Source organism: Myodes glareolus, chromosome 8 (assembly GCF_982192425.1).
Source record: "Myodes glareolus chromosome 8, mMyoGla1.1, whole genome shotgun sequence".
Lineage (NCBI taxonomy): Eukaryota > Metazoa > Chordata > Mammalia > Rodentia > Cricetidae > Myodes > Myodes glareolus.
The window spans coordinates 37,713,612-37,857,790 of record NC_142033.1 but is presented as its reverse complement, the minus strand read 5'-3'; the positions used below and the strand labels follow the sequence as shown (position 1 = coordinate 37,857,790).

The 144,179-nt window shown below is 37.8% G+C and overlaps 3 protein-coding genes across 7 annotated transcripts; 1 reads left to right on the top strand and 2 right to left on the bottom strand.

Annotated features, from left to right (window-relative positions):
* Nucleotides 1-42,093: 42,093 nt before the first annotated feature.
* Yipf7 (Yip1 domain family member 7) lies at nucleotides 42,094-61,435 on the bottom strand. The gene is made up of 6 exons (XM_048415331.3): nucleotides 61,314-61,435; nucleotides 59,706-59,822; nucleotides 54,860-55,008; nucleotides 48,477-48,622; nucleotides 44,666-44,847; nucleotides 42,094-42,614 (listed from the first exon to the last, which is right to left on the bottom strand). Exons 2-6 carry the CDS (start codon nucleotides 59,819-59,821, stop codon nucleotides 42,452-42,454), a joined length of 756 nt encoding a protein of 251 aa, XP_048271288.3. The 5' UTR covers nucleotide 59,822; nucleotides 61,314-61,435; the 3' UTR covers nucleotides 42,094-42,451.
* A 10,843-nt stretch (nucleotides 61,436-72,278) lies between these two features.
* Nucleotides 72,279-87,088, top strand: Guf1 (GTP binding elongation factor GUF1). 3 transcript variants are annotated; one of them, XM_048415014.3, is made up of 17 exons: nucleotides 72,279-72,501; nucleotides 73,464-73,575; nucleotides 73,745-73,893; nucleotides 74,166-74,246; nucleotides 75,088-75,165; nucleotides 75,741-75,824; nucleotides 76,976-77,040; nucleotides 77,657-77,794; nucleotides 79,019-79,158; nucleotides 80,211-80,334; nucleotides 80,999-81,131; nucleotides 81,936-82,079; nucleotides 82,616-82,749; nucleotides 83,970-84,071; nucleotides 84,893-85,012; nucleotides 86,317-86,353; nucleotides 86,939-87,088. In XM_048415014.3, the coding sequence occupies exons 1-17, from the start codon at nucleotides 72,367-72,369 to the stop codon at nucleotides 87,074-87,076; spliced, it is 1,914 nt and encodes a 637-aa protein (XP_048270971.3). In that variant the 5' UTR covers nucleotides 72,279-72,366; the 3' UTR covers nucleotides 87,077-87,088. The 3 variants fall into 3 exon arrangements, with proteins under 3 accessions (XP_048270971.3, XP_048270969.3, XP_048270970.3); XM_048415012.3 differs by having other exon boundaries at nucleotides 77,591-77,794; XM_048415013.3 differs by having other exon boundaries at nucleotides 72,279-72,599; nucleotides 77,591-77,794.
* A 4,637-nt stretch (nucleotides 87,089-91,725) lies between these two features.
* On the bottom strand, nucleotides 91,726-110,075 carry Gnpda2 (glucosamine-6-phosphate deaminase 2). Of its 3 annotated transcripts, none has more exons than XM_048414987.3 (7): nucleotides 109,929-110,075; nucleotides 107,304-107,466; nucleotides 103,770-103,871; nucleotides 102,230-102,412; nucleotides 96,704-96,888; nucleotides 94,940-95,114; nucleotides 91,726-92,576 (listed from the first exon to the last, which is right to left on the bottom strand). In XM_048414987.3, the coding sequence occupies exons 2-7, from the start codon at nucleotides 107,425-107,427 to the stop codon at nucleotides 92,515-92,517; spliced, it is 831 nt and encodes a 276-aa protein (XP_048270944.1). In that variant the 5' UTR covers nucleotides 107,428-107,466; nucleotides 109,929-110,075; the 3' UTR covers nucleotides 91,726-92,514. The 3 variants fall into 3 exon arrangements, with proteins under 3 accessions (XP_048270944.1, XP_048270947.1, XP_048270948.1); XM_048414990.3 differs by having other exon boundaries at nucleotides 96,704-96,882; XM_048414991.3 differs by having other exon boundaries at nucleotides 107,330-107,466.
* Nucleotides 110,076-144,179: the final 34,104 nt, after the last annotated feature.

The following is a 144,179-nucleotide window of genomic DNA, read 5'->3' as shown; positions in this document are numbered from 1 at the left end:
ATTATCCAAAATAGCACATTAAATCATTTTGGGGTAGCTACAAATTACTTTTTAGGATTCTTTTCTCTATTTTTTCTTTTTCTTCTCTTTACTTTTTGGGACTTTTATTTTACAAATTTCAATTAAAAGAGCTTTAGAAAAGAGCAATGTAAGTCAGATGGGCATGCTAAAATCAGCTAGCCAGGAAGGTAAAACTCAGCACTGTGCTAGAATGTGCTGGAAAGAGGAATATGAGCCAGAGTTGTGGGATACCTGCCAAGGCAAGCTGCAAACAGGAAATGAAACCAGTCCAATAAAGAAGTATGTTGCAGAAACAAAGCTGAAAGAAATTGGAAATCTAAAGAGTTTTCTGACATCAGACATGGAAATGCAGAGGTTGGAGTTTGCCCAGCTGATTTTCAGTCTTTCCTTGGTGCAGTATTTTCTCACTATGCCCCCTTTTCTCCCGATTGGAATGGTAATGAATATTTTGTGCTATTGTATGTTAGAAATATGTGATCTATTTTTTGATTTTGATTTTACAGGGAATTACAGATTACAGTTAAGGGATTTTGTTGGTCTCAGAAGAGACTTCAAACTTTTAATCAGTGTTGAGACTGTTATAGACCACGAGGACTTTTGAAGTAGAACTGAAGGCATTTCTATACTAGGATATAGCTATAAGCCTATGGAGGTCAGGAAAGGGAATATGGCGGTTTGAGTAAGAATGGCCCTTATAGACTCATAGGTTTGAGTACTTGGTCATTAAGGCATAATACTTCTTGGCAGACATATGAGGTGTGGCCCTGTTGGAGTAGGTGTGACGTTATTGGAGGAAGCATAATAACGGACTGAACTTCTACAACTATAAGCCTTCTCCAAGTAAATATTTTCCTATATAAGAGTTGCTGTGGAGGCCATGGTGGGATACAGCAGCACTGCCTACCTTCTCTGTCCTGGGACCAGGCAGTACAGGGACATAGCATGGTCGTGGTGACAGTAGAGGCTTCCAGAAACTATCCAACCACTGGAACCTCAGTCTCAACCGTGCTTGCACCTAGAGGAATGACCACTGGAGCTGTGGCCCTGCCTGCAGAACAGCCATCTGAGCCTTAGTTCCATCTACAGCTGGAAGAGCAATTGCTCGAGGCCCAGTTCCTAGCCGCATCAATTGAAGGAAGAAGTACCACAAGAAACAAGGCTCTAATCATACAGAATAGAGAAAAAGATGAGTAGCCAGCAAGGTAAGAATACATAAACAACAGAAAGAGTAATACAACAGCACCAGAAACTAGTGGTTCCATAGCGAATAGACACGAACATCCCAACACAGATGAAACAGAAGAAAATGACACTAAAAATAACTTTATGAAGATTATTATGGTTCTATATAAGAGAAAATAAAAAATTTCTTTAAAGAAATGGAAGAAAAGACAAAAAAATGGAAGAGGCCAACAAATCCCTTAAAGAAAACCATGAAAAAGCAATCAGGTAGGTGAAGGGAATGGTTCAAGACTTAAAAACTGAAATGGAGCCAATGAAAAAAAACTGAGGAAACTCTGGAAATGAAAAATCAGGGTAAATGATCAGGAACTACAGATGTAAGCATTCACAACAGAATACAAAAGATGGAAGAGAGGATCTCAGGCATTAAAGATACAATAGAGGAAACAGGTTCATTGGTCAAAGAAAATGTTAAATCCAATAAATTGTTTACACAAATATCCAGGAAATCTCAGACACCATGAAAAGACTGAACATAAGAATAATGGGAATATAAGAAGGAGAAGTCCAGCTCAAAAACACAGAAAATATATTCAACAAAATAGCAGAAAAAAAAACTTTACAACCTAAAGAAGGACATATCTATAAAAAATACAGGAGCACCAAATAAACTGGACCAAAAGAAAAAGTCTGCTTGCCACATAATAATGAAAAAACTAAAGATACAGAATAAAAAAGAATATTAAGAATTAAAAAGGAAAAAAGCCAAGTAAAATAAAAAAACAAGCCTAGTAGAACTATACCTGATTTCTCAATAAAAACAATGAAAGCCAAAACGTCCTGGTCAGGTATTATGCAGACTTTAAGAGACCACAGATACCAGCCCAGATGATGATATCCAGCAAAACTTTCAATCATCATAGACAGAGAAAATAAGACATTACATGACAAAACCAGATTTAAACAATACATATCTACAAATCCAGCCCTGCAGAGAATACTAGAAGGAAAACTCCAACTCAAAGAAGTTAGCTACATCCACAAAAACACAGACAATAGATGATTCCACACCAGCAAATCCCTAAGAAGAGAAACACATGCACAATAACACCACAAACAACAAAAACAAAAATATCAAGGATTAGTAATTATTGGTCATTATTATCCCTTAATATTAAAAGACTAAACTTGCTGATAAAAAGACACAGACGAACAGATTGGATACAAAAACAGAATCCATCCTTCTGCTACATACAAGAAATACACCTCAACTGAAAAGACAAACATTACCTCAGAGTAAAGGGTTGAAAAAAGTTTTTCCAATCAAATGGCCCTACGAAACAAGCTGGTGTAGCTATCATAGTATCTAATAAAACAGACTTCAAACTAAAATCAGTTAAATACATACCTGTCACAGGAAAAAAAAACTATCAAGATAAAGTCTCAATTCTATTCTAAACGTCTATGTCCCAAATACAAGAGGACTCTCATTAGTAAAAGAAATATCACTAAAGCGTAAATCAAACATCAAGTCCCACATACTGATAGTGGGAAACTTAAATACCCAACTCTCACCACTGGACAGGTCTGTCAGACATAAACTCAACAGAGGAATAAAAGAACTAACAGATGTTATGACTCAAATGGGTCTAACAGATATTGATAGAACATTATACCCAAATGGAAAAGAATATAACTTTTTCTGGGCACCCCATGAAACCTTCTCTAAAATTGACCACATACTCAGTAACAAAGCAAACCTCAACATATTTTTAAAAATTACAATAACGCCTGTATCTTATCAGATCAAAATGACCTAAAGTTAGAATTCAACAACAAAACTAATAGCAGAAAGTTCATAAACTTAAAGATATTGAGGAATGTTCAACCGAATCACCACTGGGTCAAGGGAGAAATAAAGAAAGAAATTAAAGACTTCCTAAATTTCAATGAAAATGATGTCAAAACATACCAAAAACTATGGGACACAATGAAAGTGGCCATAATACTAAATGCCTACATGAAGAAACTAGAGAAATTCCACACTAGTGAGTTAGCAGAAGTGAAATCTCTAGAACTAAAAGAAGCAAACTTACCCAGGAGGAGTAGACAACTGTCTATGATCAAAGTGAGGGCTGAAATGAATAAAATAGAAACAAAGAAAAGAATCCAAAAAATCAATGAGACAAAGAATTGTTTCTTCAAACAAATCAGCAACATAGACAAAACTTTATCCAAACTAACCAAAAGACGGAGAGAGAATATCCAAATTAATAAAATCAGAAATGAAGGAGGGGATATAAAAACAGACACTGATGAAATTCAGAAAATCAACAGGTCATACGTTAAAAACCTATACTCCACAAAATTGAAAAATTTAAAGGAAATTGACAATTTTCTTGATAAGTACCATGTACCAAAAATAAACTAGGAGCAGATAAGCAAATTAAATAGACTTAGAGCCCCGATGCAAATAGAAAGAGTCATCAAATGTCCCCCAACCAAAAAGGTCCAGAGCCAGATGGTTTCAGGGCAGAATTCTGCCCGAACTTCAAAGAACTAAGACCAATACTCCTCATATTGTTCTACACAATAGAAACAAAAAGAACATTGTCACACTCTTCTATAACTATATATAACTATATATAAGAGTGTAACTATAAGGCTACAGTTACCCTGATACACAAAGATACACACTAAGAGAGTTACAGGTCAATCTCCCTCATAAACATCGCTGTAAAAATATCCAGTAAAATATTGGCAAAAACAAACACAAGAGCACATCAGAAAAATTAACCACGATGACCAAGTAGGCTTCATCTCAGAGATGCAGGGATGATTCAACATATGAACATCTGCCATGTGTGAATGTAATCCACCATATAAACAGACTGAGAGACAAAACCATATGATCACCTCATTAGATGTTAGAAAAGCCTTTGACAAAATCCAACACCCCTTCATGATAAAGGTCTTGGAGAGAGCAGGGATGTAAGGAACATACCTAAACATAATAAAGGCAATACACAGCAAGCCAATAGCCAACATCAAACTAAATGGAGAGAAACTCAAACCAATCCCACTAAAATCAGGAACAAAACAAAGCTGTCTAATCTCTCCATATTTATTTAATACACTACTTGAGGTTCTAGCTAGAGCAATAAGACAACAAAATGAGGTCAAATGGATCAAATACGTCAACATACAGCCAACCACACCATTTGAAGAGAAAGTGGAAAGTATCCTTGAACATATTAGCACAGGAGACCACTTCCTAAACATAACACTAATAGCACAGATACTGAGGGCAACAATTAATAAATGGAACCTGCTAAAACTGGGAAGCTTCTGTAAAGTAAATAGCATGGTCAAGAAGATAAAACAACTGCCTACAGAATGGGAAAATATCTTCTCCAAACCCACATCTGACAGAGGACTGGTCTCCAAATTATACAAATAACTCAAGAAACTAGACATCAAAGGACCAAATAATCCAAATAATAGGATGGAGAGCTAAACAGAATTCTCAGCCTAAGAATATCAAATGGCCAAAAGACACGTAAGGAAATACTCAGCATCCTTAGTCATTCAAGAAATACAAATCACAACAACTCTGAGATACCATTTTACTCCTGTTAGAATGGCCTAGATAAAAAAAAAAAAAACTCTGATGACTCTTATGCTGGAGAAAATTCAGAGTAAGGGGAGCAGTCCTCCTTTGTTGGTGGGAGTGAAATCTTGTACAGCCACTTTGGAAATCATTGTGGTGGTTTCTCAGAAAATTGAGCATCAATCTACCTCAAGACCCAGCAATACCACTCTTGGGCATATACCAAAATATTTGTACTCACATAACAAGATATTTGCTCAACTGTGTTCATAGCACCATTATTCATAATTGCCAGAACCTAAAAACAACCTAGATGTCTATTAACTGAAGAACTGATAAAGAAAATGTGGTATATTTACTCAACAAAATACTACTCAGTGGTTAAAAAAAAACAATGCCATCTTGGCAATTTCTCAGAAAATTGGGAATTTTCAGGACCCAGCAATACTACTCTTGGGCATATACCCAAAAGATGCTCAGTCATCAAGGACATTTGGTCAACTATGTTTATAGCAGCATTATTTGTAAAATCCAGAACCTGGAAACAACCTAGATGCCCCTCAACTGAAGAATGGATAAAGAAAATGTGGCACATTTACACATTAGAGTACTACTCATCAGGGGAAATAAAATACATCTTGAAATTTGCATGCAAATGGATGAAACTAGACAAAACAATCTTGAGCCGGACCCAGAAAGATGAACATGGGATGTACTCACTCATAAGTGGATACTTATAGCACACAAGAATATTGAGCCTATAGTTCATGATACTAGAGAAGCTAAGTAACAAGGTGAACCCTAAGAAAAACATATGTAGATCCACCTGGAAAGGGGAAATAAACAAGATTAACTGACAAAATTGGAAGCATGTCAGTGAAGGGAGTAGGGAGTGTGGAAGGGGAAGATGGGGGGAGAAGGGGAGAGGGAAGATAATGGGATAGTTAAGATGGAGGAAGGACAGAGATGAGAGCAAGGAAACAGATATTTTGATTGAGGGTGCCATTATGGGGCTATCAAGAAACCTGGCATAGGAGAAATTCCCAGGAATTCACAAGGATGACCCCAGTTAAGACCCTAAGCAATAGAGGAGAGAGTGCCCAAACTGGCCTTACCCTGTAGTCAAACTGATGACTACCTTAAATATCACAATAGAACCTTTATTCAGCAACTAATAGAAACAGAGGCAGAAACCCACATCGGAGCACTGGGCTGAGGTCCTAAAGTACAGGTGAAGAGTGGAAGAAGTGAGAATATGAGCAAAGAGCTCAGAAGTATGATGGGGACACTCACTGAAACAGTCTACCTGAGCTAACAGGAGCTCACCAACCACAGAGGAGACAGGGAAGAAAACAGCATAGGTTCAAACTAGTCCCCCTGAATGCTAGTGACAGTTGTGTAGCTGGGACAAACTGCAAGGTCAATGGCAGTGGCACCAGGATTTACCCCTACTGCTTATAACAGCTTTTGAGGAACCTATTCTTTTTGGACAGATACCTTGATCAATCTAGATATAGTTAAGAAGGGCTTTGGAACTTCCCCAAAGCAATGTGCCTTAACCTCACTGAGGAGTGGATGGGGGTGAGGTGGGGGAGTAGATAGAGGGAATGGGAGAAGGGGAGGGTGTTGGGAACTGGGATTGGTATGTAAAATGAAAAAATATAGTTTGTTTCCTTTCTTAAAAAAATAAAATGAATTTAGAAAAAACAATAACGCCATCTTGAAATTTGCGGCAGATGGACCATACTAGAAAAAGTCATACTGAGTGAGGTAACCCAACCCAGAAAGATAAATATAATATTTATTCACTCACAAGTAGATAATAGATATAAAACAAAGGACAACCTACAGGACACAACCCCAGAGAACTTAAGAAATAAAGAGAACCCTAAGACAGACATATATGGATCTGCCTAGGAAGGGAGAAAAAGGCAAGAACTGAGTAAATTGGGAGTGTGGAGGTCAGAGGTGGGGGGGGTCGAAAGGGAGGGAAGGGTGTAAAAGGAATGGGAGAAAATGTATAGCACATTCATATCCAAACAATTAAAATTAGAAGAATTTAATTTAAAAAAAGAGTTGCTGTGGTCATGATGTCTCTTCAAAGCAACAGAGTATTGATGAAGACTCTTCTGTTGTATTGTCTTTCACGGAGAAACAAAAACATATTTTTACTTACCTCCCAGATAAAAAAATCAACCATAGACCAAAGAAATGATTCCACTTGAGTCTAGCTGGGAGGTACGATGAGTTTAGCTGGGAAGTGTCTCTCTCTCTCTCTCTCTCTCTCTCTCTCTCTCTCTCTCTCTCTCTCTCTCTCTCTCTGCGTGTGTGTGTGTGTGTGTGTGTGTGTGTGTGTGTGTGTGTTTGTGAACTTATGCCAGCAACTTACACCTGCAGGGATATGTGGACTCTATATGTCCATCTTGTTCCATGCTGGACATTAATGGGCCCAATCTTTTGTGGGTACTCTAAGCCTCCGAGACATCAAGAAGGCAATGTTAATACCACTCCCAGGGAATAGGGTTCACAACATCTTTATTATCAACGTGCAGATGGTAAACAAGGCAGACAATAGATATACCTGAGGCAGAGAGCTGAAGCATGATAAACCTAGATTTCAGATAACTCACTCAAGCTAGAGTGCTGATAGGGAGTGTTTGAAGACAACCAGCTGAAATATTAGAGCACAGCCAAGAAAATGAAGATCAGCAACCTGCCCAAGAGTTGATCCCTAGGCCATCTCTGTTCCTGGGTACACTACTATTCAGCAGAACATTAGGTTTCATAAGTTTCTCCTAAAACTGTAGTTTCCTGCGTTTTTATGGCTGTCATCTTTGAATTTTAGACACAGCCCCATATTTTTGCTCAGAAAGTAGCTGAATCTCCCTTATATCTAGCACTTTTTTTGTTTTCTCTCTAATTCCCAACTTTTTTTTTCTTTTTTTCCTTAACTTCTTTCAGACAAAAATTGGGTTCCGCTCTCTTTCCTTTATGGTAAAGATAATAAAAAAATCTGTTATCAGTATGAGCTTCCAGACACCGCCAACATGAAAGTGTCCTTCTTCAGTTCTTTGTATAAGTTTTTCCCAGTGAATTGGGAAAAATGAAAGTTGAATAATTTAATTTAATGGTGTAGTTCAAAAATTCATTACCGGGTCTTTATGTCAAGTCTAAAGCCCCCCTTTTAATAAAATGGCAGTGCCAGTGACAATGTCCTAGAGAAGCTCTTTGGCCAGGTAAACAGAAGGATCATTAAAGGATCATTATTGGGTAAACAAACCTAACATTTTCTTTTTATTATAAAAGCAGCTCTCTAATGTGGTTTGTGTCCCCAGAAACCCCTCTTGATTCTCCAGAAGCCTCCCTCATCCCCCCCAAAAGGACAACTACCTCTAGCAAGAGCACCTAGTTCTGAATAAATTCAGGGCAGTCAGTATCAGCTCAGATCCCCATACTGCTGACTGTCGTAAAAATCTGCTTGCTTTTCCATAATTTTGCTTTCTCACTTCCCCCCACCCCCAATACATGGCCTTGACAACTGAGCATCAATAAATCTTTTTTCTGTCCACAAAGCAATCAAGTTCAGTAGCTTCTCTGCACCAGAGCTCCTACTTCAGTGTTTGAAAATCACCAAGCTATATAATGCTAGAATAGTAACGTAGCCAAGTAAAACTTGCAAGAAGAATGATGCAATAAAATATTTTTAAACTTATTCTTTTTAAAATGAAGACAGTTTTTCAATTGTGTACAAATATGGCTAGTACAAAAAAGAGACAATGGGGGAATTTGTACAATTTAGACGATACAGTTAATAAGCTTATCCGTTTGTCACTGGAAAGGAATCCGTTTTGGTAAAGAACTACCACACTAAGAACATTTTGGCACAGATTCAAAGATAAGCAAAGCTATGGTGTTGAGTGGCCTCAGAAGACAGAAAACCTGAACTTAAAGAGCTATATATGGCCGGTTGTGGTGGCGCACATTAGAATTTGCTGAAGGAGGCAGAGGCAGGAGGATCATGAGTTTGAGGCCAGCCTTGGCTACATATTTTTTTTAAAAAAGAGCTATATATGAACTCATTTCAGTCTGTGTATTTGAGGATAGAGAGGAAAAAAGAGGACTAGGTCCAAGCACTTTTACATGGATTCATTACATAAGAATCTCTATTACTGAAAAAAGAAAGCATCTTTGTAACAGGCAGAGTGGGCTGCTTGTCGTCCTGACTGCCCAGCTATCTTACACCCGAAATAATCACACAGAAACTGTATTCATTTAAACACTACCTGGTCCATTAGCTCTAACTTCTTATTGGCTAACTCTTACATATTAATTTAACCCATCTCTATTAATCTGTGTATTGCCACGTGACTGTGGCTTACCGGCAAGATTCTAACCAGATCTATGGTGTCTGCCACTCTGCACTTTTCCCCAGCATTCAGTTCTGTCTACTCTGCCTACCTAAGTTCTGTCCGACCAACTAGGCCAAGGTAGTTTCTTTCTTCATTATCCAATGAAAGCAACACACAAACAAAAGGAACTCCTACTCTTATAACTTATATTAGCCCATAAGTCTTATCTTTTTTTGTCATGTGGCCCAGTACCTTATTTGGTGAGACAGTCACATCTTGCTTCTTCCGTGATTGGGTCAGGACAGCAGAAAGAGCCTTCCTCTTTCCAGAATTCTCCTGTTCTCCTTGACCGTCTCAACTTCCTGTATGGTTGGCCTGCCTATACTTCCTGCCTGGGTACTGGCTAATCAGTGTTTATTTAAAATGTAATTGACACAGTACAGACCACTGTCCCACACCAAGCTAACAAAATACAGTCTTTCTTCCCTTAGGTTCCTTCCCTCAGATATTTAGTCACAGTGAATGGTCTAAGTCTTATTGTCACATTCTTCTTAAAGGGTAAACTTCAGCAAAGCTCTTGGAGCAAACACTATCTTCTTTACTGCTGCCTCACTGAAGGCTAAACAACATGGTTTTCTACTAATTTCTGAGCATTTAACATAGAGCATTATGCTGTGTTGATGCTTCTAAGTGACAAGTGATGCCTGGTCACCATTCTCATAATTTTGCTCATACTTACTAGGACTTTAAATAAGTTTTCCTACTAACCTGAATGAACTTGTTCATCCTCATTAGTTTAATAATTCTATCTATCATCTATCTATCTATCTATCTATCTATCTATCTATCTATCTATCTCTTCCTCTCTTCCTCTCAGTCTTTCTCTCTCTGCTTTGTTTGAGATATGGTTTCTCTTTGTAATAGCCCTGACTGTCCTGGAGCTCACTCCGTAGTCCAGGCTGGCCTCAAACTCATGGAGATCTACCTGCCTCTCAGTTTAATATTCTTAAATCTATGTTAATTAGAAAAGGGGGAAGAAGGGATAAGGTTAAAAGGGAAAGAGTAATAGAGAAAGGAAGAGGAAAAGGAGATTGAAGTAGTGGGCAGGGAATAGAAGTAGAGGGGCGGAGAAGGGGAAGGGACAGGAGAAGAGAGCACAGAGCAGGACATGCAGAAAATTCTCAGACTAAAATGTGTGATGGATTCTGTCTCCATGGTCAGCCATTCTGCTTTCTAAGACATACTAGTGCTCTCAGCTAAGAAATCCCAAGAGAATCTCTTTGTCCTAGGTCTGTCTGGTCCAAATCTGCTACTGCTATTTTTACTCAACCCTTTATTTTTTTCTTAAAACACCCACTAACCTTGTTCTGTTCCCAAACTGGTTTATATCAGGCTAATGACTTCTTTTTATAAGAACTTCTATACACATCTCTGAGAACAGAACTGGGCTCACTTTAATGGACAAACTTTCTCAACCATGTTCCTATACCTCTAGCACAAGTTTTGTAGATTGCCAGATTTTTCAAAGATCCCATTTTCTTTCAAACCAGTGACTCAAAGTATTCACAAAACGATGCCTGAAAATACTTACAAATGATTTATCTCTGGTATTTTGGAGATTAAAACGACCTGCAGGCTAAGTCTTTTCTTCAGATGCAGAAAAAAAAGGCCCCATTGTTATATAACACTTCAACATAAAAATACAACTTGCTTATTAATTTTACATGCACTCTGATGTATCGGCACAAATATAAAAATCACATTCTGTTTAAATATGAACTTTATTTAATGCTGGATTTAATATTATATCAGGTGAATTGCAGGTACCAATAAAATAAGAATGAACTTACACCAAACTTGGATATTTTTCAAGCTTTCTAAACTCAGAGAGGTTTAAAAATCTGTTTTAAAACACAGACAGTAGTAACAGAAATTACAATAGCAAGTGCTCCCCACTTCCACCACAACTATTAATCTTGATGTTCACAAGTTATAGCTTCCGATACACTTAGCAGTAACAATTTAAAACATATATATTTATGTTGTATCACTCCCAAATATAAATAGAAAAGTGATATATGTGTGAGAATATACATAAATTGGAGAAGAAAAATTGATACCAATCAATTTTGATGCCAAAGGAGGGAGAAGATCTAAAATTTTAGAGGTGAAAATATTTTGGAGGGAGCTCACAATTGGAATGTATAATAAAAATCTTTCTGAGAACTGAAAACACATATATCAAGTTACATTCCTCTCCAAATCAGTTTAAAACTGTTAATTTAGCAAAATTAAGTTCTCAATCATATTTAAGCATAATCAATAAAATTAAAAAGTATATTGACATTCATAAAAATAAAATACCTAGTTTAAAAACATAAAATTAAGAATAGAAATTTTACTATTACGTGTCTAATAGTTATCAGTAAGAAATCCAAAAAATACAAAAGGTAAGTAAATAAAACAATCTTTCTCTTCCTTAAAGAAAGTGAAATATTTTGTTTTTATTTGTTTCATTTCTTTGAATATGTTAACACCATAAATAAGTGAAAAGTATATACTGTTTTTTATTATTTTTCATGTAGTTGATTTATTTACAAGGAATTAAAACTTTTAAAAGCTGCTTCCTCAAGTAAAATAAATATTGGTGCCTGGGACAGACAGACAGACAGACAGACACACACACACACACACACACACACACACACAATTCTATGTATATATACATAATAAAGACAGACCCTGCAAAGGCAGAAGCAGTCTTGTTTGGATCCACATGCTCAAGTGGGTTGACTGAAAAAATCCATCCTTCTCCTCCTCTTGGCAGTGTTTGCTCATAGTTGGCATCATTCTATTATCACTTCTTTCTTACCAAGGCAGCCTCTTGAGGCTCCAGGGTTAATTTCATTTAGAAACTTTCCTGGAAACTTTCTTCTTTCTCACCAGTGCTCAATGGTTTGGGTCCCACTGGAGCCCTTCTCTGTCCACAAAGATACATAGTACTGATTATTCAGACTGAATCACCGGGGTATAGAGCAGAATCTAGAAACTCACTGAGGTCAGTGAAATGTTTACCTGAGGACCATGCATTGATATAGAAGGAAAGAGTACAAAGCCTGGTTTCTGTGCTATATTTCAGGCTTCTAAGGAAATAGTCTATAACACCGTAGCCATGAGTTTGCCTTTGTGTCAATCTCACAGTCTAGGTAAACTGTCAGAAAGGTCACAAACTAAAAAGGTCCTTGGACTCTAACATATCCAGAGTTTGGGCTCAGATAACTTCAACAGGTAGAATTTCAATGACTTTATATTCTCCCGGAAAGTCAATACATAGACTCCAAATAAGATAGTACTCAGGGTGTAAAGCAAAGACCTGCTTTCACTTTAAAGAACGAATTTTTTACTCTGTACCTAATGACTGCAAAATCGCTTTTGGTTATACATTGGAATGGGGGGAGCCTCATCTTCTATGTAAAGTTCAATAACACACAGGAAGCCATAATAAAAGACAAGCTGTCATCCAAGATTAACATACATACTTGCGATTGAGGTAAGGCTCTTGCTTTTGAGAACATTGGATGTCTTTTTAAAATTTTATCAACGGGATCAAATTGCACAAGACCAGACTTTTAAAGAGAATTTGTTCCCTACAACAACTGGTAAAGAACTTGGTCTGACAGACAATAAAATATGAATGTTTTTGCCACCATGTTCAGCTCATGCTGTACTGGATAATTTAGAGCATTTCATTTGGAATTTTTAAACAATATAGAACATCTTACTTCAAAAGTTTTAAACAATGAATTATATCTAAATATATTTACCATTAGCTTTAGAAAAGATTTTTGAGTATAAAGTTTAGGATGAAAGAAGGATTCTTAAATCATACAAGAGAACATCTATTTCAAAACTTTTATGCTTTACTGTTAAATAATAGCTAAATAAAATTACAATAAAATACGTGTTAATGAGATCATATGTTCCCAATTTGTAATGTATAGTCAACATTTTATTGTGATAGAAAGGTATACTGAAGAATTCAAAACAAGTTTGTTAATAATAAAGTTTATCACCCCTAAATAGCTCTTTGTAAATATATTTCTTTCATATTTATTTTATTTTTACATATGCATACAAAATGCATTTTAAATGGTTGTTCAGCTTTGATAAGTGAGTTTTTGCCTAGACTTACTGCATGTTGTTATACTGTGTTCGGATGATGTCCCTGGAGGCCTGCTCTTTTCTGAAGGGAAATGGAGGAGCAGTGGATCAGCGAGTGGGAGAGACAGAGAGGAATGATTGAGGGAGGGGAAACTTTGGTTTGGATGTATTGTATGAGGGAAGAATAAATAAAAGGAAAAACTTTATGTGTTATTTAAAAGTCTTAATGTATAGTCTTAATGAAGCAGTAGAAGATGACATCAACCGTATCAATTTGTAGTCTATAAAATGGAAAACCTTTTTTTGTTTTTTGAGACAGGTTTTCTCGGTAGTAAACTATGAAACATAAAAATGTTGATAACATCAGTCACATTTAGATGAGATCTGCAATGACTGAATGTGAGGTGGAGCACTGAGGGTCTTCATTTTTGAAGAAGCAAACCTAGATGATTCAGGAAGGAGTAGCTGATGGGCCACCATTCAAAAGCCGATGCTGATGTGAACTTGCTGTCTAGGGTGAAAAGAAAGGGTCCTTTTGCTTTTCTTAGTAAAAGCAAATTTAGCTGAAAAGGAAAGGTAATTTGACAAGTACAAATTCAAAACTGAAGTATGCCAGATAACTTTTATGAAGACTAAAAAGCAAAGAATAAACTGAAACCACACTTACAATCAAAATTTAAGCCAAACATCAGATTAAAAACCAATAAAAGGGAAATGAACATCCTAATGGGAAGGCAGATGAGGCAACTGAAGCACAGTGCATTTGTGCATTTCATGGCCTAGGCCAGGAGTATGTCTCACTGGGAAATAGTCAGATGAATGAAAATCAGCACAAAATTATAAACTATAGAAAATGTGCTCATTTTGTTATCAATTCTGTCTGTATTATATCTTCTTGAAGTTAGTGAGAGGTGGAAAAATAATCTCTATCACGTCTGGCCGTGAGTGGAGAGACATGAGAATCCATTTGGAGATAATTTTGTAAATAATCTATAATTATTTACAAACAAGTAGAGGTAGGTCTGATCATTTATATTAAATGTTTAGTAAACCATTGAATTATTCAATAAATGTTCATTGAATACAATTCATTCTGCCACTTATTAAACAGACATTGGTTGACCACCAGGTCCTTATGTAGATGACATTATGTAGATGTTGAGGAGACAGTAGTAAATTGCACAAGAAGAAAAGCAGCTCAAGTTGGCTGATAGTGGTGCACACCTTTAATCCAAGTACTGGGGAGGCAGAAGCAGTCAGATCTCTGTGAGTTCAAGGCAACTTGGTCTACAAGAGCTAGTTCCAGGACAGGCTCCAAAGCTACAGAGAAACCCTGTCTCAAAAAAACCAAAAAAAAAAAAAAGCAGCTCTTACTGTCTTTCAAATCCTGCTGTGGAATGACAGATAATAAACAATGCATACAAGTTAAAACTGTGGTGTGTTAAATATTGTTGACGCTAAGAAGAAACTGAGCAAATATGGACAGAAAGCACTATAGGGCTTCCATTTAAATAGGACAACCAAGAGAGAATGGAAAGAGAAGGTAATGTCTGAGTCACTGTGTTTATCACTTAAGTTGTTTCCAGCTATGTGTTCAATCAATGGAAAGTATATTTACCACAAAATGGAAGTGACTGGCTCAGTGAGACTAAAGGACATCATGTAGTTCTCAGCTTCTCTCTCTTTCTTATCTGCCCAGAGCACAGGTTTCCACTTATGAGCTCTTAGCCTCCTAACTGCAGCAAATGAAATGCTGGTAAGGATGGTTGAACACCATTTTTCCTGTTGCTCTTGTTCAATCAAGAGGAAGTGTTTTGTCAAAGATTTCACCTAAAGTACATAATTCATCTTCACATGTTATTTGCTTGAATCTCCTCTGCCTTCCTAAACAATGAAACTCTTATAATCAGCTTAGATAGAGACATATTTAGGGTCATTGGCTGATTGAAAATGGACCAATGAAGGACAGAGTTACATGTAAAAGTCAATCTTCTTATAATCTCCTTTTGTTATCTCTTGTTTTACCACACCTACAGTCAATAAAGTATAAACATTAAAACTGGATTACAAAATTTGCAAATTTATCATTAACAATGCTATAAATTTAAATTGATAATTATATTTCAATTTTTTTCCTTAGGACAAAATTAAAGGGAACTTATGTCTATCCACTGTGAGTGGAAGAATTTTTCCAAGATATGCACATTTTATTAAGTTTAAAATGCATTTATGTTTAGTAAATATTGATGTTGCATATAAAGTGATTATCTACCATTCATATCACATTATGCAGCTATGTCTTGATACATTTCAGTGACTTAATTGGTTCAGTCAAGTTCTCAATATGTGACTTTGGCAAAGAAGAAGTCTATGAAGCTGGGACCCTCTTCAAAGGCAGACCCGCATTTCAGTATTCGCTAGTGAGTGTTTGTTGTATCATTTCCAGGGTTTTCTTCAGACAGCCCAGGGCTCAAGCATTTAGTTTTTCTCCAAATTTACTTCTATTTATGTTTTAAAAAATCATTTGTGGGATGGGAGAGGCAGCCCAGTGGATAAGGCACCTGAAGCATAATCTTGTGGATCTGAATCAATCCTAAGCATTCCCATAAAAGCTGGTGTGGTAACACATTTGTAAGCCCGGTGAGGAGGTAGAGACTGGAGAGTCCCAAGAACCTCATGAGTCCATGAGCCTGCAGTCAAGAGTCAAATACAAAGAGACCCAGCTTCAAAAGAGGTGAAAGGCAAAAACCAACACTTAAAGTTGTTCTCTGACCTCTGCCACAAGCATGTGTCCACAGTTACACACACACACACACAAACACACACACACACACACACACACACATACACACACATACACACAAATACAAATAAGCCCATTTACATCATAAGCACAGACATGCATGCAGATAAAAATAAATAATAAATCATTTGGTGGCTGGTAACTTCTGAACTCTGTCTCCTTTGAAAATCACCAGGGTTTTGGTCTTAACAGCTGTATTGCTAAGTGACATCAAAACAATCTTTCCTAGACGTGATGGGAAATGCTTTTGTTCTAAATTCACCCATGGACTTTCATTTTGCATTAGTTGTCATGTGAAACATTATTTTATATCTCATAATATCCCAAAATATCTTTTACCCACTGAAAATAAGAAAATCATTGTTTTACTACAAAAATGAGATTCCTTTAAAACAAAACAGCATTATAGAACATGATAAAACTGGGCCTTCTCCATTCTGGAATGTGAGCGGAGGCTTCTTTTCACACAGAAGTCTTGGAAAATAGGGAAAAGGTTGAAATCAACTGGTTTTTTTCCTAATCAGTATGCTAAGAGCCTGTCAGTCCATCTTAAATCAGAGGGAAAAAAGCATTGAGCCGAAAGAGAATATAAGATTTCTAATAATTAGGTTCACATATTGCTGAGTTGGCCTCACTGCCATCCACTTCACCGAGTACTGAAATTGTGATGAATGTACTCTCTCCAATTAATGGTCTTCTGAGGACAAGGGAATCACTTAATAGAGAAGAACCCTTGGCACTGATTTCAAATTAGGAAATTTCAAATTTGAGCAAACCAAATCCAAAAGTTGTTATTGTCACTGAAGGGTCCTTTGCCATTGAACTGTGCATACCAACTATGGAAGCAGATTCCATGTATGCTGTCTTCATAATTGACAGGAAGAGATAGATTGCCAGGTCACCAGAATTAGAGGATCCCTCAGTGGCCATTCAAGCTTCAGAAAGTGCCATAACAGTCAATGTAGAAACTTGAGCACATAGACAGAGCTTTTGCTGGAGAAGGAAATGTGATGGCAGGTACTTTGTCTATATATTTCAGATGACGCCAACATAGCCCAAAAATGTAGGTAAGAACACTAAAGAAAAGAGTCCAGGAACTGACCTCTATTCAGAGAATGTAGGGTATCTTCAACACTGGTGATATGAATTGGAGATGTTGCTTAGTGGTTGAGCTCATGGCTATAAAGTAAGAATTTCTAGGCTGTATACTCTTCTTTGCTCATCTCATATGTTCTTCATAATGACCAGGAGGGTGAGGAAGAGAGGAAAATTGGATGGATCAACTCAATTGTCAACAAAACAGGATCTGAAATCCACTGAGGGACAGGACTCTGGGTGGGTCTTATGGGCATTCCTAGGAAAGATTGTCTGAGAGAAGAGGGCCCTTGATATGTATGTGCATACATAGAGACATCATCTGTTGATTGACTTTGGTCCGCCCACTCACAAAAAATTATGTGGAGACTTATTATTAATTATAAAAGCTCAGCTGATAGTATAGGCTTATTTCTAACTAGCTCAATCATAGTGAAACATCTTCACACATTGTAAAATAATATTCCACAAGTCTTCCCTCAGGTAATATATGTTTATATATAATATTTATATTTACCTATATATGAAATAAATATAAATGTTTTGACAGAAAGTCACCAAAGTACCTCCAAGAATTTATGGGTTATATTTCAGAACATTGTTGACTGCGATGAGTGTCTTCAAATTGTATAAGGAACTCTTGATTTTGTTAACAGCCTCTCTTCAAGAAAACGAAACAATCCAAAACAACAACAAAACACTCCTGATAATCTTCAAAATCAAGCCCCACATCCTTGTTTCTCTACCTAATCACTGAATTTGCAGGATCCTGCCATCTTCTCAGCATCTTCACTCCCCCTCCCCTCAGGTCAGCAAATCACATGCAGCTGACCACTGGTCTGCACACACACACACACACACACACACACACACACACACACACACACACACACATGTTTTCTTTTTTCTTTTTCTCATATGACATTTTCCATGTTCTCTTGGCAATATGGTGTAAGACCTCCCATTTTCCCTTTCTCTGAGCTCTACATTGTCCATCTTCTGGCTAGCTTTCACTTCTGTTCAGCCTTAAGCAATTCTTCCTTATTGTCTGATTTCTGAGATAAGATTACCATCTTCTGCTTGAATCTAAAAACCCTTCTTCCCATAGCTCATGTTCTGAATGCTTATTACCCTGCTGGTGGCAGCTGCTCATTTTGACACACAGACTCTTTAGAACTTGGAGCTTGACTAGCCGGGGCGGGTCACTGAAGGTCATACATATTCCTGACTCTGGTCCAGTCTATTTCTAGCCCATCATGAACCGACTTGTTTTCAGTGCACAACCCTTTGTCATTGACTGACCAGCTTTCCATGGCACACCCTTCCTGCCCTGATGGTATAAGAGCTCAAACAGGCTAAACCTCCCATTCTTGAAACTGTTCTGACAACCACAATGAAAATTATCATTACATATTCCTGGAAAATAATGAGCTATTGACAGGAATGAGTGACTTTCCTCTACTTCCTCATAGCTTCAAGAGGTTACTCCAGACTTATAAGACAATTATCTCCCCATTTCTGCCTCCCAATTAAAACAATGAATTCCTCAAGAATGGAAAATCAAGTTTTACGTGGTCTATATTTTCTTTAATAACATGATGCCAGTAATAGTGTTGTTCCACATGTGTAAGTGATATGGTTAAAGGAATAAAATGTTGGGTAAATGAATGAGAGAATGGTTAATCTTTTTTTTTATTTTTCCATTGGTGTAACATGAAGGGGCCTGCTTGTTTGTGGGTTTCTGTCCTGCCCTGTTCCCCCAGCTGTTTAGTCCCAGAGAAAAATCACACTGAGATCTCTGTAAGTTATAATGCTGATTGACCCATTAGGTCAGGCTTCTTACTGGCTAATTCTCACATCTTGATTAACCCATTTTTCTGATCTATGTTAGCCATGTGGCTCAGTACCTTTCTCAGTGGGGGCAGCTCACATCCTGCTGCTTCGGTGATCTGGGCAGGAGTGGGAGGAATCAACTTCCTCCTCCCCAGAATTCTCCTGCACCATTCCCACTTCCTGTCTGGTTTTCCCACCTACACCTCCTGCCTGGCCAATCAGCGTTTATTTAAAACATGATTGACAGAATACAGACAGTTCTCCCACACCACATTGGATTATCTTTGATTTCTTTTTTTATTTTATTGATATTTATTGAGCTCTACATTTTTCCCTGCTCCCCTTCCTGCCTCTCCCCTCTCTCCTATCCTCCCCCAAGGTCCCCATGCCCCCAATTTAGGCCAGGAAAAATAACACATTTCTACTGATAAATTAGAAGACAAGGAAAAAATAAGAAAGTGGATCAGTATGGGCCATAAAAAGTTAAGCATCTCTAGATACTTGCTGTAGAGAGGACTTAATCCTGGGGTGTAGATTCTAGGAGAGCAAAGGTCATTGGTGCAGCATTCAGGTAATGAAGTAACCCATTAAAGCAACCCAAGCTGGATGTCGCACCTCAAGGTTTTACTGTCTGTAATAGAGTAAACAATAGAGAAAAGGGCTATGTATGGTTGGGAGAAAGGATGTTGGGTACCAAAGACCCAGTCACTGCCTAGGAATCCCAGAGGAAAGATTTTTACCCCCTGTATCTGTGAACTTAAAGGGTGACTAGAAAGAACTATAAGCAAAACAGTACTGCATCAAAACTGAGAGAGTGCCTTAAGCATGACTTCCAGATAAGCTTTCTGAGGAGCTTCCTAGGATGTACTGAGTTTCCTCAGGACCAGGTAAAGCAAGTCTTGATACTCACAGCAATGTGGGGTTTGTGGTAATCCAGTCTAATCGGTTTCAGTTGTTTCCAGAATATCATATTAGGTAGTCTATGCCACAAGGCTAGTCTAGGGAGGGTAACTTCCCTCTAAAAGGTCTTTTCTACCTTTTTGACTAATTGTGGTCCACACAAAAAGATCATGAGAAGAGTTCAGATGTAGAATTGAATTCCTCACAAAGTGTCCTGCAGCACTCAAGACACCAACGATTGTACTAGTCATCTGAAAAACTACCAGAGTCAGTCTCAGTTTCCTAGGGCACTAAACTGAGTAGAAGAACCCAAAGCCAAGAAAAGCTAATCATTGCTTCTCTTAAGTCATTTGGTTTAGCTACTTCTGCTCAGAAAGAAAGTATATCAACTTCTACTTTGTTTTAACCTGATGCATCATGCATGACAGAGTTCCTGGAATCTTAACTGGAACTTGTTAGTGAGATTTTTGCAAATATTATTTCCAGAGTACCATTTTCCTCCTATCCTACCCCTGCTCCTCTTTCCCTCTCTGCCCCCACACACAACATTTTTATTCACATGAAGACATTTGGCTGCTCTCTTAACTGCTATATAAGCTAAGCAGTGTCCCAGAATAGGATAGAGTAGCTACTGTTCTAGTTATTAGTGTATCGTCCCCACTTTTCCCAAAGTTTCCCTGCTAAGTTTCAGCAAGAGCTTTAAGCTGTTACTGTTTTTAATTTCTCAGTTTTGTCTTTAGGAATTCATTCTACACAAAAGGTGACAGCTGTTATCAGCAAAAATCTAAACACCCATCACTAGGAGAAAGTTAGACATAAATCAGATGTGTCTGACAGCAAGAATAATATAAAGGAGTTAAAATGAGACATCAGAAAAAATTCTTATAAAAGTGTGTTTTATATTAATGAGGATGTTTATTTTTAAACTCATCCCCCCTTTTTTAAAGATTTATTTATTTATTAAGCATACAATGTACCCCTGGCAAGGAAGGCACCAGATCTCATTACAGATGGTTGTGAGCCACCATGTGGTTGCTGGGATTTAAACTAGGAACCTCTGGAAGAGCAGCCGTGCTCTTATCCTCTGAGCCATCTCTCCAGCCCCTATTGAGGATATTTTTGAAATAATGTGCACATTATTTTTTATTTCTACAACAGTACAATTAAAGAACAAGACTCCAACTGGCAATAAGCCATTTTTCTATGTAAGGGTATTCTTAGGCACCTCTTCTCATTCCATTTTGCTTTCATTTCAAATTTTATGTATTTATTTTTATTTTTTTACACATCTCTGTAATCAGGAAATTTATTTTCATAAAAATTTTAAGGAATACATTTGTTGTTCTAGTGTGTAGATTTAAAATAAAACTTCTCTACGTTGTTAGATGATGCCCTAGTTTTCTAACAGATTTCACCAAACCAAACAAGGAGGAAGGAAATCAAGTACAGATGTTAATCTAGATCTGTGTGCAGCTTAGTAAAGTAAGAGGACAACAGGCTTAGGGTGATGGGAGTGTAAGACACCTTGACACATGACCTGGGGAGGGAGCAAAAGTGACATGTGTTAGAGTGGGAGGAGAGTGCACAAATCAAAGGAAGAATCTGAGGAGCTGAGAATACTAAATATCAGTACCCTGATTTCATTCTAAGATGGGAAAATGCTGAAAAGAACCAAGTCCAAAATGTAGCTATGATTTCCATGTGCTAAATGGAAGGCAATAGAATGCTCAGCACCAAATCTGAGTATAGGACCTGCTACCCACATGGAAATACAGATTCCTTCTGATGCTTTATCCATTTGAAAGAAGGGCAGGACAGGACATGATAAAGGTTACAAGTCTGCCATGAATGCAGAGAACTGACCCAAAGTTGGGAGTAGCAAGAAAGAACACCTAACAGCATGGCCTGAGCAACGTTTGGGAAGAGTTACAAAAAGAAGAGAATTGCTGGTGTTCATCCAAACTTGAATCTTAGGTTGCTCCAATTTTGAACAACAACACTTTCTTATGATTTCAAACTTGCTGCATTATCAACACTTCTTAAAAACACGAGTTCACATGTAGCGACTTTCCCTTCAGTGCCTTTATGATTACCTAACTGTGGAGGCAAGCTGTGTATAGCGTCAGTTAATTTGCTTCCCAGCTATCTTCACAATGATTAATGACTAGTCATACAGAGAAATCTGCCTTTAATTTTTTTACTCATTAAAATAACACAAGAAATGTTGACAGTACCAATTGCACCTTAACAAGCTTTTTGGTTCTGGAATATTTAAGAACCTCTTTATGTATGTGTGCTCCAGTGAATAGATTTTAAGCTATAAGAAATAAGTACACACAGTAAAAGTACAAGTTTTACTAAAAATTCTATAATTTATTAAATTATTAGAGGTATGGAATTTTCTCTAGGCTTAAGGAGAACATCTTGGATAAGAATAAGAAGACAAGGGTACAAACTTGCCAATTCTGTATTTTGAGCTACTGACAAACTCTTCTCTTGGTTTATGGAACTCAGATGGCATATCTTCAAGAGGCAAAATGCTGCTGATGTCAAGGAGAAGGGCACAAGGGATAGATGTCTCTTGTAGTTAGAGCACTCAACAAAACGCTCAAGGTAGAAGTCATGTGATCAAGATTGATCTATCTACTCTTTGAAATAACCATAAACTAACACAAACCATAGTACAAACACCAGAAACCTCCTTTCCAGTGATTGGTCAAAGTGTCCAAGTGACTCTTTCCAAAATACAGACTACTGTTCATGCCCTTGGTTGTTACTCGAAATGGAAGTTAAGTCCCTACTGTTGAAGACATTTCGCAATTGAGTCAATACAAGACAAAGATTGTTCAATATAACCTGATTGTTCAAGCTAACCTAACCTGAAAGTCTCCCTTCTGTAGCCTAGCCTCCATAGTATGAGAAAATACTGTGACATTTGTCAAGGAAGTAAAGCAGTTAATAGTCCTACACAGTTGTGAAACCTATGAATCACAACAGAGATCAGCATGGAAAGGTATCTGTAAAGGTGCAATCAGTGACTCTCACAATTTGTGCTAACCAACTTTTGTTCAATTGGACTTAAGGCCCAATCAGTACAAAGGGCATTGTGCCTGGTATTAGAAACCTAGCTAGCTTCCTGGAGCTAGTGAAGTCATGGGACTTAGATGAGACTTCACTACTGCCACTTTGTTCGGCCAGCATGATTTCTAAGTACAGTTTTAGATCTTATCCTCTGTCCACAGATAAGTGTAGTTACCGCCACTCATCAAAGAATCTTCTCTTTGCAGCAAATGGAGACCATCAGAGTGAATCACAACTGAACAGAATGTAAAGATCAATGGATCACAAAGAGCCCAGCCCCACGGGAAACATTTACACTACAGCTTCTGCATCTATATCTCAGGGAAACTCAGGGATGAGGATTAGAAAGATTTAAGAGTCTGAAGAACAGAAAGTCTGTTGTGTGACAATTAATCCTAGAAATAGCTGCATAAACAAGATCAGAACAATGGCAATATCAACAGACATGCCAATGTGGAAGCAGGAAAATCTCATGGAGACCGATTCATAGACAATGAACTATAGGACTTTACTGACTGTTACGGAGAATTAGGTTCTCCCAAGGATAAGTCACCTCATTGATTATCCAATATCAAAAGGTCAGTTTATGAAACACATATATAGAAAATCAAAAATGAATTTAGTGAGTTATAATTATGTATTCTTCAAACATAAGTATGTAACTATAATAATAAAAGGAAAAGGTACTATAAAATTAAAAATGAGTATAAAGGTAATTGAAGGAGAGGGTATTTCGGAGAGGCTGGAGGGAGGATGTAGAAAGGGGAGAATGACATAAATTTTAATTAAAATATTACAAGAGCCATAAGAACGTGACTTTGCTGTGAGACTGTATCTCTGAGAAATGTCTGAAGGTATACCCATGAAGTCTCACCAACATGACTGTCAGAACATGATCTGAATAAGAACTAACAGACATGCTATCATGGAAGGGGAAGCTCAGGAAACATCAGCCATAAACAAAGAACTACAAACAACTAAGGAATAATGAGGGCAGGAAAACTAATTAATTATTGAATACCAAAGGGTCAGCCCTGAAAACATATACATACACATAATATAATACAGACTGTATATATAGCAGACTCAATAGGTTGGGAGAGAGAGAGAGAGAGAGAGAGAGAGAGAGAGAGAGAGAGAGAGAGAGAGAGAGAGAGAGAGAGAGATTGTTGGTTTGAATAATAATGTCCCCCATAGTCATATGTCCCCCATATACTTGAATTCTTGGTCTTTAGGAAGTGGCACTACTAAGAAGGATTAGGTGTGACCTTGTTGGAGAAAGTATGTCGCTAAAAGTTGGATTTTATGTTTCAGAAGCTCAAGCTAGGCCCAAGGTCTCTATTTCTTTTTCTGCTATCTACAGATCCAGATGTAGAACTCTAAGCTACTTCTTCAGGACTCTGTCTTTCTGCTGTGATAAGAATGGAATAAAGCTCTCAAACGGTAAGCAAGGATCAATTAAATGCTTTCTTTTTTAAAGAAGTTGCCACAGTCGTGGGATTTCTTTTCACAGCAATAAGAGTAGTGGCTAAGGCAGTGAATACATGCACATAAATGCAACAAAAATTAAGGAAAAAGAAGAAAGTAAGAGAAAGAATATAGTAAAGAATTAGAGGGAAGACAGCTAAATAATATAATTATATTACAATCACAAAAATATAAAATATTTAAACTATACATAAATATAAGTACATAAATATTTAGAAAGAAATATATTTTATTTTATAGATAGTTTTGCCTTTTTCAGTAATATTTGTGGAGCCTCGGGCTTTCTATGTGGTATCTTATTCTAGCACATAGTTTTAAACTTCCCAAGCAGTGATTCAACATTTCAGAAGCCATAAAGGGGAAACTGTTAGCTCTTTCAAACTTGATTTTAAAATCTGCAGAGAATCACTCTGCTGTTCTATGGTGCAAACCAGTGAAGATTATTCCAGTTTATAGAAGAGGAACCGCATTTATGTACATAAAAGAAATGAACTGGTAGATGTGTTAATCTTTCCTGTTAGAATCCCTGAAAGTTTCTTCAAAGGGATATTAATTTAAGCCTGTTTTGAAAAGCATTAGAAATTTAGTTGGGTAATAGGTGATAGCCAAGCGTTAACTTTGACATCAGTCTTCTCTCATTGAATGATAGTCATTATATTCCAAACAGCAACAATATTATAGGCTGAGTAGTAGACTTTTCCTACTTGAAATATGAATGTTGAAATCCTAAGTCCCTATAACTCAGAAGGATACGATAGTAAATGAGGTCATATGGTGTCCTTGATCCATGGGACTGATTGCAAGCAAAAGGGTACAAAATGCAGATACCTAGGCCGAGAAAAGAACATAAGAATGGAGAGCAATAAGATGACCCAATTCACAGCCTGAAATGTGGGCACAGGAAAGAGAATGCAGTGGACAAAAGGAGCCTCCCGAAAGATTCTACCCATATGCAAACCCCAGCAAGTAATGGAGGCAAATAGGCCCAGAATAGCCCTTCCCTGTACATAGAGAGAAAACAGTTGTGATCTTAAAATGTTGTATTTGACAGTCTATGACCAAAGTACATTGTATGAAATTTTCAAAAAATTGTTTTTAAAAGGAACACATACATATACACACACACATAAATGTGACAAATTCCTAACAGCTTTCAGCTCACTAAGATGTACTGTTTGCTCTACTAATTGTCAATTATAGAGTTTGTCCTAGTGGCTCAGGCCTGTAATTCCAGGTATTCTGAATGCAGGATTAAAATCTTCAAGCCAGCCTATGCTTCAAAGTGAGTTCAAGGGCAGTCTACACAATTTAGTGAGGCCTGCTTGCAAAGAGGAAAAAGAGGACTGGGGATACAGCTCAGGAATATTGATTTGCCTAGCATGCGTGAAGCCCTAAGTTCAGTTCCAGCACTATAAATAAACAAATAAATAAATAAATAGAGGAATGGATGAATAAATAAATATATGCAAAAAAGAAGAAAGAGAAGGAGATGGGGGACTTCTGCAAGCCCAGGAGAAAAGTCATGGCAGAGAGCAAACTTGGAGATACCCTGATGATGAACTTTCAACCTTCACATCTATGAGTGCATTTCTACTGATTAAATCTCCCAGTCTCCAGTACTTTTCAAGAATGTTCTAGCCAATTGATATGGTTAGTATTATCCAGATCCTTAAACTGCACTGAAGGTATATCCAAATTAATAGGCATGATAACACCTCAAATGGTAAGACAAAGGATGCAAATGAAATATATTAAAAAATCACTATGTTCTCTTGAATTGGACTTCTATAACATTGTTTTTTTCTGATAGAGAAATGAGATCACATAAAACACATTCATGTATACACATGGGTTAATCATCAGTTTCTTCCTATGTCCTCAGTGCACACACATTGTTTATCGTCCTTCCATTTATGCATAAATGGGACTGAAAGTATAAGGTTAGAGTAGAAGAATATGGGGAAAACACTGACAAAAATCCAGTACAACTAGGGATGAAGGGGATGCCTGGTGTCAGCAGTCCTCAGTCACTTAGTGTCTCACAACCAAATGTCTGGAAATCCTGAAAAGCTGAGACCATAGGTGAGCAATTAAGTATGGTTCTGATGAGCATTTAAAAATATTCTACTAAGTTCACTATGCTCAAATTAAGAGAAATTTCTTCAAGACTGGAGCAACCAAAGATTGAAAATAAACATTAGTAAATAGAATTTCTCATTATGTTTAAGCAAATATTAATTGCTAATTAAAAGGTCTATTTCATCTAAATTTATAAATGGCAAGAGGCTTATTGAAACAAATTTATGCCAAAGGGAATTTGACTTGGGAAATCTTGCTGGAATTGGATTTTTAACAAGACAGAGTTGGCTTTAATGCACACCATTCATCAAGAGCAAGATATTCATGTTTCTGATTCACAGCATCTCCCCACATGGATTTCTTAGAGAGATAGGTCCAGGGACAAACAGGACGATAAATGCAATAAATACTTTTGTAAGTTAACAAAATAATCACAGAAGTTATAATTTTATGGTTCACTCTCTATGCTTTATTTGGATCTTGCTCATCAAATTCCCTAAGCTAATGATGAAGAACAAATTTGGGGCCTTCAACAAATCACTAAACTCAAGAAAATCCCAGTAATAAAAAGGATTTTGTGTAACTTTTTCCAACAAACTTCCAAAACAGGAACAACCTTGCGTATCTTTGTTGGACTAGATTTTCACATCCCTGCGTGCTCAATAAACAACCCCAACAAGAGAGATTCAGATTGGCTGTTTATCTACAAGGTGTACACTTTTTAATAAATGAGCATGAGTCTCTGCTTTGCCCACTTTTAATGAAATTGAGATTTCAGTGCCTTTGGACTATGATCTCGCTGTATACTTGGTGACAAGTGGTGACTGAAGTCTGCATGCTTTTTGCTCTTAATGGGAGGACCCTCAGACTTCTGTGGGTCTTTCACAAATATTCTTTGCCACTCTTGACCTTTATTCCTCCGCTATGAAATATCTAACATGTTCTTTTCTTCATGCTTCCTTTATTCTATTATGCATTACTCGTCTCTGTGTACACGATAGACAATATTTAAAATCTCCAAAGATCTTCTTTGGGGAGAGATAATACCCAGATTCATAATCTATCCACAGAGTCTGGAATCATCCTGTCATTACCCAAAACTACTCCCTTAATTGAATTCAGTTTCCAGTACCAATTTTCTGTCTGTCTTTTGTGATAACTCCAGCTCCAGGTCTAAATGCTCTGTTTGTGAATGCTACATGATAGCTGATATTTGTATCTTCTCAGACAATGCAAAGGATATTACTTCAGCATCCTAGATTTATCTTGATATTCTTATTTCTAATGCAAAGGGTTTATTGCTACCCAATCTTTTGGGTGTTCTGTATTTTTCCAGTAGTATTAGAGTTCTTATAAACGACCAACAGAGATTGGCCATAGATAATATAAAAATAAATATTTTTATATTAAATAAAATTATATAAAAATAAATACTGTATAAAATGATGGATAAATATAGATCATAATTCAAAAGAAGCCTGAAAGACAACAAAGAATAGGCATGCCCTGACAATGAGTCAGCTTTGATGAAAGTTGATAAGTAGAGAGAGAGAGGATAGAGATAGATAAATAATAGATTGATAGATAAAACATAGATAAATCTAGCTAGATTTTGTCTTTTTGCTTTCATATGCATTTCTAATGGTTCTTTTGCTTGATTTATTTTATAATTTATTTCTCAACATTGAGCAAGTAGATCTGGTTGGATTATCTGGACTCTTTGGTCTCTAGCTGCTAGAGTGCAGGAAGAGGCTATAGTCACCTTTAGAGCGTATGAAAAACCTTCACCACAGAAATGTTCAGAATCCATATAGACAAATAGCAAAATGTCAATAAACCCCTTCTTTCAAACTCATAAGCTAAAAGAAGTTTGTCAGGCCTTGACATAACCTCACTCAACAATTGTATACAATGTCAAAATCATTTATTTTCAGGGAATATATGTATCAATAACATAGAGAGAAAAAAAAACAGCCTTTCCTAAAATCTCATCCAAGAGAATCTCTCAAAACTGTGACAGATTTTCGTTTACTGAGTAACTGGACTTTGGGCTAGGTCATTCACTAGCAGTGTCTTATTTAGTCCTCAACAGAACCTTGCAAATTTTGCATCATTCATTGAGTTTACTGTGTGAAGAAAACAAGATATATATGTATTTATGTACACATATATATATATATATCAGATAAGTCAAACTGTTTCCATTTTATTGCAAAGTCAAAATATAACCTTTATTATTCTCTTTCATTCTTCTTCTTCACTTCTTTCTCTCCTCTCCAAACCTCCATCTATGATTAATTCACTGTTCCTAATATTGCATGTACTCCTTTGGATTATACCAATGTAAAAAGTTCATGAATTTTACCTACATTAAGCAAACTGTTTTGTACTCACACAGCCATACCCACGTTCACTACAATTGTGGAGTCTCTGTGACAGCCTACCTGGTTTTGAAACTTAAAGAAAATGTATATAATCATTCCAGACTTCCATTCAAGATTGGAAATTGATTTAGCAAGCTGCAGACGTGACTGAATAGAAGCAGAGTGGAGCCTGCCACCTGCTCACAAAAAAAGGAAAAGCATAGTGTTGTTAAAAGGCCTTTGCAGTTGGCATTACTCACCTGGAGACAGAGAAAGTAGCCGAGCATCTGTCATCAGTCGTTTCAAAGGCCACTGCCCTAGTTAAGCTGTGTGAACTGGGGCACTCGAGGCTGAGTAATTCAGGGCTCTTATTTTCAGCACATGTCCCCAATCATTCTTGTCAAAATGGAGGCCATCTCTGGACTTCAAATGTGCCATTTATCTTTAGGGAAAAATAATCTGTAACTTCTATCCAGTCCATAAAACAGAAAGTGAAAAGGAAAGAGAAAAGGTTCCATTCTCAGATAAAAAAAAAATACATTGAACACACTTGATGAAAAGAGAAAGAAAAAAGCTCCTGGGAGGCATCCAAATGAAAAGATCTATTATGTGTCTACTTGTGACCATTTGTGATTTCATAAATGTGACTGGTCATGAATAAATTCCAATTTTTTGCCAATACTATACAATACTAATTTTGCCAATTAGTAAAGAGAGCACATACATTCTATGTATCTACGCAACGTGCACTTTTCTTGGAGTAAGGTGAAGAACTAAACTCTATGGAGGTCATGTATCCAAATGCCAGCTAGGTCTGAATTGGCATCATGGATTTCAGCTAGAGTTCAGTAGTGGGCCCTGGCGTCTTTTAGGGACCGTTCTACTCTGTCAGGCATCCTGTTTCTTCCTATATAACTCAGCTAACCTCTCCAACAGCTCAAGCAATGGTCCCTGTCTAGCATGCACCAAGGTCAAGAGCAAATGGAAGACAAGTCACTGTTGGAGAACAGGGATTGTTATGCTGTGATTAGGGGCTGTGAAATCAAGCTTCTGTTTCCAAATTCTGGTCACTGACTGAGTCACTTGGCCAAGCAATTGAGCCCTTTGTCCCTCGCACCTTCAGCTGTGAGATGGAGTCAATGAAAACAGCACTTTGTAGTTATTGTGGTATTCAGATATACTAATACATGAAGGAAGAATTTAGGCCAGCCCATAGTAAGTCCTCATTAAATCACAACATATGAAAACTGGACACATGTGAAACTTGTTGTGAAGGCAAAGTATCTGTGTTAAGGAAGCTGACTGAGGTAGGCATTCAAAACTTTCAGCCACATGAACAATGTAGTAAATACAAGGCCAGCCTGGGCTCCATAGTGGGATTCTATCTCGAAAATAATACAAACTCATAACAAGCAAAAGCTAACTTTGTGTGCATTGTCCCGTATGATTAGTCTCTAAAAATATTGCAGTTTACTTAGCATCCAGTCATAGAAGTAAACTATTTAACTCACTCTCAAAGCAAATTTATAGATGCTTGATGCTTTTGACACATATATCAATTTTAAAATCACCTTGTTAAGTCCCAAATTCTTGGAATTATTTTAGTAAAATTTTATTAAATTGGGGAAGTCTTCATGAATTTCAGTTTTGCCATCTATATCCATTAGTATATTTGTCTGCATAATCAAATTTTCTTAAAGTATGTCTTTAATATTTTATAAATTTTATTTTCATATAGAGGATCTATGTATCCTATTACATTAATTTTATTCTTAGCTATTTCACAACTCTGATCTTTATTATTAAATAAAATGCAACCTTATTTTCTACTAAATGAAAACACCATTTCCTTCTTCATAGAGATGTCAAAAATTTCACAGTAAGTATAAAATATTTTCTGTATGTCTAGTTTTATAGAAAAACTGTCAAGCTACATTGTGAGCTTAAAGAATTTTTTATCTACAAATATTTCAGGCAAAAGTCTCCTCCAAAAGATATAATTTTTAGTCCAGAATATAAATATATCTCTGTGCAACAGGATACTTTTATGGAAAAAGTATACAGTGAGTGGTTATATTTACTTTAACTGCTTTACATAAAACATGAAGGTAGAACCATCCCATTTCAAACAGAAAGGCTAAAAACTTAAGAGAACTCTAGACCAAATTAGTGTTTATCGATGCATTATTAAACCACAGAGTTCTAATGCCTACTGTAGCCCTGACTTCCTTTCTACAGGCTTACCCACTAGCAGCCTTGTACTTTATTTCTTTTTTTTAAGTAAATTTTATTAAATTATAAAAGTTTCCATTTCTGCCCCCCCCTCCCAACACCCTCCCACTCCCCCCACTCCCCCCCTCCTCCCTCTCCGTCCCCCAGGGCAGTCAGGGTTTCCTGCCCTGTGGGAAGCTCCAGCTCCCTCCCCCTCCCTCCAGGTCCAGGAAGGCGAGCGTCCAAACAGACTGGATCCCCAAAATCCAGCATATGCAGAGGAAACAGGTCCCAGTGTCATAGTCAATGGCTTTTCAGAAAGACCTCGGGCCAGCCACAGTCAGAGAATCCGGCCAAATTCCGAGAATCTGGCTAGATCACGTCCTCGTTCAGTCCCAGTCCCACTGGCCCTGGTAAACTCTCATCAGATCCGTTCCTTTGTATCAGTGGGTGATAGCATCCCTCGCAGTACTGATTTCGTCTTTCATGTTCCTCCTCCTTCCGCTCCCCATCCGGACCTCGGGGGGCTCAGTCCGGTTCTCCAATGTGGGCCTCCGACTGCATCGCCGTCCTTCGCCAGACGAAGGATCTATGGTGATAAGCAAAATAAACATCAGTATGGTCATGGGTCACGGCCGATTCAGGCACCCTCTCCTCTGTCCAGAGAGCAATCTGGGGGATCTCTCCTTGGACCTGGGATCCCATATATAATCAAGTCTCCTGTAAACCCTAAAATGGCTCCCTTAGTTGAAATATATTGTTCCCTGATCCCATATTCATCCTTCCTCCCTCCCTCCCCCCATCCCCGGCCACCAAGCTTTCCCCATTCCTCCCCTACTCCCTTCTCTCTAGCCCTCTCCCCCTCCATCGACCCTCCCACCCCCACCCCCCCCCACGCCCATGCACCCGAGGTTACCTGGGACTCTTGTCTATTTCCTACCTCCTGGTGGATAGCTAAATAATCTTCATCAGGTTCATCTTCTTATTTAGCTTCTCTAGGATCACGAATAATAGGCTCAAAGACTTTTAATTATGGTTAGAATCCACTTATGAGTGAATACATACCGTGTTCCTCTTTTTGGGTCTGGCTTACCTCACTCAGTAAAGCGTTTTCTATTTCCATCCATTTGCATGCAAAATTCAAGATGTCATTGTTTTTTACCGCCGAGTAAAACTCTAATGTGTACATGTTCCACACCTTTTTTAACCATTCTTCTATTGAGGGGCACCTAGGTTGTTTCCAGGTTCTGGCTATTACAAATAGTGCAGCTATGAACATAGTTGAACAAATGCTTTTGTAGTATGTTAGGGAATCTTTAGGGTATATTCCCAAGAGTGGTATTGCTGGGTCCTGAGGGAGGTTGACTCCCAGTTTCCTGAGAAACCGCCACACTGATTTCCACAGTGGCTGCACGAGTTTGCATTCCCACCAACAATGGATGAGTGTTCCCCTCACTCCACATCCTCTCTAGCATAGGCTATCCTTGGTGTTTTTGACTTTAGCTATTCTGACAGGTGTAAGATGGTATCTCAAGGTGGTTTTGATTTGCATTTCCCTGATCGCTAAGGAGGTTGAGCATGACCTTAAGTGTCTTCTGGCCATTCGAAGTTCATCTGTTGTGAATTCTCTGTTAAGTTCAGTACCCCCATTTTTTAATTGGGTTAATTAGAGTTTTAGTGCCTAGTTTCTTGAGTTCTTTGTATATTTTGGAGATCAGACCTTTGTCTGATGAGGGGTTGGTGAAGATCTTCTCCCAGTCAGAAGGCAGCCTTTTTGTCCTACTGACAGTGTCCTTTGCTTTACAGAAGCTTCCCAGTTTCAGTAGATCCCATTTATTCATTGTTTCTCTTATTGTCTGTGCTGCTGGGGTCCTACTTAGGAAGAGGCCTCCTGTGCCTAAATCTTGTAGACTACTTCCCACTTTCTCTTCTATCAGGTTCAAAGTGGATGGATTAATGTTGATGTCTTTAATCCATTTGGACTTGATTTTTGTGCATGGTGATAGATATGGATCTACTTTCATTTTTTTACAAGTTGACATCCAGTTATGCCAGCACCATTTGTTAAAGATGCTTTCCTTCTTCCATTGTATACCTTTAGCTCCCTTGTCGAAAATTAGGTGTTCATATGTTTGTGGGTTAATATCTGGGTCTTCTATTCGATTCCATAGGTCGACTTCTCTGTTCTTATGCCAATACCAAGCTGTTTTCAATACTGTAGCTCTATAATAGAGTTTGAAGTCAGGGATGGTAATGCCTCCAGAAGTTCTTTTATTGTATAAGATTGTTTTGGCTATCCTGGGTTTTTTGTTTTGCCATATAAACTTGATTATTGTTCTCTCAAGGTCTGTGAAGAAGTTTGATGGGAATTTGATGGGGATTGCATTGAATCTATAGATTGCTTTTGGTAGAATTGCCATTTTTACTATGTTGATTCTCCCAATCCAAGAGCAGGGGAGGTCTTTCCATTTTCTGGTATCCTCCTCAATTTCTTTCTTCAAAGACTTAAAGTTTTTGTCAAATAGGTCTTTCACTTCCTTGGTTAGAGTAACCCCAAGATATTTTATGCTATTTGTGGCTATCATGAAAGGTGATGCTTCTCTGATTTCCCTCTCTGCTTCTTTATCCTTTGTGTATAGGAGGGCCACTGATTTTTTGGAGTTGATCTTGTATCCTGCCACGTTACTAAAGGTGTTTATCAGCTGTAGGAGTTCTTTGGTAGAGTTTTTGGGGTCACTTATGTACACTATCATATCGTCAGCAAATAACGAAAGTTTAACTTCATCCTTTCCAATACGAATCCCCTTGATCTCCTTATGTTGTCTTATTGCTATTGCTAAAACTTCAAGCACTATATTGAAGAGGTATGGAGAGAGTGGACAGCCTTGTCGCATTCCTGATTTTAGTGGAAAGGCTTTGAGTTTCTCTCCATTCAGTTTGATGTTAGCTGTCAGCTTGCTGTATATTGCTTTTATTATATTTAAGTATGATCCTTGTATCCCCAGTCTCTCCAACACCTTTATCATAAATGGGTGTTGAATTTTGTCAGATGCTTTTTCAGCATCTAGTGAGATGATCATATGGTTTTTTCTTTCAGTTTATTTATATGATGGATTACATTGATAGATTTGCGTATGTTGAACCAGCCCTGCATCTCTGGAATGAAGCCGACTTGATCATAATGGATAATTTTTCTAATGTGCTCTTGGATTCGGTTTGCCAGTATTTTATTGAGAATTTTCGCGTCGATGTTCATGAGTGAGATTGGCCTGTAATTCTCTTTCTTGGTTGTGTCTTTGTGTGGTTTTGGTATTAGGGTAACTGTAGCTTCATAAAAGGAGTTAGGCAGTGACTCTTCTGTTTCTATATTGTGGAATACGTTAAGGAGTATAGGTATTAGCTCTTCCTGGAAGTTCTGGTAGAATTCTGCATTGAAACCATCTGGTCCTGGGCTTTTTTAGGTAGGGAGATATTTGATAACAGCTTCTAATTCTTCGCGACTAACAGGTCTATTTAGATTGTTCACCTGTTCTTGGTTAAACTTTGGTATATGGTACTTATCTAAAAAAATGTCCGTTTCTTTTACATTTTCCAACTTTGTGGCATATCAACTTTCATAGTAATATCTAATGATTCTCTGAATTTCCTCTGTGTCTGTGGTTATGTCCCCCTTTTCATTTCTGATCTTATTAATTTGCATGTTCTCTCTCTGCCGTTTGATTAACTTGGATAGGGTTTTGTCAATCTTGTTGATTTTCTCCAAGAACCAGCTTTTTGATTCATTGATTCTTTGGATTGTTTTCTGTGTTTCTATTTTGTTGATTTCAGCCCTCAGTTTGATTATTTCCAGTCTTCTAGACCTCCTGGGTGAATCAGCTTCTTTTTTTTCTAGATCTTTCAAGTGTGCTGTTAAGTCTCCAATGTGTGCTTTCTCCGCTTTATTTAATTGGGCACTTAGTGCTATGAACTTTCCTCTTAGCACTGCTTTCATAGTGTCCCATAGGTTTGAGTATGTTGTGTCTTTGTTTTCATTAAATTCAAGGAAGAGATTAATTTCTTTCTTTATTTCTTCCTTGACCCAGGGGTGATTTAGTAGTTGACTGTTCAGTTTCCATGAGTTTGTTGGCTTCCTGGGGGGAGCATTGTTGTTGAATTCTAATTTTAGTCCATGGTGATCTGACAAGACACAGGTAGTTACTAATATTTTTTTGTATCTGTGGAAGTTTGCTTTGTTACCGAGTATGTGGTCAATTTTCGAGAAGGTTCCATGAGCTGCAGAGAAAAAGGTATATTCTTTCCTATTTGGGTGGAGTGTTCTATAGATGTCTGTTAAGTCCATTTGATTCAATACCTCCAATAGGTCTCTCAATTCTCTGTTTGGTTTCTGTCTGATTGACCTGTCCATTGGTGAGAGAGGAGTGTTGAAGTCTCCTACTATTAGTGTGTGTGGTTTGATGACCGCCTTGAGTTCTAGAAGAGTTTCTTTTACATATGTGGGTGCCTTTATATTAGGAGCATAGATATTCAGGATTGAGACTTCCTCCTGATGAATTGTTCCAGTTATGAGTATGAAATGTCCATCTCCATTTCTTCTGATTGATTTTAGTTTGAAGTCGATTTTGTTAGATATTAGAATGGCCACGCCCGCTTGTTTCTTAGGTCCATTTGCTTGGAAAACCTTTTCCCAACCCTTTACTCTGAGTAAGTGTCTGTCTTTGTGGTTGAGGTGTGTTTCTTGTAAACAGCAGAATGTTGGATCCTGTTTTCGTATCCAATCTCTAAGTCTGTGCCTCTTTATAGGTGAATTGAGTCCATTGATATTAAGTGATATTAATGACCAGTGGTTGTTGACTCCGGTCATTTTTTTTTTTTTTAGGTAGTAGAGTGTATGTGTTTTTCTTCTTTGAGTTGTGCTTGTGAATGGTCGCTAGATGTTCGAGTTATTGTAGGTCGTGTTGGGAATGTTGGATTCCTTCGGTAGTGATTTTCCTTCTAATATTCTCTGTAAGGCTGGATTAGTAGCTACGTATTGTTTAAATTTGTTTTTATCCTGGAATATTTTGTTTTCTCCGTTGATAGTGAACAATAGCTTGGCTGGGTATATTAGTCTGGGTTTGCATCCATGGTCTCTTAGTTTTTGCAGTACCTCTATCCAGGACCTTCTGGCTTTCATGGTTTCCATAGAGAAATCCGGTGTAAGCCTGATAGGTTTACCTTTATAAGTTACTTGACCTTTTTCCTTTGCAGCTCTTAAAATTTTTTCTTTAATATTTATGTTTTGTGTTTTGATTATTATATGGCACGGGGATGTTTTTTTCTGATCCAATCTATTCGGTGTTCTGTATGCTTCTTGAATCTTCATAGGAATATCGTTCTTTAGGTTGGGAAAGTTTTCTTCTATAATTTTTTGAATATATTTTCTGGGCCTTTGATCTGCAGTTCTTCTCCTTCTTCAATCCCTATTATTCTTAGATTTGGTTTTTTTATTGTGTCCCAGATTTCCTGAATGTTTTGTGAAGAGAATTTGTTGGATTTGCCGTTTTCTCTGACCAGAGCATTTATTTTCTCTATGGTATCTTCAGAATCTGAGATTCGTTCTTCTATCTCTTGTATTCTACTGGTTATGCTTGATTCTGTAGTCTCCGCTCGTTTACCTAGGTTTTCCATATCCAGCCGGTTCTCGTTTTGTGTTTTCTTCATTGCCTCCATTTCAGTTTTCAATTCTTGGACTGTTTCCTTTACTTGTTTGATTGTTTTTTCTTGGTTTCTCAGGGTATCACTCACGGATTTACTTAGTTCTTCAAACTTTTTGTTATATTTCTCATCCATTTCTATACTCATTTCTTCAAACTTTTTGTTATACTTCTCGACCAGTTCCTTAAGGGAGTTATTCATATCCTGTTTAAGGGACTCTATTGCTTTCATAATGGCACTTTTTTCCACTTCATCTGGGTTAGAGTGTTCAAATCCTTCTGTTGTAGGGTCATTGGGATCTGATATTTTCATGTTGTTTTTCAGATTGTTGGAGGAGGTCTTGCCTTGGCGTCTGCCCATCTCTTCGATCAAATGCTCTCTATTGGAACTTCTGGTATCGGGTCAGGTTCCCTTGTTGGGCAGGGAGTTCACTGATAGAATGCCTACCTTTCCCCAAGCAGGGTAGTGAAGCACAGGCACTCCCTCTTTCCGGGATGCCCCTACAGAGCAGGCCCAGTGTGCAAAGCAGCTGAACTGGGGAAATTTTATGGCCTCAGTGTGAGGGGAGAAATATAGAAATTTGTACCTGGATGGAAGCTGGGATGGCAGGCGGGAGAGCCTAGCAGGGTGGAAACAGCACTGCAGGCTGACCTGGGAGTCTATGGGGTCGGGGAAAGTCCTAGCTCCCCCTCGCTGGGCCCCTGCCGCGGGCCGGAATCAACTCACCACTCCGAAGGCCCTCTGGATGGAAGCTGGGATGGCTGTCGGGGAAGCTAGCAGGGTGGAGCCAGCAGAGGAGGCTGACCTGGGAGTCTATGGGGTCGGGGAAAGTCCTAGCTCCCCCTCGCCGGGCCCCTGCAGCGGGCCCGAATCAACTCACCACTCCGAAGGCCCTCTGGATGGAAGCTGGGATGGCTGGCGGGGAAGCTAGCAGGGTGGAGCCAGCAGAGCAGGCTGACCTGGGAGTCTATGGGGTCGGGGAGAGTCCTAGCTCCCCCTCGCCGGGCCCCTGCCGCAGGCCCGAATCAACTCCCAGCCTTGTACTTTAATAATTATCTCGCTTGATTACTGTTATTTGCTATCGGTCTATTTTTGCCCCAAACTCGTGGGTCAGAGCTTCAGTTGTCTTATTCATCACAGATATTAATACCCAATCACTGTCTCAACTATTTATTCATTCATTCATTCACCCCCATAAATGGAAATAGACAATTTCAAGTAGCAAATAATAATTTTCTTCCAAAATAAAAACAAAAATAATATCAGGAATGCTGTTTATAGAAAAGGATTTGAATCAATATGTTTATCTTGTAGATGATGAGAGGAAAAGCAGAGAACTCAAGAATTAAAGCAGAGTGAGATTAAATAACTTTAAATAATTACCCTAATGTTTAACAGAGGAGAATGAACTGAGTAAAGCTGGGTGGAAGGTGTACTGGTAGAAAAAGAACAACTGAAGGACGCCTCAGATGAGGAAGTGGCATGAACACACAGCTAAATAATATGAAAGATCTGCAGCAAGCATATTGCAGGTAAACAGAATAAATATGAAGATTCGGAAGTGATAAATTTGTAGCACGAGAAGTAGCAATAAGGTTAGTGAAGAGGGGGAAGAAATTGAGGTGTGAAGTTAGGAAGGAAAAGCATGTCATTCAGGTAAGCACTTTAAAAATTTACTGGACATCTAATTCATCCGGGACATTGTTAAAATGCAAAGTCCAATCCAGAAGTTCTAGGGCAGGGCCAGGGATTTACAGCTCTTCAGAGGATTCCAGAGAATGTGATCTGTTATTCCAAGGGCCAGTCTTAGACTAGAAAGCTTCTGAGCTGTGCTAAGGAGGCTGGGGTTTCTTGTACATATGAGTGAAAGCCATAAAAGGGCCTTGGATGGGTATGACCATAAATAAATCTACATATTCAAAGGCTCTCATGTACTGTGTCTATAAATAACCCTGCTGCACAGAATGCACGGGAGAACGAAGTCAGTGAGTAGACTGCATCCTTTAGCCAGCAGTTAAAGTGGCTTGTGTAGTACTGGCAGTAAAAGAGCTGGAGTCAGTTCCTTTTTTTTTTTTTAGTAATTTTATTAAATTATAAAAGTTTCCATTTCCGCCCCTCCTCCCAACACCCTCCCACTCCCCCCACTCCCTCTCCTCCTCTCTCTCCATCCCTAAGAGCAGTCAGGGTTTCCTGCCCTGTGGGAAGTTCAAGTTCCTTCCCCCTCCCTCCAGGTCCAGGAAGGTGAGTGTCCAGACAGACTGGATCCGCAAAATCCAGTATATGCAGAGGAAACAAGTCCCAGTGCCATTGTCAATGGCTTTTCAGAAAGACTCCGGGCCGGCCACATTCAGAGAATCTGGTTGGATTGCGTCCTCGTTCAGTCCCAGTCCAACTGGCCTTGGTAAACTCTCATTAGATCTGTCCCCTTGTATCAGTGGGTGATCGCATCCCTCGCAGTCCTTATTTGCTTTTTCATTTTCTTCGTCCTTCTGCTCCTCATTTGGACCTTGGGAGGCTCAGTCCGGTGCTCCAATGTGGGTGGGAGGGTTGTTGGAAGGGGAGAGTGTTAGAGAGAAGGGAGTAGGGGAGGAATGGGGAAAGCTCGGTGGAATGGGATGGGGGGGTGGGAGGAAGGATGGATATGGGATCAGGAAAGAATATATTTAAACTAAGGGAGTCATTTTAGGGTTTACAGGAGACTTGATTATAAATGGGATCCCAGGTCCAAGGAGAGATCCCCAGATTGTTCTCTGGACAGAGGAGAGGGTGCCTGAAACGGCCTTGGCCCATAACCATACTGATGAATATTTTGCTTATTACCATAGAATCTTCATCTGGCGATGGATGGAGATAGAGACCCACATCGGAACACTGGACTTAACTCCCTAGGTCCAAACGAGAAGCAGAAGGAAAGAGAACGTGAGCAAAGAAGGCAAGATCAGAGAGAACCTTTATCCGACGATGGATGGCGATACAGACGGAGAGTCAGTTCCTTTTTGTCACCTTGGCAAGATACCTGAGAAAACAACCTAAGAAAGAAAAGGCTTCTTTGTGACTCAGAGTTTCAGAAGTTGCAGACCAATGGTCATTTGCACCATTGAATCTCAACCTATTTCTGGTGAGACACAAAACCACGGTAAGGATCATGTGGCAGAGCAGAGCTGCTCACCAACACCAGACAGGAATGGGTCACAGACTAGACGTGCCATCTAAAGGGATTCCCTCTGGGATCTACTGCTTCCAAGCTGGCCCAGTCTTCTGGTTTCTATTTCCTCTCAGAAACAACATCAAATTAAGAATTCACCAATGTCAATGGCTTCTCAGTAAGACTGCAGGCCAGCCACATTCAGAAAATCCGGCCACATTCAGAGAATCTGGTTGGATCACATGCTCGTTCAGTCACGGTCCATCTGGCCTTGGTAAACTCTCATTAGATCCGACCCCTTGTATCAGTGGGTGATAGTATCCCTCGCAGTCCTTCGTCATTTTCTTCCTTCCATTGACAATGACACTGGGACTGGTTTCCTCTGCATATACTGGATTTTTGGGATCCAGTCTGTTTGGATGCTCACCTTCCTGGACCTGGAGGGAGGGGGGAGGAACTTGGACTTCCCACAGGGCAGGAGACCCTGACTGCCCTTGGGGACAAAGAGGGAGGAGAAGAGGGAGGGGGGGAGTGGGAGGGCGTTGGGAGGAGGGGCGTAAATGGAAACTCTTTATAATTTAATAAAATTACTTTCAAAAAAAAAAAAGAATTCACCAATGTATTAGTCCATTGATTATGTCTCTGACCTTCTGATCCAGTCCTGTCTCAATAACTGAATGCACTATCTGAGAAGCAAGCTTGACACGTAAAAGGCCTTTAGAAAAACAGTTCTTATCCAGACCATAGTGGAGATCATGAGACACGGTCACATTTGAAATGTCTGTTCGTGACAGGCTAAATTAAATATTGGACAAGATATTGATGGGAAAACAAAGGTGATCAAGACTTCACTAATCACAAAATTAAAAAGATTTTTAAAGATTATGAGGAGGACAGGATATAAATAATCAAGGGGCTGATTTCTTGACTTATATGAGCTTATCGTATTAAAATCAAATATAAATATTATGTATAATTTGGATACATACCAAGAGGTCAGGGAAGACGATGTACAGTGCAGATGAAATTTTGGGGTCACTATATTTGAATGTTATGTAACTGAATGAACATAGCTAATAACGTCATATCAGATTTGTGACTAAAAGGTAGAAAACGTCAGCCAAGGGGACAGCTAAGAGAGGTGGCCATTGCAAATCCATGTGAAGAACTCAGTAATTCCATACAGGAGTCAAGCCAGAGACTGACAACCAAGCCAATACCACTTATCACATGAGATGAAACTGAAAATTCATGGTTGAATGTAGTATGGTGTGTTATCACCAATTTTATAAAAGTGTTAACAGAATGAAGAGTTCTTGAGCTGATGTCCACGGAGAGCAGAGAGAAGGTAATAAGGTAGAAAGAGAGATAAGACCTCCCTTTTAAGATATCATTTTCCTATAAAGGGGACTAGAAAAATGGGCTACTCTTTAAATTTTTATTTTGAGTTTAGTAGACACCAGATCATGTTTATATGCTTGTATGAATGAAAACTGAGAGAAAATACTAGGGATGAAGGGAAGAGTGATGTGGAGAGCAGAAAGTAATGAAAGGGAAGCCGAGCAGATCTATGTAGAATCGCTTGTAAGCAGAGAGAGGTGGTAAGAAGATGAAACGATTATCTAGACACTTAAAGTTTTAAATATAATTGTGTCAGAATAACTAATGAGGAAGAAAGATTAGAGAGCTGAGAATAAAGTACTGCTGCTATTCGGTCACCTTAGAGCAAAGACAAATTTCAAACAAACATGGAGTATAGGGTTAAAGGGCAGCGCCGAGAGGCATTTCAGAAACTTCAGTCACATTAATACAAATACGTGGGATTTTCCATGGGAACATTTTACCACTTTAGCGCGAATATAGTAAGATCCTCTGGGATATGTACAAGGGAGCGATGTAGTAACAGGCCATAGCATTTAAAGCAAGTGAGAATGTGGTGAGTCCACACCTTATCTAATAATGAGATCGATTAACAGTTGTCAAGGTAAGTGAAGGTGTTTCTTTGACTCTGTGTAGATAAAACCCCTGAACTCTCCAAAGGTGCCGAACTGTATAAATTTTAACCATACGCACAGTCATGAATGTTCTTGAAAAATATTTATTATAATTAATAAATGTTAAGCATAGGATAGTATTTTACTTGAAATTTCTCAGAGATGAGAAAGGCGGCATCTATCAGTACAGAGATTGTATCTCTTAATATTTCAAAAATATTTTAAGTGTTTTAATGCTCCAAACTGAAAAACGAAAACATCCCCCCCCCGCACCAAACAGGCTTTTAGAGCACTCTCCTTGAGTGTGGCTTTGTCTCTCTGCTAATACTCTCTCACCAGCCATAAAACAGAAGTTCTCTTGCTGAATTCGAGTGCTAATGCACTTCCAGAAAAATCTGAACAGCGAGCAAGTGGGATCTTGCAAAGCCACATCAAGCAGTCTTTAGAAAACCGTCAGAAGGGCAAACAGCCCATAAAACAAGGCACAGGGGTAAGCCACAAGGAGCTGCTGTCCTTCCATGGCTAAGGCGGAAATGAAGATCTTAGAAGCTGAGAGACTGCACCAGCTGATGATGAGCAGGGCTGACACAGTTCCGATGTTGCCCCTGTAACAAAGAAAGATGACAGCTGTCTTAGGCCTGGAGACGAAGAGGGAGACTGAGTCAGAGTTACCCTTGAAAAGCCAGCACTGCACTTGCGAAGAACATTGGTCTACATTTGCGAAGAACATTGGTCTCCGTTAGCAAAGGTGAATGATTACCCGGATGAACTCAAAAGATCTCAGCCAGTCAGAAAAGATTTCACTAAAATCCACTGCTTAGGAGTGATACGTTTATATTTTAGTAAGCCTAGACCAAGAAAAGCAGAAATGCTTGTTATAATCAGTTTCATCTTCCAATAACCCCATTCTATTCCCGTTCCATATAATATATTTCTAAATCATCTCTTAAGGTTTAGATTTTTAACAAAGTCTATGTGCTGCACATTACTAGCTACAGCGGAAAGTGGTAGAACTAACTTTGGGCCTGAGGTAGTTCCTACAGGGAGGAAGTTTGGTCAACCACCAGCTGCTTCTCGCTCTCTTTTCTCCAGGGTACTAATATGAGCGGTTCTAGTCAACCAATTTCCTCATTATCATTTCTGACCCTCCACAGAAGATCACAACCACGACCTGACACTAAAAGTCATAGCAAATCTCTCCTTTTTGAAAGACTATTTCCTCAGGTATTTTGTTAGAGTTGTGAGAATCTAACGCACACATTATCCCTTATAATTTCAGGGTGGAAATGTCTAAACTGCTAGAGATTTTCCAAATCTAAATTTTATGAATATTCTTCTCTTTGTCCCTTAGCATTCAAGTCATTTAAGATGCTCTAAATACCAAAGTCACAGAAAATAACCTTTGACACTTAGAATTTTAAAATAGTACATCATAGTATTATTATTTTGTGAAAACATCAGACAGGGTTGTAGAACCAAACTACATTACCCTGTCAAAGTTTTGTACAGCGCAGCCCTGTATACAGAACAGTATGCCAGAGCCAACAGTTACACAAACAGCTGTGTGCTTCTTTATAAAACATACAATAATGTATACATACATGTAATAAATATAGCTTGCTCTACTTATGCATTCACAGTGTCCATTTTCTGTCAAATTCTTTTGGTAAATTGAGTACTTGATTTGATAAGGCAAATATTTGGCTCCAGTAATTCTCAAGCATGTTACAATAAAAAATAAGACCATGTTTAGACAGAATGAGCACGTTTAAATCACCCTCAGTAATTTCATAAAAACAACTCTTTGTGATAACAAAAATATTGTAAATGTTTACTACTCTACCCTGATTGTCCTTGTAGTGATAAACTCTCTATATGACAACATCCCTTCCAATGTAGCATTAATCTCCTAAGACCCGCATCATCCAAGGAGAAAATGCAAGTCACATCTCCTTTGGACATGAAAGAATGAGCAAAAGGGTGAGTGTCTATTTCCCAGTGTTTTGTAGACATGACAGGTAACTGTGCCGTTGCTTGCTTGCTGTCACTGAGTGCTAATGGTAGGCATGAGCCTTGGGAACGTGCTCTGGGAAACACATCTATGCTATCCTTATGAATAGTTTAGAATTGCAAATGCCAGATGTCTAAGTGAAGAAAGAAAAAGGAAAAAAAATGTATTGACTGAGCATGTATGCCATAAGTTCTCCAGAATTAATGTCCCCATCGGGGTTTCTGGGAATTCTCAGCTGTGAGGAGTCCAGCTGAGAAATAGCAGATGCTTCTTGCCTAGAAGGCGGATGCCTGGGCACTCAAGCAATTCGTCAGAATTCAGCAGGCATTTACTCTTCCAAAATCAAATAAGTAAATTTTCTGTAGTTGTTATGTTACCCGTGCCAATAGTTTAGACTGAAGAATGTGAGAACTTAAACTTGCAAGTTTTAAATATTACATGGCTGGATTTATTTTTTAAACCTGTTTAAAAAGAGCAGTGCCCTAGCCAAACTGAACCTATTCTGTTTCTGAATCTGTGTGTAGCTTTTAACAAGCATGATTTTCCTCAATTTCAATGATAAAATGTTAAGACACTATGATTGCCCTGGTCTGGCAGGCCGGGGCAAAGATGATGCATGTGGAGTCAATTAGTACGAACACTTACTGCAATGAAAAGAAGATGGCACAGCTGGACAAGATGACCATGGGGAGCAAACAGTATCCCAGCACACTGGCCACGCAGCCGTATGACACCCCTGCAGAACTCATCAGGTTTAGTAAGGTGTGAATCCCGAGGCAGCCAACGGCACTCATGCCATATACGTAACCAAACTGGGCTTTTCCTGCCTGAAACAGCACAAAGAAAATGACTGGAAATCACAATATATGTGAGATGAAATCAGAATAGCAACACTACGGGGAACAGTCGAGAGTTTACTCAATGCTGTGAATATTATGGTAGGTACTATCTATCACCAAGGCTCTGAGAATTCTGGGTAAAAGAAAACCCTGCCTGTGACACAAACTACAAGCAAGCACTCTGAATATATGTGCATGTATGTATATGCACATATGTATAATATTTGGGATGAGCTAGTCATGCTTCAGAAAAGATAAAATATTGCCAGGATAATTTTTTATCATACATTTTCCTATAGAGAACGCAATAAGTGAAACATGATTTTTTTTGCCCCATACTTACTGAATAGCTGAATAATTGAGCAACAGAATAAAACTTTTAATATAGCCTTAAACACTTATAAACAGAAATACCCTTAAGATTTTGTTACAAATTTTAACAAAGGTTTAATATTAAAATATAAAATAAATCATCTGGGTTTTAACCTCAAATGTCTAAGATCCTCCTTTGGTAATTTGCCCATGTTGATCTAAAATACTTAGTGTTCTTCTAACTAAACACTTTAAAAAAAACTTTTTCTTGGCCAGGCAGTGGTGGCACACGCCTTTAAACCCAGCACTCAGGAAGCAGAGGTAGGCAGATCTCTAAGTTCAAGTCTAACCTGGTCTACAAGAGCTGCTTCTAGAACAGGCACCAAAGCTACATATAGAAACCCTATTTTGAAACCCCTCACCCCCCCAAAAATTTCTTGTAGTTCAGAGGATTAAGCCCCAGGCCTTGTAGATATTAGACAAGTGCTTTTACCACTAAGCTATATCTCCAGCCCGCTTTTAGGAGACAGGGTCTAGCTATACAGTGCCCACTGGTCAAATTTTTGTATCTTATACCTCCATCTCCTACGTGCTGGAATGACAGACATGCACAATACCCAGTCCTAACTGTACTTTTGTGTTGCTCATTTTGTTGTTGATTTTCAGACCATAGTGATAGCCTGAGCAGAACAGGTAAATGAGAATGTCTATAAATCATTATAGACATTGGGTAATGAAAAACATTGGAGTTGCTGTGGTTTGTGTATTTCCTAAATGCCTATGTATTCAAGTGCTTTGGGAAGTTGTGGACCCTCTAAAGATGGGATCTAGTAGAGAGAAGTAAAGTCACTAGGGGCATGTCTCCTACAGACGATTGTGAATCCTACATATTTAGAAGTATGTAAGGAATTTGAATATTGTCTCTGAATTTAGTTTTGCTTTTGCTAATATAATGAATGTAATGGCCTATGAAATGAACTTTTAATTATAGAGGCAAGGTAGTACAGAATTGACTTGGCAGCAAATAAATTTATCCTAAAATTTGACTTATCTAAAGTTGGAGTTTTTGGAATGTCATTGTTGGTATCTATTAACATTAATATCAATAATAATTGTTAATGAAAAATGTAAGTGTTAATATTTATATAAAATGTTAATGATGTAAATATTTTTTCACATATTCCATGTAATTTTAGAACTACAAGAAACCTCAGTTTCTAGTAAACATCAAAAAGGTAAACCCTTTCTGTCTAGAAGTAAAGGAATGGAAGTATATAAATGTGAAAACAATGTATTAAGATCATAGTTATTGGGAATTATGGGTAGAATTCATTTTATCACCTCCAGTTAAGATTTCCTTGTTTATAATGTTTTGTATTTAAAACACAAGAGAGGATATTAAAATAACTCCTACTAGCATTATTTGTCCAAGAGTGATCTTGATGATGGAACTAACACCATCTTTTAAGAAATGACTATCATTATATAGTCATGATAGTCATTTCTTAAAAGAAAAACAAACAAACAGCTGTTATGTTACAAATGACTTGCAAGGGAAAGATGAGTTAATATATTAAACTGATTGTTTCTGACTATTTGATTAATTGGCATGGCCTTGCACAGCAGCTTAAGCCAAGAATATCATATTTGTGTGAAAAGGAGAAGAAGGGAACCCTAAGAATAAATAGCAGCTGTGGTGACAGGGTTTGAGTTAGAGGGCACTCGCGTTTTTCATACCGAAAGGAAGGAGGTCGCTATCACTTTGCTGTTGCTGAACGAAAAGGATGTGATCACTGGCCACACAGAAACTAGGTTTTTTTCGGTATCTTGGCTGTCTAGTATTACAGATTTAGTGCATGGGAAGAGAACATGTATGTAGTCACACACACTTTTTAAAACACATTTGAAAGTTATAGTTGCATTAGAAGAAGCTGCTTTTGTATGTATGTGAAGGTGCTACATGTGTTCATGTGTGCTTGTGTATGTGTGTACAGGCCATCTATTTTTCAAGTCAGGGTGTCTCACAGATCCTAGTGCTCAGACTGGTAAAACTGCTGACTAGTGAGCAGTGCTCTCAGGATAAACTGGATGTCACAAAAGACACACTGGGCACTCCTAATATTGTTTTTAAAATCCCCCTAAATTCTTAATTTAGGAAAATTAAGAAAACAGTTAAAAAATAACTTAATAATAATTCAGAGACATAACAATACAAAAATGATGTCATAAACAAAAACAGGGGCTACAAGTAAAAAGAAGCTGATTTTGTTTGTTTGCTCTGTTTAAGGTTAGGTATCATTTTCTAGCTTGTCTTTGAGCTTGCTATGTAGCAAAATAAATGACCTTGAATTTCTGATCCTCCTGCCTCCATCCCCCAAGTAGTGGGATTATAAGCATGTGCCATTATACCTTACCCAGTTTCTATCAGGCTGGTCCCCACTGTCTGACTAGTGAGCATCATGGTCCCCACTGTCTGACTAGTGAGCATCATGGTCCCCACTGGCTGACTAGTGAGCATCATGGTCCCCACTGGCTGACTAGTGAGCATCATGGTCCCCACTGGCTGACTAGTGAGCATCATGGTCCCCACTGGCTGACTAGTGAGCATCATGATCCCCACTGGCTGACTAGTGAGCATCATGGTCCCCACTGGCTGACTAGTGAGCATCATGGTCCCCACTGGCTGACTAGTGAGCATCATGGTCCCCACTGGCTGACTAGTGAGCATCATGGCCCCACTGGCTGACTAGTGAGCATCATGGCCCCACTGGCTGACTAGTGAGCATCATGGTCTCCACTGGCTGACTAGTGAGCATCATGGCCCCACTGACTGACTAGTGAGCATCATGGCCCCACTGGCTGACTAGTGAGCATCATGGTCTCCACTGGCTGACTAGTGAGCATCATGGTCCCCACTGGCTGACTAGTGAGCATCATGGTCCCCACTGGCTGACTAGTGAGCATCATGGCCCCACTGGCTGACTAGTGAGCATCATGGTCCCCACTGGCTGACTAGTGAGCATCATGGTCCCCACTGGCTGACTAGTGAGCATCATGGTCCCCTCTGGCTGACTAGTGAGCATCATGGTCCCCACTGGCTGACTAGTGAGCATCATGGTCCCCACTGGCTGACTAGTGAGCATCATGGTTCTCTACATGCTGCTCTACACCAGGCTTTTATGTGATGGGATCCAAGTCCTAATTCTTGTTAGAAAGCAGATTTCTCCTGTTTTAAAAGAAAATGTTTCAAAATCAGCTCTGATGAAAATGAGGCCTGAAATGTCAGGTTAGCTGTCAGAAGCTACCATAAGCAATGTGGCTCCCAGAGCCACACAGAAAAGAATGGGTCCTGTGAGATCTGTTTCGTTCATGATGCTGCCATCTGCTGGCTTCATTGGGTTTAGCACCGTCAAGGTTTTTTGCCATATGTGATCAAAATTAATTCCAAGTTCTGCAAAAAGAAAATAAATAGTGTAAGGTAAATATAGAAAACAAAAGAGTTATATTAACTCAGAGTTAGTGTATCTATTCTTTTTCATGACAACTCAAGATAATTGATCTATTTTGGCATCAGAATCTAAATCTAAAGTTTAAGGCAATGTACAGTGAACAAATAACACCCAAAACAATAGTTTAAAGGAAAATCCTCTGTTGAGATTTTTATCTGGTTCATGCAGCAAAATCTTAATAATATTTAAAAACATGGAATTGACATACAGTAAAACCTGCCATTGCAGCTAACAGACTAGACGTGTCTCAATCATTCCTTCGGATCTTTCCTCCATCCACATATTCAACTGTGAGTACTTCCGGAATCCTGCCATATCACCCATGGCAGAACTGGTTAATGATACTCAGTCTAAGTCTAGAGTTTTCCTTTATTCTGCCTAATAAGAACATTAACCTCGCTCTAAATTGATAAAATTCCACAAGAAAGAAAGAGAAGGACTCTTTTTGTGGAGAGTAGTGGCCATGAGGTACATGCAGATGTTTATAAATCAATGCACTGTGAGATTGAATCAATAAGCTCAAAGATTAAATACTAAGGACAAGTTAATCTTTTTCTTTTTATGAGTGAGAATATTAGAATAAAATCATCTCACTAAAGCAAGCTCTAATTGATTACTCAGACTTTACTGGCTTTTCAAGATCTACAAGCATTGGTCTCACATTCATATAATAAATGTAGTGTCAGTTCATTCCTATTATGCATCAAATGTCTGAGATGTTGAGAGGTTAAATTTTTTTCAGAATCTGAAAGCCAGAAATAGAAAAATCTACATTTCCACATTGTCCAATTTCACTCTTGTAAAGCATTGAGAAGTCAGGTCTATGTGCAGCTAATCTATCTATCTATCTATATCTGTCTATCTATCTATCGTTCTATCTATCTATCATTTCTTTATCAAATTTATTACATATTTTCTATAAGAAAGGCTACATTTCTAAACTCAGATGTACATATATATTTATCTGTCTATCTATCATCTAACTATATCTATCATCTATCAATCATATGCCTGATTTCTTCCATCTCTCCTAGGGAAAGACTACATACCCTTTCTAAATTCAACTGTACTTACAAGCATGTACAAATATCTCCAGTCAGATGATAAAAACATTTCAGCTGTTTATTTAGAGACACTGGGTACTAGGCACACTATTTCCCATTGAACCACATCTCCATTCTCAGATTTTTTTCAATGGTTGCAAGTACCATTTTAATATTTTTCAAAGTTGACATTTTGCGCAAGATGGATTTCTAATTATTCTCACAAAGAGGGGCCTTCCTTCAACAATTTAGAAATCTTTAGAAACCCTGTCAGAGGGTGCTAGCTCACCCAGGTGAACTAGCGTAGAGAAACAAACTTTTATACATGCAATCCCCTGACTGAAATCTGTCGTTCTAAGTAAGGGCAGAAAATTACTTAAACCTACTGGCGATGTAGGTTAGGTTAGAGTTAAAGCAACGGCTTCACATTTGTGAGGGCCTAGATTTTCCCCCAGTAGTGGGTTAGGAAAGAAAGAAAAAGAGAGAGAAAATAAACATTACTAAGCAGTGAGCAACAAAAAACATACATACAAGTAACATTATAGGGACTGGACAAATTGTATTTAGGGATTTCTCTCTCTCTCTCTCTTTCTCTCTCTCTCTCTCTCTCTCTCTCTCTCTCTCTCTCTCTCTCTTTCTCTGTATGTGTGTGTGTGTGTGCGCGCATGCGCGTATGTGTGCGTATGTGTGCATGGGGATAGCAATTAATGAAAAAAGAGGCCATGAATTTGAAAGAGTTCAAGGATGCATACTTGAGAGTTTTTGGAAGGAGGAAAGGAGAACGTTGTAATTATGCTATAATCAAAAAATAAAAAGAAGCAGTTTTAAAAATAGTAAGTTGAGTACATTGCTGTTTCCACATTTTTCCTTTACTGAAAGTAAAGTGTGTTATACTTTATGACCATATACGCTAGAGGAGATGGGTGGTTCGACAATCTTAAAGGGCGGCAAGATTTTACCATAATTGTTTCCTCTCATATATTACATTCGGAACACAGTTTCCTCTCCCTTCTCCCCTCCCAGACCACTCCACCTTCGTGCCCCCATTCACTTCTCCATTCTCTTCAGAAAAGTGCAGGTCTTCCATGGGTATCAACCAAACATGACATATCAAGTTGCAGTAAGACTTAGTGCCAGTAGAGGAAAAGGTCCCAACATAATGGAGAAAAAAAGGGTCAGGGACTGCTCCTTCTCCCACTGTTCAGTGTCCCACAAGAACGCCAAGTTACACAACCATAATATATATGCAAAGGGCCTAGATTGGTTCCATGTTGGTTCCCCAATTATTGGTTCAGGATTTCTTAGCCCTTATGAGCCTAGGTTAGTTGATTCTGTGGGTTTTATTTGGGGTCCTTGATCCCTCTGCTTCCTACAATCCTTCTTTCCCTTCTTTGTCAGGATGCCCCAAGCTCCACCTAACGTTTGGCTGTGGGTTTCTGATTCTGTTTCATCAGTTGCTGGCAATTGTGCTAGGCTCCTGTCTATGAGTATAGCTGAACATCATTAGCGATATTTCATTGAATTTTTTTTTGCGGTCCTGTTTGGTTCTATCCTGGGACACTGGACTAGTCTGCCTCTGCTTCCTGGTAGTAGGTGGTGTCAGGGGTAAGCTCCCTCTATAGGCATGGGTCTCAGGCTGGGCCAGTATTGGCCACTCCCATAATTTCTGTGCCACCTTTACCCTAGTACATCTTGCAGAAAGGACAAATTGTAGGTCGAAGGTTTTATGGCTGGGTTAGTGCCCCAGTGCCTTACTAAAGTCTTTCCTGGTTGTAGGAGATGGCTGGTTTAGGCTCTGTAACCCTCAAATACTAGGAGTCATATCTACAGTCACCCTTGTAGGTTCCTAGGAATTTCCATTGTCCTAGGTTTTATAAATGGCAGAAGACCATAAAAATTGAGGAATATCACAGTTTAAATTCATTTCATGCCAGGCTTCTGTCACTTTCCAATTTCATTATCAGTTTTTATCACAATTAAGTGCCTTTGGTACAAAAATGTCTTTTTTTTTATTCTTTAAAAATAAGTAATAAGTCGTTCTGAAAAAAACTCATATAAAATGATATACAAAATCAATATTGATTTCTACTATGTATTGATGACATATTGAAGGACTGCACACAAAATCATGAATAAATATAGGGTGAACTAAATATTTTCACGAGAAAAAAATTGTTCCCAACTGACTATGTATGTTCAAAATATTTTCTTTTCAAATTTATTAGCAAGTATTCATTGTAGGGGCCCCCAACGTGATGCCTTATTGTGTAAAACAGAAGATAGAACCACTATAAAACTTGAATGTAAAATTTATTATTCTGCTGTCATCTAGTGGTAGTAAAGTATATGACATGAAGTATAAAAGTGAATTAAGATCATTATTTTTACAGAAATTATGGCTTTGACATTTCAGATGTATCAGCCTGTGCTACAAGGAAAGAACTATGAATTCTAGTAACTTTTCTGGCTTGACGGACTAAAATTGACCCTTGTACAAGGATTAAGACTTATTTTTCCACTTTATCTTATAGGTTTCATCTATGAAAATATAAAAAAATATTACTTTAAAATCTGAGCATCTTCGAGAAAATGGATATAAATGCTGTTTTGATCTAGAGAAACTGGTTCTAAATAAAACAATTGGAAAAAGTCTCCAAGAAATATATTTAATTTAAAATATAAATACTAAAATTCCCGTGTTTCCCCAAAGATTTATAAGAAAATTACATTAAATAAGCAAGAAAAAAGTTTATTGAAATTCATCTTCTGGTATGGGAGGTCCTTCTATATATGTATTGCTTTTATTGGTTAATGAATAAAGCTGGTTTCGGCCAGTGGCTTAAAAGAGTAAAGCCAAGTGGGAAACCTGAACTGAATGCTGGGAAAAAGAAGGCGAAGTCAGGGAGAAGCCACATAGCCACTGCTAGAGACAGATGCCTCCGCTGGAACCTGCTGAAATTTTGCCAGTAGGCCACGACTTGGTGGTGATGCAAAGATTAATGGAGATGGGTTAGTTTGGGATGTAAAAGTCAGCCAATAGGAAGCTAGAGCTAAAGACCAAACACTGATCTAATTAATACAGTTTCTGTGTGGTTTTTTGAGTCTGGGCAGCCAGGAACAAAGGTACAGCCTTCAGCAACACATCTTATAGAGAGTTATTAATCTACTGCTATGTAAATATACCTTAAAATAAGGAAAGGAAAACTAATTTAATGCTAATGTGACAAGAATCACAAAAAAATGGAAAAAGTAAAAATAACCAACATACATGAAAACCTCTGAGGCTTCTAGTAATATAGAAATACAAAGCAGTTGTCTCTACTTTTTTACTATCGAATTGACATAGATATTGCGTATTTGACTCTAATGGTACAGTAGAAAACTCATTTTTGCCAGGTCAACTGACAACGTTCCAAGTGCCTCCTGACCAAATTCTCCCACTGTTACAGACACATCCCAAAGAATGCACAGGCCAAAAGATTTTAACTATGATGTTCATCAAAATAATGCTTATTGTAGGCTATAACCTGTAAGGTATGCTTAAATTATTGCATCTGAGCTTTATAATATGATTATAAATCAAGTTTTAAAAATTTAATGGCTTTAAAGAACACATATATGAAAATGATCATGATACAATAACTGAAAATAAGACCATATATGATTGTGTTATTCTTTATTTTAAAATACTCAAATATTTTCATTGAAAAATAGCATTTCCTTTTGGAGTAACTAGGTGTTTACATACATAATAAGTGCACAAAAATAGGATAGTTGCTTGAAAGAAACATTCAAATGTTTTATGGTTAATACTTAGAGACAAGTTTTTAATTGCTTTATATATTAATCCATATGTTTCTATATTTTCCAATATGTATAGTGAATGCACTTAGGCAACCAAAGGGCTTTTTAAGGCAAAAATATTGTTAGAATCCAAAATTCTTAGTGAAAATAGATTATAGCCAGGAGGTGTTGGCACACACCTTTAGTCCCAACACTCGGGAGGCAGACTCAAGTGGATCTCTGTGAGTTTCATGCCAGCCTGTCTACATAGTGAGTTCCAGGATAGGTTACAATGTTACAGAGAAACATTGTCTCAAAAAAGAAAAAGATAGCTTATAATCTTCAAATGTATAAGCTTTAGTTGTTTAGTAATTGCAGAGGAGAAATAGAATGACCTGATGAGACATAATGGATCACAAAACTTAATAGCTTCTAAGCTTATAACAGATCTATTACCTAATTTTCTGTATTATACACAATTATTTAAATCTTTCTCTTGTTTACATTTTTAGGCAAAGAAAGAAGACTATGTTAACTCCAGGAAGTTATTGAATTCAAATGAGGTAAACAGTCCTTTTATGGAAAACACTGATAATTATAATCTTTCTTTTTACCTCTCTCTACTTAGAGCCGGCGTACATACAGAAGACTTGGACTTTACCACTGAGTATTTATGTTTCATTCTCTAGTGTAAATCCAGTAGAGTTTTGAGTTCTTTCTTGTGGTTGCTACTTCCAGCAAAAACTCTTAATACAGACATAGAACGCCTGGGTATGAATAGAAATAAATGAATAGAAAGTTCCTGAAATCTCTCTGGACCTCCAGCTCCAGGAGTCAGGAGTTTCCTTACTAAGAACATTGTTATCAACTGGAACTGTATTCTCCTTTGCCTAGTTTTGCCAAAATGAGAACCAGAGAAGGAAAAGGGTTTCGCCTGCCTCCCTGTCAACCACAAACAAACGTTAATGTGAGAAACTATCTCCTTTGCTCCCAGACAGACAGCAAAGACTAAAATTAGTGTTGTTATGAAGTGCATTCTCAGATGGTTGGAAAGTGTTGTTGCTTAGATATAAACACCTTTCCATAACATGTCTTTCTTAGAGCATCCAATAACAGCAACAATTAACAACTTCACAGTGGCAGAACAAACAAGCTCAGAAACTTCAGCTAATAATGCAACAAACTTGCAATGGTTTTGGTATACGAGTCCTGGTTTGGCAGACTCTTGTTAACTGTGTAGTAATTACACACAAAGCACTGTATGCAACATTGTATCAAAACAGGATAAGCCCCAATTAGTGCTGTAGTTCTCTGAGCTGTGCACACCTTAAAAACAACGCTTCCTTAACTTGCCTTCCAGCAAAGGAGGTTCCTCATCAAAACCGTCCTCTGAAGGAGCCTGTGGATAATAGTCTGAGGTAGATGCTGGCTGAAAGAGCTGCCCTGCATAGTTTGATGACAGGAACATCTCTGGTGGAACAGAAGAGGAAGCGGCTTGTGCTCTAGAAAATTAAAAATGTCAATGCTTTACATACAAGAAAGCAATATTCCAACAAATCAAGGAAGGGAAGCGCAATCTCCCTTGTAAGGAATTTACTTAATTTAAGTTAAATTAAACTCAAATATTTGAAGTAAGAGATAATGAAAAAGCTTCTATAATAGTGATCTACAATAACGGTATTAGTCAAGCATATGCCATATTGTGGGCACTGTCTCCCTTTTCTCATCTAAAACTCTATGTGGTCAAGACTACACTGTAAATGCCATTTTGAAGAAGAATAGAAAGAGTTTCAAAAGCAAGTGACCCAAAAAGATAATACAAGCAGTAGGGATAGATCTTGAACCTTTCCCAAAGCAATGTGCATTATCCTCTCTGTGGAGTGGATGGGATGGGAATAAGTGGAGGTGGTGGGAGGAGAAGAAAGAATAGGAACTTGGATTGGTATGTATAATGAACAAAAATAGTTTGCTTTCTTTTTAAAAAAATAAAAATAAGTTAAATTTTAGAAAAAGATTTTAGAAAAAAAGAGTAAATGACCCCCCAATTGTCCTGCTTGGGTTTCTGGACTGTGTTTTTTGAGCAGGTCTCTGCTCCCTACGTAGGGAACATTCCTCTCTGCTCTCTATCATATTAAAGTTTCTAAAACCCCCAGGAATAGCTAATAAATGTCATAGCTTAATAGTATTGTCAACATAAATGAAATAAAAATCTATAAAATCTTTTGTTTACAGAGAAATATACTCTCCAATACTGACTATTCCCAGAAATCACTGTTCATCAAATTATTCATTACTACCTAGAGCCCCTTGTTAAGTATGCAGGTTACTAACTTCTGAAAGTCTTTTTACAGTGAGAAATTTGCTTTTGCGAAAATATGATGCTTTTACATGTCCAAGAATGAGTATTTGTTTTATCATATGAATGAGAAACTTGAAAAATATTTGATCCTTGTAAATAACTTGCAATAGTGCTAAAGGAAGAAATAAATAAAAAGCCCATGAAATTAGTTCATTTTTCATAGTTTTTAGTTGCAGAAAGGAAAGAAAAATCAATAACTATCTATCACATTTTTTCATCTTTTATTTTACTTTTAACCAAAGACCCATTGACTAGGATAAATGTAGAGTTCCAGATTCTGAAATTTAAAATCTTGATATCTCTTAATATGAAAATATTTTTACAAAATGCTCTTGATAATTTTCTTCTATGATTAGTCTTAATATAAAATTCCACAAAATCATATGCAATTCTTTTTACATATTTAACCTTGACCCAAAAAATGACCTCTCTTGCCAAATGAAACCATAGACAAAGGGAAGAGTTTTGTCATTCATTAACCATTCATTAAAGGCAGAGATCTGATCTAATAACTTTGAACTCTTTGAACTCCTACAACATACATAGAGATTATTATAGTTATCCCAGTCATATAAGATATTTTTCATTTTTTTCAGTGTGGGATGGAACCATGTCTTATAACTGGGCCAGATGCAGTGTAATCATGAACTTTTCTCATTTAGCTGTGTTATCACGTTGTCATCCTGATTTCTGAGAACTGTCGGTTTAAGTAATCAAATGGGCTAAGGATATTCCACCCATTGGGTGGAATGGGAAAGCTTAAGAATAAAGACTGAGTTTCCTCATATTAAACTTTATTTTAGTTAAAAAAAATAAGCAGTACTCAAGTAGAAATATCATGTGGAAGAGGGAATGAATAAAGGAATAGGGGTTTCAAGGCAATGTACACCTTTCTATGAGACAGGGCGCCTGAAATGAAAAGCCGATCACATTTTCTCATTTTCCATCATTACACTAACCATTTGAAATAGCCTCTTATTCAATGCACTCACTCAAGCTCGAGCACCCTCTGGTTGTTTCTTTATCCCTTTAAGTATAAATCATAAATGGAATAAAATTTCAGACACTCACCATTTGAGGTTGTAGAAACATTATACAACAGTACCTTTCCCTTCCAGCTAGAACACCACTCAGTAATGAGTGTAGCACCCACTGCTCATGCATGTAAGATGATCAGTTAGTAGGAATATGGTCCAGATTTCCCTAGACAGAGATGAAAATGGACACCTTCCATTCCCTCTCTTATAAAAATCAAACAACCTTAGACCCCAAATCTCAAGCCTGTTTCTTACTAACTGACTGTGATGGTTAATATTTGTTGTGAGGAAGGCTGGATTTAGAATCAACTAAGAGACAAACATCTGGCATATGTGTGAAGGAGGGAGATTCTAGATTGGATTAGTTGAGGTGTAACTACACCCCCTAACTTTGGGCTACAGCACTCTGTGGGCTACCGTACCCAAATCTTAACAAAAGAATATAATGATGGGAACAGCAACATTCATCTCTCCTTCTGTTTTCTGACTGTGGCACGATGTGACCATAATCTCTAACTATGACCTCTATGAATCCCCTCCAACTCCATGAGTGTCTATAGTCTCAAACCTTGAATCAAAGAAAGAAAACAAAGAAACAAAGCCTTTCTGACTTAAGTCACTTATGAAAATTTGTCATAGCAACAAGAAAAAATGACTGATTAATAACCTTGAAAACATTATCAATTTATCTCTGTAACTGGCTTCTCAAAAGTAATACTTACCTCATAGGGTTGCTCAGGATTCCAATGCCATGTTTAATAAAGCTCAAGGCAGTTAATAATGCATGAAAAGTGTTCAGTAAATGTTACTTATGAAAGACATGATCCTTCTTCCAGTTCACTAACATAGATGCACAGAACAATGTGCAGAAAGGCAGCTGAGCAACCCAAACTATAGGATAGCAGTGTGCTTTGGAAACTTACATTTATTAATATTCAAATAATGGCTTTGCTTTAATATATACTTTTTATACATCAATGCATTTTTTTCTTTATAAAAACTACACAAAGTACATGTCCTTATGTCTCTCAGCTGAATAAATAAAAGTTAAGTGTTCTCAGTTTCACAGAGATAAACTATGCTAGCCAGGACAAATTCTTCTCACTTTGTGGAGATTTCTTTGCTTGTTTGTTTGTTTGTTTCTTACTTTCTTTTTTCTAATAAAAAAATACTAAATTCTTTCTTTATTTAAAATTCAAGTTAAGAGTTTTCACCTCCATGTATGGGGGGCATATATGCACATGTAGAAGTCAGTGGTCAATGTTGAGGGTCTTCTTCAGTGGATCTCTGCTTTATGTTTTTGAGATGGGGAATCTCTCACTGGCCTGGCACTTGGTGATTTGTCTAAAATGTCTAGCCACCAATTCTCAGAAGATTTCCAATCACTACCTCCTCCATGTTGTGTTACAGATACAGATACACTCCATCCAGCTTTTCCACATTATTTCTGGAGATCTCAGACTAGGTCTTTATGATTTCCTTGGAAAACACTTCACCAATTGATCCATCTCACCAGACCTTATAATTAAATTCATTCCCAATACCTAACACATCTTAAAATATGTTTATGTCAATACGGTCGTGGCACTTTTCATAATGGTCACATATTAAAATGAATAGTTTATTGTTCAACTCCTCAAAAATAAAACCTATCTCTGTAATGGAAAAGACTTTCTAACTCCATTCTAAAAAAAAAAAAAACCACATAGTCTTATACCACAGATAAATGTAGCTCTCACCCCATCTTGAAGATTCTTTATAATCAGTAGACAAAATGATTATGATTATAGAAATTCATACCTGGTCAAAATGTTGAGAACTGGCTGTAGGGTGCCAATCCCACCTGATGCACTACCAATGCAATCCCTACACCTAAGTCTAAAAGAACATTTCAGAAAGGGTGGGCAGAAAGACTGCAAAAGTCAGAGGACATCTGCTGTAGCATAGCATCTCCTACACACGACAGGAAGTAGCATCGGTGGAATTTCAGCGGTATTGTTGACTAAACAAGATCTTAAGGACAGAGCTACTTGACATGCCATCATGAATAAGGGATAGGCTCCGCCCCTAGATGAAGACCTACATGCAACCAATGGCTGTTGAGAGAGCTGTAATCTCAGTTGTATTCAGGGAAGAACCCCTGATAAACTAGTCCCAAGTGATCAGCACTAAATATGTAAGCATAAGAGACCAACACCAAATGAACTCAGCAGATTCATGTACACACGTCTGAATTGTGTGTGTGTGTGTGTGTGCGCGCGCGCGCGCATGCACATATACATGTGCATATCCAATACTAACTACTGAATAAGCGGTACTCATGAATTTGAGAGAGATTGGGAGTGGACACTGGAGGGAGCTAGAAATTATGGGACTACAGTACACATGTAGAAAATTCTCATTTTTTAAATAAAAATTATAAAAAGACCTTGGATTTCATCCTTACCATGTTTTGTAGTGGCTTTAATTTCTGAGAAAAACTAAACAAAATAAATGTCTTTAAATAGATGGAATCCATTTTCAGTGTCCAGATAACTATCAGGTAAAGGGCTCTTATTTAATCATTATTTTTAAAAGAATAAATAAAACACTAACTTGACATGAGCACCAAGTAAAAAAATATTGGCAGAAAATTGGGGTAATTTATCTGTCTTTTCTTGTTATTTAGTGGAGGATACTTCATTGACAACTGCTCGGTTAACTCTGTTAACTTCTTCCCTCAAGAAAGCACATGTATCAGGAACTGACAAAACATTGACATTTCTAAAAATGGGAGTATGTTTGCTCACTATCAAATACTTACTCTCTGGATCCATAAAGATTCCCATGAGCATTAGAATCATTATAGCTCTGCTCCTGATTCTCGATGATATAATTAGATTGGTAAAAGTCCAAATCATACTCTCCCAAGTTAGACATCCTGAAAAATTAAGTTGGTCTGATTTTATTTTGTTTGTTAGGCAATTAAGCTTTTTGAAATATGTATCAAGATTTATTGATGGTGTGGTTATAGCTGTTTTCCTGTCAAAGGATATATTATTTGGAAGAATAAATTAACTATTAGGGGAAAAGCAGGAAATACATGCTGGAAAGTCACCTTCAAAACCGATTAACTTCAAGTACTATATTAAGTTTTCACACTTTCTTATGGTGACTGTAAGTTGACTTCAGCTTTTCTAAAAGAAATCACCAACACCCTTCCCCCATGCACCTCATTCTCAGCAGTTTAGAGAAAAGTTTTAAACTTGGTGTCCTACTTATCCGCAGACTAAGCAATGCAAGTTTCTCGCTTCAAAAAATGACGTACAAGTATACAGGTATGTACACACAGAGACCTGCACTTAGATGCACACACACAGTACAAAAAAGGCAGAAAGTAACAACTTAAATTATTAGTACTTTATTTTAATTTACCCAGAGACATAAATTTTACTAAATGCCTTTCTTGCTCACCTAAACAAAAAGTAGAACTTTATAAAATATTTTCTAATTATGCTTAAGAATTTCTTTTAATCATCATTTAACATTTTCTTCCTTTTTTCCAAGATGCTGTCATGGGTTGTGGATGAGTGAGATAGAAATAGATTCTGTAGCACTAGACTGAGGACACAGTCCTTTCACCTACACTTACTACTTTGCTTCAAGTCACTTCTGATAATTTAGAGTACATGACTTTCACTCCTACTGAATGCAGAACCAATAGATGGAAAAAGGACAACATGAGATCAAGAGGTGACAGAACAAGGTGTCAGAAAGGCAGGATGGCTATTTGATTAAAAATTCTAGGAGAGAGCAGAGACTTTTGGATTTTTAATCCTATGTTTTTGAAAACCATTTTTATTTTGAAGGTGTGAATTTAGAAACCACTGGGAGTAATCCATATAATTATAGTCATTCATGGAATACTCCCAATAATGAATTTAAAATTATAAATCTATAAAAACAGCCTTAACCCTAAGATCTTCATTAATCAGAAATATTCAATGACAGTTGTAAAATAATATAAAAAAACAGTTATTCGATTCAGTAAAATACAAAGAGCTTTGCAAAGGTAGATATAGTAATTCATGCAGCTGATTTCATAAATAAGCAATTTTCATTAGTGATGTACATGAAGTAGCTATGAGTTATAAAAACTAAAATCAAGACTTAGTAATGAATCCTTTAACAAACTATAATATAAATTCAATATTATATATAAAACAAAGACTAAACCTTATTAGTGTAAGCTTCTAAACCCAAAAAAACTGTTATTATCAAGCAGAGAGAGGGATTTTTTTGAAAATACAATAACTTTAGGCTACATGCCAAGTTTTATGTAACAGCTTTTTGAGTTCTTACATAATCCCCTTTTGTATTTTATTTAAATGCTAGGTGTTTTTTAAAAGGATCAGGCAGACTAGACACGTACCTGTCTCTATGTATTGCTATGAGGAAAGGTCCTCCAACAAACGTAGCTGTTCTTGGGAAATCTAAACAAACCAGTGGGTGAAAAGAAGAAGCACTGACTATATATAAAAATTTCTAAATTTGTACGCTGACGGAGTGGACAGATGACACAGCCAGGAAAGCAACGCTGCCAAAAAGTCAACGCAGTGTCTTATCACACATTTTTATGGCTCGAAACACAATGAGCAACATGCAGACATAAATCAGATAATGTGGAGAAATAAATCCAGTATCCTTGTATGCACGTCCATTAAACTTGGCAACAAGATTATTTACTGGAAGTCATCCATGAAAAGCAAAGGGCTTTATGTGACTTCTACTCTGGTTTTCACTCTAGTAGGATTTACAGTAATCTGTGATAAAAATAAATCTGTAGTACTTGATCTTAACATGGAGACCTCAGCACTGAAATAAAATGAAATGTTATCATTTTATCCTAATCTGAGCAATTTTTTAGGAAAATGAATTATGGCATGTTCTTGGCTTTATCTGAATTAATTTCTGCAGTTGAGATATTGATACATTATTCTGACCTAGTTTTTGTATGTTTGCTCTGGTGTGTATTGGGAGTGCGTGCAGAGTGTGGCATGTTGCCAGAAGTAGTTGACACCAGGTGCCTTCTTCCATCATTCTCCATGATCTGTTCTGAGACAGAATTTTACTGAACCTGGCTAGCTGATTGTCTAGTTTGAGTGGCCAACAAACCCCCAGGATCCTTTTGTCTCCATCTCTTGGTGCTGAGATTAGAGGTGAGCCTCCACACCAACTTTTTACACAGGTACCAGGGCCCTGTGCTTACACAACAAGCACTTCTTACCCATGTTCCATCTTTTCACCCTGGTCTGGTGTTATTATGTACTGAATGTGTTCTGTCATATATTAAATCAATTCCAGACAATGAAGGCTTTTTAACTCATCCTTGCCCTTGAAAGATACACAGTTGACCCTTTGTGTTATATCATTGATTCACTACCAGGAAACATTATAGCTAGTAGACTCCAGCCCTTCTGGACCAGATAACTTTGAGGACTATTTCCCTTATGGTTTGCTTTCTTCTGAAACTCCCTTCTAGGACTTCAGATTGCATACACATTAAAATCCTGGTGTTTAAATTTTTTAAAAAAATGAATTTGTTTAACAATTTCTTTTTCTATGTCAGTGGTAAAATAACACTCATACACACATTTATTCAGGACCAACTATTGAATACCTGAGTCTGCTCTTCTTATTTTGGAGGTAGGAATCATGGATGGCCTAGATCTATATAGTCCCTACTTACCTTGAACTCATGCAGATTCACTGATCTCTGTCTGTAGTAATGGGATAAATTAAAGGTGTAAGTCATCATACCTAGGTAGACTCCAACCTTAATGTATGATTATAAAAATAGTTATGCAGGTCTGAATTCAAAGTTATATATCTTAGTACATATCATACCACATCTGCAAGTAATAATGAATAGCTCAGCATTACATACAAACTTTAAATGTAGGTAATTTACCATTTATAGAACTTACATGAGTTTGTAACTGTGCCGTTTTCTAGGAAAAAAAGAAATAAAGATGAAATAATATGTCCAGAGACATCGGATACTCAATAGGAGAGACAATGTTTGAAATATAGTGGACAGAGTTCAAAGTTGTATGATTGATTTAATTAAGGTGTCTATTGCTGCAACAGAATACCATGACCAAAGAAGCTTGGAGAGTAAAGGGTTTGTTTGACTTATGAATCCTTAGCTCTGTTTGTCATTGAAGGAAATCAGGTCAGAAACTCAAAAAGTGCAGAGATCTGGAAGCAGAAACTGATGCAGAGGGCATGGAGGGATGCTGCTTACCACCTTGATCCCAGTGACTTGCTTAAAATGCTTTTTATAGAATCCAGTACTACCAGCCCAGGGATGGCACCACCAACAATGAGCTGGGTCCTGCCCGATCAAACACTAATTAAGAAACTGCCCTACAAACTTGCCTGTAGCCCAATCTTATGGCAGCATTTCCTAAATGAAGATCCTTTCTCGCAGACAACTTTAGCTTGTATCAGGTTGAGATAAAACTAACCAGTATAATGATCATACAGTGGTGGAGGTCATGATTTCTTCAGGGGACAAGGCCTGAGAATAGCATGAATGACTATCCTTATGGCAAGACCCTGGAGATCTGACTCACTTGGCAAGGACCTGTGGACAGTTGGCCAAATGATTCTGGGCCTGACTCTGGGAGTTGTGTACTAGCTGCTCTACTTGCATGTGTCCACTATGTTAGTCACACTGCTGGCCCTGAAATTTACTATTACATATTTGCATAACTCTTCCTGAAAGAATTATTTTAACAAGAGTTTTATATAAATCGTATTAAATGGATGCTACCACGCGCTAATGTGAACATTCAAGTAACAAGGAATGAAGTAGAATCATAGAAACCCTCAATTCCCTCATTTCTAATAAGTGTGCCAATGCCCTAAGAAGTTAAGTGAGAGACATAAGAACAAGAAGTAACCAGTGCCAACTATTAAGAGTAAATGGCCAGATTATGTTGCCCATAGGATAAATTAAAAAAAAAAAACTTGGTATGCCTCAGAAGGGATGGAGTATTACAAAATGTAGAATAAATTGATCCCATTTGGCTGGTGAATTGATCATGAGAACCCAGACCCTACCAGATGCAAATATTAACTACAAGAGACAAAACTATCTGTCATCCTGTTTGATGTAGTAACCACATGCCCTCCCAACTGGGCATACCATTCTACCTGTTGATGTGCCTAGTCAGAAAAGTTCGTTTATATCTTACAAAACTGCTTATTCTTCTGATGGTAATGGACACTGGAAGGAGAGATGGGAGACAGAAGAAGAAACAAAGAACAAACTGACAATGATTATAGCCATTTTCAAAAACTTAGGAAGGAAAAAATGATGTTAAAGCAGTTTAAATAAAGATAGCCCAGGATGCACATGGCCATGTGCCTGGGCAGCAACAGGTGCTCACAATTTCTTTGTGTTCCCAACTCCACACATCGATCCTAGGCCCATAAGCCTACCTGGAGGAAAGCCTACAGCAACCTAGACTGATGTTAGAAATTAATGATGCAAAATGGAGATTAATGAGGTAAGAGGATCTTTTTGATGATCTGTGAAAAGGTTTATCGAGCACAGAACTGATTGATAAGAAAGAAACCCTTGGGAGGCCATGTAAGAGCATGTCAATAAAAGGCTATAAGGTGACAAGGAGCGTGGCAATTTGAGGTTTAAACACAAAGCCGAGAGGTAGACCAGATCACAAGGGAGTTGTGGGCCATGACAAGCCATCCACATATTGTTGTTTTTGAAATAAGATGCTCTTCAGGGTTTTAAGAAATAGAAAGGTGTAAGAAATGGAAAGACCTGATCAGCTTTATGCAGAAATGTTAATGAAACACTAATTAAGTGGAGGCTATTGCAATGGCACAGCATGAGATGCAAATAGTTCAAGAGGGTAAAGCGACAGTGGCAGAGCTGTTACCAAAGTCATGACAGCTGAAGAATGAAATGAGGCATCATGACTAGAGCGTGAGTGTCAGTGAAAAGGTTCAGATGGGGAAAAGGGTGTGGGAAGCCCCGTAAAAACAAAGAGGAGTGAATAAGTACATTGTACAGTGTTTTTACTTTAATCAAACTACAGGATTCTTTCCATTAGAAAAGAAGACAGATTTTGAGGATGATTTCTAGAATGTGGAGAATTGTTCTGTCTTGTTGGTATAACTTAGAGAAAAGGTCAAATTTATGCATAGGAGCCACAATAAGATCATCAGTCTCCTCTTGCTTTCTCAATGTTCTTTTATTCTATTATCTCATTTTGAATAACAGGTATTAATGTTATTCATTGATGGGGTCTGGTCTGATAAACACACCCATATAATTATGCACTGATCAAGTTAGGGTATCTGCCATCAAAGTTTATTTTGAAAGGACCTAGGTTTTTATTAACAGCATAAAATAGAGGAATGTTTTTTTCTGTCATGTACATTCACTGGAAAGTTTATCAAAGATATTTTAAATTTTATTCCATTTAGATAAAATGAAAACTTTTGTGACTATACATTTTTAAACATAATTTCTTTCATGAAATCCTGGTTTGATTAAATGAATTACAAAAATACATCAACCAAAAACAGTATATAAAAATGAAATTAATCTAAGTCTCAAGTGTACTGTAAGTCGTGAAACATTGAAGACCAAATGACTTCAATTTCCTGAGAAGTGCATTAACGGATCATTAATACAGATGGTAGAGTACTTTAAAGCTACTTTTATAAATGCAATGTTTTACATGTACGAAATGAGATTAAATATTTTTCCTCATTAACAAATCATCTGGTTGCTTTAGTGAGTCTTAAAGGACAGAGTTTAGGTCAATCCAAAAGATAGCCACTGATATCTCCTGATAATTCTAGCTTATTCATTTAAACAACCATTTTTAAGGTCTAATGATCAAAATGAATATGATCAAAGATCTCATCTGATAAGAATATGATCTTCTTACAAACCCTTCCTTTTCCCTTTCACAATCCATTTCTTTTGCTCTTCTCCTCACTAGTATTTTTTTCTTTTGTTCAATCTTACTCATTCTCGTCATTGTGTAAAATATGTATATATAAACAATTTTCAGAACCCTGGACCTTTCTTCTCAGCTACAGATAATCTACCTGATACACATTTCACACACAATGTATTCCAAATGATTTCTTTTCTTTGCCTTTCTCATTGTCATAGTAAATGATCCCATCTTAAGAAATGATACCAAAATATAATCATTCACACAAAATGGTTAAAATAATCTAATTTTTCACTAAGCTCTATTAACTCTGGTTCTAAGCTGTCTCTCTCACCAATTCCCTTTGTTTCTATTGCTATCTGCCTGATTGAAGACATTACCTTCTGATATTATCCTATTTGTAATTATTCAAGAATATGAAATATTGACAACAAGCTCCAGAATGGTGGGAAGTAATGAAGTCTACACAAGCAAAATAAACTAATCCCTTACTGCTACAATGGCTCACCAAAACCAGACATGGCCTCTCTTTGGTTGTTAGCTGCAGCAGAAATCAGCACTAAGAACATCTATCCATAACTTCTTTTCTGATTTCATTTTTATTACAGAGGAATAAAAACAAACCTTCAACACCTAAGTTTTAGAACATTGTTTTTCTGTGTTTTTATTTAAATGATATCATTTTTCAAAAGTCATTTTCATGCATTTTAAGATTCTTTGCTAATTTTATATATGTATACAAAGCATGTAGGTCATTTCTACTTTGTCCTTTTGGAAGGGAAAGTCAGTTTTCTTCAGGAATGTGGCTCATGATAGGTTGGCCCTACTCCAGTGGATTGCCCTACACCCATGTTCATATGGGCTGTACTAGTCAGACTCATCATGTTAGAAGAAGAGGAAGAAGAAGACCAAGAAGAAGAAGGAAGAAGAGGAGGAAGGGGAGGAGGAGGAAGAAGAAAATATGAATTGTGATGGTAGAGAAGGGGCATCCTTAATTGCTTATCATCTTTTATGTGAGCTATCAAGTGCTGGAGACACTAAATTGTGAAACATCCATATCTTCAACAACCTACCTTGTCCCTGACAGTTATGCAGACATATATTCAACTCAATGATTGGCATGTAGAGGGATTCTGCATACTCCAAACCAAGATGCAAATTGGGGAAACTTCATGCTAACTGTTTTTTTCATTATGAACCACTTAAAAATTTAGTACCTTAATCATCAAAGAAGCCTTCTGCAGCAGATGGGAACAAATACAGAGACCCACAGCCACACAATAAGGAAGGACAGAGAGAGAGAGAGAGAGAGAGAGAGAGAGAGAGAGAGAGAGAGAGAGAGAGAGAGAGAGATTGGAACACTTAGGTCTAAATGGGATGTCTCCATCAAATCCCTTCCCCTCAGAGCTCAGGGAACACTACAGAAGAGAGGGAAGAGAGAATTTAAGTGCCAGAAAGTACAGAGAACAAGGGTGTCTAGATCAACTGAGCAAAGCTCACATGAGCCCATAGTAACTGAAGCAGCAAGCACAAGGCCTGCCTGCAGGGGTCTGCACCAGATCATCTGTGTATATGTTAAGGCTTTCCGTTTAGTGATTTTATGGATCCCCCAGTGAACAAATCTGTCTCTGCTTCTCTTGCTTGCTTTTGGGCTCTTTTCCTTCTGTTGGTTTGTCTTGTCCAACTTCAATGCAATGGTCTTTGTTTTATCTTATATTTTATATTGTTACCATTTAGAAGCCCATTCTTGTCTAATGAAAGACAGAAAGAGAGTGAATCTAGATGGGAGGGAGGTAGAGAGGACCTGAGAAGTGTGGAGGGAGGGAAATGTATAATCATGGCATACTGGATAAGAAAAAGACCTATTTTCAATCAAAGTGAACATTTTAGTGGCTTAAAAATAGCAAATATTCCTCTGGATTACACATCAGCAATTAGGACAAGAAGATGAAGAGATGACTTTTTTTGTTTCATGACATCTATTGCCTCAACAGAGACAAACTGGAGAGTTAAAAAGCATGGTATTTCCTTCTCTGTCTTTTTTTACTTTCCACATGGGTTCTTCCATCATTACAACCTCAAGATTGGTAGTCTTATTAAATGGGAGCTGGGCTGCTAAGTAAGTGCTCCAAGTAACCCAGACAAACACTAAGTAATTTACTAGTCTGCCTTGAAAGTATGGCTGCATTGCTCTGACTGCACTTTATTACTTTTCAAGTCACTGAGGACAGTACAGATCCAATGGAAAGGTTTTGTAATCTCTGTGTTGAAAGACTGTTGAAGAAGGTGACAGAATTTAATCCACCTCGAATGGCAGTGTTCATTTCTGTTGATTTGGAGTCTAAGACTCAGGTCCCAGTTCTCATTATTTACTCCGTATCTCTAAAAAATGCCACCTATAGTTGTGCTAAATTCTCATGATGTGAAGGTGCCTATTTGAGAATTCTATGTGATATGTATTTACATATCCCCAGAATATTTCTTAGTTTCCATTGAACTAATAATGAACAAGTATATGTTCTGAAGCAACAATGAGTAATAAAATGATACTCTCAGGTATTGACACATTTAGGTATCATTATATGAGTTTATTAATTGATTTAATTTTAATAGGTTAATGAACAAAAACATATTTATAAATACTATGTTAGAATTATATAATTCTCAGTTTCTGGAACAAACCAGATAGCTACCTGGCAAGTCAAACCAGTAGGCATTATGCCCCTTCTCTTGCTGTATGATGATCATGTTTTCTCTCTAACTTATCTTTCTCAGAAGAGAGATATGGAAGATTCCATTCATTCACCATTCGCTACTTAGGTAATACAGAGGTTCCTCTGGCTCTCCTCTTCCACAAGTGGTGAAAATATCTGATGCTGACAATGTTTTATCCCAGGGGTTCCCAAATCATTGCTTTCTACACACACATAAGCTGACATTTTCCTTCTGCAGTATTTTGAGCTGTCCTCACTGCTCCTGTGTGACCTCGAGAAATTAACTTATCCCCTTGGTGCTCTGTGCTCCCCATCAAAACAATGACAAGTTTGGACAATACGACCTGAAAAGACACCTTATAAAGTTACTGGAAAACTGCAAACAATGAGACCTAAAAAATATTCCATCTTTAATACGGCCACAGCAGAAATTCTGATAGACACCTATATTAGTAGGCTCTTTGCTCACTACCCAAATATGCCAAAAATGAAAATAAAAATCTGCTAATATCTTTTATTAAAAACTTAAATTTTCTGTTATCTGAAGAGAACTTTTCCCAGAAATTTTCAATGCATTTTTGACAGCAGCTTTAAAACCCAGTGTTCATTTCTTATATTCTTTACTCACGATGCGACAACTCCTTTCCTTAGTAGCAAAATTAAATAAATTTTACATCTGTCACAAGGAAATAACCACATTGGGAAAAGACTGTCCTGAGGTAACTTGCTTTTAAATAAGTGAATACAGATGTGAGGTGTTTAACGACAAATCAGAGGAATCAGAGGAGGAAAATTCACCAGGATTATATAAATAATTATGTACTTGAAAGAATAAAAACAAGTGAAGGAAATAAAAAGCAAAGTATTAAATAGGAGGTACTAAATGTTATTTTTCTTTCTTTGGGTTTTACAGCCCTTGGGTTATCAAGCTTAGGCCTCCTGTGCACTATGCAAGTGCTCTACAACTGAGGTACAACTCCAACATATACTGTCATTTTTTAAAGGTAAATTAAATGGCAAGAAAATCACTTTTCTTAAGAGACAAAGTTAAATTTTTCTTGGCATATGTGCACTTAAAGTTTATTTTCTAGTCAGTTTGAATACTGCAGTTCTTAGAATGGATACTGTTAAGGCTCCATAGTCAACCCTCATTTCCTGTCATCACCCAGGTTTCATTCAGAGAACTTCCCGCTGCCTTAGTGTGTGCTAGGCGGTCAACTTGACACATTCTAGAGACATTTAGGAAGAGGAAGCTTCAATTGATAAAAAGTTCCCACCAGATTAGCCTGTGCGCAAGTCTGTGGTACATTTGTTCGATTGATGGTTGATGTGGAAGGACCCAGATCACTGCGGGTGTTGCCACTCCCAGACCAGGGTTCCTGGGTGCTATATGAAAGCAGGATGAGCGAGCCACGAGAGCATGCCAGTAAGTAGTATCCTTCTAGAGCTCCTGCAACAGTTCCTGCCTTGAGTTCCTTCCCTGACTTCCTTCAATGATGGACTATGACGTGAAATTGAAAGTGAAATAAACCCGTTCCTCCCAGGGATGCTTGTGGTTACGGTGTTTAATCACAGCAACAGAAACCCTAACTAAATACTGTATACGAGCTATGAGGCTTAAGTCATCACGGTTTCTCCTCTGAAACTTCTAGGAGGTTCAGATCCTCATCACAGAAAGGCTATTTCATAGGCTGTGAAATCTTGTACTTTCTACCTGAATTAGAGGAAAAAAAAATCGTTTCAATGGATCTCAATCAATACGGGATTGAACTAAAGGGTGAATGGAAGCATAGAGAGGGTCTTATTAGATACAGCCTGCGTCGTAGTTTTCCAGGTCCCCTCACAAATTTTGGATGCTGACCAAAAGATACAGAGTATATTGATCACCCTGTGACCACACCAGCTGCTTCCTTTCCTGTCAGGCTCGAACCCAACTGTTGGATATTCCCAGATGCGGACGACGTTGCTTCCCAAAGTACGAATAGAAGCTCATTACTGCCTTGTCCCAAATTTTTTAGACCTTCCTGTAAACTCTAGACCTTTACCCCTCTGTGGAATACACTCAAAATGAACAACCCTCTGTCACTGTTGTTCAAAGGTATAACACTATGCTAGGTGAAAAAACGTCTGTAGTAATGCATCGGACTAATTATCCTGGGAAAAGAGCTTCCCTCTCTGGGATCTTAATCGGCCCCATTTTAGGATTGTTTGGTGCATTCTTTGTGGGTATCCCCCAGCCTCTGATTTTGGGGGCCACTCTAAGACCTAGCACCCATTTAATATCTATTATTAAGTCGCTTTCATTTTACTTTGGGGTGTGTGTGTGTGTGTGTGTGTGTGTGTGTGTGTGTGTGTACGGGGGCATGCATACCTCTACCTCAGTATGAAATGGCGATCCTGCCTCCAAGAATCTCAAGATGAGACTGGGTCTGAGAACTGTCTCCCACCACTGTATAATTCTTTCTAGGGCTGGAATTAAAGGCGTGCACCACTGGAATTTAAATCTTGCACTGCCCGGTTTCTATGGCAACTAGTGCGGCTACTGGGATTAAGAGTGTATGTCATCACTGCCTGGTCTGTAAGGCTGACCAGTGGGGCTGTTTCACTCTCAGATCTTCAGGCATGCTTTATTTATTAAAATATAATTGAAATGTTAGCAAGGATTATATTCAGTGCATGTGCCCTTGCTTTCCAGAAGATGGGAGAGTGAATTCGGCAACTTAGAGAACGACTAGCAGAAAAACTAAGGGAATCACAGTTGAAGGACAGGAAGGTATTCACCCTGTGACTAGCAGATCAAGCGAGACCCACCATCTTCACACACAGATGGAAACCAATTGAGAACTCTTCACCAAGTCTTCACCAAGTCTAGTCCTCATCATCAGAGACTGGTAATGCTCTAAGACGGCATCTGAGGCCTCCAGCCGAGATTTCTAAACAGGGCTGTAACAGTGTGTTTTATCGGTGTGTTTGAAAACTACTTTTACTTAAGACTCTGCCACTATAAAAAGCTCATAAAATCACTATATCATTGGAACGTAGACTTATGGGTTATCCTAAACCTGTGTTGGATGCGGTGGTGTTGAAGGGGAAGCGTGGTCTGTTTGGCTCCAGAATAAATCCTCTTAAAAATTTTGAAGCGTGAAATTACTTTTGCACGGACACAGAGAAGCCCACATCCTTGCTTTCTGATGTGCTCACTTACTGTTTTTATATTTTTATAAATAATTCTATGCTTCATACTGACTAAGTCTGAAGTAATTTTCTTCGTAGAAGCCACTCACGCCAGTTTTTCCCCGTAAGTCTCTCAAAAGAACTCCCCAGCCACGACGGGCTTCAGAGTGGAGGGGTTCAAGCCCTGTGCCCCACGCAACAACACAGATACTGCACTTCATAAAGACCCATGAACTCCCAGACCCTGTGCGGAGCCTCTGCACGCCGACAGCAGGCCTAGGGTGCTTCTCTCCCACTGCACTCAAAGGCGGGCTCTGACGGACGTCCGGCTGCTTTAGCGTAGACACAGGCAGCTGCAGGGCCATGACCACAGCACCAGAACTAGGGCAACAGACTGCGGTCAGCCGCGGTCGCCGGCGCGCTCCGACCGCTGACCTTACGACCCCTGCGGAGGCGCGCTGACGTCATGAGCGGCGCGACCCGCAAAGCAGCGCGTTTTACTGGCGTCAGGCCTGGCGCACGCCTGGGGCCGAGGCAGGAAAGTGGGCTCTGGGATGAGTTGGCGTCTCCGGCCCTGGTCCTGAGCCGCCCCGGCATGTGGATGCTCGCCGGGCGGGCTCTCGCGCCATGGGCCGCCGGCGCCGCGCGCTTACTGCCTCCCTGCTCCCGGCAGGTGGCCGTCTTCGAACCCGGCGCCACCCGCAGGCCCTTCAGCACTGCCGAGCTCAAGGTGACCGGCTCTCCGGGGAGTTGGCGCTGGGCTTCCGCGTGTGCACGGAGGGCAAGCCCTTCGACCCCTGCTGCTCGCCAGCCTGGCTTAGGGATAGGGTCAGTCAGTCTTGAGCATGTGTTGTTTCTGGAAGCCTCCGAGAAGCTGCTCCTCTCTAGCAAAGGTCTTCCTGGGTTTGTTAGTTAGCTTCTTGGGCAACTTGCTTGACTTTGCGTCCGAGTCTGCAGCTTCGTATTTGAATGAGATAATAATCAAACTTGGAGGTTTGTGGGACGCAAAGGCTCCAGCGGACGTGGCTCCAGCTGAAAGATGCCTTGTGGTTAGAAAAGTGGATTTGAAAGTGGTGCAGTTCTGAAGAACTTTGACCTAAATACGATGGGTGAAAAAGAGACTACAATGCAGCTGTGACGGTTTTGTTTGGAGAGTTTCCCTATACCAATATAATCTGCCTTATATTGAGTAACTAAGTGAAAGCTAAAATAAACGTTACAGTCATTACAATTTCATCTTGTTTCCTGATGATGAAAACCACCTGGGGGAAAATGACTAATGGGCGCACACGCACTTCCGTTTCTCTTGAATACCAATTTACAGCAGTTTGTGGTGTGTCTCACTGTGGTAAAGATTTTCTAGGAGGTTTCTGCTTGAAGGTATTCTCATGTTCTCGAGTCTGTCTTGCCTTCTCCATTAGTGAAAGTAAATTCACTATTGGCTCAATACATGACTGAAGTATTAAGTAAGGGGGTTTTATTTAGTTTTGTTTATGGAACTGACATATTGGTAAGTCTCTTGTAATTTGTTCTTTGTAGTTAGAATTAGTCATATATCTTTATTGTAGGAAAAAGGAGGTAAAGTAAGTGCAATAAGTGAAATTGCCTGCAGACTAAGAGTCTTCTTTGAATTTGTAATTTGTTTTATGCAAATCTTATGCCCCTAAATGTGATGTTCTGTTTCCTTTGTAGGAGAAACCTGACATGTCTAGATTTCCTGTTGAAGATATTAGAAATTTCAGTATCATTGCACATGTGGATCATGGCAAAAGTACTTTAGCGGACAGGCTCCTAGAACTAACAGGTATTTTCATTTTATATCATAAGCTTGTGATTGCTTTGAGTAATTGGGAATTTGGTTTTACCATGATTTCTTACATTTTGCTATTATATCTTTAATGTTTTCTGATAATTGTGCTTAATGTTTTGTTTTAAAACCTGGAGAAATCAATCAATGCTTCTTCCGTTTCTAGGAACAATTGATAAGACAAAGAAAAATAAGCAGGTTCTTGATAAATTACAAGTGGAACGAGAAAGAGGAATCACCGTGAAAGCGCAGACAGCAACTCTGTTTTACAATTTTAAAGGAAAGCAGTACCTCTTAAATCTCATTGACACGCCAGTAAGTCTCAGATTGACTTAGCAAAAATTGCTGAAGTTAGTCTTGTTGATATTCCAAACAAAATTCTTTCATTTAGGGGCCGAATTTGTACATCTACCTTTGGTGTTTGTTTTCTCATTTTTTGATGTTAGTATAGCTTATTTCAAATGTTTTCACAACTTCCCCCAGCACACATTTTACAAGTTTTTGTCATATCAGTAGATTAGCAATAATATCTATTTCTTTAAAAAAATATAGCTGATATTTAAAGGTACCAATATTTTGCTTTTTAGGGCCATGTTGATTTTAGTTATGAAGTGTCCAGGTCACTTTCTGCTTGCCAAGGTGTTTTACTGGTGGTCGATGCAAATGAGGTAAGATCTTTCTTTGTACACGACGTGACATGACTGTAGTGACGAAACACAACGTGGTAGTGACGGAACACAATGTGGTAGTGGTAGTGACGGGACACAGTGTGGTAGTTGTAGTGATGGAACACAACGTGGTAGTGACGGAACTCAGCGTGGTAGTGACGGAACACAACGTGGTAGTGACGGAACACAACGTGGTAGTGATGCTTGGGGTGACTCTGGGGACAAAGCTACTCCCTATTTAGGTAACACAGGTGAGGAAGAACAAAGGGTCTTAGGTCTTAGGGCATGGCTCTGGCTCTGGCTGGATGATGGTGCCTATCTTTGTCCACCTTGCAGATCTGTCTTCGGGACCTGGGACTGAAACGAATGGGGTAGACAGAGCTGAAGCTACTGACTAAATTTATTCTGGAGAAGAGGTTACAGGAAGGCAAGGAACACCTGTTCCATAAAATATGCTATAGAAATCAGCAAAACAGAGTTATTAAAAATGCTTAACAATGTCCCATTTTTACTCCAAAAAAAATAAACATGTCCTATGAATTGAATGCACTGTTTAAGACAGGAAGCACGAAATCACATCCAAGAACAACACAGGGAACAGAATGCACTTTTGGTGAAGCCCTCTACCTACTTCCTGCAGCCTCTCCCATGGTTCCCCAAGGCACTGTTCACCATGTGTCATTCTTTAGCTGCTTTCCGACAGAGGGCATATTGTGTTGTTTTATTAGCACGATCCAAAAATCTCAGTTTGATGATGTTATATGGAATGATATGGAATTACTAATTTTGTGATACATTTAGTGTCAAACAGTCATCTTGGTCTCTGTTGTCTTGCCTCCAGGGTATCCAAGCTCAAACTGTAGCAAACTTCTTTCTTGCCTTTGAAGCACAATTGTCAGTAATTCCAGTTATAAACAAGGTAATTAAAATGAGACACCAATGCCATTCATTATTTACCTTCTACATTTTAATGTTTAATTGTGAAGTATGGGTTTTTTTCCTTAATATGAGGGATCTGCAGTTACTATTCACTTAGATTATCAGTTTGATTTACCTCTGAATTTCTTGTGATAGAATTACAGGTCAAATATTTCTTTCAGAGACTTGAAAGGTTTGTCTAAATTGCATGTGTTTCTCTAGGAAAGGGGAGCAAGACAGACCAAGCAAAGGTGCCAGCCCCACTGCCATGGGAGGGGCTTAGAACTAAGAATCGGTGCAGTCCATGAAACAGATCAATGCTTACTTCATCCATATAAGTCCATCCAGCACTATAGAGTTAGGAATCCTAATTTAAAAATTCAGACTGCATTAAGTTACATTTCTTTCTTTTTTTGCTAAATATAAAATAAGACTACCCATAGGTAAATAATTCTTTTGAAAAAATCATGGAGAGATCAATTAGGTTAACTCATAGAAAGTGTTATTGATCTCCAAATATTATTACTGTGAACTAATTTTATTTTTACTATGCTCACTCAGTAATTTTGTTTACAGATAGATCTAAAGAATGCTGATCCTGAAAGGGTGGAAAAACAGATTGAAAAAGTGTTTGATATCCCTAGAGATGAATGCATTAAGGTAAATGCCTTTTTTTTTTTTTAAGATGATTGTCTTAGTTTTTTTTTGTTTTTTTTTTTTTTTTAATTGCTGTGATGAAACACCATCACCAAAACACCCTGGGGAGGAAAGGGTTTGTTTGACTTATACTTCCACATTGTAGGAAAGTCGTTGAAGGAAAGAAATCAGGGCAGGGCAGAAACATGGAGGTAGGAGTTGGTACAGAGGCCACGGAGAGGTGCTGTTTATTAGTTTCCTCTGCTGGCTCACTCAGCCTGCTTTCTTATAGAACACAGGCCAGTAGTCCAGGAATGGCACCACCCACAAAGGGCTGAGCCCTCATATATCATTTACTAATTGAGAAAATGCCCTAAAGCTTGCCTACAGCCTGATCTTATTTTCTCAGATGAGGTTTCTATCTCTCAAATGACTCTAGTTTATGTCACGTTGACATAAAACTAGCTACCACAACTATTGAAAGTTCCCTTTATATTGTTAGAATATATAGATTGTTGCTATGTAACTTTTAAATGAACTAAGGCTTAACGATTTTACCACTTTCCTTATATTGTAGACTTAGTTAGCCTGTATGTCAGAACTAAAAGCCTTTTGAAACTCAGTGTAGCATTATGTGTACATGTGTGCCAGCACCAGACTCTGCACAGTGTTATAGGTACCCAAGGAGTCTAAAAGTGGGACTTGGATCTCTTGTAACTCCAGTTATAGGTGTGAGTCCCTGCTGTGGGTGCTGGGAAGTAACCCTGGGGTCCTCTGTAAGGCAGCAAGGGTTCTCAAAATCTGAGTCGTCTCTTCTGCCCTTAGCATTACTTCTTGTAAGTTCTTTTGTTTTTGAAGAGCAGGTATTTTTGGACTTGATAGATACTGGTTAAAGTGATACATTTCATTAAAAGGCATAATTTTTGCTCATCAAAATTTTTGTTTTAATTCTCATTCCATTGCTTTCTGGACACACCAAGAATGTTCTTTCACTTTAATCCTGAAATCCTAGGGTTACTAACACTGGATAATGGGAAGGTGTCCTTATCTTTTTCCTTTCTCTGTGTTCCAAAAAATGAATAAGAGAATTTTTCCTCTTGATCATGAATGATAAGACCCCAGGAAGGATGAGTGTAGCCTTAAATCTCAGTGCTTTTGTTTTTACATGGTTTCAGATTTCTGCAAAACTTGGGACAAACATTGAAAGTGTTCTTCAGGCAGTCATTGAAAGAATACCTCCGTAAGCAGTTTTTATACTATTCACTTATGTTCACTACTTTAAATTTAGAGTTTATTAATTATAGACCTTTATAATTGAATAGTTTAGATTAATAGGCCATCAACTTGATCTGTCCATTTAAGCTAGTGGATGTGGCAAGTGATTTGCAGTAGAGTGGAATAACCTTTTGCTTTAGTAAAATGTAAAGAAGGCAAGTTCAATTTCAATACAGTAAAGCCAAAAAGAAATCAGGGATAACGGCAGTCTCTCTGATAATCGTAGCATAGGGAAATAAGTTTGTTGATAATTGATCTTTGCTGTATAGTGAACATATATCTCATATTTTCAAATATATATTTTTGAATGTATTTCAAAAAGTAACATTTCAAATGTTGTATATTTTGAAATAATTTCAAAATTTAAAACTGATGGTTGAGATTTATCTAGCATATTTTATAGAAAGGCCTTTTTGCTTTGGTTCTTGAGTAATTTTCTTTGAAAATTAAATAACATGCTTCCTCAATTGAAAATAAGTTGTTTTGATATTTTCTTATATATACTTTTATAATAGTCCAAAAGTTTGTCGTGAAAACCCACTGAGAGCATTGGTGTTTGATTCCACCTTTGACCAGTACAGAGGTGTGATAGCCAACATAGCACTGTTTGATGGTGTGGTTTCCAAAGGAGATAAGATTGTATCTGCACACACCAAGAAGACATATGAAGTTAATGAAGTAGGCGTTTTGAATCCGAATGAGCAGCCCACTCAAAAATTGTAAGTAATCTGTTGTAGCATGTACAATAAGTTTATGTATGTGTTTCTCCCAGTGTGCTCAGAATAGTCATAATGTAGAATTAAAGTGGATGATAGGTAGAATGCAACTCTGCAGCCAGACACTGGGTCAAAAGATCTCATGTGTTTGTAGTGGGCAGTCTTATGACTATAAACATGATTAGGTTTTATTAATTAGTAGAAATAACTTAGTGATCTAGTACAGACATGGTTCTCATGTTAATGTATTTGATGGTACAGTTAAGTATCAGGGCACCCCAATTCATTCAATGGATTTATTTTTTCTTTTACATTTAATTTCATCGCAACTAAATTTTGCAATATAAGAACTCCTTTCTTCATGGGAATGCAGGGTTAAACCTAGATTAAATAAAATTTATAGAAGAGTAGGATAAAGAAATTAGTATGAACTAGAAAATCAGTTCTGAGTTAGCTGTGAAACAGCTGCTGAGTGGCTACTCTAGTAATGAGAAAACATGACATCAACCAACGTAGTTTTACTTCTCAGGTCGTCTCTGAAAACTAAAGTGTCAAATAGAACATTTGAGTACTTGCATCAGAGTCCACAGTTTCATGTTGTATCTAAAGAGCCTCATGTGAAATATGAATCAGTTCATTTTAATTTTAGTGAAGTATTTTTGAAGTGTTTCATGTATTGTATTTGTGTAATGTGTCTGTATATATGTAATGTATGTATTGAACATTACTGCCTCTTCATTCATTGCTGCTCCTCTGCTGCAACCCATATGGAAATGAGGGTGCTACTATGTATGTTTTCTGGTTTTTAAACCTAAAACTGAATTCACGGAATCTGCTTTTATCATGTGAAAATCAGATACGTAATAGACTGTTGTTACATGTTTATTTTTTCCTGTTTGGTTAAAAATTTATCTTTTTCCCCCTTGTTAATGAACCTTTATATCATAGTAATCGACATGACAGTCTCTTAAATTTTTCTACAGTGATATTAGCTTCATAAGAGATGTTAGAAGCTGGTCTTTAATTTGTGAAATGTGAGCAGAATCACAAAGACAGCGTGAGTAGAGATTTAGGGTAATAGATAAGACACTTTGTTTTCTTAATGAGCTTCAGAGGTTGAATTCGGTATGTGCCACTTGCTTGTTTGGAAGGGATATGACAGATTCCTAGGAAGACAGAACTGTGAGTATAAAGCAGTAAATATTTGCATATGCTAATTTTATTTAGATATGCAGGACAGGTGGGCTTTCTGATTGCTGGGATGAAAGATGTCACTGAAGCTCAAATAGGAGATACATTATATTTACATAATCATCCAGTGGAGCCCTTGCCTGGGTTTAAATCAGCGAAACCAATGGTATTTGCAGGTGAGGAGTTCACAAATTCAACACCAAAAGACCAAAAGTTTTTTTTTAATTAAAAGTATTTCTGTGATGAAAAAAAATGGACTAGAGGATAATAAACATTCTTATAGATCTGTTTGTAATGTGTATGTGTGTGTGTATACACATATACATACATACAGACATATATATGATGATACTTGCCTGTGTATTTGTATGCAGTTTTTCTATGTATCACTTTACAATTTCATGTATATGGTAACATTTTATATGAGAGCTCATTTAGGATTTCTTAAGAAATAATATCTAGGAGATCTTAATAACATGAATTTTCTTATTTCTCTGAAAAGTTAGTTGATTACACTTGGATTTTTTCTAATTAATTAGGGTGTGCTCTCGTGGATGCAGCAGACAACAGTGTAGCCTCTAGGACATGTAACATCGGAACAGGGTTTACTGTGAGTCTTGCAGACGTTTAGATAATGAAGACCTAATGGAGGGTCATCTGGTTTTTCTAACCTGGGTCTTTATCCCTTGGCTTCTCCTCATAGTCCCCTCTCACAGATCACGAGCTTTATTACTGCTCTGCTTCAGCGAGTCAGTCATTTGGACTGCAGAGAATTTGTAAACTGTAGACTTCGTAAGCAGGAGATGAAGAGAATCTGAGAAATCAGTAGTAGCTCTCATAGTTTCTAAAGTGAGTTTCTAAAAGTAAATTTATATTTACTTTTAATAACTGATCTGGAAGTGAAGTCCAGTGTCGTTTTGGGCCTGTTTCTAACCTACTAATAGTTTTCACCACAGTAGTGGACCATACTATGCTTTTAATTTTTGAAGCAAACATAATTTACCTAATTATGTATATGCTTAATTTCCTTTGTTGTTTAGTTTTTTCTTCTTTTTGTACTTCTCCAAAAGCATAAAACCACTGTTTGGAGTGTCAACACAATTGTATATTCATTAAAGCTAATCGGTTCCAAGATACCTAGCAACCAGTTTAATAAAGAAAAGTAAAATAATTGCCAAATGGTTAATTTTGAACTTGACAGTGCTTCATATTATGTTTGTGTCTCCAGGCGTGTACCCCATAGACCAATCTGAATACAATAACCTGAAGAGTGCTATAGAAAAACTGACTTTAAATGACTCCAGTGTGACAGTGCATCGGGATAGTAGTCTGGCCCTGGGCGCTGGCTGGAGGTAAGGGAGATTTACATCATAGAGTCACTTTTTTTTTTAATAGGAAAATAAGTTCTAATTGTGTAGGTTGCTTCTTAATACCTCTGAATATCAGTTTAAATTTTTTGTATTCTTTGTGTGTATGCATACACATGTATATGTGGTGTGCACACCAAGTGTGCATGCTCACGGGTCCGAGACCAACCTGACTCTACACCTTGTTCTTTGTGATGAAATCTATCACTGACCTGGGATATCACCTGGTACCTTGCTGTCTCCTCCCAGCACTGGGGTCACAGGTGCATTCTGCAATTCCCGCCTTTCTCATGTGTGCTGGCCATCCAAATTTGGGTCCTTATGTTTGCTCAATGAGCTCAGTATCCACTCATCCATCTTACCAAGCCTAAAGATCAGTTTCTATGAGTAAAATATCAAAAATCTTCATGTCTGCTCATTTCTCAAGTGGGTTCATGTTATGTGGATAATTTTTTACTAATTTAAAATAGTAGAATATTTGAGTCTTATTTTATAAAATTATACAAGAGATGCAAATTGCTGGAATGAGTCTCAATTTCCGTCCTTTCTTACAAAGTAGCACCGTGTTCACAACAGAAAACAGAGTTCAATGGGACCTGGACGTTTGGAAGGATTTTGATGTGTTCCCCCCCTCCTTTTCTCCATCCAGGTTGGGATTTCTTGGACTTTTGCACATGGAAGTTTTCAACCAACGACTAGAACAAGAATACAATGCTTCTGTTATTCTGACGACTCCCACTGTTCCATACAAAGCTGTTCTTTCATCTGCAAAATTGATAAAGGTACTATAATATTTACTTCTATTTTGTATCAGGCTGAAAGGGAAAACTTAATAAAAACATATGTGTATATACTAAATACAAGAGAAAATTGTTGGTTATTTATAGGTGAATCCCTATTAAAAGTAATTTACAATTGGTTAGTAGCAATATAAATTTTATTACCTTATTTCCTTTTAAAATCAAATTCATATATCATTTTTCTTAGATTGCTGACAGTAAAAAGAATTAGGAAGGAGAGGACCATTGTAAATTCTGCTTGTAATATGGAAGATAATTTTGGTCATAAATAACCTATGGTATAAAAAAATAAAACCTTCATTCTTGTGGGAAATTTTTAAGTTTTAAGTTAGTGATAAAACCAGTACTATGTTCCATGTAAGTGGTTATTTACTCATTTAAATCACTGCTACCTGAGCACAAACAAACTGATTGTATACACTAATTAGAATACTCTAAACAGTCAAGTTATAAATGTAATGTTTTGTCATACTTTTTCTAGATTGTTCATGAGGTGTGTTTTGTAAATGTTAATAACTAAAATACTTTAATATACTTAGTATTGACATCACTAAGAATGTTAAAAGCTGGTAATTGGACGATCTTTTTGTTTCCTAAGAAAAAGGCTATATTATGTAATAATCTAATCTTTAGGTGTTTCTTGTTGATGTTATTGCTGCTGCTTTGTTAATTGGAATAAGTTCCATAACTGTGTTCTAAAATATACTGTATAATAAAAGCAACCTTTAAGAAATACATTTATATTAGTGTTTGTTTTTAAATACCTTTCATTTTTTCCATTTTTAGGAATATAAAGAAAAAGAAATCACAATTATTAACCCTGCACAATTCCCTGACAAGTCAAAAGTAGCAGAATATTTGGAGCCAGTTGTTCTGGGCACTGTTGTCACACCAACCGAATACACTGGAAAAATAATGGCGCTTTGCCAGGTAGAAACACAAAGGGTGACGGTTTCAGTCCCTGGAGCAGTGCTTACCTAAGCTCATATTTTATTGGATTTAGGATTTCGTTTGCTAAGGAATTGACCTCAATAATTAAATAAATAGTTCTTGTTTTGGGGCCCTGCATCCAGAACCAGTACTGATACACTATCTTGATTTTATACACTAGCTTTAAGTCTGGTTGTCTGTCAGTATTAGCCTAATATTTTAGTAAAAGGAATGCAAAAGAACTGCATACTTATCCCAAGGGGACTTCAGTGTGATTTAGCCTATCTGTGTACTTGAGAGTGAATATAGTATGATTTTGAAAGTAAAACTGCTCTGACAGAGATTAAAAGATTTGGTTTAAAAATAGTGTTGTTCTTACATTAAAAAACTTCTGCGTGTAAAATTTTGGTTGACCATTAAATAATATTACTTCATTCTGTTTACTTTTGTTTATAGAAATAATAATTTGGAAATTAAAAACTTATCTTTTCTCATCAGTATTTGTTTGGATTATCATTGATGTTTTCTTCCTTTAGGCACGAAGAGCAATTCAGAAAAATATGGTTTTTATTGATGAAAATAGAGTTATGCTTAAATACCTCTTCCCTTTGAATGAAATTGTGGTAGATTTTTATGACTCTTTGAAGTCTCTGTCTTCTGGGTATGCAAGGTGAGAAAATAATGGTAGTCACAAATGTCTCAATGGAGCTGTTGGATATGCTGAGAGTAAGGATTTGCTCTTCTATCCTTAGCAATTTTATCTCTGAAAGTTGAGAATCATATAAGGTTAGGAAGCTTGAAACATAGGAGGAAAAGATTCTTTCTGATTCATCAGACTTAATCTCTCAAAAAAGTAAGCAACCTCTTCAGAGTTTTAAATCCCTTGTGCCTTAAAATTGGACATAAATTTCAAAGAAATTAAGTGAGACTTCAGATATCTGTGTGTGTTGTTTTGTCCCTGGAGCGTCTGCTTGCAATTGAAACATGGGTGTAAATATTGAGTATGAAAACTGCTAAATGTGCACTGCTTTTACCAGTGCTAAAGTCAAGAACTAGGTCTTCCCAGGGAGACGTTGCCTATCTAATAAAAATCTATGTACTTTAAGGGAATACTTGAAACCCAGCCAAATAAAGGTACAAGAGTTAAGTGTTAAATGAGCAAGAAGCTTTTTGCGTTGCCTCTGGCAGGCAGTCTGTTTTGTTGCAGTGGCTTTATGAATTAAACTTTGTGGCTAGCTGTTAGCTTTGACCATGTTGATGAAAATAGTAGCTAACATGAGCACTGGTTTGTGATTGGCTAAGCTTTGTTGTAACTACTTGGTATGTACTAGGTCCAAGTGTACTGTTACATGTATTAGTTCATTCAGGCCTGACAAAAACGTTGAATGTTGAAACTGTGTATCTGTGTAGGAAAGATAAGTATCCCTTCTTAATGACAGTTCATTAGTGCATCATCTAAATATGTTTGTTTTATTTTTGTTTCTATTTGTTTGTTTCTATTACCAGTGTTGTCATTGGTAACAGAAAACTAATAATGAACCATTAAAATACGGTTAGCCAAATTTCACCAGCTGTTAGCAACAATAGAAGGAGCTGACATTTGTTTTTGGTGGTTGGTTTTTCCTAGTTTACTTTAACCAGTTCCTTTTCCTTCTAGTGATTTATAGTTCCTATACTTAGACCTTAATTTCTTAAATGAAGGTTGATACATTTGGTTCTTTGCTATGGACATACACATTCATCATATGAAACTTTATGTGTGGTAATAATTTAATCAGGTTTTCTTCAGGTGAGGACAGCTAATGAATATGTAGGAAAAAGGAATTTGTTGTGTTTATAAGATTTAATTTTTAGTATCATGTTTACCATTGTTCTCTTTGTTCTCATTAGTTTTGATTATGAAGATGCAGGTTATCAGACTGCAGAACTTATAAAAATGGATATTCTCCTGAATGGGAATATCGTGGAAGAGCTAGTCACTGTGGTACATAGGTAAGCAGACTAGAAAAGATCACCAACTGAGTATGCTCACTTTGGGTATTTTTGTGTGGTTGATAGCTATTCATTCTTACTGAAGCAGATACAGTTTTTAAAACTTTGAAAGATAATTAAAATAGATTTTAATCTACTAATTTTTTTCTGTTTTTTACATTGCCCTTTCCCTATTACTAAATATAGAATATAGAATTATCATAGCCAAAGTAGTATTATCATGTAAATAATTTTCCCTTGCTGTGTTAATGTACAAGAAAATGCTTTTAATCTTTATAGTGATGGTTTTAGGATTGAGAACAAAAAGACCTTCATATTTCTAAAAATCATTCATGATAATGAAGTCAGGTACACATGTTCAAAAACTAGCAGACTGGGACTGGAGAGATGGCTCAGAGGTTAAAAGCATTGCTTGCTTTTCCAAAGGTCCTGAGTTTAATTCCCAGCAACCACATGGTGGCTCACAACCATCTGTAATGGGGTCTGGTGCCCTATTCTGGCGTGCAGGCATACACAGACAGAGTATTGTATACATAATAAATAAAGAAATATTAAAAAACTAGCAGACTGTTAAAAATTATGCCATATCAATGCAATTTTTTGTTTTTATCTTTTTAATTAATTTATTTTTCATCAGTGCAATTATTAGTCAGTATTGATTAATACCTAGTTATAGAAAAATGCCTACTAAGTAAAGCGTTGATTTCTATTTGAATCTCTTAAAACTTACCTTACTTTTATTATAGTTAATTACTGCACATGGACTATAAATATAATTTAAATATTTATATTTAGGATAGCTATCTTTTCTTCTATCTCAGAGAGAAAGCATACACTGTTGGCAAGACCATATGTGAGCGTCTGAAGGACTCTCTTCCCAGACAGCTGTTTGAGATAGCAGTCCAAGCTGCTATTGGGAGCAAAGTAATTGCAAGAGAAACGTGAGTGGAAGTGCATTTTTGTCCAAGGCTGGCTTTAGAACTATGTCCAGAAAACACGGTGACAGTTTTAATCTTGGCCTATATTTTATTCTTGTAGATCATGAGAGGATAGAATATTCCGACTCATCCACTGATGTTTAATTACTTTGCGTACTTACATTAAGTTATGCTACTTTCAATTGATATTATTTATGAAGGTTTGTTAAAGAATTTCTGCTTATTTCCATTGAATTTCTGGGTTAAGGGATTTCTGTAAGGTTGCATTCAATGGCTTATAACTTGTTCAGGTAGATTGTAAGTGATAGGAAGAGAACCTAAGGAAATAATAGAATATTTTCTCTGAAGCACTGAATTGGGAAAGATTATAAATAACATGCTGGGTTTTGTTTTCTAGACCAGGTCCCTTAGAGGTTTATGGTACATACGGAAATAGGTTACTTTCTGCAGGAAGCTGGCTCTGTGGATGGTGGCAGACTCTTGGGCAGCACTACTCTTGCCCCACCCTTCGGGCTCTAAAGACCCTGGAAGTTAGAAACACTCTTCAGTTAAGACAGTGTGGGAATTCTACCTAATTCTAGCTTAACTTAAACATAATATGACAGTAATCGTGAATTAAAACGACCATTTTGATAAAGATTTTATAAAATGTATGCTTATTATGGGAATAATTTCATTTTAAACACTATTTTAGTTATTCAGTATCTTAGAAAATCCAGAAATTAGGCAGAGTTCCAGGGAACATCCTAGAAAATAGAGTACTTATCACGTGGTCATTTTACATAAATTGTATTGAAAATACATTTTCAAAAAAAGAGATACTTTTTTAAAATTAGTGTTGATTTGGAAGTGTCATAGTAATACAGTAGTTTGTCTTGAGAGTGGCTGTATAAAACACAGATTTATTAATAAATCCTTTCTCGTCACTGTCCATTGGCAGTCAGGCCAGCAATGGGGTGGTTTAACTTTCTAAAAGGTACTTTTTAGAATATCTAGGCTGAACTGGGAATAATATAATTCTCTTTATTGAAGTCACAAATGATTGTATTCCTACTCGCACATACCACAAAGCTGCACCTTTCTTACCATAGGCATACTGATGTTAAAGTGGACTTTTTGCATCTTAAAATCAGTATATGAAAAGAAATACAAGAACATTTGAGCTAATTAATTACATAAATCAACTTTGTCTAAAGAACACTATCATTAAACACTATCATATTTTAAAAAGAGATTTGTGTATAGAAATCATATACGTTTGAACTGTGTAATAAATTTTCAACCTAAACAGAATTCTTCTTTTACAGTGTGAAAGCATATAGAAAAAATGTTTTGGCCAAATGTGTATGTATATACTTTTTTTTTAAACTTTACTATATTTCATGGGTTTAAAATCAGTGGGGTTAGAAATTTGTTTCTATTTCAGTTTTTATGTGCCATGTATTTCATTTCCAAGTTGTGTTTTAAAAGAGTAAATTTCTACGTAACCATATTAGCATCATTTTAAAGACATTTAAAAATAAATGCCTCTCATTTTCTCTTTTCTTATGTAATACCATATAAAAGAGAATTTTATGTTACTACCATAATGTTATATATATGAAAGATTTATAGTGACTCTCACACTTGGAAGAGTAACAATTGAAATTTACCTTGCTACATTAATTTTTGATTTTTTTAAATTTTTTTGTAAAAAATTTCCTTTACTTCTTTTTCTAAGTGCCTGGTAAAGTTTCTGGCACAGGTCTGCTGCTGAGAGTCTCTGTATTAGGTTGTAGCTATGTTATATGCTTAGCTTAAATAAATAAGAACATCATTTTCTGAGGAGGAGTCAAATGATGTCACAGTGATATGATTATGGTTGCAGTGTTCCTTGGTGTAATTATATAATCATTTCCTTTGAACCCATTTGGATTTTTTATTTTTCAGTATGGTGGTGATATTACCCGAAAAATGAAACTTTTAAAGAGACAAGCAGAAGGGAAGAAAAAGCTGAGGAAGATTGGCAACATTGAAATTCCAAAAGATGCTTTCATAAAGGTTCTGAAAACCCAGCCTAATAAATGATTCGTGAAAGTGGGGGTTTTCTCTTTTTCTTATTATTTGCATTGACACCAGAATGAAAACTATGAAATGCTTATTACTTTTAGGCTCTTCAACTTTGACCTCCTGGAAGAAAAGAGGTAGAATGTGTGCTACATTGCCTAGTCCTTTTATGTTCCACTACTCAGTGCTGCCTCTGAAAATTAAAAGAGGCTAATTCTTGAAAGGAGAGGCCACTTGTTGGTTCCTGGCTGCTGGGCAGCTCAGACCCGAAATAATCAGAAACTATATTATTTAAAACACTGCTTGGCCCATTAGCCCTAGTTTCTTATTGGCTAACACTTATATCTTAATTTAACCCATTTCTAGTAATCTGTGTATTGCCACGTGGCTGTGGCTTACCAGGTAAGTTCCCAGCATCTGTCTCCAGCAAGGCTTCTCTTTAACTCCACCTTCTTTCTCCCAGCATTATTCCCTGCGAAGACCCAAGACAGTTTCTTTATTAACCAATGCTATTCACAGCATACAGAGGGAAATCCCACATCAATTAATATATTTTACATATTTAAGAGGACATTATTTAATCACAGTCAAATTTTTTTCTTGCTTTTCTTCTTTTTTAGTGTTTTTAGACAGGATATTGCCATGTAGCCCTAGCTAACCCAGGATTCTTACATAGTTCTTATTTACCTCAAATTTGTGACAATCCTGCCTTATCCTTCCCATTGTTGAAATTACAGGCATGTGCTACATTATCTAGTTTATGCTTGGCTTTTCTTATGGATACTAAAAGGACCTCTAATTCTATCTCGTTCAATTAAAAACTTTCCAAAAATACCCTGCATCATAATTTTTAACCCAAACACGATATATATATATATATATATATATATATATATATATATATATATATATGAAAATTAAGAAATAAACTCATCTGAGTGGCAGTGGCACATGCCTTTAATCCCAGAACTCAGAGGCAGACACATCTCTGAGTTCGAGGTCAGCCTGGTCTATAACAGTTACACAGAAAAACTCTGTCTCAAAACAAAAAATGGCAGGTGATGCCTGCCTTTAATCCCAGCACTCAGAAGGCAGAGGCGGGTGGATCTCTGAGTTCAGGACCTGCTTGATCTACAAAAGCTAGTTCCAGGACAGCCAGGGCTGTTACAAAGAGAAACGGTCTTGAAAAACCAAACAAGAAAGAAACTTAGCATAGGACCAAACTAGGTCCTCTGGAGTGGGTGACAGTTGTGTGGCTTGGCCAGCTTGTGGAGTCGCTGGCAATGGAATCAGTATTTATCCCTAGTGCATGAACTGGCTCTTTGGAACCCATTCTCTTTAGAAGGATACCTTGTTCATCCTAGATACAGGGGTGAGGGCCTTGGTCCTGCCTCAAGAGATGACAGTTGACACCCCAAGGGAGGCCTTACTCTGAGTGGTGGGGGAAAAGAGGAGAGGGAACTGGTATTGCTATGTAAAGTAATTTTTTTTTTAAAAAAGTCAACATGTTGCCAGATACTTGTCACAGCTTTTCATGTTTATATATTTAATCAAACATTTCTGAAACTAAATGGCTTATGTTATACATGTAAGTTAAGCTTAAGGTAAGGCCCTGTCTTCTGACATTCAAAATGCATTCATGCAATACAACAGACATTTGGTATTCTCACCAGCTAAGAAGTAACTATTACTTAAATGCTAAAATGACACAGCCAGTAATGACTTAGTTTCCTGTTCAGTTACAGCAAACAAACCAACATAAATATATTACTGCAAGAAAGAGTCCTCATGTTGAATTTTACTTTCTGCCTTGTCTTAAGCATGGCATGCCTTGTAAGAAAGAGGCTATTGAATCTTAGCATTTTGGTAGAATATATTTTTTTTTCTTTTCTTTCAGTTTATTTATATGGTGGATTACATTGACAGATTTTCATGTGTTGACCCATTCCCCCCATCTCTGGGATGAAGCTAACTTGATCATAGTGGTGATTTTTTATTTTTTATTGCTTTATAAATAATACCATTCAAAATTTCCACTTCCCCCCCTCCTCCCGTTTTCTTCTTCTCCATCCTCCCTACCCCCCTCCAGTGTGCCTGATCTAATGGGAGCTCACCAAAGCCAACTGGACTGGGACTGAATGAGCATGTGATCAAACCGGACTCTCTGAATGTGGCTTGAATGGGGGCTGACTGAGAAGTCAATGATAATGGCACTGGGATTTGTTACTACTACATGTACTGGTTTTTTGGGATGCACATCTGGATGCACACCTTTCTAGGTCTGGATGGGGGGGGGGGGGACTTGGACTAGAATATTAACTCAAGGATTTAGTAGTTAATTTTAGCAAAACTTACATCTCCCAGCCAGATTCAGTAGGTGTGAAATACCAAATTCCCACAAGAGTGTTTTTTAAACTGGCAACATATTTGAAACTATGAGTTGGTTAAAAAAATGTTCTGTTCTGCCAGGTGGTGGTGGTGCACGCCATTAATCCCAGCACTCTGGAGGCAGAGGCAGGTGGATCTCTGAGTTCAAGGCCAGCCTGGTGTACAAGAGCTAGTTCCAGGACAGAGAACTACAAAAAGTTCTACAGAGAAACTACAAAGCTACAGAGAAACTGTCTCAAAAAAAACAAAACAAGAACAACAAAAAAACGTTCCTACATTATTGCTAAAGAAAAGTCAAAAGTTGAAGCATGTGTGTCCTAATATACCAACCATATCTGCACTGTAACATCTGAACTTTTTTGATCTGGGCTGTTTACTAACTCTGAATTAGCCTTAATTGTAATATGTGGAAAATATTATTTTAGTCTTATTTTTTAGCATAAGCTTATCTACTGCTCCATGGTTATTTCCCAGTGTTAATCTTGAGTTTTATGCCTTGAGTGTATTCCCCTGCATTCTAATACCACGAAAATGTGTATAGTTGTATGATTAAAAATTGTTGCATTAGGTTCGGCACAGGTTGCCCACTGTGCTGTCACAGAATAGAACTGAATCGAGGCAACAGTAGAGGGTGAGATGTTGCTATTTATACTCCCAGGTGACAGATGGAATTCAAGCAATTTCTTTCTTCAAAGATTTTTGCTTTATATGAAATGTCAGTAGGCTTCTACACTCTTTAATAGTACCCCATGTTGAGTTAGGAAGCTACAATGGCTAGAGACATGCTGAGGCACTTGAGGACATGACTGTATTAGACAATATCAGAACTATAAGATGACTCATTTTAGGTCTTTGGAGCATGAAAGTAATGATACATCAAAAGAAACTGTTAAACATGCTGTACAGCCAAAATCACTGGTACAGGATGCTGATTGATTAGTTAAAATACGTTAAGGACATAGGGATTCCTTTTGAACATACTATGTTTCTACCAAGTATTTTGTCCAAGCAGTGAGAAGGTAACAGTGCACTGTGACTGAGATGTATATTATGGGACTGAGATAGGAGGGTGACAGAGGAAGAACACTATAGGGCACCTGCCTGAATGAATGGTGCTACAGTTTTAAGCAAGCAGGGAGGCCTAAGTGATTTAGAAAATTTTAGTATAATTTATAATATTCCTATTTTGTGTTTTTCAAAATATGTATTTGAAGTTCAGAAGACATATAATGATGAGTCTGAACAGGTGACAGAATATGTATTTTAAGTGCTCTGGACTCATGTGAAACCCCTTTGTACAGGGCGTCCCAGCTTGCAGCAATTTTTATAACACCTTCATATTCCCATGCTTCAGTATCTTCCAAATATATATTTTTCTATAAATGGACTTACTTTTGTACACAGGAACAAGGCTGTTAAGATCACTGGGTATTAAAGCACCATTATTTTGTGAATGTATTAATGCTTGCATTCTTGTATGTATGTACCACTTATGTGTCTGGTGCCCTTGGGGGCCCAAATGAGGGCATTAGAGAATTCTTTAGAACGTGAGCTACAATGGGTTTGTGTGCCACCATGTGTGTGCTGGGAACTAAACCATGGTCCTTTGCAAGAGCAACAAGTGCTCTCAATTGCTCAGCCATCTCTCCAGCCTCCATATTTTATTTCTTCTTTGGTACTGTCTGTTGTAAATTATTTTGAGGTGTGTTACATTTGTTTATGGTGTGGAGCATTTGTTTAATGATGTAAAATGTTTTGCTTTGTTTATGCAGCATTTGTTAGAGCTGTGATTCTTTGCCTATCTAAAACACCTGATGGTCAGGCAGGAGAAAGGACAGGTGGGGATCGCAGGCAGGCAGTATAAATAGGAGAAATCTGGAAGAAAGGGGAGCAAGAAAAGGCCAGTCACCCAGCCATCCACAGAGTAAGAGTGAACGTAAGATTACAGGAGTAAGAAAAGAAAAAAGCCCAGAAGAAAAGGTAGATGGGATAATTTAAGAAAAGCTGGCGAGAAACAAGCCCATGCTAAGGCCCTGCATTCGAAAGTAAGAATAAGACTCTGTGTGTGATTTATCTGCGAGTTGGGTAGTGAGGCCCCCAAAGACCAAAAACCTAAAAGAGTAAAAAACAACATAAACTATCTTTTTAGTTTCCTAACTACACGATGGCAAATTAGAAGCAAATGCAGTGTCATGGGTACCATGAACTGACTGAATCTCCCAATGAATGTTATTTCACATTTAGAAACAAAATTAGATACTTCTTTTATTGTAAACTTTGAGTTAAAGGTAGAAAACAATATTTTTATTTGCAACTTAATTATACAAGTTTTTGCAATTTAAACATTTACAGTAATTATTTCTTTAGACATATATAAGGATGATTTATAAAATTTAATCAGAAAATGTTCTTCAAAAGGAATTCCTTATAGCTAAGTATAAAGCTGATACTTGCCAATATTAAGGGCACTGATCCAAGTCATTAAATAAAAATAAGCATATGTGTAAAAAAGTCCTACATAGGAAGGTGCATAGAAGCATGCACTTACAGATCCTTTCTGAAAGGATGTAAACTACTGGGGGACACTGTCATCTCTTCAGATTTCCTTGGTCAATGAATGGCAGGACTTCTGATGTCCAGAAACACTGCAGAGAGATGACTAAGGCAACTACAGGCAAAAGCATATGTGTGATGCACAAAAAAATACATTCCAAAAGTGAAGGCTTCTATGACACTGAAAAGGGTTGGCGTGTCTTCTTGTAAATAAGTCAGAAATTAAGTCACTGGCAGTACCTGGGAAGAATCTCTTAAATGCAGACATTTCGCTGCTATGCTGTTTATAGGTAGCTATATAGCTTCTATACTTTATAAATGCCCACCAGTTTGGGGATCCACTTGGTTCTAGACCCTAGTGTAAAGCAGACATTCTAAATATGGAATGTTTAATACACGCTGTTTTCTTCTCTATTTAAATGTTTTTATATTTCCCCATTTTTTATCGTATTGCGTAAGCTGAAAATTCATCTAGTAAGAAAATGTTCTTTTCCAAGCAGAATTTTGCTCCATTTCCTTCAGTTTTCTTCTTTCATACTGTATAGTGGATCCACGAGTTTATTATGCACATGCATTAAACCTTAAAGAAAAAAAAAACAATCCTAGTTACATTTTTGCTAATTTTGGACTTTTACTTATGATTTATATGCTATAATATTTCATTCTTATGACAGAGTCTACCAAAACTGTTGAAGAAATATAACTTATAAATTAGTGTAGATCTAGAACAGTCCAGGTACCGGAGTTCCAGTGCAGCTTCAGTTCTTGTCTTGAGGAAGATTAGAATGGCAGGCTGGTGAACTTGAATATGATTGGTTAATTCGCTATCTAGAAGTTTATGTTTTATTTTATGGCAGTTGCTCTAGTTGATGACAAGGGACCCAGAACTGTCATAATAAGATAGCCCTCTCTTCCAAAATACTACTCTATACATGTTTTTGGGGAGGGGGTGCATGTGTTAACATATTTGCATATGTGTAGGGGTGCCAAGAGTCAAGGTCTGCCCTTTATCACTGCACCTCACTGATTAGGGAGATCATTAACTGGGAGGAACTTGCTGCTCAGCAAGTTCCAGAGATCTTGTGTCTGACGCCCAGTTCTAGAGTAACAGGCATGCACCACCATGCTTTTGCCTTTTGATGTAGTTACTGGCGGATCCATATATGGTTCTTTACAATTGTGATGCAGGCGCATTTCCAGCTAAGCCATGTCCCCAGCCTCTATATAGACTTTGCAATGTATTTACAGAACTGGGTGATTACAAGCTTACCCATAACCTGCTGATGATGTTTATCAACACAATGGAGACATCTGTTTTAGATGATTTGAGACAGAAACTTAGATTCTAAATTTAAGTTGACTTCAAAAATCATTTTATAGTTAGTATGCATATTTTGAGTGGAAATAAAACATTTAAATGTAGGCAAATTTAAAAATTTATGTTCTAATGGATATGTGTGTTTGTGAGTCATTAAAGCTTCTCTCTGAGTTACACTATCCTTACAATATCATCTTACACAATCAGTGAGCTAAATAAGAGTTTTGTAGCTTGGAAAGCAAAGAAGTTAAATTTTCCAGGTCATTACACACTTTAAAAAACTGTAGGGAAGGTATTGAGTTTCTTCAGAAAACTGGGTATTGGATTTGAGAGAAAAGTGCTAGAAGTGCATGGTCCTTGTTTAGGGGGCTGCAAAAAGCACTCCGAAATCCACACAGTGTGGAAGATCACTTCAAGAGAACTAGCAAATGGCACTGGGAAGTGGTCCAATTAGAGAAAAACCCAAGAGGCATCTTCAAATAAGGGATGGAGCAGCATTGCATTCTCTGGAGCAACTGAAAATGAGAAGGTTGAGTTCTCAGAGCTCGCTTCAAAATTCAGTCAGCACCTTGAACATCACAAGGCCCAAACGTAGAGGGGACCCCCCAAAGGTAAGCCATGTGACTTACATGTGCCATTTCGTAGATGCTCATCTAAAGCAGTGGTTCTCAACTTCCCTTATGCTGTGACCCTTTAATACAGTTCAAGCTGTAGTAACCAGCCATAAAATTATTTCGGTTATATGCCAAAAGTCTATTTTACGTATCCATCCCATCCTGATTTCAGTCAAGTTGTAGTCAGTAAAATACAGCAGCTTTGTTACCTTTTCTTTCAGCAAGATTTATGAAATATACATTTTCTAACACTTGTTAAAGTTACAACAAAAGTGTATATTTATCCATGTCCCAGAATTGTAATATGTACTATACATTTTATGAACCACTGACTTAAATTAATATTCAATACTCAACTGCTCTAAACAAGTCCTCTACACTTTATGTGTTTGAACTTGCCTATAGGTTCACTCATAATCAGGAAACACTAAGCTTAGTGTGTTCTAAATGCTCTCTGAAGCCACCTAAAGTGTTCATTATGTCACAAGTATTTTCCTATTTAAAGCCCACTACCAATAAAATACGAAAATAATCAGACTACAGAAAATCTACATGTAGAAGTCTAAGCAACCAAAGTTGTTGTTTTGCTATGTATACCATGCTGTTTTAAAGTATACCCACTATAATACCAACTGTAACATCCCGGAATGGGATCGTATGACATCAGGAAGCTTAGATGGGATAGCAGGTGATGTTTTTTAACCATGAATTAGGTCACAGAAGGATAAGGTAGACCTCTCAAATGTTACCAAACGAAAAACCCAGAAAGGACAGTACTGAGTTATTTAGTCTTGAATATTCAATATGAAACTAAAATACTTCATTCACTGAATTTCAGTGAACGTCATGGAAGTTCTGAAAACTATTATAGAAGTTTTATTCCTTGAAAAACCTGCTTAGTGTGTTAGCACAATGCCAGGTTTCAACAAGCTGAACTGTAAGATTAACATCCCCAGCATTAAATTGTCACCCACTACAAGCATCTCAGACGCACACTAGTTCAATGCTCACCTTTAAAGTATTTCACAGTTTTAACTCTTAATTCTAAAGTAGCATCTTCATCACATACAAAAATCGTTCGGGGATGCTGTTGGAAAGCTGAAACAGTCCACATGTGATTGACTCCCTCCTCGATGGCTTTGTACAGGGCAAATGCTTTGTGTGCACCTGTTATAAGGATCATCACCTGCAGAATCCAGAGTGTCACTTGTTAATTAAAAGAAATTAGGAAGCTCTATGATAACACAAAAGTGAAGACTAGAGTTTACACTTTAGTACTGATATGTAAAAGACATGTCTGGGGGGAACAAAAGTATGTGTCTTCAACAAATTTATATAATATGAGCTAACACCCCAAATCTCTCTAGTTCAGTTAAGAAATATCTTACATTAGAAAAGCAAGGGTTTTATGTAAAAGCTGGCTAGAGAAACCTGAACTTTCACCTAATGAATGTGATGATCTTTAAAGTTGTTCTAAACACAAACTACTGAATTTAAGAATTCAGATCTGTTGAAAGACAGACACTGACTTAAAAGCACATGATACTCTTTGGAAATTATAGAAATTGCAAGGTCCTGGTTTTTAAATTTCTCAGCACTTGTGAACTAATTCAAGAAACATGGGAGTGTGTGTCAGCAAGGATCTTACAATCTTTCAGCTCTCCTCCCACAACTGAGGATATGTGCCTACATTAACAGTTCTCTTTTTAATTAGGATTAACCATAAAACTTTAAAGGTGAGCACTGAATTAGTATGCTTATGAGATGCTTGTAGTTGAGTGACAAAAACATTACGATTATTAAACATTAAAATGATTGCAGTTCTAAAGTATTTAAAATAAAAAAGGGTATTATGTATGAGTACTTTATGACTAGGTATTCTAAATTACAGAAAATGAAAGATGAATGGATCAAGGTATTCTATTTCTTTTTAAAATCATAATTCAAAATGATTTTCTATGTGAAGGTGAATCTTAACTAAAGTTAAATGTATCACCTTATCTAAAATCAACTGTCTTTTACAACAAAAATTAACTAATTTGATGTAAGATAAGCAAAATATTAATGAATCTGTACATTTTCCTTGCTGGACATTGTTGGACAGAGTATTGTCTAAAGAATGAAATATTTGTTACAGAAACAAGCGAAATGAAATGTGTGTGTACTACATGCACTAAGACATACACATCACTGGCTATCTCAGGTCTTTTCTAATCTCTGAAACATTAGTCAGTAATGAAAGTTTGTTTGGTCACCAGTATGCCAATGATCTCACAGAAGTCCTCAGAAGGCAGCTGGATCTCTATAATGCTTCTTTAAAATATTAAATGGCCTTGTACTTATTTGTGTGTGTGCACATCCATCAATCAGCTTTCTCCTTCAAGTATGTGGGCCTCGGGAATGGAGTTGCGGGAAACCAATGCAGCCAGTCCTCCTAAGTATAGTCATGAAGCACTGTAATCAATCCCATGTGCTGCAAAACTATGCAGGGCATTTGCTCTGCACCACTGTCCTACCTGCCCTTTCACAAGACTATTCCAATGGCAGCAAATCAGAGTTACTAAGATTTTAATACCTCGAATTGAAGCATGAATGGGTGGCTCTGGGGCTTGGTTTATAACTGCAGACTTACGTTGATTCTTTACAAGTCAATGAGCATGACAAAAGTTAAATGCTGGAAACTTAAGCATTTTTATTGAAAATTGGATAGACCTAAAATATTTAACGCCGTAAGTTTTCAACATCAAAGAAAAATGATCAAAGAACATTTCTTACCTCCCTAGCATCCATCACTGTCCCCACACCAACAGTTAAAGCCATGGTTGGTACTTTTGATAAATCTCCATCAAAATATTTAGCATTTGCCAAAATGGTGTCCATAGCTAGGGTCTTTAATCTTGTTCTCGAAACTAAACTGGATCCTGGCTCATTGAAAGCAATATGACCATCTGGACCTATTCCTTTCAAAACAGATATAGTCACTCATATAAACATGAAGTAAACAAACGTTTCCAACATATAGTAAATATATTTTCTCAAATTTCAACATAGTTATAAAGGCAAAGAAATCACCATAAACACACTTACCTTCTTTTAGAGCTGAATTCCTAATATTAAAATTATTTGTTTCCATATTTCATTTACTATTTCCATAGATGCTGTATACACAGCATGAAATAGCACAGTTCTAGCAATAGCAGGGAAGTGTTGTAGGAGGAGCACAAGAAGGGAAGCCTTGTTCGTCCCGCAAAATGGTGTAGGAGGTCTTTTTGTATTTGTGTTGCTTTAATTGGTTAATAAAGAAACTGCTTTGGGCCTGGTGATAGGGCAGAACTTAGGTAGGCAGGGAGGCAGAACTGAATTCTGGGAGGAAGAAAGCAGAGTGAGAGAGCCGCTATGGAGATGCCAGCTCAGACGTGCTGAATCTTTCCCGGTAAGCCACAAACTCGTGGTGATATATAGATTATTAAAAATGGGTTAAATCAAGATGTGCGAGTTAGCCAATAAGAGGCTAGAGATAACGGGCCAAACAGTAATTTAATTAATAATTTCTGTGTGATTATTTCAGGTATAAGCTAGCGGGGCGGCTGTGATGACAAGCAGCCCACTCCTCCCAACAGGGAAGCATCACATATAACACTATAGGCTTATGAAGCATTTTCACAACAGATAATAGGAGGTGATCTTGTGACCTAGTCAGATTAAACATGGATGCTCCCCTCATTGCCACCTTTCTGTAAACACATAAACTGATGAGCAATAAATAAATAAATAAATAAATAAATAAATAAATAAATAAATAAATGGCACATCAGGAGCACAGTTTAGTGAACACACTCACATCTTAGCCTTCTGACTACTACTCGGTGGTCTTTATACTCTCACTTTGCTTCGTTGAATTCATGTTTAGGTGAGGCAATAACCACTGTGCCCATTTAGTTTTCTTTCCTCATAAGACAATATATAGATTGTATAATACCTTGGATATTAAGTTTTTCAAGCTTTCTTGATTTTTCACTCTAACACACACACACACACACACACACACACACACACACACACGCACACACACCCCTACCTAAAATAAAACCAAATAAAATGCATGAAACCACACTTAGCTTTACTGGCAGTCATATAAGGTATTTTCTGTTACATTTCATTTCCTTAATAATGCAAGAAGAAAATGCAAGATGTTACTGGCTGCACTGATTTCATGACATACAGGTAACAAGCAAAGTGAACTATATGCAACTGCTATATTCTAAGATAGCTTCTAAAGAATAAAATGAATGCAATATTCCTGATTCGAAGACAATTGGAGGTAATTCCCTTCATAAAATCAAAAACCTTTAAAAAATCAAATTTATAATATACCTATATTGTTGTCAGACTTACAGAAACTTCAATAAAAACAATTAAAGTATTTTGCATTTATACTGCACATGTTTAAAGAGACAACAAGTGTATTTCACAGATACTTGCTATACAACTTTAAGTTTCCCAAGCCATGAAAAATGTAGCAAGCTATAATCTAGTTTTGAAGAATTAGGAAAAATGAATACAATATAAAGCAAAATGTTATTTGTCAATGACCAATGTGTGGAAGTACATTTTGAAGGACGACTTTAATATAGTTAATATTCAAAGACTGTTTCCAGCACTAAGTATAGACTAGTATGTTCTAATGGCACTTAAACCTTTCTTACTATGCCTTCCAAATTACTGCTTTACTCTTGAGGCTATAAATGCACTATTACACAATATATACATATTCATATATATATTTATATATATATTACATACATATATCAACACTTTCCTCTTTATCTGAGAACAGAAGAAAGCATGGAACTGGGAATATAAAAGCTTTGGAAAACAAATCAGAAGTCTTCAATGGCTCATGTCAACGTTCTTTGTGGTGACCCGGGGCCACTGAGAAGCACATGGCCAACCTGGGATTCTGGTCAAGGGTATTGACAGAAAAGGAGCTCCACACTGGCTTCCCGCCACAACTAGCACAGAGACTGTGGCTCTGATACTGCTTCAAGTTCAGCTAACTAATAACTCTTTTGGCCTTCAAATCTAAATTAGGATATCAGCATCAGCTCAAGAACTCATTGGTGGGATTGTTATTTACCCTTGCTTTGTTCCTATAGTTCTGTGGGTAGGTTGTAAGTTTCCTCTGAACAAGGCTTGTGTGTGCCTCAATCTATCACTCAAAACCAAGCATTGCACACACGAGGCATTCAATAAACCACAGTTGAATAAATTAATGCATGATACTCTTCCTTGGTTGGCTCGGCCGTTTCTCCCAGCCACACCTCTTCTGCTCCACTCCTCACTACAGATTGCAAGGGTACGGGGTTGGAGTGGGTCTCAAAGGTAATTTCTTATGTCCCCGTCATACTTGAGTGAGGGTGGCCTACAGAAAAGGACTCCAAGCTGAAGCAATGGAAATCACTCTCTAGAACCAGATCGTTATCTGGTGAATGGAAACAAAGGAACCCCAAACAAGGGACAAACAGCTGCCAGTCAATGAGCCTCTGCTTTGAGAGCTGAGGCTCTGTGTTTTCCAATGTTTGACCCTTCCACTAGATTTTGTGAATTATATCAGAATCGCTCCAATTAACACATTACTAGTCCCCTTCCACAAGTTATCCCATTACTAAGCCAAGACTTCAACGACTAAAAAATACAAAGTTCTCCCCACTGCCTTTTAAAAATTTTAAATAAAATATCAAAATTTTAAGAAGTAATTCCCACTGTTGTGTGCCTTACTGCTGAGGACTCCTCAGAAAGTCAAGATACACCTTACCTTTCTCCCCATTTCTGCCTTCAGAGACTGGGAGCCCTCAGTGTTATTTCTTTCCTCCTTTCTCTCTCTACCCAGGGACAGGAACCCATCTAACCCTCTGGGGAGAACAGCACAAAAGTACGCTCTTAGGCTGCTCTTCTAGGCCTAGCTGGGTTCACAGTAGAGGGGAAAACACTGGCTTCAGGCCCAACCTACAATCTCTATTCCAACTTTACCTTTAATAAAGCTGACATTTTGATCCCATTTGGCAGTTCTTAGTGTTTTTATTAACCAAACCCTGGAACAAAAGAAGGGTAAGTGGTAAGACCCAGATACCAAGCCTCATCTTAAAAATTCCAAAGATAATTACCTAGATCCAGAATTGCGAAGAATCAAATGGGATTCTTTCAAGAACAAGCACGTGTTCAACAATCATTACTCCAATAGGAAAATGAAGCATACACTAATTCCTCTCTCTGTGCATAGAAATTGCATTCCCCGGGCAGTACATAAAAAACAGGTCAGGCTGCCGATCATCAGACTCCAGTAAAGATGTTAATGAAAGAGGAAAAGAATTTTCTTAAAACTGTTTTCTGCTTTGGGACGTAGTAAAGAAATAACTATAGGAAACTTAGATAAAGGTGTTTAAAAAATAAAGTGACAATAACTCAGTGAGAGGCGTAATTGTAACTAATATCCCACTCACTTACAAGGGAAAAGTAGTGTTTATTACTTTTAGGAAACAGACCAAAAGCACAAGAAATGAGGAAATGATTTAAAAGCAATGGGAAATGAGTTTCTACCAGAAATATGGGATGAGAGTTGCAACCTTAAAAACCTACTAAACTGAAGAGTGCTTTCTAGAAGGTAGAGAAGAGCACAGTGGTGTCCTAACCCCTGCCCAGGAAGTTCTCTTGCCTTGGATCAAGCTACTCAATATCTCTAATACCTGGCATGTTTCCAACATAATAATTAGTGAAAGTGCTTCTTGAAAGGAAAAAACAAAACTAAGATAAATCATTTAGGAATAATATAGTCCAGCAATTTTATTTTGATATGGAAATCACAAAATTAAGTTTAAACATCCCCAAACATCTATTATCTCAGTCTTAATACTGACAAATAAAAATGGTAATTATCTCAAAACTAAACCATACGTATAAAGCTAGAATATGAACGCATTATACAGGATCGCTAAAGTGAATACTAGGCAAGATTTACTTAAAATGGATGACTATCTAAAATGCAAAGTAACAAACATATTCTTTGATCAGATAAATAGCAATTCTATCTATAAAAGAAAATGAACAGCACTGGCTCTGATACACATAGATAAACACTTCCTTGGAGAAGCATTCAGTCTTGTCTGGTCATCCATAATGTAATTCAGGAAAAACCTCGGGGAACTCAATGAACTCAGGGCCAACACTATCTTAGCCTCCACGGCTCACGGAAAACACTCAAGTGGGCCCTGAGTTAGCTGGGTGCCGAGCACCACTCTAAAGCATTTCAAACATGCTATAATACATTGAATTTTCACAAATGTTGAGCAAGTGAAGAGTTAATCCTGTCTTGCACATGATCTAGACTAAACTTACCAGGCATACAGAGAGACTGAAGATACAAATATAAATTTTACTCCAAATCCCACAAGCAACCAACCACTGCAAACATACTCAGCCACTGCAACCATGAATCCACCTTAATATACCCCTGGTGCAATTTTCTCATTAATTAGGTGTAAAATATATAAAGGCAGTATAGAGCACTGGTATTTCAGTAGAATAGTAAACATTAGTGTAAAAAACAGTTTTGACTCTAGTGTAGTTGATTTATATTTTTCTGACGCAACAGCTTTCTCAAGCTGCTCCATTCTGGTAACAGAGTCATAGCTATTACAAAGGAACAAATTCTCAGTACGTTTATGCACACATACATGCACATAAATACATAATTTTAATTTTTACTTGGAATTTGGTTAACCAAACATTCATTCCCTTTGGAATGTATTAAGGCACTAGGAGAATTTAACTTGTCTAAAGGCTGGTGATCAAAGTCTTACATCACTCTTAAGCAACTTGAATGAGCTCAGCATAAATGGAGTTATGTGATAAAATTCTACCCATTTCTCATATACACAGCTCTCTGTGTTGGAGCTACAGAGAAATAAACAAACAGGCTTTCACTCAGCACAGCGACCCAGCAGCGCATTTCCAGGATGTGGTGAACTGCTGACCTTAGAGGTAATCAAAAGTTTAACAAGCACGGAGACCTACTTCTCCAGGCATAATTTAAACGATGTATTAACTGTTGCAATTTTAAAATTATTTTTACTTATATTATCTGTTCTTTTCAATGAAAATAAAGTAAAATTGGAATCATTTTATTTCTATTACTGGATATTAACAGTCAATTAACAGGTGTTATTTACATTATACAATGGTGACTTACTTTAAATACTATTTCAAATATTAGCAGATAAAATGATAACAATGTTTCTTTCATACCTCCAACAAAAAGATCTATTCCTCCGGCTTCTTTTATTTTTTCTTCAAATGCATCACATTCTGCTTGCAGGTCTTCGGCATTCCCATCAAGGATGTGAGCATTGTTAGGATCTATATCAACATGCTTAAAAAAGTTATTCCACATATAAGAATGGTAGCTTTCAGGATGATTTCTTGGAAGTCCTAAATATAAAGTTAATAGTAAAAATATAACTCCCAGAAAAACCTGTTCTATACATTAATTTTAAAATGGTTGGCATAAAACATATCCTTGATATATACCTGTGTCACATTACGTATCTACACACTAACACAATTACTTTGTAAATGTACATGAAAATACTACTATCATTCTCATTCTGTAGATGAACATATGAAGCACAGAACTTCTCTCAAATCAGACAGCTGATAGAGGGTCTACAAGGTAAATGTCGAAAATCTAGTTTAGCCTCTTAGTCACTATACACTTCTGAAACGGGAACAGAAAATACTGGTACTAATTTCTGTATTTTTAACATTTTCTGTGTGTGTGTGTGTGTGTGTGTGTGTGAGATCACAATAGAATTACTTAATTTCCTTTTTCCCTTTCCTCCAAAACCTTCCATATACTCTGTTTCACACTTTTAAATTCATGGACTCTTTTTATTTGTTTTTACAAGTGTGTGTGTCTGTGTGTGTGTTTATATATTCCTGACAACATGTTTAGTGCATACATAATGTTATCTGTATGTATGTCTTCAGAGCTGACCATTTGGTACTGAATAACTAATTGGTATTCGAAGATAACCTTCCCTGGGAAGAGTATTTCTCCTACTCTCTGCATTTACTTGCCTGTAGTTCTGTGTATAGGATGAGGCCTCTTGAGATTTCACTTTCCACATTAGCATGTATACTCATGACTTCTTTTTTAAGGTCATGTTATAGCCAGGCTGGTGAGACTTCAATGTGTAAGCTATACCCATAATAGAATATTTTTAAAGAATTAACTAGTGGCCACAATTCTCTTGCATTCATCCTACATGATTGCAAAGAATGCTAAGTCATAATAGCTATTTGGCTATTGCTTATACAGACACCGAAAATGCACACTCATATTTAGGTTTTAGAAAGGGGTTTCTAAGCACCGTCATAGATTCTTCAAGTTAAGCAAATCAACAAATTACACAAGTTTTTGTGGGTGCTAACACCAAGTTTGTTTTTAAGAAAAAACTATATGAATTAACTTTTACATATATTTCAGTTAGTTTTCTATAATTTTAATTATACTTTAAGGAATGAAGCAGAGGAGATGAGATGGGCAGAGAACGGATATGAATGACTTGTGACTGGACAGGCGCTCAGAGCACATCATAGGAAACAGCAGAAGGAATGCACATTTCCAGATTCCAAGCCTTATATTCCTTCCATTATTCTATGCTATAATCAGTTTCTCCAACAAAGCAGTACACAAAGGGCTCTAGGAATTACACATTCTAAAGTTTCAGAATATTCAAAATGTAATATATAATATATTCAAATAGCATATCCAAATATATCTTACCTACATATTCATCCATGTTAAAAGTCTTCACATATTTAAATGAGAGGTTTCCACTCTTGTGATATTCTATTAGTTTTTTATAACATCCTAGAGGTGTGCTTCCTAAAAGAGATAAAGTGTCCATTTAATGAAATAACTTGAAAACATGTTCAAAAATTATTTATACTTAAATTTCTATGAGTAACATTCTATATTTCAAAATAGACAAACAACTTAAATACAGATTTAATGCTCATGATAGGTAATTTCTTTCCATGATGCATTGAAATTTTCTTACACCATAATTTGGTTGGTGACCTATGAACAAAAATGGAAGTTGGAAAGCTATTCTGACCTGTTCTCAGTATTTTGAAACGTTACTACAAATTATAAGACTAAAACCTTTTAGAGTGAGCACCGGGTAAAAAGAAAAGTGAACACCACACTTGCTGAAAAGAAAAATGAGCAGAAGCATGAGCGAGGCACAGCCCGTGCCTCTGCTTCTGTTCTGTTCATCTTCCCCAGGTATCCCTTAAAAGGCTCAGAGAAAGAGAAGTGCTCCCCTTTGACATGGAGAGGACTTCTAAAATCTCCTCAGAGCAAATACGCCTGGCTAGGGTGATTATTTTATTTTACATGGACTATAAAATTATTTAATTCAGCAAGCAATTTTGTTTTTGCTTCATAATATGACACAATAAAGGTAAGTTTATCAGCTTATGAAGGGCCTTCTCCTTTTATTTATTAAATTTGCTTTTTGTTTTTCACTATAATCCCAAGGAAAAAGACACCTTTATTAGCATGTGACCTGTCTTCTGAGACATGGGTGGAATGAATTTCTGGGCCACATATTATCACAAAACAAAAACAAAGAATGCCACAGAAATGAATATTTCTGGAGCAGTAGTTAGACTTAGGCAGTATTTAGAAATCTGGTAGAGTAAAAAAAACTTCTCTGGCTGAAACAAGAAAGGGGGTGAGGAGTTTCAGGAAGAGTGGGTGTTCCTCACGTGAGAAGACAGAACAAGTGGCTGTAAATACTGTGGCTGGAATGAAAACTACCACATATACAGAAAGCAGATGAAAAATGGATTTTAAGGCTAAGCATATCTGAACTTATAAGTAATAATACGAAAGTCCAGCCGTAGGATTAAATTTCCCATCCAAACTTAAGAGATCTATAGCCCACTAACATGACAACCGTCATGAAGATAGAGCACATGCTTCTCTTCCATTTCCAGAAGCACACGGACCTCCTACTGCTAGAAAGCTTAGTCATTCGATCAAGGCTATGTGAATTTTGCTTAAGTGAGAAACTGCCCCAATGGCAGTGATAAAGAACTCATTTACTTTCTAGACTTTTAATCAATGTAGTTAGAAAGAGAAAGGTGATGAGAGTAAATCTGTTACAGAAATTCATCTCATTGTTTGTGATGGGCACTTGATTCCATAAGTAATTCATAACAGGTGTCTCCTGTGAGTCCAAGCTTGTTAGGCCTTTTGCTGTTTGAGAAGAACTCACAACACAGATTCAAAGTACAAAATCATGGCATAAAGAAAAACCTCAGTAATTCTAAGGTATGGTGCTAAAGAATAAAAGGCTACAATCCTGCTTGCCAAAAGAATGATCTAAGAGAACAGTTCCACTGAGTCATGAAGAGCTGGAATCCTGACAACCACATAGCAATCTTAAGACAGACAAAAGATGGAGAAAAAGCGTCCAAGGATATTCTCTCCACGCCTAGCCCAGGGCTAAATGCTATGCAGCTGTTTCCACACATTCCCTCACGTAAAGCTTGAATCCTGGAAAACAGGCAGACTCTTTCTTATTGGAAATGTAAGAACTGGATTGAAAAGATGAATGAATTTGCCAAGTACCAAATGGCAATAAAACCAGGGATTTAAAACTAGGTGTGCCTTTTCCAAAACACACACAGATCCAATTGGGCAGCACAATGAGAGAAACGGTAAGTCAGAAAGTTCAGGTTTATCCTTAGAACAAGCAGTCTACTTCCAAACCAATTAAGGGTAAGGAGATGGTGAAAATAAGGTCCTCAGGCAAGTCAGACCCAAAATATACAGGTCTTTAAAAAAAAAATCACTTAAAAATACAGAAAATTGTGCTTGGAGGGAGAATTACTGATGTACAGGATGTTGTCTTTAACCTCAGACAAGCATGTTCCAATTTCAGAAGCAGAGGTGGAAGTCAAGATCACAAACACCAGCAGTGCTCAACAAGGAGAGCACATAAGATGTCAGCAAAGGGTCTTCAGGCTCTCCCCTGGCATGTGCTTTAGTTGTCTATTTAAACACATAAGAAACATGTCTAGCACCCACTGCTAACATGCAGTACTTGGAAGCCTGCCTGTCCCCAGCTCAAATTTTTTCTGTGTCATAATTAAGACAAGATGATTAATATAGGTAGCCTGAGCATAAGTCTTTCACAGTGTGCACACAGATATACAGGTGTGCTGAGTCGTCAGAGTCAGCATGAGGCTGCTGATGTGCGGATGCAGTATCTATGCCCAGTTCTCAAAAACATCCCGTTGTCATTCTCACCAAGACCTTCTGCCCTAGACAAAATGAGACAGCAAAATAGCAAATAAAATCATCTAGAAAAATAAAATTCATAGAAATCAAGTGAGTAAAATGAATTATGACTATAGATTTTACACAGTTAGAATGCATGTAGGGAGGATCAGGAAAAAAATAATCTATTTAAATAAGTACTCAAGAGAGCTTAAAGTCATATGGCATTGACTGCATTCAAAAGATCTGCGCATACACTGCTGTAGCTGAGCTTCAGAACAGTACTGAAGTTATTTTAACTATTACTACTTTATCTTTTGTGCATGTAAGGAATCTACAGCTCGAGGTATGTGGAATGAATGCCTTGAAGCCACTTTAAAAAGTCAGTTCTGAGTCTAGGTCTCACACAGCTTGCAAAAAATCAAAAGTTACCAATATAGACGTGCCAAAAGATCAAGTGATACTACCTGATTCTCTTTACAGGCAACTCTTCCTGGAAAACTGAAGTCAATAGAACATGTAATTGGCATTTGGGATTATTTATGTGATAAAACAACAAGAGCATTTAAAATTTACACCTGAAATACTTCTATAACAGAAGAATAAAAAGTAAACGTCTAACAAGATCAGAGATCATAAAGAATGTAATATGGAACCAAGAAATAGCAGGAGGCACTTTAGTTTACCTGTTACTAATGAAAGAGCTAAGTTATAAGGAATTATATGAATAATGAAAGCAGTGCACTAGAAACTCAAGATTAGAAACAGGCACAGAAACATCACAATCACCATTTAAGTTAGGGTACTTTCTGAAATCGCAGTGTCTGGAGGCGTGGGTAATACAGAGCTTTAACACAGATTCATACATATATACTGCAATAGACTGCACATACTTCTGCCTTTACATACTAATATGTTCAGCGACACAGAATGATAATGAAAAGTATTTTAATAAAAAACAAAAGCCCCATAACTTCCTCAATCTTATATAACGTGAGTATATAAAATAGAAAGCATGATTGATACCTGTCGGTAAGCCCAGTGAAAAATACCTGTCTTGTCCAGGTTTGAACTTAACGATGCAATTGCAGATGTACTTGGCTGCCCATTCACTGGCCAAGTCATAGTTATCAAGAATCACAAGTCTCATTATTGACGATACACGGTTCTTAGCACAAGAGGTTCAAACCTGTGAAAATCCCATTACAGAGTACTTTAGACATCTTTCAGACACCCAGAGTATACATTGTATAATATATTTTTTTAAAAAAATAAGTACTTAAGGAGGACATGCACATATAAAAATACAATCCATACTTATGAAATAGTAGCAACAGGATTCTCTTGTCAAAGAGGATCTGTGGTTTGGACAGTGGGTTAGGTCATTTAGAGGCATATGCTAATCCCTCTAACAATGCTTCGTTACAGAGGAGGAAACGGATCATACAACCTGCCTGGGGTCATGCAGGCAAGGGACATGGTGGAATTCAAATGAAAATATAAGACTATACTATATACAAGTATAATATATACACTAACCAAAGCAACCATCCCTGGAGAGAGCAACACTCATCAACGACAAGTTAACTACTACAATGACTTTGCACCTTTGAGTTACTGACCAAAACTCAGAATTGTCCCTATAAATACCATAATGATCAAATTTCCTTTTTTGTTAAATAAATTCCACCAGAGATAATGTGCATTATCATTAGTTACACACACGTTTTACTATTTTAGGGTTTAATTAAGATCATACTTGAGGGAAAGTGCTGACCTCTGGGTGAAACATTCTTCACAAAAAAATGCAATTTTAGTTCTTACTGCCTACTCCTTTTTAAAAATAACTTCTAAAAACGTCTATGTTCTACATCCGAAAGTCACAATTCTCAGCTTTAGATTTCTAGTTTCACGTTTAAATGTCTCGGTCACCAACACCAACCCTTTAATGACATGGAGGCTTCAGCATTCCTGCTTGGTAACTGCACACTTCACATGGACTACTCAGTCAAATGCTTAAGCTAAGGGAAGCAGACGGTCTCATGACAAAAACACAGACGCCAAATGTTAGTCTTAAGAACACGACTTAGAAATCTAAAACAACGAAAAGTCTGATGACTATAATCTAGAATCCTGGACAGTAATAATATGGGATACACAGCATTTGTAGGAAAGAATTAAAAAGTTTTTAAAAACTTAGCCTAACAACTGAACCCCGTCTTCATTTAGGTATACCAAAAATCTAACATCAAAAATAACTACAGAGTGCCACCCACAATCCCAAACAACTGCTGGCTGTCATAGCCAACAATAAGGTATCTATTTACTTCTAATATGATTATGCAGCAAACATCCGAAGGAAAAGGCACTGTAATGAGAGGCATTATATATTCCAGGTGCCGTGTTATCCCTGAGTTTATCACACTCGCTATATTAAAGACTGTCCAGGGCTCCACAGAAACAAATTTGATAAAGACCCTGTTGATAAAAGGCATTCGATAAGCTTAATACTTCCTCAACTTGCAATTATTCTCAACTCTCAATGTAGAAATTAATTCAAATTCTGCAGAAATTACAAAGCTATTTTGGAGTTTTGGAGGGAGCTAGACTAAGTGTAGCTGACACAAATAGCCATGCACTCAATGTTTGATCCAATTAGAATAGCTAATGACACTTGTTAAATGACTCTGGGCCTCCCTCCTTAGCTCCAACAGATCTCAAATGGAGTCCAAAAGCCTGTTAGGTGTCGCAGGTGATTCTTAGACTTGAGCTAATGAGACAGGTGTCACGGGTGATGCTTAGACTTGCGCTAATGAGACAGGTGTCACAGGTGACTCTTAGACTTGAGCTAATGAGACAGGTGTCACAGGTGACTCTTAGAATTGAGCAAAAATGAGAATAGTTTCAACCAAGTCATTCCCATTCCGACCAAAAGCGCAGCCAAGTTATTTGCAGTTTTTACTCTTAAACGGGCAGAGTTCGCTTTCAAAATTCCTGAGGGAATCTCCATCAATCAAGATAAATTCTTCTCCACATTTATTGGGATTTTTTAAGACGCTCCTTTCCCAGGTTTTTCAGTCATCAGAAACCGAAACTGTTGATGCTTTGTGACCCTGGCATCGTGAGCAGTTAGCATTAAAAACGCCAAGTTGGCGCTAAGTGCTTCCTGCAGGTGCTGATTCATTTGGGCAGAGCATCCCTAGGGACGGTCAGAAGCCAAGTCCCTGAAGTTTCTATGGGGTGGGAACTTCTCCACCAGGGAACTCTCACAGCCCTTTAACCAGGGGGCCAGCCCGGGAATCTACACACGCGGTGTGCCGAGCTCCTGCAGCACCCTCCCCCGGACCCCAGCAGGTGTGATGTCCCCACGTCACAGATGCCCAGGCTGCCTGCCCCGCCTGCGCACCTAGGGACAGACAGTTCAGAGCTGCCCTGCTCTGCCCTGCCTGGGACAGGAGGACTCGGTGCCCGCAGGCTCTGGAAGCCTTGGGTGGCCCCACTGAGGCCGACAGCACCCAGGGCTCAGAGACGCCGCCGAGTAGGGTCGCCCCAAGCGCGCCCGACTCCGCACCGTGCCCAGGGGCTCAGCGGCTTGGAGTCCCGTCCAAGCCCCGCGTCGGAGCTGTGTCCCCCTCACCCCTTTAAACTCACCCGCAAACCTGCAGCCTCCGACGACACCGGAGCGGCGGTAACGGACGCACCCGAGAACCAGCCAGCGACTCCAGCCGGTGAGCAGTTAAGAAGCCTGGGAACCCGGATGCAGACACAAACACAGGAAGGACCCGGGAGGACGGCGCGCAGGCGCACTGCCGTCGTAGGTGCCCGGGAGAGGGAAGTACTCACACCTGTGGCAGAACCGCCCTTCCGAACTATTATATTTTTTGGTTGTGAGCCTAGCCTTTAATGGCTGAGCCATCTCCCCAGCCCAGAACCACCTTTCCACCAGGGCTAAGGGCTAGTGGGGAGTCTTCTGTTCTCAGAGCACCCACCTGCTACTACTTTTTCCTTCAGTCTTTCAGAGATTGAATTTCAGGAGATTGATTGTAGGCCTGCAATGCCCTCGTATGATAAAGTGAACAGCTCCATTACTTTACCCCAATTATTGAATATTCTTTCTTTTTTTTTTCAACATCGTAAAGTAGCTCTTAACTTAAAGGGACTAGGAAAGAGTTTATCCTGGAGCCAAGCAGTGATGGTTATGGCTAAGGAACAAGATTTCAATTAGCCAAAATACTATGTTCCAGTGAGGTAACAATTTCACGGAGGTTTTGTTGTTGTTGTTGTTTTGTTTGTTTTTTTTTATTTCTTTTTTTTGTTTTTGTTTGTTTGTTATAAAATCAATATGCCTCTCAAAGACTTTGGTAAAAACATCAGGAAGGCAGCTACAGCAAAATGGGAAATCTGTTATATACGTCTAATACTTCCTGATGACAGCCCTAGCCTTTGAGTTTCTGTCAATTTGTTCTAAGTGTGTTTTTTACTAGTCATGAGGATGTTAGGTCAGATACATGGTAGACAATACCAAAAGGTTGAAGCTCTGGACTTGGAACATTTCTGCTTCCTACAATGACTGAGCTATAGTCAGCTCTGAAGGATTAAAATGGGTACAGTGCTCTTTTCTGAGACCTTAGTTCATGCTTTTGAAAACACAGTAACTCTGAATCTTCAGAAAGGTTACCACGAGAGACTATATATAGCATTGTGTGACTTGTGTTGAATGATTTTAAGGGGTAGTGGAAGTCTACATAAACTGAATGGCTGTTGTGACATTCATTATAAGGGAAAAATTACTAAGTAAGCAGCAGTTACTCACACACACACACACACACCAATAACAAAAATCTTTTGTTGTCAGAATATTTTATTAAAAACTACTGGAGTGTCCACTAGGAGCAACATATTCACTATCAGTATTGGGTGGCAAGTTGAATCAGAGTTCTGTTTTCCTAGATACTACAAAATTAAGATACATATATTATTTCTATAGACTCCTGAAGTTAGGTACCATCCCTATAAGTCCAGACTGGGTCAAATATCAGTCTTGGTAAATCCTCCAGGTAAATCAAGATTTTCTGCTCTTACTTATGAGGACTATCAGAACAGTTACAATATGCTGACATTGTACAATGTTTCTTATGATCTCGTTGATTTAAGTTAATTTTAAAAAGCACATATTAGCCTTTTCAGTACTATCAGTTCTTTTTTTCAAAAGAATGTTTCCTGTGTCGTATTGCAATTTTACTGGTGCATAAATAGCATTTTTAATTAGATTTTTCCTCAATGTTTTTTCCTAAAATATTTCAACATTCTAACATAAAACTTGTTGTAGGAATCTAGTAGAACCCTTGTACCTCGGGTAGGCATTAGAATGAGGTAGCTGTGTCTAGGGTAAGCATCAGAATGGATGCTTATTATAAAATAATAAATAATATAAATAAAAATAGATTGTTATTTTCTAGATGTACATTGACCTTGAGGAATCACTGTAGAAATCATGGATTTCCATTCCCTACAGAGTTGTTTTTCTAAGGAAAATTTTCAGCCTTTACATGACTTTGGTTACAAAACTATCCTGGCACACCTGGAGGAGCTCTTGAATTACTGAGTACTGAAACCAATACACAATTAAGGATTAAAGTGGTGGGCATGTGATGTTTTCCTTCAGAAAACAGAGATTAGATCAGGGACTTTGGTATAAGGAACTTATTTTACCCAAAACCCAACTTTTGTGTCACAATCACTAAATAAACCTTGGCACTGCTGTCTGAGGTCAGCACAGAAACTGTTCCTCTTGTGTGCCAGAGGTCCTAAAATTCATCTTGGAGTGACACTCTTTCTTCAGGTGATCCAGCACAAAAAAAGGATCAAGATTCTCTAGGACTGAAGGTTTCTTATAGAACTCTAAGATTGGGGAGAACATGGGCAACTTCCCATCTCAGGAGCAGAAATATGTACAGATAGGAAGACTCTTTGCCATCTACCACGTGGCGATCATTGCTGCTTGATGAAGTTCCAGCATTTCAACATTTTAGACCTCACTTCTTCAGCTCTCTTTTACTTTCATTTTTAATGATTTTTAATATTACTACCTTTCCCTTTGGGAAATTTTGTGTGGTCTTTGGTAAAAGGCTAAAAATGTGTATAACGGTGGCTTCTCTCAACAAAATAATTCTTTGGAAAAAATTCCCCCACTGCCACGGAACCAGGAATTACATTATGCCCTCTTAATTACACTAAGAACAAGAATGTTAGGGATTTACTAGAAACACCTGACCCCAAGGATCAAATGCCTACACTTTATATCCAGGGTCTGAGGCCATTAAAGACAAGAGTTCAGTTAATAAATACAGAATCAGAATAATGGTATAATCAGGAAAGAGTAAGACACCTTCCCTTTTGGAGGCATTATGAAGAGAATGGGCCCATATGGTAACACTGAGAAACTGTAATACAGTGTCTACTCTACCAAAATCTTTTTCAGTAGGCGGAAACTGCTCATTCATTCCCTGCCACCCAAACTTGAATAAATCACACAGAAACTATAGTACCTACAACACTGTTTGCCTAATAGTTTAGGCATAGTTTTGATTAACTCACATCTTAAACCTATTTCTATTAATCTGTGTATCGCCATGAGGCTGCACCTACCAGTAAGGTTCTGGTTGGCGACTGGCGCCTTTCTCCTTCAGTAGCTACATGTTGTCTCCTGGACTCTGCCTACCTTCTCTCTATATCTCTGGATTTCCCGCCTGACTTTACTCTACTAAGCCATTGACTGAAACAGCTTCTTTAATAACCAATGGTAATAAAGCATATTCATAGCATATAGAGAGGAATCCCAGATCATTTCCCCATTTCTTTCTAAATAAAAAGGTAGGTTTTAACTTTAATATAGTAACATATAACAAAACAGTTATCAAGTAATAATTATAGTTACAATATTTAGTCCATTTACATTTAGCAAATTAAGGGAAATATTCTATCATCTATCCTCTTTGTGAGTCTAAAGTTTTATATATAATTTTCTTTTCTTATAACTATGGAAAGCTATAACTATTTTTCTTTAATGCCACCAAAGACTCCAGAAGTATATTATATTACCTAAATAAACAGGAAGTACATTGTAAGCAACTTTCAAAGTTTTAGAATTGATAGACATCTCACTGCCTGGACTGCCTGAAGAAGAAGAATCTGTGTACCATTGGGGCATCCCTCTTTAGCCTGCAGGCCCATAGTGTCCAGCAGACTTCCATAAAGAAGGAAATCTGAAGATCTGTTTTGCCTTGTAATGACAAAGTTCATCAGTTGCTTTCTTTTGTGTCCTGCAGAATGTCTGGCAGTTTCTTTCATGAAGTAGGAACCCTGAAGCACCATCTCACCTTCTTTAGGCAAGTTCAGTAGTCATTTTTCTGTTGTGGTCTAGTCCTAACATAAATCATTTTTTACCATTGTATCTGTGTGGGAATATTAAAGGCACAATTCACATGACAGTATCAGGAGGTAGTTTCAGTAATCACTCAAATCCTGAAATCACCTGCGTTTATTTTTCAAACAGCTTTTATATCAGCGTAAACTGAGGGGGGGGAGGGAAACAAAAACTTCATTTGCGTTCTGTTTCCTCGGTAGCAGAGAATGACTTAAATCACATCTGGTTTATGTCTATTTTGTCACATAGGCTTGAAAACATCTCTTCCTAAGGTGACCTCTTAAGTACAATAGAAGGAGCAGAACGGCATTAGCATATCCTGACCACTTTCAGGATGGCAACCGGTTTGCTTTACTACCAAAGGAGCTAGGCAACCACTTCCTGTGTCAGAAGGTGCCTGATTGCAGCAGTTCTACAGCTACTCCGACCATCAGACAAATATGGAAAATGGTCTGCATTCTCGGCTCCCACATTTTTTTATGCATCCTGCATGTCCAATTCACACAGCATACCATCAAGAAGTCCAGGCAAGAGCAATTTCTTGCCCAAATAGCTAGCAAACTCCATAAGGAGATTCGTCAATGCCCCATTATCCTCTTGAAGTAACTGGTGCTGCAAGAAGCAGACATGTTTCACTGTCAAGAAAAATGTAAATTCTTAAAACATTTTAAATGCCATATTTTGTAGATTTTCGGAAGTGCTGAAGATTATCTATCTAACTGAAATAGGTCTCTATATATCTAGAAAACCTAACTAGCATGACTATAAGTTTGACTATTATAAATGACTATCTATTAATCTTTATTTCCTAATTATATATTACATTTTTAAATGAACTGCACAAACACAATACTTAAACAAGAGTAGAAATATACCTATAGCAAAATTTACTTTAAATTTGTATCAATAAACCAAAATCCATACCAATGTATGCTGCGGGAGTATCTTCCAGCCAATAGTCGCTGAAGCACTAGCCCACAGTGTGGCAGGGAGCAGCACTTCCGTCAGCCAATAGCTGCTGAAATACCAGCCCACTGGGGTGTGGTATATTTCTCTTTTAAAAAGAGACACAGATCCCGGATCAGGCCTCTTGGTTCCGGTGCCTGGTCCCGGCTCCTGCTCCCGGCTCCTGCTCCAGCGACTAGGCTCCCTTCCTCACGGTTTATGGTGTATGTAAGTTTTACCCCCCAAAATAAATAACCCCTTAAAACATAACTGGTGTGGGATTGATTCGCCGATAAATGTAAAGTATTCATCTCTATAACATATCCTTTAAATGTAAACAAACATTTATAAACAATTATTTAGGGAGTTTGGGTATTGTTTTCTAGAATACTTACTGCTGATCAGAGACACTGTTATTCAGGCCTTTTATGGGGTATCCTGTGTGGTAGGTCCATCTCAGTCTGCAGTCCTGAAGCTGTCCTGGATATTGGACCTTCTGGGCCATTACATCAGGGGGTCTTACTTTATCAATCCATATTAGTCATTAAGGAATCCACAGCTTTCTATCCTCTGTGGAAATAAAAGCAGAACCTCTTTTCCAAAGGAACATATCCTTAGACCCAAATTTTGATGTCAAGATATAATTAAAATATGCATGTTGGCTTAGCTTAGCAGCCTGTACAATGAAATGTCTCTCTGTACTTAGCTCCTTCACAGTCAAAAATTTAAAGAAAACACAACAGCATAGATAATCCAGACTCTGTCTGTATATTTCATCTTTACGAGGCTTATTCTTTTTTTACTCCTTTAATCTATGACTGTCTTTACTCTGTCTCTTTAAAGACTTGCTTTTATTTTTAAACCTTTTTTTTATAACTGTCTCTACTTTTTCTTCTCTTTCCCAAGCCTACATACATTTTTTTTCAATACACTGTGTTTCATTTTGATGTCTTTTATATGTGAATCTGTCCTATTACATATTTGAAATTCTTTTCTGACAAGAAGTATTTTAAAATGGTAAACAGTGTGGTTGTAACATCCCTGATGCTGGCTCTGTCTCTTTTAGTCTTTTAATATGGTGGAGATACCTTTAGCACAGGCTCTGGGACTGCTGTGTGTTAGCTGTGTCCATCACCTCAACTCTGGGAAGTACTGTACAGCGCATGAACCCTTTTCATCTGAATAAAAGCTAAATCTGCCATGCAGCATGCTGTGGGCCTGGAAATGTCTTCATGAATGGAGGCAGAAGTCTGCCATGCTTTCCTGTCTGTGTATGCCTAGTAGACCCAGCTGTTTTTCTAGACGGGGGTGCTGATTCAAGGGCATTGTCTTAGCTACTTTTCTCCTGACTTTGAGTGGGCATACAAAGCACCTAGACCTGAAGTGGATGGTGAGCAGCAGCCCATGATGGGCACCATTTTGTAGGTGGAGACAGCTCATTCATTACCTGCCACCAAGACCCAAGTAAATCACACAGAAACTATATTGATTACAACACTGTTTGGCCAATAGCTTCGGAATGTTTTGGCTAACTTTTATATATTAAATTAACCCACTTCTATTAATCTGAGTAGCACTATGTGGCTGTGGCCTACTGTTAATGTTCTGACTGGAGTCTGGAGACTAGAGTCTTTCTCCTTCAGCAGCTACATGGCATCTCTTCTACTCCACCTACTTTTTCTCTATATCTCTGTTCAGATTTCCTGCCTGGCTTTACTCTACTAAGCCATTGGCCTTAACAGCTTCTTTAATAACCAATGGTAAAAATGTATATTCATAAAATACAGAGAGAATACCATATCATTTTCCCCAAGACCAGGAATATGGATAAGGGTTTCTATTTGGGGGGGGGGGCTTGTGGAAACTTTCTTCTTGAAAAGTAGTCATTCATCTTATCTCTAGCAAGAGGAACTTATTTTGCTTTTATTAACATAATACTGGTACCTATTTTCAAGGTCAAGACTCACTTCCTCAACTCCTCAGCTCAAGCCACATCCCAACCCATTGTCTCTTGTATCCAGTGTAATCCTATATGAAATTATACTGTATAAAAGCTGTAATCTTTTCTCAATTTAAGACTGCTGGCAGCCAATCTGTTTCACCCTCAGATCACATCCTTCTCCTTCTTCCACCACCCTCAACTCTACACATCCACTTTGGGACCTAAGCCCCCACCCCTGTCAAAGCAGGTCTTCTGAGGACCCCGAGACCAAGAATAAGGAAGAAATGCCCTTCATGATGGAAAATAGGGAATGCGTTTAATCAAGAAAAAAGGGAGATCTCATCTTTCTTTCATCCCTCCCTCAGCTCTGGGTTATGGCCTTTGTACCCCATAAATAATAATCTATATTGGCTGCATAATGACAGACCCCAACACAGGAGGTGAAAAACTGCCATAGAGAAATGGAGATAACAAACAAAAAGGTAGATGAAATGAATAAATCTCTCAAAGATACCCAAGAAAAACAAGAAAACCAAGAAAAAGCAATCAAACAAGTAAGGGAAACAGTTCAAGACTTAAAAAATGAAATGGAGGTAATGAAGAAAACACAAACCGAGGGAAGACTGGATATGGAAAATCTGGGTAAACGAATAGGAACTGCAGAGACAAGTATTACAAACAGAATACAAGAGATAGAAGAAAGAATCTCAGACACTGAAGATACTGTAGATGAAATAAACTCACTGATTAAAGAACAAAACAAATCCAACAAATTCTTAACACAAAACATCCAGGAAATCTGGGCCACCGTGAAAAGGCCAAACCTAAGAATAATAGGTGTAGAAGAAGGAGATTTACAGCTCAAAGGCCCAGAAAATATATTCACCAAAATTATTAAAGAAAACTTTCTCTTGTTATTTCTATCTGTTTAAAATTCCCATGGTTTCTCTGTGCTTTCCATCAAGTGACTGCCACCATCTTTGTTAGTGCCAACATTTCTGTGACTGCTCTGTGCAATGCACCACATGACCTTGCCATCATTTTTGTTGGAAGCAATAGCCACCATTTTGTTTGAGCTTAAGACAGGGAAGGGCCACAGACTCATGAGGTTTTGTTCAAGGCAAATGGTGCCAGTAGCTTGCTGCTAACAGGCTGACCGCACTCCAGTAGTGGCTTAGCTGCCCCCTAGATACATGACCTGCCACCAGCTACTTTTAAGTCATTAGCTATGCTTTTAAAAATTACTTTTATGCTCTGTTGCAGTTGGTGTGTTTGCATGATGGTCTAACTTGGCAGGACATGCTGAGGAATCCATTACATAAAAAGCTCTGTTCATTGTATCTCACTCCATAATAAGAAAGCAATAAATTTCAAGTATTTTAAAATGGTATGTACTTTTAAACCTGTTACAATATTCTGTATATATGATTGAATTCTGCTTTAAAATATACTCTATATAATGATAAAAATTTAAAGTTATAAAAAGCTATTTCAAGTTAAAATCTAGCCTCCAGCTTTTCCTGTAAGCTGTTCTTCACTAGCATCAGTTTTATTATTAAGCTTCTAGTGCAGACAGTTTTTTTCTTCTTTGCCTTTCACAAGTATAAGTTTTACCTGTTAAGTTAAAAACCAGTACAATCAAGCTTGGGCTCAGCTCTCCAGGCAAATTCTATACTGTAGTCAAAACTTATATTTACCTAAATAGGTTTTAAGTGCTTAGAGATCTGGAAAATATGGCATTTAAATGTTTAATTATTAGAAGACTTTTCATAACAGAGAGACAGATTGGCTCCTAGCAGCAGCATCCCGTTTACTCCAAAGAAGACAGAAGACAGATGGACACAGAATAATGTCTATCCACAATTTGCTTAATCAAGTGAAAGTGCTAATCACTGGAAAAAAACTGCCTTTCATCTAAACTCCTGAAGATCTCCAGATGTGGACGAAGGAAAATTGGAATCGATTGTCTTACTGCTCAGGACAAGGTAGGCTTTTCTTCCTACAGATCCCTAACCCACAGGATTTTCTGAAGTCTGGCAGTCCCATGCTAACCACAAAAGGGAAATACAGCCCTGAAAAACTCTGTCTTCAACAAACATGAAGGACCTTTAGGAGAAGCTCTAGGTAGCCAAATGAGTAAGTTCTCTGTCATAACTGTCAAGGACCCTGAGGAGTTGACTCTTGGAAGCCAATTGAGTAAGTTCTCTGTCATGACTGTAATAGACCCTGAGGAGTTGACTCTTGGTAGCCAATTGAGTAAGTTCTCTGTCATAACTGTCATGGACCCTGAGGAGTTGACTCTTGGAAGCCAATTGAGTAAGTTCTCTGTCATAACTGTCATGGACCCTGAGGAGTTGACTCTTGGTAGCCAATTGAGTAAGTTCTGTGTCATTTTTTAAAACAATAACTCAAGTAAAATATTATCCTTCTCAAAGATCTCTGATGCAGTTTGATAGCTGAGATGTTTTGTCAGTTTAAAAAGGATAACCTCACAGATTTCAGCATAACCTCTTACCATGTATAGTAAAAGATGTTTAAGGTATACAAATACAAATTATTAAGGTATGTACCTGCAAGTTATAAAGGTCTGAGGACAAATGCAAGTTATCAAATTTCTCTTTCTCATTATGTACCATTCATAGTTTTAGCATTATCATTATAATGTTGATAAGCTATTAATCTAACTCTGATGGAGTACCTATCACTACTGCAAGATCAAGATTTTAAATTCTCTTTGATCATTTTCTAAAGATACTTTTCGTTGTACAAAAACATCTGTCACAGTCATTCTGGCATAAATATGTTGCTGTTTATAGAATGTATGTGTCTAAAACTTATGTTTTCACAAACTTAAAGAATTCTTGTGAATTCCAGGAAGCTAAATTGAAGGATTCATCTTAAACAGGTCACCCCTCTCTCATTTCCCTGGTTCTTACACCCTCCTCCTCAATTACCAAGACCTAAATAATTTTTTTTCCTTCCTAACTGAACCTTGTCCTTCCACTCTGCCAACACCTTGCCAGGTCCAAGAGACACTGGAAAGCTCCATACCATAAATCCTGGACGGGAGTGAAGCAACCAGATACTACAGGATGTGACCAGTACCCCAGCTTTCTCAGGTTTCCCAAGACTCTCATGCCCACAAATTATCAGGACACAGTCTTGAGAACTCAATGCCATCATCCTCTTAACCTGCCATGCCTAACTCCTTGCCTTTTTATTATAAGAGAAAAATTGGAATGTTATAATTATAATTCTGCTGGCCTGCCCTGTCACTTGGTACCTTGTTCCTTTAAGAGAGAAGCTCTTCCCAACCCCAGTCTTCCCCTTCCCACTGAGACAAACTGATCTCACACCTCCTGTCTTCCTTTTCTCTCTCTGTTCATCCTTCATCTGAAGAGGCAGCCTCTGCCTCTCCCTTTCCCCTCTTCCTCTTTCCTCTCTTTCTCTGTCACGTCTATCACTGTCTTTCCTCCATAACTCCCTTACCCTATTCCCTAACCAATACCCAATAAATAAACTCTATGTCCAAGTCTTTCTGTGTGACATATCTGTCTGTCTCCCTCCCATGGTGGCCTCAGGTCACCTGCTCCATAAATCAAAACATAAAGTACTAAGCCACTGCTGTTTAACTTTCCAAAGGCATTTATAGAAGATGCCTGCTCTCTTAATATTCATTTATTTACTTATTTAGGTTTTTTAAGACAAGGTTTCTCTCTGTAGCTTTGGAGCCTATCTTGGTACTAGCTCTGTGGATGAGACTAGGCTTGAACTCATAGAGATCTGCCTGCCTCTCCTCCCAAGTTCTGAGATTAAAGGTGTGTGCTACAACCACCCAGCCAAAAATTATTTTTACACTAAAAAATGCAGGTAAATTGTTGGTTCAAAAGCATTAATAGTTAGCAAGTTGCATTAAAATATTACTTAGGATCTATAAAAAAAGGACCCTTTTTTAAAGATTTTACAATACTTCATGAATATTGCCTAAAGTTATATCTTAAAATCCTATACAGATTGCTTTGATGCTTTTGTAGATGATTCTTGAAAAGGACAAAAAGCATGTTTACACAACATTCTACATGCTACACAAAAATATTAGACCCACTCTGGATTTTACAGCTCAAAGTCTAAACTGGTTTTAATCAATCACCTTTTAGACCTTTCTCAGCCATTGGATCTTTTAACTAACTCTTCTGTTTAGTTAAATTTGGGTGATGGCTTATTGGGTGAAATAAGAAAAAAAATCAATCTTACAGTCATAATGGACAGCTTTGGAACATGTACTGGCTGGTTTTGTGTGTCAACTTGACACAAGTAAGAGGCATCAGAGGAAGGAGCCTCAGTTAAGAAATGCCTCTATGAGTTCCAGTTTTAGGTCATTTTCTCAATTAGTGATAGGGGTGAATTCCCAGTCTATGATGGGCGGTGCCATCCCAGGGCTGGTTGTCCAGGGTTCTGTAATAATGTGGGCCGAGCAAGTCAGGGGAAGCAAATCAGTAAGCAGCACCCCTTTCTGGTCTTTGCATCAGCTCCTGCCACCAGCACCCTGACCTGTTTGAGTTTCTGTTTTGGCTTTCTTCAGTGCTGAAGAGCAATATGGAAGTGTAAGCCTAATTCTCCACTTGCTTTTGGTTATTGGGTTTCACTGAAGCAATAGAAACCCCAACTAAGACAGAAGCCCAATTTAAAAATGTATCTTGAGGAAGACTGAAACTCAACATTAACTGACCACATATACAAATTAGCACAGGAAGGGCAGAGATGCACTGGGAATGGAAAGGGAACCTAACAAGAAAGAAAGAATGTTACAAAAGGATTGTAGATGGAGAAAGGATGTAATAAAATGGAACATTTGGAATGAGGTACTTGAGAATGTGGTTTTGATCTCATTTTCTCTAAAGACTGTTGATGTTTGAGCATCCTTTTCTGTCATTCTTGACTGTTTCTATATCTGCTTTGAATAGTTATCTGCTAAAATATTACTCGTGCTACTTTTAAAATTATGGAATTTTTATATTGGGGTTGTAAGAGGGTTTTGTTTATTCATTTGAGACAGGGTCTCACTATGTATTCCTGGATGATCTGAATCTACATTATAGAACAGACTGGCTTCAAACTCACAGAGGTAAGACGCTTCTGCCTTTCATGTACTGATACTGCAAGTTTGTGTCACCACACCCAACAAGTGACATTTTTTGTTTGTTTACTCTTTGTTTTAAAAGTACATCATTCTGTCAGGCGGTGGTGTATGCCTTTTATCTTAGCCCAGCACTCTGGAGGCAGAGGCAGGCAGAACTCTCTGGGAGTTTGAGGCCAGTCTGGTCTACAGAACTAGTTCCAGAACAAGTTCCAAAGCTACAGAGAAACCCTGTCTTGAAAAACAAAACAAACAAACAAAAGAACAAAAAACATTCATACTAGAACCTTATCAGATGCTGAATTTATAAATATTGTATTTCATTCTACGGTGTGTCTTTTCACTTTTTTGGCAATTTCTTATGAAGTAGAAAACATTTTAGAATTAGATGGGACAAAATTTATTGATAGCTATCTTTTTTCATTGTCTGATTATCTTGGTATACTGTCAAAGTAGTTACTGTCTAACTTATGAGCAAGGAGAGTTACATTTGTTTTGATTTTTAAAAGTGATAGTTTTAGCTATTTACATGGATATCTTATAATATATGGCAAGGGTACAACTAGCTTCCTCTTTTTATATGCTTAGTTGTCTCACACCTGGACTGAAAAGATGATTCTTTTTCCATTAAATGGTCCTGATGTACTATTTGAAAATCTCTTGGTCGTAGATGCACAGGTCCTTAATTTTATCCGACTGAGCTGTGTGTCTATTTTTATGTCAGAATAACAATATGTTGTTTATGATAGCTTTGTAGTAAGGGTTAAAATATAGAAATGAGGAGCTTCCATGTTTGTTCTTTCTGAAGACTGTTTTGACTAAACTATTTAGGATGACTTGTATTTCCATATGTATTTCAGGAGCAGTTGTGAACCTTTCTGAAAAAAAATATCATAGGGATTTTATAGCTATTGCTTAGAACATGCAGATCAGTGTAGAATGCAGTGCTACCTCACTGTGCCACCTGTCTTTATGGCTTGGATATGCAGTACCTCTCTAGCTGATGGAACTGTCTTATGACATTCTGGAAACTTAGTAAGTGGGATTTCACTGATGAAGTAGGTCATTGGGGCAGTTCCATAGAGCTATCTTGTCCCCTTCTCATTCCTTTCCCTCTTCTCATCTACAGTGAAATGATCAGCCTTGCTATACCTTCCTGCCATCATGACATCAGATATCTTGACCTAAAAAACCTTTTGTCATTTCATTTATTCTCTCAGATATTAACACTTCTTTAAATCATGAACATAAGACCTTCATCCTACTGACTTAGCTTCTCTAACATGTTTGCAGTCTCCTCTTTTCTCAGTGTAAGAGTTATAAACTTTCTTGGTTAACTTATTACCAACTCTACTTTAATGCTATTATTAATGGAGTTATTTCTTTAACTTTATATTTCTATTGTTATTTGCTAGTGTATACAAATGCAATGCAGTTTTACATAATTAAGATTGTATCCAGCAACCTTGCTAAATTAGTTTGTTATAACTAACAGTGTTTTGTATATAGCTGAGTGTCTGTGTATATGGATATAGATTCCTTTTAGAAATTTTCATGTATAGAGAAGGGCATTTTCGACTGTCTATCTGTTTTTCTTTCTGTCATCTATTCTTCCTCTCTGTCTCTGTCTCACTCCCCCCTCCTCTCTCTCTCTCTCTCTCTCTCTCTCTCTCTCTCTCTGTGTGTGTGTGTGTGTGTGTGTGTGTGTGTGATGGAGGTTTGAAAGAAATGGCCACCATATTAAGAGATGTGGCCTTGCTGGAGTAGGTATGAATTTTTGGAGGAAGTGTGTCACTGTGGGCAGGCATTGAGGTCTCATATGCTTGAGACTAGCCACTGTGTTTCATTCTCTTTCTCTTCCTGTGGATCCAGATGAGAACTCTCTCTGACAACATGTATGCCTGTATGCCATCATTCTTCCTGTCATGATGATAATGGGCTAAACCTCTGAACTATAAGCCACTTCCAAATTAATGTTTTACTTTATAAGAGTTGCCATGGTCATGGAGTCTCTTCACAGCAATAAGACCATAAGATAGATGTTGGTACCAGGGACTTGGTTATTGCCATTATAGGCCTGATTGAGCTTTTGTTTGGAAGAAAACAAAATGTGCACAAAATGTGCACTTTGGGAATTTGCATTATGACACTAGCTGAACATTATAGGTGGGGCTTACTGGGTCATACTAATAGGAGCATCGAAGACAAAGGTGCCGACGGTGATTTGAACTATGGGGGCCTGGCTCAAGAGATTTCAGAGGTGAATAATTAATATGTGGCCTAGACATCTTTCTTGTGATATTTTGGTGAAGAATTTTGCCCTTGTTTTTTAAAAAAAAAAACTCTGCCTGAGGCTAAATTGAAGAGTTTGGAGTAATTGTATAGGTAGAAAAATTCTCAAAACAGCCTAGCATCAACTCTGTCATGTGGTTTTTACTGTTCATGCTTATGCAGATTTATAATGAAAAGGAGCAAGCTGGGCAAGAAAAAAATATAAAATGTACACATTCTGGAGCAAAGTAACACCCAGAAGTAGAATGGAGCTAAATCCTGTGTTAAGGATATAAGCTGATTAAAGAAAACTTTAAAGCTAGGTGTGGTGGTACACACCTTTAATCCACACTTAGGAGGCAGAGGCATATGGATCTTTGAGTTTAAGGCCAGTCTGGTCTATAGATAGAGTTTCAGGACAACCATACTTAGGTATTAAAGAAAACAATCAAAATCAGAAAGAACGTGAAGATGTAATTATAGGAGTGGATTGTGTTCTAGCCAGAACAGGCAGAACTTGTTGACTTCAACCACTTTGCTTTAGAGTCAAGGACAGAAGAAAGGGATTATGAAATCTCCCTTCTAGACTAAGGAGAACCACTGGCCCCATGCAAGTCCCATGGTAGTCCTTCCTAGAGACCCAGAGAGACAATTGTGAGAAGCTATGAAGGTGAAACCTGGATTGTCTTGGAGGTCCCAAAGTGTTGGAAACACCAGTGCATGGGTCACCTGATAAGGAAAGCTGCTAACAGAGTGGAACCAGTCCATGAGAAGGAAGTATATTGTAGTCAACAAAATTTGGAGACCTCACGAGTGCTTTGACGTCAGACATGGAATTGCAGTTTGGAGTTTGTCCAGCTGATTTTTGGTCTTGCTTTCATCCAGTTTTTCCTCACTATGTTACTTTTCCTTCCTTTGGGAACAATAATGTATATCCTGTGCCATTGTATGTGACCTGATTTTTTTATTTTTATTTTACAGGGTATTACAGTTAAGCAATTACCATGCCTCTCAGAAGAAATTTTGGATTTTGGAGTTTTATAGACTATAGGTGACTTTTAAAGGTGGACTTAATGAATTTCTTCATTATGATCTGGCTATGAGCTTAATGGGGCAGGAAGTGGAAAGTGGTTGTTTGGGAAAATGAGCTCACATGAGCAGACAAGAAGTGATTCTTTTAGGAGGTGTGGCTTTGCTGGAGTAAGTGTGGCTTTGTTGGAAGAATGTATCCCTGGGTGTGGTGGTCTGGATATGAATTACTGAATACTTAGCCTGTGGTGAGTGGCACTATTGGGGTATTCTTGCCTTGCTGAAGGAAGTGTGTCACTGTGGGGGGCAGGTTTTGAAGTCTCATATGCTTGTTATTCCAAGTATGAGAGACAGTTCACTTCCTGTTGCCTACAGATCAAGATGTAGAACTCTCAAGTCATTTTCTAGCACGGTGTCTACCTTCACGCTGCCATGTTTCTCACCATGATGATAATGAACCCCTGAAATTGTAAGTCAGCCCCAATTAAATGCTTTCCTTTATAAGAGCTGCCATGGTCATGGTGTCTCTTCACAGCAATAGAAACCCTAACTAAGACACTGCGGCAGATTTTAAGGTCTCATATGCTTGATCCTGGCCAGTTTGTCTCAATCTCTTCCTGCTGCCTATCAATCCAGATGTAGAACTATCAGCTACTTCTCCAGCACCATGTCTGCCTACATGCCACCTTGCTTCCTGCAACGATGGACTTAACCTCTGAACTCTAAGCTAGCCCCAATTAAATGTTGCCCTTTGTAAGAGTTGCCATGGTCACGATGCTTCTTCACAGAAAAAAAAATCTAACTAAGAAATAAGTGTGGGCTGGAGAGATGGCTCAGAGGTTAAGAGCATTGCCTGCTCTTCCAAAGGTCCTGAGTTCAATTCCCAGCAACCACATGGTGGCTCACAACCATCTGTATTGGGGCCTGGTGCCCTCTTCTGGACTGAAGAAAGAATACTGTATACATAATAAGTAAATAAATAAATATTAAAAAAAAAGAAATAAGTGTGTAATTTTACTTCTTAATCTGAGTGACTCTCATTTATTTTATTTCTTTCTTATTTATTCTTCCAAAATGTCCACCAGTGAGTTACACAGTATTGAGAACAATAGAGATCCTTATTTGGTTCATAATCTTGGAAGTAAATTTTTAGCCTTTCATAGACGAATATGATGTTAGCTGTGTGTCCCACAGATGTGCTATATCAGCCTGAAAAACTACACTCAAATCTTGGTTTTTCCCATTGTGTTTTCCTACTGTGAAGGAGTTCTAGCTTTTGTTTGTTGTGTTTCTTAGTCTATTTAATCAACTGTCTGATCTTTTGTTCTATTCTGTGAAATACAGAAAATTGATATTGATCATGTACTTGGGATAAATCCTGTTTGGTAATTAAGAGCCTTTTTATAGACAAATGAATTTAGTATTTTATGGAGGATATTTTGTACATATATATATGTATATATATGTATATATATATATATATATATCTGTAGCTCGAATATGTTGTATTATATTTGACTTGCTGTACATAAGGGTGGTATTGGCTTTATCGAATTAGTTAAGAAGTATGCTCTTCTCTTCTATGGCTATTAAAAAAGAATTTGAAAAGGGCTATAGTTGATTCTTTGTAAAATATACTCACTATATTTTGTAAGTTTTGGAAGGCTAACTAAATCTCTCTATTATTATATATTATTTAGGTTATATATTGTACATATTTCCAAAGCCTTAATGATTTTTAATTTAGTTTATTTTCTATCATTTAAGAAATTTTGTGTTTAAAATTTAAATTCATCATCTATTTATTTATTTTTTCTTGTTTTATTTTTTAATTTACATATTCATTTATTAAAAATTTCTACCTCCTCCCTGAATGTGACTGGCAATGAAGGCTGACTGAGAAGCCAAGGACAATGGCACTGGGTTTAGATTCTACTGCATGGACTGACTTTGTAGGAACCTGGTTTGTTTAGATGCTCACCTTTATAGACCTGGATGGAGGGGAGAAGACCTTGCACTTCCCATGGGGCATGGAAATCATCTATTTATTTTTGCTATTTGTTTCCATCAGGTACATAAATATTTGTAAATTATGTTGTTTTGATGAGTTGAGAAAAGGATCATATTTACATTCATAGTGATAGTTGTCGTTTTGAGATCTTATTTGCTAATATCACCAGCCCAATTTTTTTTGATTAGTGGTCACATGATACTTTTTCATTGTTTTTCTTGTACCTTATTTATGAGTGTGTATTTGGATCTGTTCACAAAAATGGTGTATAGTTGATATCTTGTCCTATTTTATTCTTTCCCCCCCCCACAATAAAGCCACTGATAGGCACTCTATAAGAAAAATGCTTATAGCCCACAGTTTGTGGATGAAAACAAGTGACCACGGCACTACCATTTGCTTATCTTCTGCGTAGAATCTTGCATTGAATCACATCATGGCAAAGAAACCAAGGCAAGAAGCAAGTTTGTACAGGAGTCAATGTGTGGTAGAGAGGCAATTGTCAAGCTTGCTTTATCACAGCCAGCTCTTACAATAACAGTCAGATTCCATGTGAATGAGAACCCTCATCTATGGCGGAAGCTCTAGTCCCTCTTAAAGGCTTCAATATCTCTCAATATTTAGCCTAAAGAGTAAGTCACAAGGGAACAGCACAGAGCTATGACTTTGTTGTGCAGTCTAGTTGTAGATGACTTATATTTAGTGCGCTATAATTCAGCTTAATTTTTAAATTTTAACTTAATTTCTGTTTTGTACATGAGAGTGTGTGGTGTATTAATTTGTGTGGGGAGAGAGAGGGATGTTGTGTGCAGTACTTTCCTTTATCCCACAGAGACAGGGTCTCTCACTGAGCTTTGACCTGGATGGCAGTCAGTAAGCCCCAGTTACTTTCTTATCCCTGCCCCTCCATAATTCTGAAGTAACAAGGGTTCATGTGACCAGACCAGATTTTTGACACGGATGCTAGAATTTAAGCTCAGTTCTGCATACGTTCACAATCAAGCACTCTGACTTACTGAACTGTCTCCCTGATCAGTTATAGAACTGTTTTAGACAGCAAGTAAATAAAGAATTCAGAAAGTCTGTCTCAGCTATGTTTTTAAGAATATCACTGTAGTTGTTCAAAACAAATACAGTTTTCCTGCTTGTGGCAACTTTTTTTGTCCTCTGCCAAATATTAAATCAAAATTTTAGAGATATTAATAAAAATTACTTATAGTCACATTAACATAAAAATACATTTTAAGAACATTAAAGTCATAGATTAAGTCAAAATATCTTGAGAAAAAGCAAAATTATGTTATTTAGAACTCATATAAATTAAATGTGCATATCTTTTTTAATACTGTCTTTAATTTTTTGTATGAATTATGTAATGTGGAGAAGCATCAATTTTTTTTTTACTAGCCTGATATAGACATCCTTAAAATCTCCATGGATATATGTATATCTATATTCTATGTTTTATATATATGATCATTTCCTTGATATCCTAATACATTAAGACATTTGTAAGTGTTCAGAGAAGTACAGATCCTCAGGAAACTTTGAGCTGTATAATAAAACTGAAAAGTTATGAGCTGGCATAAGAAATGTTATATCTGATGAAAACGTGCATCTGTCATGTTTATGTGTATTGTTTATGTAATACAAGCAAAAGTGAAGCTGAAATTGTTCCAGAAAATGATTTTATGCACTTCTTTACTAGACATTTATGCACTTCTTTACTAGACAATTTTTGATGTGTTGATATTTTCATCAATTTTTAAATAAGAGACTAGAAAATCTAATCAGAATTATTATTTGTACAAAAAGTACATTTTGTGACTTACAAATTTTAAAATGGCCCTAATTCTGTCTGTCATGACATTTTTCCCCCTTCTAATGTAACTGAGCTTTTGGGTGGATGATTTTGTAAAGCTTTTATAGCAATTAAACATCTCTGTAGTGCATTAGAGAAAGAATGTAATCATTTATGGCTTCCCTGACCCTTAAAGATTCAACAATGGTGATGAGGTTCACAGAGATGCTGGACATATCCAATGGGATGGGTTTTACTTTCTACATCATGGAAGAATAGGATCGTTGGCTAATTACTTAACTCTCCATAGGCAAGGCAGGAAGCATATGTTAGTTACTTAAGGGTTTGATAAGATTTCATATAAACACACACACACACACACACACACACACACACACACACACAGAGCCAGAAATTTAAATGAACAGTCATATGGGAGAAAACCTATTCTACAATAATGTATAATATGTTCATGTAACCCATTTTAAAAACCATTTAGGCCAGACATGTGTCTCATATCGGTCCTCCCAAAAACTGACAGGCTGAAGTAGGTGGACTGCCATGAATTGTGGACAGCTTAGGATACATACTGAGTTCCAGGGCAGCCTGGGTTACAGAAAAAAAAAAACATATCTCAAAAAAGGAATAACAACAGCAAAAATCAGTAGTAAATACACAATTTTTAATGTGTTGATATTTTCATCAATTTTTAAATAAGAGACTAGAAAATATAATCAGAATTATTATTTGTACAAAAAGTACATTGTTTTGGAATAAATTTAGATTTTAGAGGGTCATTTAGTTTGACAAAATTGGAGGAGGTCTTAAGTTACCATATATTCCTTGTTGGAACTTACTGAGTTTGACTGTGTCCTTTGAAGGCTCATGTCTGGCAAAGTTGACTCTATTAAGAGTAGTCAGTCATTAGTTACCATCAGAGAGGTTTCTTCTAGCAGCAGAAGGGAGTCAATATGGAGACCCACAGCCCAAATATTAGGAGAAGAGTAAGCCTGGATTGGAGGTCTCCATCAGGACTGTCCCCTCTGAAACCTTCTGAAGAGTGGAAGGGGGAATTGTGGAATCCAGAGGGAACGAGGACACCCACTGGTAGAGCATGACCCTTGGAATCAACTAAGAGGCGAAAGTGGCAACTGTGAAGCCTGCATTTGTTTGTTCTAGGTCCTCTGCCTAAATGTGATCATTGTTAGCTTGGTGTTTTTGTTGTGGGACTCCTCCCAGTGGGTGTGGGGGTATCTCTGACTCTCTCTTCTTATCTAGGGATCCCTTTCCTCCTAATCCTTCACCCAGCTTTGGTATGAGTGTGTGGTTGGTCTTAGTGTGCCTGGAAGGAGTGGAGGAATGGGAATCTGCAATTGGACTGTATTAAGAAATATAAAAATAATAAAAGAGTAGTGGAGCCTTTGAAAGGGAGGGAGTAGCCAGTCAGAAGGGAGGTCACTGGGAGTATTACCCTCAGAAGGAGCCCATGGTGGTCTGTAGAGAGCTGCGTAATGCCACGCCTTAAAGATGGTGCTGGTTTCCACCTTCCACCTTCCAGATGATGAGTGCTCTTGGTAGTAAACAACTCCATATATGGCTAACGCTAAGGATCTGGCGTGCTTCCGCATTTCTGGACCTATGTGCATTCCCCACATGGCTTGCTGGGGTTGGCTACCCAGAGGTTATTTAAGCTGTGGGCTGGCTTTCCCTGGGGGCGAGAGGTCAAAAGATTGTTCAAGGTTCCTGAATAAATCGCAGTTAGAAGAGTCTGTGTTGCGTCTTCCTTGCTGGTCAAGGTGGGTGTGACATTGGTCTCCTGAATTTGAGTTTTATCTTTGAGTGCAAAGTGACTAAGATAAAGGAGGAAGCCGCTGGCTTCCTGCTCACCAGTGATTTTTCTGGCACATGCCTCTGTCATGGTTCCCTGTATTGTAATCCCAGAGTCCTTAACAACTGGAACCACCTGATTTTTGATCTTTGGCCTGCAAAAGATGTGGAATTTTCATATATTAGCTGTCATAAAGCAGTTTTTATAGCAGTGGGAAAGAGGTTAATGTGACCTTTTCCTGCAAAAGCTGAAATCCAGTCATGAGTCTCCACATTAAGACTCAGAAGAGTAAACAGATCACTGATTAAGTGAGCAGTGCCCATTGGGCTTCCGTCTCTGAAATGAAGGAACCATGTCCCAAGTCAGAGATAAGATGATTTAACTTTCAGCAGTGAGGCAGCAGTAGTTTTATAATCAAAGGCTACAATAAGTTTCTAATGATTTAAGTATTTCATTAAAATATAATTCTATCAAGTTTTCCTACTGTGGTTTACATATTATTGTATCCATATTCATTATGGGAAGATTCATTCTGGGCCATGTGATAAGCATTTATACTCAGGCATTATGATAGAGTCACTGTTCCTTTAAATTAAGACGAGAACTTTTGTTCTGAAAAGTCACAAAATCAGATAGCAAAATTTGGGGAATTTACATCAGTGCTGAGCCTTCATGAAAATATCTTTAGACAACAATCATAAAAATGCAGATGGTAAGAATATATGATGAGATTTGGGGAATTTCAATTTTAATACAGAATAAAACACTGCCTCCTGTCTGTAATTTAATAAGGAGAGTTTTCCTGAGGTTATAAAATGTGAAATTATAGCCTGAGGTTTCCCAGTGACAACTAAGATTAAATAAGAGCTTTCGAATGAAACATTACAGGTTTTTATGGCAAAGAATGTCCTTTTGTAAATAACACCCATAAAATCAAGTCAGTATATCCTACATTTTTTCCCACTAGATGCTAAGGAGAAGCTGGAGGCAAATGGAATTAATAATTAAATATTGTTCACTAGAGAAATTATTGATGATATTTATTTTTCACTGATGCTACTATTTGTACTTTATGATGAACTCTTCTGTCTTCCAACAGAGGAGTTTTGGAATTGAATTTAAACTTTTAAAATGAGTAAAGAAAATTCTAAGTAATTTTCATGGTGACAAGGGGTCCTCTAATATTATCCTTGGCACCCAGAATAAAACCTGTGTTATAAAGGAGCCCTGTTTGCAAAGTATTTCTATTTAAAATGAGAGTTGCTGTGCTACACTTCCACACAAGAGGGCAGCATTGAGAGGCTGAGGACTGGCCTGAGAGTTTTGTTGTTTTCTTTCTTTGGAAATAGAAGCCTTGTGCATACAGGCAACATGAACAGTCTCCTCAAGTTGCAATCATGATATATATTATACAGGCACACACACACAATCCATAATAAATCTAGAAAAAGAGGGCAAAAATTTGAGAGGGAGTAAGGGGGGGATTGAAAGGAAGGAGAAAAATGGAAATTGAAATAATTATATTTTAATTAAAATTAAAAAGTATTGAGAAAAAAGAGTATGAGCCTGTTTTTCTTCATCTTACGTACAAGTCACCAAACGTTTCCTCATTTCTTTACATTACCTGTTTTTAAAGCAGAGATCACATCATGGCAAATGACAGGCATTTAAAAATTAATTCTATACAAATCTCATGTGCTATTTGAGGATTTTAAAAATATATTTTGCTTCTTAATTGGTTTCTAAGCTGACATTAATTAAAATAACTGTATAATCATGACTCATAGTTATTACGTCTAGTAATATCTGTCTTAGTAATTGTTTTGACAAAGAAATCTATTAAAAAGCTTCCCTTATGTCAAATTACAGTGTTGATCTTACAAATAAATGTTGTTTGGCAGTTAGTGACATGACAGAAACAGAATAATTTCCTGCTATAGATAGAAGGTGCAGTCTTTGGGCTGGTGAGGGAAGGCTAGATTAATTTTAGTGAGGGCATTCATTTCCTATGGCTACTGTAAACCACAATTATCAAAAAGCTGGTAGATTAAACTAAAGCATTTTTTCTTTTAAATTTTTTGACTGTCAAAAGTCTAAGTTCATCTTATTGGACTACAGTCACGGTGTTTACTGAGCTGCAGTCCTTCCTGAAGGCTGGGAGGAATGCATATGTATCTTTGGTATCTTCTCTAATTTCCCTCCCTGGTGCTCTCGGCTCAGCATTTCCTGCAAATTCTGATAGCTGGGAAATCTTTTTCACAATAACATGCCTCTGGTTTAACTCTTCTACTTCTTTTTTTCACATTAAAGGGTCTTCTGATTACACTGAGCCAACATAAACTCTTTTTTAAGTTCCATTGTTTCACAGATTTAATTCTATCTACGACTTTAACTCCCCCTTTCTATATACTATAACATATTCAGAGGCCATAGGGATTAATGCGATGTCTTGAAGCTGGTTATTATTTTGCCAACCTCAGGAGTTAAGTGGTCCATTAGATTTAGTTAATGCTTAAGTTTAGATCAACAGAACAGAGTTGGATATATACTATAATTTAATTCTTGCTCACATTCAGTTCTCTCAGAAAAAATGCAATCTCTTAGGTAGTTCTGGCCATGTCTGTTCACGACTGTTTGGCCCAGGCCAAGGCTATCATTACCAATTACCTTCCTTCATTACTTATTTTCCCAGTCACTTATACTTTTTTGAGGAACTGATTCTTACAATATCAGTAATACATGCCTGTTTGCTTACTATGAGATTTCTCATACGTGATATTCCTTTATCATTTCTTCTAGGGAAAAAGAACAATTTTGTTCACTATGCTAAGTTTAGTGTTTATTGTAGCCTGTCTCTGAAAGAAAAGACCCCTGTCTACAACAGTTCACAACAGAGTTCAAAATTTCTAATGCACAGAACTGTTTCTTGAAATGTCATTCTATAGAAGTATGGAGTCTAGTGTAAAATCCAGGAGGAAACAAGACTGTTTCATTGATCTGAACCTCATGCTTCACTTCAAGGTCTACAAACTCCATGGTGGAAAAAGTAGACACATACCTCCTGAAAAGATGAAAAAGGACATAGAGATACGAAAATGGTAAAATGGAATGACTGGAATACACAGTGACAGAAGTGGCAATAGTGCGGTACAAAGTGAGAGAAACAGTGAAACTGTAAGAATTCTGAGACATTTAGAGTAAAAGGAAGCAGCAAAAAGACGAAAGGGATGTGAGTGAAGAGAGAGTGAGTGGCAAAGTAGAGGCTGTGTTTGCAGGGAGCCTAGGCAACCATTTGGTTAAAATTGAGAAATGTGGGTCAAGAGTTACATTAGAGAAAGCTGAGGAAACTTTAGGATGCCTGGCTAAAATATCAGACATTCTTTCATTTGGCCATGGAAAGCATGCATTGAACGCAGGAGCTGCAAATGAAAATTAGGTCCAATTAAAAACTGGGAGCCCATTAGTTTGAGATAGAAATAATTTGAACACTTCATCCCTCAATGGAAGAACTGGTTTGGGAGAATTTGGAAGCTTTAGGAGGTGGTACCTACCCATGAAATAGGTGACTTGGATATGACTTTCGATTACAGTCCTGCCTCTACTCCAGTTTCTCTTGCTTCTGGTCCACTGTGGCGTGGACAGGTACTGACTCATGATCTTTTTTCCCATTTCCCTCATTACTTTATATTATTTGGTAATTTTATACATAAACACAATTATTTAAATGATATTTACCAACCATGCTTCATGTTCTTGTTGCCACAGGTGGATCTGTTCCAACATGTTTTTTTTCTACTCTCATGCACAGAAATCCTTTGAAACATTGAGCCAAAATAAATTACTCCCACCCCATTTTGTCCACAGGAATAGAAAAGTCAATAACTGGTGGAGCATAATTATGAAATTGATTGATAATTATCAATATTTCTTTTGTTCTAAGCAAAGAAGGCAGGTTGGTCAATCATCACTACTACTTTGTCTTCAATTCTGTCATAAAGTAATGTGGTTTGGTCACTGACATTTCTGCCCCTAGTTGTGTCTCATCTCCCCAAAGATGTGATCTCCCTTTGCCCTGTTACTAGTCTACTCTGCACTTTTGTTAGAGCACTTATAAATTTTCCCACCCTTAGGAAAACTTTGACTTGATTTAAATATGGCAGGACACAATGTGTATAAATTCTATTTGTAAAGCATCCTTGACAATTGTTCAGTCTTGATGGGTTTTTATAAAAGGGTAGATTTGACAATGTGAGAATGGACTTTATGTCGCTTCAGACATCAAAGGAAGGAAATCAGGACACACGTCTACACATTCTGCAAGTATTTGTTGTAAAAATGTAATAGATTGTGCTGTTGTGCCAAACACCAGATGGGTTTTAATTAAAAGATTAATAAAAATGAGTTCTCACAGGTGTAAGATGGTATCTCAAAGTGGTTTTGATTTGCATTTCCCTGATCACTAAGGAGGTTGAGCATGACCTTAAGTGTCTTTTGGCTATTCGAAGTTCATCTGTTGTGAATTCTCTGTTCAGTTCAGTACCTCATTTTTTAATTGGGTTAATTAGAGTTTTAGTGTCTAGTTTCTTGAGTTGTTTGTATATTTTGGAGATCAGACCTTTGTCTGATGAGGGGTTGGTGAAGATCTTCTCCCAGTCAGAAGGCAGCCTTTTTGTCTTACTGACAGTGTCCTCTGCTTTACAGAAGCTTCTCAGTTTCAGGAGGTCCCATTTATTCATTGATTCTCTTATTGTCTGTGCTACTGGGGTTCTACTTAGGAAGTGGTCTCCTGTGCCTATATCTTGTAGACTATTTCCCACTTTCTCTTCTATCAGGTTCAAAGTGGTCAGATTGATGTTGATGTCTTTAATCCATTTGGACTTGAGTTTTGTGCATGGTGATAGATATGGATCTACTTTCATTCTTCTACAGGTTGACATCCAGTTATGCCAGCACCATTTGTTAAAGATGCTTTCCTTCTTCCATTGTATACCTTTAGCACCCTCGTCGAAAATTAGGTGCTCATAGGTTTGTGGGTTAATATCTGGGTCTTCTATTCGATTCCATAGGTCGATTTCTCTGTTCTTATGCCAATACCAAGCGGTTTCAATACTGTAGCTCTGTAATAGAGTTTGAAGTCAGGGATGGTAATGCCTCCAGAAGTTTCTTTATTGTATAAGATTGTTCTGGCTATCCTGGGTTTTTTTGTTTTGGCATATAAACTTGATTATTGTTCTCTCAAGGTCTGTGAAGAAGTTTGATGGGATTTTGATGGGGATTGCATTGAATCTATAGATTGCTTTTGGCAGAATTGCCATTTTTACTATGTTGATCCTCCCAATCCAAGAGCAAGGGAGATCTTTCCATTTTCTGGTATCCTCCTCAATTTCTTTCTTCAAAGACTTAATGGGGTACTGAACTGAACAGAGAATTCACAACAGATGAACTTTGAATGGCCAGAAGACACTTAAGGTCATGCTCAACCTCCTTAGCGATGAGGGAAATGCAAATCAAAACAACTTTGAGATACCATCTTACACCTGTCAGAATAGCTAAACTCAAAAACACCAATGATAGCCTATGCTGGAGAGGATGTGGAGTGAGGGGAACACTCATCCATTGTTGGTGGGAATGCAAACTTGTGCAGCCACTGTGGAAATCAGTGTGGCGGTTTCTCAGGAAACTGGGAGTCAACCTCCCTCAGGACCCAGCAATTCCACTCTTGGGAATACACCCAAGAGGTGCCCTATCATACTACAAAAGCATTTGTTCAACTATGTTCATAGCTGCACTATTTGTAATAGCCAGAACCTGGAAACAACCTAGGTGACCCTCAATAGAAGAATGGTTAAAAAAGGTGTGGAACATACATACATTAGAATTTTACTCAGCAGTAAAAAACAATGACATCTTGAATTTTGCCTGCAAATGGATGGACATAGAAAACGCTTTACTGAGTAAGGTAAGCCAGACCCAAAAAGAGGAATATGGTATGTATTCACTCATAAGTGGATTCTAGACATAATTAAAGGTCTTTGAGCCTATTATTCGTGATCCTAGAGAAGCTAAATAAGAAGGTGAACCTGAAGAAAATCATGTAGTTATCCTCCTGGAGATTGGAAATACACAAGAGTCCCAGGTAACCTCGGGTGCATGGAGGGGGGTGGGAGGGTTGTTGGAAGGGGAGAGGGTTAGAGAGAAGGGAGTAGGGGAGGAATGGGGAAAGCTCGGGGGACTGGGATGGGGGGGAGGGAGGAAGGATGGATATGGGATCAGGGAAGAATATATCTCAACTAAGGGAGTCATTTTAGGGTTTACAAGAGACTTGATTATAAATGGGATCCCAGGTCCAAGGAGAGATCCCCGGATTGTTCTCTGGACAGAGGAGAGGGTGCCTGAACCTCCTTGGCCCATAACCATACTGATGAATATTTTGCTTATCACCATAGAACCTTCATCTGGCGATGGATGGAGATAGAGACAGAGACCCACATTGGAACACTGGACTTAACTCCCTAGGTCCAAACGAGAAGCAGAAGTAAAGAGAACGTGAGCAAAGAAGGCAAGATCAGAGGGAACCTTCATCCGACGATGGATGGCGATACAGATGGAGACTTACATTGGAGCACCGGACTGAGCCCCCCAAGGTCCAAATGAGGAGCAGAAGGAGGAAGAACATGAAAAAGGAAATCAGGACCGCGAGGGGTGCGATCACCCACTGATACAAGGGGACTGATCTAATGAGAGTTCACCAAGGCAAGTTGGACTGGGACTGAATGAGCACGTGATCCAACCAGATTCTCTGAATGTGGCCGGATTCTCTGAATGTGGCTGGTGGGAGTCTTTCTGAAAAGCTATTGACAATGACACTGGGACTTGTTTCCTCTGCATGTACTGGATTTTTGGGATCCAGTCTGTTTGGATACTCACCTTCCTGGACCTGGAGGGAGGGGGGAGGAACTTGAACTACCCACAGGGCAGGAAACCCTGACTGCTCTTAGGGATGGAGAGGGAGGAGGAGAGGGAGTGGGAGGAGTGGGAGGGTGTTGCGAGAGGGGCAGAAATGGAAACTTTTATAATTTAATAAACTTTGAAAAAAAAAACAATGACATCTTGAATTTTGCATGCAAATGGATGGACATAGAAATTGCTTTACTGAGTGAGGTAACCCAGACCCAAAAAGAGGAATATGGTATTCACTCACTCATAAGTGGATTCTAGCCTTAATTAAAGGTCTTTGAGTCTATAATTCGTGATCCTAGAGAAGCTAAATAAGAAGGTGAACCTGAAGAAAATCATATAGTTATCCTCCTGGATATTGGAATTAGACAAGATTGCCAGGCAAACTTGAGTGCATGGGGCGTGGGGGGTGGAAGTAAGGGGAGATGGTTGGAGAACAGGAAGAGGGGGAGGATTAGGGATGGCTTGGGGGAATGGGATGGGGTGGAGGGAGGATGGATGTTGGAGCGGGGAGGTGTGTATCTCAACTAAGGGAGCCATTTTGGGGTTTGCAAGAGACTTGATTCTGGAGGGGTTCCCAGGCCCAAGGAGAGGTTCCCAGATTGTTCCCTGGGCAGCGGAGGAGAGGGTGCCTTAACTGGCCTTAGCCCATAACCATACTGATGAATATTTTGCATATCACCATAGAACCTTCATCTGGATATGGATGGAGATAGAGACAGAGACACACATTGTACCACTGGACTTAACTCCCTAGGTCCAAATGAGAAGCAGATGGAGGGAGAACGTGAGCAAGGAAGGCAGGATCGGAGGGAACCGTCATCCGAGGATGGATGGAGATGGAGACCCACATTGGAGCACTGGACTGAGCCCCCAAGGTCCAAATGAGGAGCGGAAGGAGGGAGAACAAGAAAAAGGAAGTCAGAACAGCGAGGGGTGCGTTCACCCACTGATACAAGGAGACTGGTCTGGTGGGAGCTCACCAGGGCCAGCTGGACTGGGACTGAACGAGCGTGTGATTGGGCAGGATTCTCTGAATGTGGCTGACATGGGGGCTGACCGGGAGGCCATTGACAATGGTGCTGGGTCTTGTTTCGTCAGCATGTGCTGGCTTTCAGGGATCCTGGTCTGTTTGGATGCTCACCTTCCTGGACCTGGAGGGAGCGGGGAGAAACTTGGACTTCCCGTGGGGCAGGAGGCCCTGACTGCTCTTGGGACTGGAGAGGGAGGATGAGAGGGAGTGGGAGGAATGGAAGGGTATTGGGAGGAGGGGAGGAAGTGGAAATTTTTTTGTAAATAAATGAATAAGTAAAAAAAAGAGTTCTCTAGTTCTTATAGTTAATTTTAGTGTGTCCGATGGGTGAGTTTGTTTTTCAGATTACCAGAAGTGTGCATGGAATTTACTTATTATTTTTTTTAGAAAACAAAAATGCCTGAGGACCTCTTGGTAGTTGGAGATATCGTCTACACTTTCCATCTACCTGGATGCTCAGGAAAGAAATTATCATGATTCACAGACCCTTCCTCTCAGATTTAATAGCATGGTGATAGCATCCCCCTTGCCTTCACTCTACTTCCATAATGAGTGTACAGATGCCTTCATTTCCTTCTTCACTCAGTAAGGGTGGGCCTCTGACATGACATAAAAACAAATGCAATAAATGAAACATAAATAAATAATTTTGAACTTTTTTCATACTTTTGACATTAATTTTAGAGGGTTTATGCCACTGTGAAATATAATAGATATATTTGCAAATATATTACTCCAAGGATACTAACATTCCTTAATGTTTTCATCCCAAGAAATATTTTAAATATTACCATACTAAGATATAACTCATATGCCACAAAATTCACTCAGTTAAAGTGTCCAATTCATTGGTCTTATATATTTATCAACATGTATGACTATCATTTCATTCAAATTATAACATTTCAAATTAAGTTATGACTCCTGATAACATATTAATATGTTAACCTTTAACATATTAATAATCACCCCCTAACCTTCCACTCATCCTATTATTTGGAAAACACATTTTAATTTCTGCCTCTAAATATCTGCATATTAGGAAAATTTATATAAATGGAATAGCATAATTTCTTCTTTTTATGATTGGCTCCATTTCTTAGCATAATGCTTTTCAGACTCATTCACATTGTAGTTTGTGTATGTACTTCATTACCTTTTATTGCCAAATAATTATACCATTGGACATGTCTCGTTATACTTATCTATTTGACACCTGTTAGAAATTAAGATAATGTTTACCTTTTGATATTGTCATGAACTCAAATATGAACATTCAAGTACACTTTTCCCTGTAGACACATGCACGCATTTCTTATCTATCTTAGGAGAGGGAGTCCCGGTCATACAGAAACCCTAGGTTTCTAGAGAGCTGCTAAAAGTGTCCAACATTCCTGCCAGCTGTGTGAGTGAGTTCAGTTTCTCTACCTAGTCACCAATTGTTCTAGTTTGTTTAGCTTTTGCTGTGGTGAAACATTCTGATCAAAAGCGTCTCAGGGAGGAAAGGGTGGATCATCGTCCGCCATTGAGGGAAGTCAGGGCAGAAACCTGGAGGTGGGAACTGAAGCAGGACCTACCTGGAGGAGCAGTGCTCACCGGCTTGCTCTTCATAACTTTTTAAGTGAGTTTCCCGTAGTACAACCAGCAGCACCTGCCAGGGGTGACATCACCCTGTGTGGTCTGTGCCAGTGGTGATTCCCCTGCAGGCTTCACAGCAGGTAGGGAAAAACCAATACACAAAGATGCAAGACTGAATCTTGTCTCGGACCGATTTCATTGTAATCGGCACTGGACCAGGACTTCTAGAGTCTGGCACAGATTACTTTACTTTAACCAATTTAAGTACAGCACATTTTTTTTTTTTTAAAAAAAAATATCCAGATAGCAATTAACTCAGTGCCAAGTTCACAACAATTTATGACATGTTTACATTGAGATTCCTTACATAGTATATCTGGCTTCTTTCACAAGAATGGGTATTGTTGACGCAGAGATAGTGCCCTGTATTTGGAGTCTAGGGAGTTTGATTGAGATACACATAACACCCGGGGTGTCGGAATTGGCCTGGCTCTAAGGTACCACAGAACTCACTTAGGCCATGTGAAGCACAAGTGACCTCACTCATAAGAATGTGCTGTGCGGTCTAAAACAGTGCTCAAGATATAGGGAAAAAGGTCTTAGATAAGTTAAAACAAGTTCCGAGAGATGTGGCAGAGTCTGTCCCGTCAGACAGCAAAGGATCACCAGGTTGTAAAACTACAGTCAACTTTAGCAGTCCAGGAAAAGTCCTTCCACATCTCAGTCCAGTGAAGGGGTAGGTAGGGTTTGTGTTTACCTTTCCTGGCATCTCCAGTGCTTATCTGTGTATGCAAGGTTTTTTTTTTTCCTCTCTACATGGGCCCTTTCACAACAACCATTAATCAGTCTAATGTATATACTTGTCTGCAGGAAATCTGATGGAGATATTTTCTCCATTGAGGTCTACTCACATGGATGACTTTAGCTTGAATAAAGTTGGTAAAGACCTAACCAGCACAACCCTTCTTAAAATGCATCAATATGTATTTATATTTCGTATTTTCACAAGTTAATATCTATTTATCTTTAATCCATCACCAAGCCAACTTACTCAGCATAGTGATATTTCTTTTTATCTGAAAGGTATTTGAAAATGTTACTTGTTATTAATACTCATGGTAACAATGTTTGAGCCCTCATATTAAAGTCCTTAATATTCTGGCATCATTGATCTTTTCTAATTTAATTTTGTTTCTGTTAGGTCCAGTTTTCTACTTCTCTTGGTCTTAACTGTCTCAGTATTCATTAACCTTGTTCATTTCTGTTTGGTTTTGCCTTATAAATGGTTTTGGCTTTACCTTATAAATGCAAATCAAAACCCAAATTAAGATATTCCTATTCTGAATATATTTTTTCCTAATTTACATCAGTAAATATTGCATTTTTCTTTCTGTGAATACATTTTACATCTGTATCTAAAATCATATGCTTGTTTTATCTCTTCAACGAATTGAAAATGTGAGGACTCAGAACTATGCTGAACACATTTTTGTGAGTTTCCATTATCCAGGAGCCCCACAGCAAATTGTTACGAGCATGTATATTTAAAGATGGAACTATGGTCTCGTTTCTTCCTCAGGGTCGCATCACTTGACTAGGGAAGCCCTGAGCTTCCTAGCACTGGCAGGCATGAAGAACAGTGATAGGTTAAAAAAAGTGGGATTGCTATTGTTATAAAATATGTAATAATCTAAAGATTTGCCTATTTAACAAATTGAAAGAAGTTCCATAAGGCTATGTACTATAAAATATTGCTGCGGGAGTACCTTCAGCTGCTTCAGCCAATAGTCGCTGAAGCATGAGCCCACAGTGCTGCAGGAGCACCTTCCACTCCATCAGCCAATAGCCGCTGAAATACCAGCCCACTGGGGCGTAGTATATTTCTCTTTAAAAGAAGAGCGGCAAGCCTCGGCTCGGCCTCTTGGTTCCGGTGCTTGGTTCCGGCTCCTGCTCCAGCGACTAGGCTCCTTTCCTGATGGTTTATGTGCATGTAAGTTTACCCCCCCCAAATAAATACCCCTTTAAAACATAACTGCGTAGGGTTGAACAGAGCGGCAGGGCAGGAGAGCCCGGACAAGGTTGGCCAGGCTGCCTTGTTTATTGGCCACTAGAAACTCTCTGACCTTTTGTGCTCTATGCCTGGCCTCTGGATTTTCTCTATGTGTACATCTGACCTCTCAATTGACTCATTTTCCCCAGTTTTTGAACAAATAACAGAGCAGATTTTAAAACAGGATTTGTCGTGAGGCCTACAGTGGTTCCAATTGTGACTCAGAGACATCCCAATCTGGTGGCTGAAAGGTAAAATGGCAGGTTTCTTTTTTAATGGGACTCTAGCTGCAGATTTGGCTGCCACTTTGGTAGAAATCACAAGTGGCCTATATGCCTATGGAGGTACCTCGATTTACTGGCTATTAGGTTTTAGTTTCCTTCTTAATGTCATATCATTGTGGAAATATGTGGCATTAGTTGATAGGATTAATACTATGATAGGCAAAATTGACTCCTTATCTAAGGGCACTAAGAAATTACCTGAAATGATCCAAGCTGTTGAATTTGACTTTGAAAAGTTATCACAGAGTTTTGATAAGGTAACAGACAGAATATACCTCCAGAATGGCAATTTATGTGATATCCAGGGGCAGTTCAAGGAGGAGATACAATCTTTAAAAGGAACCATTAAGACCTTGGAGTCACAAGTGCAGAATGGGGACCAAAAAAATTGATACCTTAGTGAAATCACTAGAAACACATGTAGGTGAGGAGATTCAGGAATTAAGAGAGACGATGATACAAAGATTTGAAATGATTGAAAAAATTATTGGAACTGATGATCTGGGTGAGAAGACACAAGGGCAGGATACAATGCCACCACCACCCGTTAGAACTGGCTTACCCAGGGTTTTAGTGACATACCCTGTAATTTATTCTGACAAAGCATCAACTTCTAAAGGCTCAAAGGGAGCCAAAGAATCTAGATGGACGCCAGTAGGAATGAATGACCCAAAGGAAATTAAGCAAGCTGTTGTTAATTATGGCTTGCACTCTACATTTGTTAAGGAAATGATAAGGACTTGGGCTTCTAATGTCAGGGCTATTCCCCACGATTTCTCACAGTTAGCTTCAGCGGTCCTCAAAGATGGACCTTCCTTGATGTTTGGAGTTTATTTCAAGGAAGAATCCAAACATATGGAACAGCAAGGAAGAGCAAAAGGTGTAGAGGTTTCACAGGATCAAATTCTTGGCGTAGGAGCTTATGCTGATCCACAGGTCCAAGCTATTTATGATGATGAAGTATTGTCTCTATGCCACAAGGCAGCTTTAAATGCCTGGGGTAGATTACCAGAGCCAGGAAGAAAGGTAGAGTCATATACTAGGGTTAGGCAGGGACAGGGAGAACCCTATACTGACTTTTTGCAAAGATTAATTAAGGCTCTGAACACAGGAATAACAGACCCAGAAGCTAGACGACTAATTCTTGAATCATTGGCTTTTGAAAATGCAAACTTAGACTGCAAAAAGATAATTGGGCCTTTAAGGTCTAGATCAGCACCAATGGATGAATGGATCCAGCATACCACGAATTTTCAGACCTTTAAATATGATGACAAATCTTGGGTAGGAGAAGCGATTTCTAAAGCGATGAGGGGACATCAACCTGCCAAATGTTTTAATTGTGGTAAATTTGGACATCTAAAAAGGGATTGCAGGCAAGGTATTTCTAGGAATAACACTTCATCTGGGAATTGCAGGAATAGGAAACCTCGGCCTTCAGGTATATGTAGGAAGTGTGGTAAAGGAAGACATTGGACGAATGAATGCAGATCAGCAACAGACAGACAAGGCAGCCCAATACCATTGGGAAACTCCCTGAGGGGCCTCTCGCAGGCCCCTAAGCCAAAAGTGGCCCAGTCATTCCCAGTAACCATGGAGGACATGTCACA

Coding starts and splice junctions, on each gene's coding strand:
- Yipf7 (XM_048415331.3), bottom strand. CDS start 59,821: ATGTCTAACTTGGGAGAGTATGATTTGGACTTTTACCAATCTAATTAT. Junction 48,623..54,859: donor GGAACCTCCTTTGCTGGAAG/GCAAGTTAAGGA, acceptor TTCTTTTTGCAG/AACTTGGAATTAATTTTGAT. Junction 44,848..48,476: donor TGGGAGCCACATTGCTTATG/GTAGCTTCTGAC, acceptor GTGCTGTTTCAG/GCAGGAAAAGCCCAGTTTGG.
- Gnpda2 (XM_048414987.3), bottom strand. CDS start 107,427: ATGAGACTTGTGATTCTTGATAACTATGACTTGGCCAGTGAATGGGCA. Junction 103,872..107,303: donor TTCACTGGGCTTACCGACAG/GTATCAATCATG, acceptor TATCTCTTTTAG/GAAGCACACCTCTAGGATGT. Junction 92,577..94,939: donor AACTGTGAAATACTTTAAAG/GTGAGCATTGAA, acceptor TTTTTCTTTAAG/GTTTAATGCATGTGCATAAT.
- Guf1 (XM_048415013.3), top strand. CDS start 72,399: ATGGGCCGCCGGCGCCGCGCGCTTACTGCCTCCCTGCTCCCGGCAGGT. Junction 75,825..76,975: donor CTAGAGATGAATGCATTAAG/GTAAATGCCTTT, acceptor ACATGGTTTCAG/ATTTCTGCAAAACTTGGGAC. Junction 84,072..84,892: donor CTAGTCACTGTGGTACATAG/GTAAGCAGACTA, acceptor CTTCTATCTCAG/AGAGAAAGCATACACTGTTG.